The sequence below is a fragment of the Triturus cristatus genome, chromosome 1_1, assembly GCF_964204655.1.
Source record: "Triturus cristatus chromosome 1_1, aTriCri1.1, whole genome shotgun sequence".
Lineage (NCBI taxonomy): Eukaryota > Metazoa > Chordata > Amphibia > Caudata > Salamandridae > Triturus > Triturus cristatus.
The window spans coordinates 342,987,930-343,132,108 of record NC_140579.1 but is presented as its reverse complement, the minus strand read 5'-3'; positions in this window follow the sequence as shown (position 1 = coordinate 343,132,108).

Here is a 144,179-nt window from a genome sequence, read left to right as displayed (position 1 = left end):
GGTTAAGCCGAACCCATCAATCAGTGTGTTCTTCAGGACTTGGTAGTTGTTAGCATCCTCAGCTCTTGTAGTGAGGAGCTTGTCCCTTCCTTTACCTTCAAAGGAAAGCCACAGTATAGCTGCCCACTGACTTGGGGGGACGCACTGGACAGTGCAGGCCCTCTCCAAGGCAGTTATCCACTTGTGGATGTCGTCCCCTTGTTTAAAGGGGGGCACTATTTTACTCAGGTGTCTAGTGTCTATACCCCTGTCTTTCTCTCTATTGAGAATGCTGCCACCAGCGGGATCTAACCCACTTAATTTCTGCTCTCGGGCCAAGGCAAGTCTTTCTTTGGCGAGGGCAAGTTCTTCCCGCTCGATCCTCAGATTGACCTCCCGCATCTTCGCTTCATGCTCCCTCCTCTGAGGGGAAGTCATTCCTCTCTGAGAAGATGCCTGAGAGACATGTGTATGAACCGATCTGCCAGAGCCTCTGGAGAGAGACCTAGCTCGTCCGTTCCCAAGGTTAAGCCTGCTTGAGCGTGGGCCCGGGGCTCCCCCAGCTCCATTCTCATGCCTGCTTAAGTTGGTCCTTGTAAGCCTGCCAACTACCACTGGACCTTTGTCTGCCTCGTCTCCCGACAACTCGTCCTCGTCCTCTGTGCGGAGGTCGAGGTCTGGGTCACCGAGGGCTCCCTCTAAGGGCGGCATGTTCCCATCTGCACTGGGGGGACCTGTGTTAGAGGACCTCCTAGCATCGTACGCCTCTAAGAGACCTATCAGAATTGCGATGGTAGGGTTAGAACCCTGGTTTAGCTTCCTGGAGGCACACAGTTGTCGCATCTCCTTGAAGCTAAGAGTTGCATATCGTGACACGACCTGTGGAGGGTCACTGACCACTAAGGGAGTCTGCGAAGACTCTCCGTGGATCGACATGCTTTTCTAGTGAGGTGTAAGTGTTGCACCTACCTACACTATGGGTTTACCTACTGATCCCTTGCTAAGAGTTGTAGTCAGGGTGTGCTAAGCCCTGTTACACTACAACAGCCGGTTCAGTAGAACTCGGAGTATTCTAAGTTAAGTTATATGTACCTGGGTACTTATGTGATCTTTCACTGCGATATTCTTAGGATACGTGTGTGGTAAAACAACAGCAAGCTCAAATCCCACCGCTGCCACCAATGTGAGAAGTTGGCCTGATATGTAGTGCTCACTATTCTAGTGATCACTGTGTATCATTCCAAACGACCCTTATTGATGATTGGTTGTAAGTCAACCTTTTAGACCAGCTATCCTAGTAGCGTGGATACGAGCAGTCTTTAGGCTAAACTCTAGAGGGCGTGTTAAGCCAGCTGTTTACCATCACATATACCCCTTGAACACCAAGTGAAAGGACACCACACAAGTTGTTATGAAAATAAAAGGATATTTATTTATAACAAGACTACCCTGGCTCCTTATGAGTCAGGGAGCTAAGCACACTACAAAACTCTTAGGAAAATACTTCAGTTGCACAATTTACACAAATGCCCGAGGGGCACGAGAAACCATCTACACTAACAGTGAAATGCGAATGGTTAGAGTCTGGAGGTACTGATTCCGGAGTGATCCGATCAGTGGGACTAAACGAAAAAGGAACTGGACACTTGTAGAGCGAACCTGCGATGGAGCACCGAGATGCTCGAGTTACCTAGCCCGGAGGCTGCGGCTGCGTGAAGTTCGGCAAGATGTCGGGAGTCCTCGTGTAGTCTCAGGAGCCTCAAAGAAGCAGTTGCTGGCAGGCGACCAGTGACGATGTTCAGAGCAATCCACGCCTGGATCGGTGATGAAGGAAACCTGAAAGCAGAGGGGACTCAGTTCTCAACCGCTAGCCAGCGATCGTGTGGGTACCAGGAGGGTACCGGCTGAAGTCACCTCGACCAGGTGAGTGGGTGACGTCGGACTCGGCTGTTCCTCGGGCCAGGAGGCGCGGCGGCGACCAGGATGGAGGGCGAGCTGTCCCACGAAGGTGTCTGCTGTCGATGATGCTGGGCCCAGGCAGGGGCAGTGGATCTTGGCAGTGGCAACCCAAGCGGGGGAGTCAAGATGGCGTCGGGAGTGGACCAGGAGGGTCCGTGGTACTCCTCTGTTGAAGGGGAGCAAGAGCCAGTCTGGAGCAACCAGACTAGTGATGAAACAATCGTGGTGCGTCGTGAAGAGGGCCACAAGCCGGTCGGCAAGTGGTCGAACAACGCGGTGAACAACAAGGAGCGGAAGGGCCCCCACGCAGATCTCGGGGATGCTGGGGAGGCAGACTTCGATGCAGGAGCTGCTCAGGGTTTAGGGCTTCTCAAACCCTAGGTGCACTCACTCGAGGGTCCCTCGGTGGGCGTGCTAGATAAGCGTCGTGCAGGTTCTGAAGATAGCCGGTCCCGCAGGTCTCGTCACACCTACGTCTCTCAGCTGGGCTGATGAGGTAGGTAAAAGGTCAGAGATGGCAGGGTACTCGGGTCTCGTCGAGCTGGGCAGTCTTGATCCGTAGGAGAGACTTACAGCAAACCGCAAGCGCTTAGGTGGTGCCTGCTGGTGCAGGGTGGCTACTCCTTAGCCACAAGGGAGAGTCTTCAGAAATAGTCAAGAGTTCCTTTCGTGGAAAGTGGTTCGTGATTCGGAGTTATCCGATTATCTGATTATCCCATTTGGGAAGGGGACTCGCTCCTACCTTTATTCTAAGAAAAGGGGCTGGCCCGTGACTAGGTTCTACCTATGGGTTGAGCCAGGAGGGGGGTGGTTACACCCCTAACCTTTGTCCGGCTTCGCGCCAGCTCAGGGGCTGGTGTGCCCCCGAAACTGGTTTGAGCCGGGCTATGCACAGTGAGCACCGGGGTGCCACTTGCAATCACCTTCCTTTCAGCCCTGCCTACCTGGGATACACAAACCCTGTCTGGGACGGTGCTAACACCGCCCTCGACAGGAAACCCTTTGTCCAAGCTCCCCTTGCTGGAAGGTCCCCCAGCAGCAGGAGGTCAGACTTGTGTCTGGTGGCAGCATCCATTTTGTGATGCTGAGGCTTGAGTCAACTTTAACCGGGGTTCAAGGTTACTTCCATGTCGTGTCCCTCTAAAAGGGGGGGAATGCTAACCCCGTCACCAGGACTGGCGAGGGGTTCGTATTCCCATTCGTATGACACCTTACTCGACATGTATAGGTGAGGTGAGGCCAAAGTTAGCAATTGCATTAAAAGTAGTTGGCCCGCGTCACCATGGAACGGCTATTAGGACTTGGTTCCGCAAGCCGTCGACGGGCTCAGCTCGCGCCAGAGCACCGTCCCACATGATCCCCTGCACTCTGCCTTCAGGATTGATAAGGCCTGCTATAGGAGTGACTGATAGGAATCCATGTGTCCATTTTAGGGTTTAGGTGTAGGAATACTACACCTACAGCAACGGGTGACTACACCACGTGGCCCCAGCTGTCGTGCAGCCAGTTGTGTCAGATTTGGGCGGCCATTCCAGGGGTGGCATAATACATGCTTCAGCCCCTGGTAGGCCCTGGGTACACCGATGCCCTGGATACCTGTGGTATGCTGAGACAGGGACTGACAAGGCGGCCCAGTTCCAATTAGTGGATGCACCTAACGTACAGGTGTGTTAATTTCGAGAGAGAACAGCTAGGCTGTGGGTCTGATTGGAAGGCCCACAGCCGGAGAAAGTCGTAAACCAATGAAGCAAAAGCAAAAAATCTGGGTGATCATAGGATTGCAGACCCTACTCTCCTACAGGCACAGGCAGCGCGATTTCCGATAAGTTCAAACATCAGACGACAGCCTGACGCGTTTCGATTTATTTCTTTATCAAATGCTTACGAAGTCAAAAGGGTGCATGAAAGTTCTTCATTTCCAATTTGGCGAATATCGTTTGCCCCAATGGGCTGCTTGTGGTTCAGCACGTTGCCTTGTGGGAAATGGAGTTCTTGAATAAATCCATAGTGGATGCACCCTCAATAAAATGCACAAAGCTAACAGATGAGCCCCAGAAGTCGTTGTTGCCTTAAATCCATCTTGCTCCCCACTTTTGAAACTCGCCGAATTTGCGAGCTTCGTGGCCCCCTAGTTTGAGGTGGTGCAGGCTCAGCGGCTGGACGGCCGCTCTTACATCAAGCTCGTTGGGGTGTGTCCACAGATTGAGCCGCACTCGAGAGACAAGTAGCTTTCCCCATCAGCTTTATTAGGTACAGGCAGCAGGATTTCCGGTAAGTTCAAACATCTGACGACAGCCTGACGCGTTTCGATTTATATCTTTATCAAAGGCTTACGTAGTCAAAAGGGTGCATGAAAGTTCTTCATTTCCAATTTGGCGAATATCGTTTGCCCCAATGGGCTGCTTTTGATTCAGCACGTTGCCTTGTGGGAAATGGAGTTCTTGAATAAATCCATAGTGGATGCACCCTCAATAAAATGCACAAAGCTAACAGATGAGCCCCAGAAGTCGTTGTTGCCTTAAATCCATCTTGCTCCCCACTTTTGAAACTCGCCGAATTTGCGAGCTCCGTGGCCCCCTAGTTTGAGGTGGTGCAGGCTCAGCGGCTGGACGGCCGCTCTTACATCAAGCTCGTTGGGGTGTGTCCACAGATTGAGCCGCACTCGAGAGACAAGTAGCTTTCCCCATCAGCTTTATTAGGTACAGGCAGCGTGATTTCCGATAAGTTCAAACATCTGACGACAGCCTGACGCGTTTCGATTTATATCTTTATCAAAGGCTTACGTAGTCAAAAGGGTGCATGAAAGTTCTTAATTTCCAATTTGGCGAATATCGTTTGCTCCAATGGGCTGCTTGTGACTCAGCACGTTGCCTTGTGGGAAATGGAGTTCTTGAATAAATCCATAGGGGATGCACCCTCAATAAAATGCACAAAGCTAACAGATGAGCCCCAGAAGTTGTTGTTGCCTTAAATCTAGCTTGCTCCCCACTTTTGAAACTCGCCGAATTTGCGAGCTCCGTGGCTCCCTAGTTTGAGGTGGTGCAGGCTCAGCTGCTGGACGGCCGCTCTTACATCATGCTCGTTGGGGTGTGTCCACAGATTGAGCCGCACTCGAGAGTCAAGTAGCTTTCCCCATCAGCTTTATTAGGTACAGGCAGCGTGATTTCCGGTAAGTTCGAACATCTGACAAAAGCCTGACGCGTTTCGATTTATATCTTTATCAAAGGCTTACGTAGTCAAAAGGGTGCATGAAAGTTCTTCAGTTCCAATTTGGCGAATATCGTTTGCCCCAATGGGCTGCTTGTGATTCAGCACGTTGGCTTGTGGGAAATGGAGTTCTTGAATAAATCCATAGTGGATGCACCCTCAATAAAATGCACAAAGCTAACAGATGAGCCCCAGAAGTCGTTGTTGCCTGAAATCCATCTTGCTCCCCACTTTTGAAACTCGCCGACTTTGCGAGCTCCGTGGCCCCCTAGTTTGAGGTGGTGCAGGCTCAGCGGCTGGACGGCCGCTCTTACATCAAGCTCGTTGGGGTGTGTCCACAGATTGAGCCGCACTCGAGAGACAAGTAGCTTTCTCCATCAGCTTTATTAGGTACAGGCAGCGTGATTACCGATAAGTTCAAACATCAGACGACAGCCTGACGCGTTTCGATTTATTTCTTTATCAAAGGCTTACGAAGTCAAAAGGGTGCATGAAAGTTCTTCATTTCCAATTTGGCGAATATCGTTTGCCCCAATGGGCTGCTTGTGATTCAGCACGTTGCCTTGTGGGAAATGGAGTTCTTGAATAAATCCATAGTGGATGCACCCTCAATAAAATGCACAAAGCTAACAGATGAGCCCTAGAAGTCGTTGTTGCCTTAAATCCATCTTGCTCCCCACTTTTGAAAATCGCCGAATTTGCGAGCTCCTTGGTCCCCTAGTTTGAGGTGGTGCAGGCTCAGCGGCTGGACGGCCGCTCTTACATCAAGCTCGTTGGGGTGTGTCCACAGATTGAGCCGCACTCGAGAGACAAGTAGCTTTCCCCATCAGCTTTATTAGGTACAGGCAGCGTGATTTCCAGTAAGTTCAAACATCTGACGACAGCCTGACGCGTTTCGATTTATATCTTTATCAAAGGCTTACGTAGTCAAAAGGGTGCATGAAAGTTCTTCATTTCCAATTTGGCGAATATCGTTTGCCCCAATGGGCTGCTTGTGACTCAGCACGTTGCCTTGTGGGAAATGGAGTTCTTGAATAAATCCATATGGGATGCACCCTCAATAAAATGCACAAAGCTAACAGATGAGCCCCAGAAGTCGTTGTTGCCTTAAATCCAGCTTGCTCCCCACTTTTGAAACTCGCCGAATTTGCGAGCTCCGTGGCTCCCTAGTTTGAGGTGGTGCAGGCTCAGCGGCTGGACGGCCACTCTTACATCAAGCTCGTTGGGGTGTGTCCACAGATTGAGCCGCACTCGAGAGTCAAGTAGCTTTCCCCATCAGCTCTATTAGGTACAGGCAGCGTGATTTCCGGTAAGTTCGAACATCGACGAAAGCCTGACGCGTTTCGATTTATATCTTTATCAAAGGCTTACGTAGTCAAAAGGGTGCATGAAAGTTCTTCATTTCCAATTTGGCGAATATAGTTTGCCCCAATGGGCTGCTTGTGATTCAGCACGTTGCCTTGTGGGAATTGGAGTTCTTGAATAAATCCATAGTGGATGCACCCTCAATAAAATGCACAAAGCTAACAGATGAGCACCAGAAGTCGTTGTTGCCTTAAATCCATCTTGCTCCCCACTTTTGAAACTCGCCGAATTTGCGAGCTCCGTGGCCCCCTAGTTTGAGGTGGTGCAGGCTCAGCGGCTGGAAGGCCGCTCTTACATCAAGCTCGTTGGGGTGTGTCCACAGGTTGAGTCGCACTCGAGAGACAAGTAGCTTTCCCCATCAGCTTTATTAGGTACAGTCAGCGTGATTTCCGATAAGTTCAAACATCAGACGACAGCCTGACGCGTTTCGATTTATTTCTTTATCAAAGGCTTACGAAGTCAAAAGGGTGCATGAAAGTTCTTCATTTCCAATTTGGCGAATATCGTTTGCCCCAGTGGGCTGCTTGTGATTCAGCACGTTGCCTTGTGGGAATTGGAGTTCTTGAATAAATCCATAGTGGATGCACCCTCAATAAAATGCACAAAGTTAACAGATGAGCCCCAGAAGTCGTTGTTGCCTTAAATCCATCTTGCTCCCCACTTTTGAAACTCGCCGAATTTGCGAGCTCCGTGGCCCCCTAGTTTGAGGTGGTGCAGGCTCAGCGGCTGGACGGCCGCTCTTACATCAAGCTCGTTGGGGTGTGTCCACAGATTGAGCCGCACTCGAGAGACAAGTAGCTTTCCCCATCAGCTTTATTACGTACAGGCAGTGTGATTTCCGGTAAGTTCGAACATCTGACGACAGCCTGACGCGTTTTGATTTATATCTTTATCAAATTCTTACGTAGTCAAAAGGGTGCATGAAAGTTCTTCATTTCCAATTTGGAGAATATCGTTTGCCACAATGGGCTGCTTGTGATTCAGCACGTTGCCTTGTGGGAAGTGGAGTTCTTGAATAAATCCATAGTGGATGCACCCTCAATAAAATGCACAAAGCTAACAGATGAGCCCCAGAAGTCGTTGTTGCCTTAAATCCATCTTGCTCCCCACTTTTGAAACTCGCCGAATTTGCGAGCTCCGTGGCTCCCTAGTTTGAGGTAGTGCAGGCTCAGCGGCTGGACGGCCGCTCTTACATCAAGCTCGTTGGGGTGTGTCCACAGATTGAGCCGCACTCGAGAGACAAGTAGCTTTCCCCATCAGCTTTATTAGGCACAGGCAGCGTGATTTCCGATAAGTTCAAACATCAGACGACAGCCTGACGCGTTTCGATTTATTTCTTTATCAAAGGCTTACGAAGTCAAAAGGGTGCATGAAAGTTCTTCATTTCCAATTTGGCGAATATCGTTTGCCCCAATGGGCTGCTTGTGATTCAGCACGTTGCCTTGTGGGAAATGGAGTTCTTGAATAAATCCATAGGGGATGCACCCTCAATAAAATGCACAAAGCTAACAGATGAGCCCCAGAAGTCGTTGTTGCCTTAAATCCAGCTTGCTCCCCACTTTTGAAACTCGCCGAATTTGCGAGCTCCGTAGCTCCCTAGTTTGAGGTGGTGCAGGCTCAGCGGCTGGACGGCCGCTCTTACATCAAGCTCGTTGGGGTGTGTCCACAGATTGAGCTGCACTCGAGAGTCAAGTAGCTTTCCCCATCAGCTTTATTAGGTACAGGCAGCGTGATTTCCGGTAAGTTCGAACATCTGACGAAAGCCTGACGCGTTTCGATTTATATCTTTATCAAAGGCTTACGTAGTCAAAAGGGTGCATGAAAGTTCTTCATTTCCAATTTGGCGAATATCGTTTGCCCCAATGGGCTGCTTGTGATTCAGCACGTTGCCTTGTGGGAATTGGAGTTCTTGAATAAATCCATAGTGGATGCACCCTCAATAAAATGCACAAAGCTAACAGATGAGCCCCAGAAGTCGTTGTTGCCTTAAATCCATCTTGCTCCCCACTTTTGAAACTCGCCGAATTTGCGAGCTCCGTGGCCCCCTAGTTTGAGGTGGTGCAGGCTTAGCGGCTGGAAGGCCGCTCTTACATCAAGCTCGTTGGGGTGTGTCCACAGATTGAGCCGCACTCGAGAGACAAGTAGCTTTCCCCATCAGCTTTATTAGGTACAGGCAGCGTGATTTCCGATAAGTTCAAACATCAGACGACAGCCTGACGCGTTTCGATTTATTTCTTTATCAAAGGCTTACGAAGTCAAAAGGGTGCATGAAAGTTCTTCATTTCCAATTTGGCGAATATCGTTTGCCCCAATGGGCTGCTTGTGATTCAGCACGTTGCCTTGTGGGAAATGGAGTTCTTGAATAAATCCATAGTGGATGCACCCTCAATAAAATGCACAAAGCTAACAGATGAGCCCCAGAAGTCGTTGTTGCCTTAAATCCATCTTGCTCCCCACTTTTGAAACTCGCCGAATTTGCGAGCTCCTTGGCCCCCTAGTTTGAGGTGGTGCAGGCTCAGCGGCTGGACGGCCGCTCTTACATCAAGCTCGTTGGGGTGTGTCCACAGATTGAGCCGCACTCGAGAGACAAGTAGCTTTCCCCATCAGCTTTATTAGGTACAGGCAGCGTGATTTCCGGTAAGTTCAAACATCTGACGACAGACTGATGCGTTTCGATTTATATCTTTATCAAAGGCTTACGTAGTCAAAAGGGTGCATGAAAGTTCTTCATTTCCAATTTGCCGAATATCGTTTGCCCCAATGGGCTGCTTTTGATTCAGCACGTTGCCTTGTGGGAAATGGAGTTCTTGAATAAATCCATAGTGGATGCACCCTCAATAAAATGCACAAAGCTAACAGATGAGCCCCAGAAGTCGTTGTTGCCTTAAATCCATCTTGCTCCCCACTTTTGAAACTCGCCGAATATGCGAGCTCCGTGGCTCCCTAGTTTGAGGTGGTTCAGGCTCAGCGGCTGGACGGCCGCTCTTACATCAAGCTCGTTGGGGTGTGTCCACAGATTGAGTCGCACTCGAGAGACAAGTAGCTTTCCCCTTCAGCTTTATTACGTACAGGCAGTGTGATTTCCGGTAAGTTCGAACATCTGACGACAGCCTGACGCGTTTTGATTTATATCTTTATCAAAGGCTTACGTAGTCAAAAGGGTGCATGAAAGTTCTTCATTTCCAATTTGGCGAATATCGTTTGCCCCAATGGGCTGCTTGTGACTCAGCACGTTGCCTTGTGGGAAATGGAGTTCTTGAATAAATCCATAGGGGATGCACCCTCAATAAAATGCACAAAGCTAACAGATGAGCCCCAGAAGTCGTTGTTGCCTTAAATCCAGCTTGCTCCCCACTTTTGAAACTCGACGAATTTGCGAGCTCCGTGGCTCCCTAGTTTGAGGTGGTGCAGGCTCAGCGGCTGGACGGCCGCTCTTACATCAAGCTCGTTGGGGTGTGTCCACAGATTGAGCCGCACTCGAGAGTCAAGTAGCTTTCCCCATCAGCTTTATTAGGTTCAGGCAGCGTGATTTCCGGTAAGTTCGAACATCTGACGACAGCCTGACGCGTTTCGATTTATATCTTTATCAAAGGCTTACGTAGTCAAAAGGGTGCATGAAAGTTCTTCATTTCCAATTTGGCGAATATCGTTTGCCCCAATGGGCTGCTTGTGATTCAGCACGTTGCCTTGTGGGAATTGGAGTTCTTGAATAAATCCATAGTGGATGCACCCTCAATAAAATGCACAAAGCTAACAGATGAGCCCCAGAAGTCGTTGTTGCCTTAAATCCATCTTGCTCCCCAATTTTGAAACTCGCCGAATTTGCGAGCTCCGTGGCCCCCTAGTTTGAGGTGGTGCAGGCTCAGCGGCTGGAAGGCCGCTCTTACATCAAGCTTGTTGGGGTGTGTCCACAGATTGAGCCGCACTCGAGAGACAAGTAGCTTTCCCCATCAGCTTTATTAGGTACAGGCAGCGTGATTTCCGATAAGTTCAAACATCAGACGACAGCCTGACACGTTTCAATTTATTTCTTTATGAAAGGCTTACGAAGTCAAAAGGGTGCATGAAAGTTCTTCATTTCCAATTTGGCGAATATCGTTTGCCCCAATGGGCTGCTTGTGATTCAGCACATTGCCTTGTGGGAAATGGAGTTCTTGAATAAATCCATAGTGGATGCACCCTTAATAAAATGCACAAAGCTAACAGATGAGCCCCAGAAGTCGTTGTTGCCTTAAATCCATCTTGCTCCCCACTTTTGAAACTCGCCGAATTTGCGAGCTCCGTGGCCCCCTAGTTTGAGGTGGTGCAGGCTCAGCGGCTGGACGGCCGCTCTTACATCAAGCTCGTTGGGGTGTGTCCACAGATTGAGCCGCACTCGAGAGACAAGTAGCTTTCCCCATCAGCTTTATTAGGTACAGGCAGCGTTATTTCCGGTAAGTTCAAACATCTGACGACAGCCTGACGCGTTTCGATTTATATCTTTATCAAAGGCTTACGTAGTCAAAAGGGTGCATGAAAGTTCTTCATTTCCAATTTGGCGAATATCGTTTGCCCCAATGGGCTGCTTTTGATTCAGCACGTTGCCTTGTGGGAAATGGATTTCTTGAATAAATCCATAGTGGATGCACCCTCAATAAAATTCACAAAGCTAACAGATGAGCCCCAGAAGTCGTTGTTGCCTTAAATCCATCTTGCTCCCCACTTTTGAAACTCACCGAATATGCGAGCTCCGTGGCTCCCTAGTTTGAGGTGGTGCAGGCTCAGCGGCTGGACGGCCGCTCTTACATCAAGCTCGTTGGGGTGTGTCCACAGATTGAGCCGCACTCGAGAGACAAGTAGCTTTCCCCATCAGCTTTATTACGTACAGGCAGTGTGATTTCCGGTAAGTTCGAACATCTGTCGACAGCCTGACGCGTTTTGATTTATATCTTTATCAAAGGCTTACGTAGTCAAAAGGGTGCATGACAGTTCTTCATTTCCAATTTGGCGAATATCGTTTGCCACAATGGGCTGCTTGTGATTCAGCACGTTGCCTTGTGGGAAGTGGAGTTCTTGAATAAATCCATAGTGGATGCACCCTCAATAAAATGCACAAAGCTAACAGATGAGCCCCAGAAGTCGTTGTTACCTTAAATCCATCTTGCTCCCCACTTTTGAAACTCGCCGAATTTGCGAGCTCCGTGGCTCCCTAGTTTGAGGTGGTGCAGGCTCAGCGGCTGGTTGGCCGCTCTTACATCAAGCTCGTTGGGGTGTGTCCACAGATTGAGCCGCACTCAAGAGACAAGTAGCTTTCCCCATCAGCTTTATTAGGTACAGGCAGCGTGATTTCCGATAAATTCAAACATCAGACGACAGCCTGACGCGTTTCGATTTATTTCTTTATCAAAGGCTTACGAAGTCAAAAGGGTGCATGAAAGTTCTTCATTTCCAATTTGGCGAATATCGTTTGCCCCAATGGGCTGCTTGTGATTCAGCACGTTGCCTTGTGGGAAATGGAGTTCTTGAATAAATCCATAGTGGATGCACCCTCAATAAAATGCACAAAGCTAACAGATGAGCCCCAGAAGTCGGTGTTGCCTTAAATCCATCTTGCTCCCCACTTTTGAAACTCGCCGAATTTGCGAGCTCCGTGGCCCCCTAGTTTGAGGTGGTGCAGGCTCAGCAGCTGGACGGCCGCTCTTACATCAAGCTCGTTGGGGTGTGTCCACAGATTGAGCCGCACTCGAGAGTCAAGTAGCTTTCCCCATCAGCTTTATTAGGTACAGGCAGCGTGATTTCCGGTAAGTTCGAACATCTGACGAAAGCCTGACGCGTTTCGATTTATGTCTTTATCAAAGGCTTACGTAGTCAAAAGGGTGCATGAAAGTTCTTCATTTCCAATTTGGCGAATATCGTTTGCCCCAATGGGCTGCTTGTGATTCAGCACGTTGTCTTGTGGGAATTGGAGTTCTTGAATAAATCCATAGTGGATGCACCCTCAATAAAATGCACAAAGCTAACAGATGAGCCCCAGAAGTCGTTGTTGCCTTAAATCCATCTTGCTCCCCAATTTTGAAACTCGCCGAATTTGCGAGCTCCGTGGCCCCCTAGTTTGAGGTGGTGCAGGCTCAGCGGCTGGAAGGCCGCTCTTACATCAAGCTTGTTGGGGTGTGTCCACAGATTGAGCCGCACTCGAGAGACAAGTAGCTTTCCCCATCAGCTTTATTAGGTACAGGCAGCGTGATTTCCGATAAGTTCAAACATCAGACGACAGCCTGACACGTTTCAATTTATTTCTTTATGAAAGGCTTACGAAGTCAAAAGGGTGCATGAAAGTTCTTCATTTCCAATTTGGCGAATATCGTTTGCCCCAATGGGCTGCTTATGATTCAGCACGTTGCCTTGTGGGAAATGGAGTTCTTGAATAAATCCATAGTGGATGCACCCTTAATAAAATGCACAAAGCTAACAGATGAGCCCCAGAAGTCGTTGTTGCCTTAAATCCATCTTGCTCCCCACTTTTGAAACTCGCCGAATTTGCGAGCTCCGTGGCTCCCTAGTTTGAGGTTGTGCAGGCTCAGCGGCTGGATGGCCGCTCTTACATCAAGCTCGTTGGGGTGTGTCCACAGATTGAGCCGCACTCAAGAGACAAGTAGCTTTCCCCATCAGTTTTATTAGGTACAGGCAGCGTTATTTCCGCTAAGTTCAAACATCTGACGACAGCCTGACGCGTTTCGATTTATATCTTTATCAAAGGCTTACGTAGTCAAAAGGGTGCATGAAAGTTCTTCATTTCCAATTTGGCGAATATCGTTTGCCCCAATGGGCTGCTTTTGATTCAGCACGTTGCCTTGTGGGAAATGGAGTTCTTGAATAAATCCGTAGTGGATGCACCCTCTATAAAATGCACAAAGCTAACAGATGAGCACCAGAAGTCGTTGTTGCCTTAAATCCATCTTGCTCCCCACTTTTGAAACTCACCGAATATGCGAGCTCCGTGGCTCCCTAGTTTGAGGTGGTGCAGGCTCAGCGGCTGGATGGCCGCTCTTACATCAAGCTCGTTGGGGTGTGTCCACAGATTGAGCTGCACTCGAGAGACAAGTAGCTTTCCCCATCAGCTTTATTACGTACAGGCAGTGTGATTTCCGGTAAGTTCGAACATCTGTCGACAGCCTGACGCGTTTTGATTTATATCTTTATCAAAGGCTTACATAGTCAAAAGGGTGCATGAAAGTTCTTCATTTCCAATTTGGCGAATATCGTTTGCCACAATGGGCTGCTTGTGATTCAGCACGTTGCCTTGTGGGAAGTGGAGTTCTTGAATAAATCCATAGTGGATGCACCCTCAATAAAATGCACAAAGCTAACAGATGAGCCCCAGAAGTCGTTGTTACCTTAAATCCATCTTGCTCCCCACTTTTGAAACTCGCCGAATTTGCGAGCTCCGTGGCTCCCTAGTTTGAGGTTGTGCAGGCTCAGCGGCTGGATGGCCGCTCTTACATCAAGCTCGTTGGGGTGTGTCCACAGATTGAGCCGCACTCAAGAGACAAGTATCTTTCCCCATCAGCTTTATTAGGTACAGGCAGCGTGATTTCCGATAAGTTCAAACATCAGACGACAGCCTGACGCGTTTCGATTTATTTCTTTATCAAAGGCTTACGAAGTGAAAAGGGTGCATGAAAGTTCTTCATTTCCAATTTGGCGAATATCGTTTGCCCCAATGGGCTGCTTGTGATTCAGCACGTTGCCTTGTGGGAAATGGAGTTCTTGAATAAATCCATAGTGGATGCACCCTCAATAAAATGCACAAAGCTAACAGATGAGCCCCAGAAGTCGTTGTTGCCTTAAATCCATCTTGCTCCCCACTTTTGAAACTCGCCGAATTTGCGAGCTCCGTGGCCCCCTAGTTTGAGGTGGTGCAGGCTCAGCAGCTGGACGGCCGCTCTTACATCAAGCTCGTTGGGGTGTGTCCACAGATTGAGCCGCACTCGAGAGACAAGTAGCTTTCCCCATCAGCTTTATTAGGTACAGGCAGCGTGATTTCCGATAAGTTCCAACATCTGACGACAGCCTGACGCGTTTCGATTTATATCTTTATCAAAGGCTTACGAAGTCAAAAGGGTGCATGAAAGTTCTTCATTTCCAATTTGGCGAATATCGTTTGCCCCAATGGGCTGCTTGTGATTCAGCACGTTGCCTTGTGGGAAATGGAGTTCTTGAATAAATCCATAGTGGATGCACCCTCAATAAAATGCACAAAGCTAACAGATGAGCCCCAGAAGTCGTTGTTGCCTTAAATCCAGTTTGCTCCCCACTTTTGAAACTCGCCGAATTTGCGAGCTCCGTGGCTCCCTAGTTTGAGGTGGTGCAGGCTCAGCGGCTGGACGGCCGCTCTTACATCAAGCTCGTTGGGGTGTGTCCACAGATTGAGCCGCACTCGAGAGTCAAGTAGCTTTCCCCATCAGCTTTATTAGGTACAGGCAGCGTGATTTCCGGTAAGTTTGAACATCTGACGAAAGCCTGACGCGTTTCGATTTATATCTTTATCAAAGGCTTACGTAGTCAAAAGGGTGCATGAAAGTTCTTCATTTCCAATTTGGCGAATATCGTTTGCCCCAATGGGCTGCTTGTGATTCAGCACGTTGCCTTGTGGGAATTGGAGTTCTTGAATAAATCCATAGTGGATGCACCCTCAATAAAATGCACAAAGCTAACAGATGAGCCCCAGAAGTCGTTGTTGCCTTAAATCCATCTTGCTCCCCACTTTTGAAACTCGCCGAATTTGCGAGCTCTGTGGCCCCCTAGTTTGAGGTGGTGCAGGCTCAGCGGCTGGAAGGCTGCTCTTACATCAAGCTCGTTGGGGTGTGTCCACAGATTGAGCCGCACTCGAGAGACAAGTAGCTTTCCCCATCAGCTTTATTAGGTACAGGCAGCGTGATTTCCGATAAGTTCAAACATCAGACGACAGCCTGACGCGTTTCAATTTATTTCTTTATCAAAGGCTTACGAAGTCAAAAGGGTGCATGAAAGTTCTTCATTTCCAAATTGGCGAATATTGTTTGCCCCAATGGGCTGCTTGTGATTCAGCACGTTGCCTTGTGGGAAATGGAGTTCTTGAATAAATCCATAGTGGATGCACCGTCAATAAAATGCACAAAGCACACAGATGAGCCCCAGAAGTCGTTAATGCCTTAAATCCATCTTGCTCCCCACTTTTGAAACTCGCCGAATTTGCGAGCTCAGTGGCATCCTAGTTTGAGGTGGTGCAGGCTCAGCGGCTGGATGGCCGCTCTTACATCAAGCTCGTTGGGGTGTGTCCACAGATTGAGCCGCACTCGAGAGACAAGTAGCTTTCCCCATCAGCTTTATTAGGTACAGGCAGCGTGATTTCCGGTAAGTTCAAACATCTGAGGACAGCCTGACGCGTTTCGATTTATATCTTTATCAAAGGCTTACGTAGTCAAAAGGGTGCATGAAAGTTCTTCATTTCCAATTTGGCGAATATCGTTTGCCCCAATGGGCTGCTTTTGATTCAGCACATTGCCTTGTGGGAAATGGAGTTCTTGAATAAATGCATAGTGGATGCACCCTCAATAAAATGCACAAAGCTAACAGATGAGCCCCAGAAGTCGTTGTTGCCTTAAATCCATCTTGCTCCCCACTTTTGAAACTCGCCGAATTTGCGAGCTCCGTGGCCCCCTAGTTTGAGGTGGTGCAGGCTCAGCGGCTGGATGGCCGCTCTTACATCAAGCTCGTTGGGGTGTGTCCACAGATTGAGCCGCACTCAAGAGACAAGTAGCTTTCCCCATCAGCTTTATTAGGTACAGGCAGCGTGATTTCCGATAAGTTCAAACATCAGACGACAGCCTGACGCGTTTCGATTTATTTCTTTATCAAAGGCTTACGAAGTCAAAAGGGTGCATGAAAGTTCTTCATTTCCAATTTTGCGAATATCGTTTGCCCCAATTGGCTGCTTGTGATTCAGCACGTTGCCTTGTGGGAAATGGAGTTCTTGAATAAATCCATAGTGGATGCACCCTCAATAAAATGCACAAAGCTAACAGATGAGCCCCAGAAGTCGTTGTTGCCTTAAATCCATCTTGCTCCCCACTTTTGAAACTCGCCGAATTTGCGAGCTCCGTGGCCCCCTAGTTTGAGGTGGTGCAGGCTCAGCAGCTGGACGGCCGCTCTTACATCAAGCTCGTTGGGGTGTGTCCACAGATTGAGCCGCACTCGAGAGACAAGTAGCTTTCCCCATCAGCTTTATTAGGTACAGGCAGCGTGATTTCCGATAAGTTCAAACATCTGACGACAGCCTGACGCGTTTCGATTTATATCTTTATCAAAGGCTTACGTAGTCAAAAGGGTGCATGAAAGTTCTTCATTTCCAATTTGGCGAATATCGTTTGCCCCAATGGGCTGCTTGTGACTCAGCACGTTGCCTTGTGGGAAATGGAGTTCTTGAATAAATCCATAGGGGATGCACCCTCAATAAAATGCACAAAGCTAACAGATGAGCCCCAGAAGTCGTTGTTGCCTTAAATCCAGCTTGCTCCCCACTTTTGAAACTCGCCAAATTTGCGAGCTCCGTGGCTCCCTAGTTTGAGGTGGTGCAGGCTCAGCGGCTGGACGGCCGCTCTTACATCAAGCTCGTTGGGGTGTGTCCACAGATTGAGCCGCACTCGAGAGTCAAGTAGCTTTCCCCATCAGCTTTATTAGGTACAGGCAGCGTGATTTCCGGTAAGTTCGAACATCTGACGAAAGCCTGACGCGTTTCGATTTATATCTTTATCAAAGGCTTATGTAGTCAAAAGGGTGCATGAAAGTTCTTCATTTCCAATTTGGCGAATATCGTTTTCCCCAATGGGCTGCTTGTGATTCAGCACGTTGCCTTGTGGGAATTGGAGTTCTTGAATAAATCCATAGTGGATGCACCCTCAATAAAATGCACAAAGCTAACAGATGAGCCCCAGAAGTCGTTGTTGCCTTAAATCCATCTTGCTCCCCACTTTTGAAACTTGCCGAATTTGCGAGCTCTGTGGCCCCCTAGTTTGAGGTGGTGCAGGCTCAGCGGCTGGAAGGCTGCTCTTACATCAAGCTCGTTGGGGTGTGTCCACAGATTGAGCCGCACTCGAGAGACAAGTAGCTTTCCCCATCAGCTTTATTAGGTACAGGCAGCGTGATTTCCGATAAGTTCAAACATCAGACGACAGCCTGACGCGTTTCAATTTATTTCTTTATCAAAGGCTTACGAAGTCAAAAGGGTGCATGAAAGTTCTTCATTTCCAAATTGGCGAATATCGTTTGCCCCAATGGGCTGCTTGTGATTCAGCACGTTGCCTTGTGGGAAATGGAGTTCTTGAATAAATCCATAGTGGATGCACCGTCAATAAAATGCACAAAGCACACAGATGAGCCCCAGAAGTCGTTAATGCCTTAAATCCATCTTGCTCCCCACTTTTGAAACTCGCCGAATTTGCGAGCTCAGTGGCATCCTAGTTTGAGGTGGTGCAGGCTCAGCGGCTGGACGGCCGCTCTTACATCAAGCTCGTTTGGGTGTGTCCACAGATTGAGCCGCACTCGAGAGACAAGTAGCTTTCCCCATCAGCTTTATTAGGTACAGGCAGCGTGATTTCCGGTAAGTTCAAACATCTGAGGACAGCCTGACGCGTTTCGATTTATATCTTTATCAAAGGCTTACGTAGTCAAAAGGGTGCATGAAAGTTCTTCATTTCCAATTTGGCGAATATCGTTTGCCCCAATGGGCTGCTTTTGATTCAGCACGTTGCCTTGTGGGAAATGGAGTTCTTGAATAAATCCATAGTGGATGCACCCTCAATAAAATGCACAAAGCTAACAGATGAGCCCCAGAAGTCGTTGTTGCCTTAAATCCATCTTGTGCCCCACTTTTGAAACTCGCCGAATTTGCGAGCTCGGTGGCTCCCTAGTTTGAGGTGGTGCAGGCTCAGCGGCTGGACGGCCGCTCTTACATCAAGCTCGTTGGGGTGTGTCCACAGATTGAGCCGCACTCGAGAAACAAGTAGCTTTTCCCATCAGCTTTATTAGGTACAGGCAGCGTGATTTCCGATAAGTTCAAACATCAGACGACAGCCTGACGCGTTTCGATTTATTTCTTTATCAAAGGCTTACGAAGTCAAAAGGGTGCATGAAAGTTCTTCATTTCCAATTTGGCGAATATCGTTTGCCCCAATGGGCTGCTTGTGATTCAGCACGTTGCCTTGTGGGAAATGGAGTTCTTGAATAAATCCATAGTGGATGCACCCTCAATAAAATGCACAAAGCTAACAGATGAGCCCCAGAAGTCGTTGTTGCCTTAAATCAATCTTGCTCCCCACTTTTGAAACTCGCCGAATTTGCGAGCTCCGTGGCCCCCTAGTTTGAGGTGGTGCAGGCTCAGCGGCTGGACAGCCGCTCTTACATCAAGCTCGTTGGGGTGTGTCCACAGATTGAGCCGCACTCGAGAGACAAGTAGCTTTCCCCATCAGCTTTATTAGGTACAGGCAGCGTGATTTCCGGTAAGTTCAAACATCTGACGAAAGCCTGACGCGTTTCGATTTATATCTTTATCAAAGGCTTACGTAGTCAAAAGGGTGCATGAAAGTTCTTCATTTCCAATTTGGCGAATATCGTTTGCCCCAATGGGCTGCTTTTGATTCAGCACGTTGCCTTGTGGGAAATGGAGTTCTTGAATAAATCCATAGTGGATGCACCCTCAATAAAATGCACAAAGCTAACAGATGAGCCCCAGAAGTCGTTGTTGCCTTAAATCCATCTTGCTCCCCACTTTTGAAACTCGCCGAATTTGCGAGCTCCGTGGCCCCCTAGTTTGAGGTGGTGCAGGCTCAGCAGCTGGACGGCCGCTCTTACATCAAGCTCGTTGGGGTGTGTCCACAGATTGAGCCGCACTCGAGAGACAAGTAGCTTTCCCCATTAGCTTTATTAGGTACAGGCAGCGTGATTTCCGATAAGTTCAAACATCTGACGACAGCCTGACGCGTTTCGATTTATATCTTTATCAAAGGCTTACGAAGTCAAAAGGGTGCATGAAAGTTCTTCATTTCCAATTTGGCGAATATCGTTTGCCCCAATGGGCTGCTTGTGATTCAGCACGTTGCCTTGTGGGAAATGGAGTTCTTGAATAAATCCATAGTGGATGCACCCTCAATAAAATGCACAAAGCTAACAGATGAGCCCCAGAAGTCGTTGTTGCCTTAAATCCATCTTGCTCCCCACTTTTGAAACTCGCCGAATTTGCGAGCTCCTTGGTCCCCTAGTTTGAGGTGGTGCAGGCTCAGCGGCTGGACGGCCGCTCTTACATCAAGCTCGTTGGGGTGTGTCCACAGATTGAGCCGCACTCGAGAGACAGGTAGCTTTCCCCATCAGCTTTATTAAGTACAGGCAGCGTGATTTCCAGTAAGTTCAAACATCTGACGACAGCCTGACGCGTTTCGATTTATATCTTTATCAAAGGCTTACGTAGTCAAAAGGGTGCATGAAAGTTCTTCATTTCCAATTTGGCGAATATCGTTTGCCCCAATGGGCTGCTTGTGACTCAGCACGTTGCCTTGTGGGAAATGGAGTTCTTGAATAAATCCATAGGGGATGCACCCTCAATAAAATGCACAAAGCTAACAGATGAGCCCCAGAAGTCGTTGTTGCCTTAAATCCAGCTTGCTCCCCACTTTTGAAACTCGCCAAATTTGCGAGCTCCGTGGCTCCCTAGTTTGAGGTGGTGCAGGCTCAGCGGCTGGACGGCCGCTCTTACATCAAGCTCGTTGGGGTGTGTCCACAGATTGAGCCGCACTCGAGAGTCAAGTAGCTTTCCCCATCAGCTTTATTAGGTACAGGCAGCGTGATTTCCAGTAAGTTCGAACATCTGACGAAAGCCTGACGCGTTTCGATTTATATCTTTATCAAAGGCTTACGTAGTCAAAAGGGTGCATGAAAGTTCTTCATTTCCAATTTGGCGAATATCGTTTGCCCCAATGGGCTGCTTGTGATTCAGCACGTTGCCTTGTGGGAATTGGAGTTCTTGAATAAATCCATAGTGGATGCACCCTCAATAAAATGCACAAAGCTAACAGATGAGCCCCAGAAGTCGTTGTTGCCTTAAATCCATCTTGCTCCCCACTTTTGAAACTCGCCGAATTTGCGAGCTCTGTGGCCCCCTAGTTTGAGGTGGTGCAGGCTCAGCGGCTGGAAGGCTGCTCTTACATCAAGCTCGTTGGGGTGTGTCCACAGATTGAGCCGCACTCGAGAGACAAGTAGCTTTCCCCATCAGCTTTATTAGGTACAGGCAGCGTGATTTCCAGTAAGTTCGAACATCTGACGAAAGCCTGACGCGTTTCGATTTATATCTTTATCAAAGGCTTACGTAGTCAAAAGGGTGCATGAAAGTTCTTCATTTCCAAATTGGCGAATATCGTTTGCCCCAATGGGCTGCTTGTGATTCAGCACGTTGCCTTGTGGGAAATGGAGTTCTTGAATAAATCCATAGTGGATGCACCGTCAATAAAATGCACAAAGCACACAGATGAGCCCCAGAAGTCGTTGTTGCCTTAAATCCAGCTTGCTCCCCACTTTTGAAACTCGCCGAATTTGCGAGCTCCGTGGCCCCCTTGTTTGAGGTGGTGCAGGCTTAGCGGCTGGAAGGCCGCTCTTACATCAAGCTCGTTGGGGTGTGTCCACAGATTGAGCCGCACTCGAGAGACAAGTAGCTTTTCCCATCAGCTTTATTAGGTACAGGCAGCGTGATTTCCGATAAGTTCAAACATCAGACGACAGCCTGACGCGTTTCGATTTATTTCTTTATCAAAGGCTTACGAAGTCAAAAGGGTGCATGAAAGTTCTTCATTTCCAATTTGGCGAATATCGTTTGCCCCAATGGGCTGCTTGTGGTTCAGCACGTTGCCTTGTGGGAAATGGAGTTCTTGAATAAATCCATAGTGGATGCACCCTCAATAAAATGCACAAAGCTAACAGATGAGCCCCAGAAGTCGTTGTTGCCTTAAATCAATCTTGCTCCCCACTTTTGAAACTCGCCGAATTTGCGAGCTCCGTGGCCCCCTAGTTTGAGGTGGTGCAGGCTCAGCGGCTGGACAGCCGCTCTTACATCAAGCTCGTTGGGGTGTGTCCACAGATTGAGCCGCACTCGAGAGACAAGTAGCTTTCCCCATCAGCTTTATTAGGTACAGGCAGCGTGATTTCCGGTAAGTTCAAACATCTGACGAAAGCCTGACGCGTTTCGATTTATATCTTTATCAAAGGCTTACGTAGTCAAAAGGGTGCATGAAAGTTCTTCATTTCCAATTTGGCGAATATCATTTGCCCCAATGGGCTGCTTTTGATTCAGCACGTTGCCTTGTGGGAAATGGAGTTCTTGAATAAATCCATAGTGGATGCACCCTCAATAAAATGCACAAAGCTAACAGATGAGCCCCAGAAGTCGTTGTTGCCTTAAATCCATCTTGCTCCCCACTTCTGAAACTCACCGAATATGCGAGCTCCGTGGCTCCCTAGTTTGAGGTGGTGCAGGCTCAGCGGCTGGACGGCCGCTCTTACATCAAGCTCGTTGGGGTGTGTCCACAGATTGAGCCGCACTCGAGAGACAAGTAGCTTTCCCCATCAGCTTTATTACGTACAGGCAGTGTGATTTCCGGTAAGTTCGAACATCTATCGACAGCCTGACGCGTTTTGATTTATATCTTTATCAAAGGCTTACGTAGTCAAAAGGGTGCATGAAAGTTCTTCATTTTCAATTTGGCGAATATCGTTTGCCCCTATGGGCTGCTTGTGATTCAGCACGTTGCCTTGTGGGAAATGGAGTTCTTGAATAAATCCATAGTGGATGCACCCTCAATAAAATGCACAAAGCTAACAGATGAGCCCCAGATGTCGTTGTTGCCTTAAATCCATCTTGCTCCCCACTTTTGAAACTCGCCGAATTTGCGAGCTCCTTGGTCCCCTAGTTTGAGGTGGTACAGGCTCAGCGGCTGGACGGCCGCTCTTACATCAAGCTCGTTGGGGTGTGTCCACAGATTGAGCCGCACTCGAGAGACAAGTAGCTTTCCCCATCAGCTTTATTAGGTACAGGCAGTGTGATTTCCAGTAAGTTCAAACATCTGACGACAGCCTGACGCGTTTCGATTTATATCTTTATCAAAGGCTTACGTAGTCAAAAGGGTGCATGAAAGTTCTTCATTTCCAATTTGGCGAATATCGTTTGCCCCAATGGGCTGCTTGTGACTCAGAACGTTGCCTTGTGGGAAATGGAGTTCTTGAATAAATCCATAGGGGATGCACCCTCAATAAAATGCACAAAGCTAACAGATGAGCCCCAGAAGTTGTTGTTGCCTTAAATCCAGCTTGCTCCCCACTTTTGAAACTCGCCGAATTTGCGAGCTCCGTGGCTCCCTAGTTTGAGGTGGTGCAGGCTCAGCGGCTGGACGGCCGCTCTTACATCAAGCTCGTTGGGGTGTGTCCACAGATTGAGCCGCACTCGAGAGTCAAGTAGCTTTCCCCATCAGCTTTATTAGGTACAGGCAGCGTGATTTCCGGTAAGTTCGAACATCTGACGAAAGCCTGACGCATTTCGATTTATATCTTTATCAAAGGCTTACGTAGTCAAAAGGGTGCATGAAAGTTCTTCATTTCCAATTTGGCGAATATCGTTTGCCCCAATGGGCTGCTTGTGATTCAGCACGTTGCCTTGTGGGAATTGGAGTTCTTGAATAAATCCATAGTGGATGCACCCTCAATAAAATGCACAAAGCTAAAAGATGAGCCCCAGAAGTCGTTGTTGCCTTAAATCCATCTTGCTCCCCACTTTTGAAACTCGCCGAATTTGCGAGCTCTGTGGCCCCCTAGTTTGAGGTGGTGCAGGCTCAGCGGCTGGAAGGCCGCTCTTACATCAAGCTCGTTGGGGTGTGTCCACAGATTGAGCCGCACTCGAGAGACAAGTAGCTTTCCCCATCAGCTTTATTAGATACAGGCAGCGTGATTTCCGATAAGTTCAAACATCAGACGACAGCCTGACGCGTTTCAATTTATTTCTTTATCAAAGGCTTACGAAGTCAAAAGGGTGCATGAAAGTTCTTCATTTCCAAATTTGTGAATATCGTTTGCCCCAGTGGGCTGCTTGTGATTCAGCACGTTGCCTTGTGGGAAATGGAGTTCTTGAATAAATCCATAGTGGATGCACCCTCAATAAAATGCACAAAGCACACAGATGAGCCCCAGAAGTCGTTAATGCCTTAAATCCATCTTGCTCCCCACTTTTGAAACTCGCCGAATTTGCGAGCTCAGTGGCATCCTAGTTTGAGGTGGTGCAGGCTCAGCGGCTGGACGGCCGCTCTTACATCAAGCTCGTTGGGGTGTGTCCACAGATTGAGCCGCACTCGAGAGACAAGTAGCTTTCCCCATCAGCTTTATTAGGTACAGGCAGCGTGATTTCCGGTAAGTTCAAACATCTGAGGACAGCCTGACGCGTTTCGATTTATATCTTTATCAAAGGCTTACGTAGTTAAAAGGGTGCATGAAAGTTCTTCATTTCCAATTTGGCGAATATCGTTTGCCCCAATGGGCTGCTTTTGATTCAGCACGTTGCCTTGTGGGAAATGGAGTTCTTGAATAAATCCATAGTGGATGCACCCTCAATAAAATGCACAAAGCTAACAGATGAGCCCCAGAAGTCGTTGTTGCCTTAAATCCATCTTGCTCCCCACTTTTGAAACTCGCCGAATTTGCGAGCTCCGTGGCCCCCTTGTTTGAGGTGGTGCAGGCTTAGCGGCTGGAAGGCCGCTCTTACATCAAGCTCGTTGGGGTGTGTCCACAGATTGAGCCGCACTCGAGAGACAAGTAGCTTTTCCCATCAGCTTTATTAGGTACAGGCAGCGTGATTTCCGATAAGTTCAAACATCAGACGACAGCCTGACGCGTTTCGATTTATTTCTTTATCAAAGGCTTACGAAGTCAAAAGGGTGCATGAAAGTTCTTCATTTCCAATTTGGCGAATATCGTTTGCCCCAATGGGCTGCTTGTGATTCAGCACGTTGCCTTGTGGGAAATGGAGTTCTTGAATAAATCCATAGTGGATGCACCCTCAATAAAATGCACAAAGCTAACAGATGAGCCCCAGAAGTCGTTGTTGCCTTAAATCAATCTTGCTCCCCACTTTTGAAACTCGCCGAATTTGCGAGCTCCGTGGCCCCCTAGTTTGAGGTGGTGCAGGCTCAGCGGCTGGACAGCCGCTCTTACATCAAGCTCGTTGGGGTGTGTCCACAGATTGAGCCGCACTCGAGAGACAAGTAGCTTTCCCCATCAGCTTTATTAGGTACAGGCAGCGTGATTTCCGGTAAGTTCAAACATCTGACGAAAGCCTGACGCGTTTCGATTTATATCTTTATCAAAGGCTTACGTAGTCAAAAGGGTGCATGAAAGTTCTTCATTTCCAATTTGGCGAATATCGTTTGCCCCAATGGGCTGCTTTTGATTCAGCACGTTGCCTTGTGGGAAATGGAGTTCTTGAATAAATCCATAGTGGATGCACCCTCAATAAAATGCACAAAGCTAACAGATGAGCCCCAGAAGTCGTTGTTGCCTTAAATCCATCTTGCTCCCCACTTCTGAAACTCACCGAATATGCGAGCTCCGTGGCTCCCTAGTTTGAGGTGGTGCAGGCTCAGCGGCTGGACGGCCGCTCTTACATCAAGCTCGTTGGGGTGTGTCCACAGATTGAGCCGCACTCGAGAGACAAGTAGCTTTCCCCATCAGCTTTATTACGTACAGGCAGTGTGATTTCCGGTAAGTTCGAACATCTGTCGACAGCCTGACGCGTTTTGATTTATATCTTTATCAAAGGCTTACGTAGTCAAAAGGGTGCATGAAAGTTCTTCATTTTCAATTTGGCGAATATCGTTTGCCCCAATGGGCTGCTTGTGATTCAGCACGTTGCCTTGTGGGAAATGGAGTTCTTGAATAAATCCATAGTGGATGCACCCTCAATAAAATGCACAAAGCTAACAGATGAGCCCCAGAAGTCGTTGTTGCCTTAAATCCATCTTGCTCCCCACTTTTGAAACTCGCCGAATTTGCGAGCTCCTTGGTCCCCTAGTTTGAGGTGGTACAGGCTCAGCGGCTGGACGGCCGCTCTTACATCAAGCTCGTTGGGGTGTGTCCACAGATTGAGCCGCACTCGAGAGACAAGTAGCTTTCCCCATCAGCTTTATTAGGTACAGGCAGTGTGATTTCCAGTAAGTTCAAACATCTGACGACAGCCTGACGCGTTTCGATTTATATCTTTATCAAAGGCTTACGTAGTCAAAAGGGTGCATGAAAGTTCTTCATTTCCAATTTGGCGAATATCGTTTGCCCCAATGGGCTGCTTGTGACTCAGAACGTTGCCTTGTGGGAAATGGAGTTCTTGAATAAATCCATAGGGGATGCACCCTCAATAAAATGCACAAAGCTAACAGATGAGCCCCAGAAGTTGTTGTTGCCTTAAATCCAGCTTGCTCCCCACTTTTGAAACTCGCCGAATTTGCGAGCTCCGTGGTTCCCTAGTTTGAGGTGGTGCAGGCTCAGCGGCTGGACGGCCGCTCTTACATCAAGCTCGTTGGGGTGTGTCCACAGATTGAGCCGCACTCGAGAGTCAAGTAGCTTTCCCCATCAGCTTTATTAGGTACAGGCAGCGTGATTTCCGGTAAGTTCGAACATCTGACGAAAGCCTGACGCGTTTCGATTTATATCTTTATCAAAGGCTTACGTAGTCAAAAGGGTGCATGAAAGTTCTTCATTTCCAATTTGGCGAATATCGTTTGCCCCAATGGGCTGCTTGTGATTCAGCACGTTGCCTTGTGGGAATTGGAGTTCTTGAATAAATCCATAGTGGATGCACCCTCAATAAAATGCACAAAGCTAAAAGATGAGCCCCAGAAGTCGTTGTTGCCTTAAATCCATCTTGCTCCCCACTTTTGAAACTCGCCGAATTTGCGAGCTCTGTGGCCCCCTAGTTTGAGGTGGTGCAGGCTCAGCGGCTGGAAGGCCGCTCTTACATCAAGCTCGTTGGGGTGTGTCCACAGATTGAGCCGCACTCGAGAGACAATTAGCTTTCCCCATCAGCTTTATTAGATACAGGCAGCGTAATTTCCGATAAGTTCAAACATCAGACGACAGCCTGACGCGTTTCAATTTATTTCTTTATCAAAGGCTTACGAAGTCAAAAGGGTGCATGAAAGTTCTTCATTTCCAAATTTGTGAATATCGTTTGCCCCAATGGGCTGCTTGTGATTCAGCACGTTGCCTTGTGGGAAATGGAGTTCTTGAATAAATCCATAGTGGATGCACCCTCAATAAAATGCACAAAGCACACAGATGAGCCCCAGAAGTCGTTACTGCCTTAAATCCATCTTGCTCCCCACTTTTGAAACTCGCCGAATTTGCGAGCTCAGTGGCATCCTAGTTTGAGGTGGTGCAGGCTCAGCGGCTGGACGGCCGCTCTTACATCAAGCTCGTTGGGGTGTGTCCACAGATTGAGCCGCACTCGAGAGACAAGTAGCTTTCCCCATCAGCTTTATTAGGTACAGGCAGCGTGATTTCCGGTAAGTTCAAACATCTGAGGACAGCCTGACGCGTTTCGATTTATATCTTTATCAAAGGCTTACGTAGTTAAAAGGGTGCATGAAAGTTCTTCATTTCCAATTTGGCGAATATCGTTTGCCCCAATGGGCTGCTTTTGATTCAGCACGTTGCCTTGTGGGAAATGGAGTTCTTGAATAAATCCACAGTGGATGCACCCTCAATAAAATGCACAAAGCTAACAGATGAGCCCCAGAAGTCATTGTTGCCTTAAATCCATCTTGCTCCCCACTTTTGAAACTCGCCGAATATGCGAGCTCCGTGGCTCCCTAGTTTGAGGTGGTGCAGGCTCAGCGGCTGGACGGCCGCTCTTACATCAAGCTCATTGGGGTGTGTCCACAGATTGAGCCGCACTCGAGAGACAAGTAGCTTTCCCCATCAGCTTTATTAGGTACAGGCAGCGTGATTTCTGATAAGTTCAAACATCTGACGACAGCCTGACGCGTTTCGATTTATATAATTTATCAAAGGCTTACGAAGTCAAAAGGGTGCATGAAAGTTCTTCAGTTCCAATTTGGCGAATATCGTTTGCCCCAATGGGCTGCTTGTGATTCAGCACGTTGCCTTGTGGGAAATGGAGTTCTTGAATAAATCCATAGTGGATGCACCCTCAATAAAATGCACAAAGCTAACAGATGACCCCAGAAGTCGTTGTTGCCTTAAATCCATCTTGCTCCCCACTTTTGAAACTCGCCGAATTTGCGAGCTCCTTGGTCCCCTAGTTTGAGGTGGTGCAGGCTCAGCGGCTGGACGGCCGCTCTTACATCAAGCTCGTTGGGGTGTGTCCACAGATTGAGCCGCACTCGAGAGACAAGTAGCTTTCCCCATCAGCTTTATTAGGTAAAGGCAGCGTGATTTCCAGTAAGTTCAAACATCTGACGACAGCCTGACGCGTTTCGATTTATATCTTTATCAAAGGCTTACGTAGTCAAAAGGGTGCATGAAAGTTCTTCATTTCCAATTTGGCGAATATCGTTTGCCCCAATGGGCTGCTTGTGACTCAGCACGTTGCCTTGTGGGAAATGGAGTTCTTGAATAAATCCATAGGGGATGCACCCTCAATAAAATGCACAAAGCTAACAGATGAGCCCCAGAAGTCGTTGTTGCCTTAAATCCAGCTTGCTCCCCACTTTTGAAACTCGCCGAATTTGCGAGCTCTGTGGCTCCCTAGTTTGAGGTGGTGCAGGCTCAGCGGCTGGACGGCCGTTCTTACATCAAGCTCGTTGGGGTGTGTCCACAGATTGAGCTGCACTCGAGAGTCAAGTAGCTTTCCCCATCAGCTTTATTAGGTACAGGCAGCGTGATTTCCGGTAAGTTCGAACATTTGACGAAAGCCTGACGCGTTTCGATTTATATCTTTATCAAAGGCTTACGTAGTCAAAAGGGTGCATGAAAGTTCTTCATTTCCAATTTGGCGAATATCATTTGCCCCAATGGGCTGCTTGTGATTCAGCACGTTGCCTTGTGGGAAATGGAGTTCTTGAATAAATCCATAGTGGATGCACCCTCAATAAAATGCACAAAGCTAACAGATGAGCCCCAGAAGTCGTTGTTGCCTTAAATCCATCTTGCTCCCCACTTTTCAAACTCGCCGAATATGCGAGCTCCGTGGCTCCCTAGTTTTAGGTGGTGCAGGCTCAGCGGCTGGACGGCCGCTCTTACATCAAGCTCGTTGGGGTGTGTCCACAGATTGAGCCGCACTCGAGAGACAAGCAGCTTTCCCCATCAGCTTTATTACATACAGGCAGTGTGATTTCCGGTAAGTTCGAACATCTGACGACAGCCTGACGCGTTTTGATTTATATCTTTATCAAAGGCTTACGTAGTCAAAAGGGTGCATGAAAGTTCTTCATTTCCAATTTGGCGAATATCGTTTGCCACAATGGGCTGCTTGTGATTCAGCACGTTGCCTTGTGGGAAGTGGAGTTCTTGAATAAATCCATGGTGGATGCACCCTCAATAAAATGCACAAACCTAACAGATGAGCCCCAGAAGTTGTTGTTGCCTTAAATCCATCTTGCTCCCCACTTTTGAAACTCGCCGAATTTGCGAGCTCCGTGGCTCCCTAGTTTGAGGTGGTGCAGGCTCAGCGGCTGGACGGCCACTCTTACATCAAGCTCGTTGGGGTGTGTCCACAGATTGAGCCGCACTCGAGAGACAAGTAGCTTCCCCCATCAGCTTTATTAGGTACAGGCAGCGTGATTTCCGGTAAGTTCGAACATCTGACGACAGCCTGACGCGTTTCGATGTATATCTTTATCAAAGGCTTACGTAGTCAAAAGGGTGCATGAAAGTTCTTCGTTTCCAATTTGGCGAATATCGTTTGCCCCAATGGGCTGCTTGTGATTCAGCACGTTTCCTTGTGGGATATGGAGTTCTTGAATAAATCCATAGTGGATGCACCCTCAATAAAATGCAAAAAACTAACAGATGAGCCCCAGGAGTCGTTGTTGCCTTAAATCCATCTACCTCCCCACTTTTGAAACTCGTCGAATTTGCGAGCTCCGTGGCCACCTAGTTTGAGGTGGTGCAGGCTCAGCGGCTGGACGTCCGCTCTTACATCAAGCTCGTTGGGGTGAGTCCACAGATTGAGCCGCACTCGAGAGACAAGTAGCTTTCCCCATCAGCTTTATTAGGTACAGGCAGCGTGATTTCCGGTAAGTTCAAACATCTGACGACAGCCTGACGCGTTTCGATTTATATCTTTATCAAAGGCTTACGTAGTCAAAAGGGTGCATGAAAGTTCTGCATTTCCAATTTGGCGAATATCGTTTGCCCCAATGGGCTGCTTGTGATTCAGCACGTTGCCTTGTGGGAAATGGAGTTCTTGAATAAATCCATAGTGGATGCACCCTCAATAAAATGCACAAAGCTAACAGATGAGCCCCAGAAGTCGTTGTTGCCTTAAATCCATCTTGCTCCCCACTTTTGAAACTCGCCGAATTTGCGAGCTCCTTGGTCCCCTAGTTTGAGGTGGTGCAGGCTCAGCGGCTGGACGGCCGCTCTTACATCAAGCTCGTTGGGGTGTGCCCACAGATTGAGCCGCACTCGAGAGACAAGTAGCTTTCCCCATCAGCTTTATTAGGTACAGGCAGCGTGATTTCCAGTAAGTTCAAACATCTGACGACAGCCTGACGCGTTTCGATTTATATCTTTATCAAAGGCTTACGTAGTCAAAAGGGTGCATGAAAGTTCTTCATTTCCAATTTGGCGAATATCGTTTGCCCCAATGGGCTGCTTGTGACTCAGCACGTTGCCTTGTGGGAAATGAAGTTCTTGAATAAATCCATATTGGATGCACCCTCAATAAAATGCACAAAGCTAACAGATGAGCCCCAGAAGTCGTTGTTGCCTTAAATCCAGCATGCTCCCCACTTTTGAAACTCGCCGAATTTGCGAGCTCTGTGGCTCCCTAGTTTGAGGTGGTGCAGGCTCAGCGGCTGGATGGCCGTTCTTACATCAAGCTCGTTGGGGTGTGTCCACAGATTGAGCCGCACTCGAGAGTCAAGTAGCTTTCCCCATCAGCTTTATTAGGTACAGGCAGCGTGATTTCCGGTAAGTTCGAACATCTGACGAAAGCCTGACGCGTTTCGATTTATATCTTTATCAAAGGCTTACGTAGTCAAAAGGGTGCATGAAAGTTCTTCATTTCCAATTTGGCGAATATCATTTGCCCCAATGGGCTGCTTTTGATTCAGCACGTTGCCTTGTGGGAAATGGAGTTCTTGAATAAATCCATAGTGGATGCACCCTCAATAAAATGCACAAAGCTAACAGATGAGCCCCAGAAGTCGTTGTTGCCTTAAATCCATCTTGCTCCCCACTTTTGAAACTCGCCGAATATGCGAGCTCCGTGGCTCCCTAGTTTGAGGTGGTGCAGGCTCAGCGGCTGGACGGCCGCTCTTACATCAAGCTCGTTGGGGTGTGTCCACAGATTGAGCCGCACTCGAGAGACAAGCAGCTTTCCCCATCAGCTTTATTACGTACAGGCAGTGTGATTTCCGGTAAGTTCGAACATCTGACGACAGCCTGACGCGTTTTGATTTATATCTTTATCAAAGGCTTACGTAGTCAAAAGGGTGCATGAAAGTTCTTCATTTCCAATTTGGCGAATATCGTTTGCCACAATGGGCTGCTTGTGATTCAGCACGTTGCCTTGTGGGAAGTGGAGTTCTTGAATAAATCCATGGTGGATGCACCCTCAATAAAATGCACAAAGCTAACAGATGAGCCCCAGAAGTCATTGTTGCCTTAAATCCATCTTGCTCCCCACTTTTGAAACTCGCCGAATTTGCGAGCTCCGTGGCTCCCTAGTTTGAGGTGGTGCAGGCTCAGCGGCTGGACGGCCGCTCTTACATCAAGCTCGTTGGGGTGTGTCCACAGATTGAGCCGCACTCGAGAGACAAGTAGCTTTCCCCATCAGCTTTATTAGGTACAGGCAGCGTGATTTCCGGTAAGTTCAAACATCTGACGACAGCCTGACGCGTTTCGATTTATATCTTTATCAAAAGCTTACGTAGTCAAAAGGGTGCATGAAAGTTCTTCATTTCCAATTTGGCGAATATCGTTTGCCCCAATGGGCTGCTTGTGATTCAGCACGTTGCCTTGTGGGAAATAGAGTTCTTGAATAAATCCATAGTGGATGCACCCTCAATAAAATGCACAAAGCTAACAGATGAGCCCCAGAAGTCGTTGTTGCCTTAAATCCATCTTGCTCCCCACTTTTGAAACTCGCCGAATTTGCGAGCTCCTTGGTCCCCTAGTTTGAGGTGGTGCAGGCTCAGCGGCTGGACGGCCGCTCTTACATCAAGCTCGTTGGGGTGTGTCCACAGATTGAGCCGCACTCGAGAGTCAAGTAGCTTTCCCCATCAGCTTTATTAGGTACAGGCAGCGTGATTTCCGGTAAGTTCGAACATCTGACGAAAGCCTGACGCGTTTCGATTTATATCTTTATCAAAGGCTTACGTAGTCAAAAGGGTGCATGAAAGTTCTTCATTTCCAATTTGGCGAATATCATTTGCCCCAATGGGCTGCTTTTGATTCAGCACGTTGCCTTGTGGGAAATGGAGTTCTTGAATAAATCCATAGTGGATGCACCCTCAATAAAATGCACAAAGCTAACAGATGAGCCCCAGAAGTCGTTGTTGCCTTAAATCCATCATGCTCCCCACTTTTGAAACTCGCCGAATATGCGAGCTCCGTGGCTCCCTAGTTTGAGGTGGTGCAGGCTCAGCGGCTGGACGGCCGCTCTTACATCAAGCTCGTTGGGGTGTGTCCACAGATTGAGCCGCACTCGAGAGACAAGCAGCTTTCCCCATCAGCTTTATTACGTACAGGCAGTGTGATTTCCGGTAAGTTCGAACATCTGACGACAGCCTGACGCGTTTTGATTTATATCTTTATCAAAGGCTTACGTAGTCAAAAGGGTGCATGAAAGTTCTTCATTTCCAATTTGGCGAATATCGTTTGCCACAATGGGCTGCTTGTGATTCAGCACGTTGCCTTGTGGGAAGTGGAGTTCTTGAATAAATCCATGGTGGATGCACCCTCAATAAAATGCACAAAGCTAACAGATGAGCCCCAGAAGTCATTGTTGCCTTAAATCCATCTTGCTCCCCACTTTTGAAACTCGCCGAATTTGCGAGCTCCGTGGCTCCCTAGTTTGAGGTGGTGCAGGCTCAGCGGCTGGACGGCCGCTCTTACATCAAGCTCGTTGGGGTGTGTCCACAGATTGAGCCGCACTCGAGAGACAAGTAGCTTTCCCCATCAGCTTTATTAGGTACAGGCAGCGTGATTTCCGGTAAGTTCAAACATCTGACGACAGCCTGACGCGTTTCGATTTATATCTTTATCAAAGGCTTACGTAGTCAAAAGGGTGCATGAAAGTTCTTCATTTCCAATTTGGCGAATATCGTTTGCCCCAATGGGCTGCTTGTGATTCAGCACGTTGCCTTGTGGGAAATGGAGTTCTTGAATAAATCCATAGTGGATGCACCCTCAATAAAATGCACAAAGCTAACAGATGAGCCCCAGAAGTCGTTGTTGCCTTAAATCCATCTTGCTCCCCACTTTTGAAACTCGCCGAATTTGCGAGCTCCTTGGTCCCCTAGTTTGAGGTGGTGCAGGCTCAGCGGCTGGACGGCCGCTCTTACATCAAGCTCGTTGGGGTGTGTCCACAGATTGAGCCGCACTCGAGAGTCAAGTAGCTTTCCCCATCAGCTTTATTAGGTACAGGCAGCGTGATTTCCGGTAAGTTCGAACATCTGACGAAAGCCTGACGCGTTTCGATTTATATCTTTATCAAAGGCTTACGTAGTCAAAAGGGTGCATGAAAGTTCTTCATTTCCAATTTGGCGAATATCATTTGCCCCAATGGGCTGCTTTTGATTCAGCACGTTGCCTTGTGGGAAATGGAGTTCTTGAATAAATCCATAGTGGATGCACCCTCAATAAAATGCACAAAGCTAACAGATGAGCCCCAGAAGTCGTTGTTGCCTTAAATCCATCTTGCTCCCCACTTTTGAAACTCGCCGAATATGCGAGCTCCGTGGCTCCCTAGTTTGAGGTGGTGCAGGCTCAGCGGCTGGACGGCCGCTCTTACATCAAGCTCGTTGGGGTGTGTCCACAGATTGAGCCGCACTCGAGAGACAAGCAGCTTTCCCCATCAGCTTTATTACGTACAGGCAGTGTGATTTCCGGTAAGTTCGAACATCTGACGACAGCCTGACGCGTTTTGATTTATATCTTTATCAAAGGCTTACGTAGTCAAAAGGGTGCATGAAAGTTCTTCATTTCCAATTTGGCGAATATCGTTTGCCACAATGGGCTGCTTGTGATTCAGCACGTTGCCTTGTGGGAAGTGGAGTTCTTGAATAAATCCATGGTGGATGCACCCTCAATAAAATGCACAAAGCTAACAGATGAGCCCCAGAAGTCGTTGTTGCCTTAAATCCATCTTGCTCCCCACTTTTGAAACTCGCCGAATTTGCGAGCTCCGTGGCTCCCTAGTTTGAGGTGGTGCAGGCTCAGCGGCTGGACGGCACTCTTACATCAAGCTCGTTGGGGTGTGTCCACAGATTGAGCCGCACTCGAGAGACAAGTAGCTTTCCCCATCAGCTTTATTAGGTACAGGCAGCGTGATTTCCGGTAAGTTCAAACATCTGACGACAGCCTGACGCGTTTCGATTTATATCTTTATCAAAGGCTTACGTAGTCAAAAGGGTGCATGAAAGTTCTTCATTTCCAATTTGGCGAATATCGTTTGCCCCAATGGGCTGCTTTTGATTCAGCACGTTGCCTTGTGGGAAATGGAGTTCTTGAATAAATCCACAGTGGATGCACCCTCAATAAAATGCACAAAGCTAACAGATGAGCCCCAGAAGTCATTGTTGCCTTAAATCCATCTTGCTCCCCACTTTTGAAACTCGCCGAATATGCGAGCTCCGTGGCTCCCTAGTTTGAGGTGGTGCAGGCTCAGCGGCTGGACGGCCGCTCTTACATCAAGCTCATTGGGGTGTGTCCACAGATTGAGCCGCACTCGAGAGACAAGTAGCTTTCCCCATCAGCTTTATTAGGTACAGGCAGCGTGATTTCTGATAAGTTCAAACATCTGACGACAGCCTGACGCGTTTCGATTTATATAATTTATCAAAGGCTTACGAAGTCAAAAGGGTGCATGAAAGTTCTTCAGTTCCAATTTGGCGAATATCGTTTGCCCCAATGGGCTGCTTGTGATTCAGCACGTTGCCTTGTGGGAAATGGAGTTCTTGAATAAATCCATAGTGGATGCACCCTCAATAAAATGCACAAAGCTAACAGATGACCCCAGAAGTCGTTGTTGCCTTAAATCCATCTTGCTCCCCACTTTTGAAACTCGCCGAATTTGCGAGCTCCTTGGTCCCCTAGTTTGAGGTGGTGCAGGCTCAGCGGCTGGACGGCCGCTCTTACATCAAGCTCGTTGGGGTGTGTCCACAGATTGAGCCGCACTCGAGAGACAAGTAGCTTTCCCCATCAGCTTTATTAGGTAAAGGCAGCGTGATTTCCAGTAAGTTCAAACATCTGACGACAGCCTGACGCGTTTCGATTTATATCTTTATCAAAGGCTTACGTAGTCAAAAGGGTGCATGAAAGTTCTTCATTTCCAATTTGGCGAATATCGTTTGCCCCAATGGGCTGCTTGTGACTCAGCACGTTGCCTTGTGGGAAATGGAGTTCTTGAATAAATCCATAGGGGATGCACCCTCAATAAAATGCACAAAGCTAACAGATGAGCCCCAGAAGTCGTTGTTGCCTTAAATCCAGCTTGCTCCCCACTTTTGAAACTCGCCGAATTTGCGAGCTCTGTGGCTCCCTAGTTTGAGGTGGTGCAGGCTCAGCGGCTGGACGGCCGTTCTTACATCAAGCTCGTTGGGGTGTGTCCACAGATTGAGCTGCACTCGAGAGTCAAGTAGCTTTCCCCATCAGCTTTATTAGGTACAGGCAGCGTGATTTCCGGTAAGTTCGAACATTTGACGAAAGCCTGACGCGTTTCGATTTATATCTTTATCAAAGGCTTACGTAGTCAAAAGGGTGCATGAAAGTTCTTCATTTCCAATTTGGCGAATATCATTTGCCCCAATGGGCTGCTTGTGATTCAGCACGTTGCCTTGTGGGAAATGGAGTTCTTGAATAAATCCATAGTGGATGCACCCTCAATAAAATGCACAAAGCTAACAGATGAGCCCCAGAAGTCGTTGTTGCCTTAAATCCATCTTGCTCCCCACTTTTCAAACTCGCCGAATATGCGAGCTCCGTGGCTCCCTAGTTTTAGGTGGTGCAGGCTCAGCGGCTGGACGGCCGCTCTTACATCAAGCTCGTTGGGGTGTGTCCACAGATTGAGCCGCACTCGAGAGACAAGCAGCTTTCCCCATCAGCTTTATTACATACAGGCAGTGTGATTTCCGGTAAGTTCGAACATCTGACGACAGCCTGACGCGTTTTGATTTATATCTTTATCAAAGGCTTACGTAGTCAAAAGGGTGCATGAAAGTTCTTCATTTCCAATTTGGCGAATATCGTTTGCCACAATGGGCTGCTTGTGATTCAGCACGTTGCCTTGTGGGAAGTGGAGTTCTTGAATAAATCCATGGTGGATGCACCCTCAATAAAATGCACAAACCTAACAGATGAGCCCCAGAAGTTGTTGTTGCCTTAAATCCATCTTGCTCCCCACTTTTGAAACTCGCCGAATTTGCGAGCTCCGTGGCTCCCTAGTTTGAGGTGGTGCAGGCTCAGCGGCTGGACGGCCACTCTTACATCAAGCTCGTTGGGGTGTGTCCACAGATTGAGCCGCACTCGAGAGACAAGTAGCTTCCCCCATCAGCTTTATTAGGTACAGGCAGCGTGATTTCCGGTAAGTTCGAACATCTGACGACAGCCTGACGCGTTTCGATGTATATCTTTATCAAAGGCTTACGTAGTCAAAAGGGTGCATGAAAGTTCTTCGTTTCCAATTTGGCGAATATCGTTTGCCCCAATGGGCTGCTTGTGATTCAGCACGTTTCCTTGTGGGATATGGAGTTCTTGAATAAATCCATAGTGGATGCACCCTCAATAAAATGCAAAAAACTAACAGATGAGCCCCAGGAGTCGTTGTTGCCTTAAATCCATCTACCTCCCCACTTTTGAAACTCGTCGAATTTGCGAGCTCCGTGGCCACCTAGTTTGAGGTGGTGCAGGCTCAGCGGCTGGACGTCCGCTCTTACATCAAGCTCGTTGGGGTGAGTCCACAGATTGAGCCGCACTCGAGAGACAAGTAGCTTTCCCCATCAGCTTTATTAGGTACAGGCAGCGTGATTTCCGGTAAGTTCAAACATCTGACGACAGCCTGACGCGTTTCGATTTATATCTTTATCAAAGGCTTACGTAGTCAAAAGGGTGCATGAAAGTTCTGCATTTCCAATTTGGCGAATATCGTTTGCCCCAATGGGCTGCTTGTGATTCAGCACGTTGCCTTGTGGGAAATGGAGTTCTTGAATAAATCCATAGTGGATGCACCCTCAATAAAATGCACAAAGCTAACAGATGAGCCCCAGAAGTCGTTGTTGCCTTAAATCCATCTTGCTCCCCACTTTTGAAACTCGCCGAATTTGCGAGCTCCTTGGTCCCCTAGTTTGAGGTGGTGCAGGCTCAGCGGCTGGACGGCCGCTCTTACATCAAGCTCGTTGGGGTGTGCCCACAGATTGAGCCGCACTCGAGAGACAAGTAGCTTTCCCCATCAGCTTTATTAGGTACAGGCAGCGTGATTTCCAGTAAGTTCAAACATCTGACGACAGCCTGACGCGTTTCGATTTATATCTTTATCAAAGGCTTACGTAGTCAAAAGGGTGCATGAAAGTTCTTCATTTCCAATTTGGCGAATATCGTTTGCCCCAATGGGCTGCTTGTGACTCAGCACGTTGCCTTGTGGGAAATGAAGTTCTTGAATAAATCCATATTGGATGCACCCTCAATAAAATGCACAAAGCTAACAGATGAGCCCCAGAAGTCGTTGTTGCCTTAAATCCAGCATGCTCCCCACTTTTGAAACTCGCCGAATTTGCGAGCTCTGTGGCTCCCTAGTTTGAGGTGGTGCAGGCTCAGCGGCTGGATGGCCGTTCTTACATCAAGCTCGTTGGGGTGTGTCCACAGATTGAGCCGCACTCGAGAGTCAAGTAGCTTTCCCCATCAGCTTTATTAGGTACAGGCAGCGTGATTTCCGGTAAGTTCGAACATCTGACGAAAGCCTGACGCGTTTCGATTTATATCTTTATCAAAGGCTTACGTAGTCAAAAGGGTGCATGAAAGTTCTTCATTTCCAATTTGGCGAATATCATTTGCCCCAATGGGCTGCTTTTGATTCAGCACGTTGCCTTGTGGGAAATGGAGTTCTTGAATAAATCCATAGTGGATGCACCCTCAATAAAATGCACAAAGCTAACAGATGAGCCCCAGAAGTCGTTGTTGCCTTAAATCCATCTTGCTCCCCACTTTTGAAACTCGCCGAATATGCGAGCTCCGTGGCTCCCTAGTTTGAGGTGGTGCAGGCTCAGCGGCTGGACGGCCGCTCTTACATCAAGCTCGTTGGGGTGTGTCCACAGATTGAGCCGCACTCGAGAGACAAGCAGCTTTCCCCATCAGCTTTATTACGTACAGGCAGTGTGATTTCCGGTAAGTTCGAACATCTGACGACAGCCTGACGCGTTTTGATTTATATCTTTATCAAAGGCTTACGTAGTCAAAAGGGTGCATGAAAGTTCTTCATTTCCAATTTGGCGAATATCGTTTGCCACAATGGGCTGCTTGTGATTCAGCACGTTGCCTTGTGGGAAGTGGAGTTCTTGAATAAATCCATGGTGGATGCACCCTCAATAAAATGCACAAAGCTAACAGATGAGCCCCAGAAGTCATTGTTGCCTTAAATCCATCTTGCTCCCCACTTTTGAAACTCGCCGAATTTGCGAGCTCCGTGGCTCCCTAGTTTGAGGTGGTGCAGGCTCAGCGGCTGGACGGCCGCTCTTACATCAAGCTCGTTGGGGTGTGTCCACAGATTGAGCCGCACTCGAGAGACAAGTAGCTTTCCCCATCAGCTTTATTAGGTACAGGCAGCGTGATTTCCGGTAAGTTCAAACATCTGACGACAGCCTGACGCGTTTCGATTTATATCTTTATCAAAAGCTTACGTAGTCAAAAGGGTGCATGAAAGTTCTTCATTTCCAATTTGGCGAATATCGTTTGCCCCAATGGGCTGCTTGTGATTCAGCACGTTGCCTTGTGGGAAATAGAGTTCTTGAATAAATCCATAGTGGATGCACCCTCAATAAAATGCACAAAGCTAACAGATGAGCCCCAGAAGTCGTTGTTGCCTTAAATCCATCTTGCTCCCCACTTTTGAAACTCGCCGAATTTGCGAGCTCCTTGGTCCCCTAGTTTGAGGTGGTGCAGGCTCAGCGGCTGGACGGCCGCTCTTACATCAAGCTCGTTGGGGTGTGTCCACAGATTGAGCCGCACTCGAGAGTCAAGTAGCTTTCCCCATCAGCTTTATTAGGTACAGGCAGCGTGATTTCCGGTAAGTTCGAACATCTGACGAAAGCCTGACGCGTTTCGATTTATATCTTTATCAAAGGCTTACGTAGTCAAAAGGGTGCATGAAAGTTCTTCATTTCCAATTTGGCGAATATCATTTGCCCCAATGGGCTGCTTTTGATTCAGCACGTTGCCTTGTGGGAAATGGAGTTCTTGAATAAATCCATAGTGGATGCACCCTCAATAAAATGCACAAAGCTAACAGATGAGCCCCAGAAGTCGTTGTTGCCTTAAATCCATCATGCTCCCCACTTTTGAAACTCGCCGAATATGCGAGCTCCGTGGCTCCCTAGTTTGAGGTGGTGCAGGCTCAGCGGCTGGACGGCCGCTCTTACATCAAGCTCGTTGGGGTGTGTCCACAGATTGAGCCGCACTCGAGAGACAAGCAGCTTTCCCCATCAGCTTTATTACGTACAGGCAGTGTGATTTCCGGTAAGTTCGAACATCTGACGACAGCCTGACGCGTTTTGATTTATATCTTTATCAAAGGCTTACGTAGTCAAAAGGGTGCATGAAAGTTCTTCATTTCCAATTTGGCGAATATCGTTTGCCACAATGGGCTGCTTGTGATTCAGCACGTTGCCTTGTGGGAAGTGGAGTTCTTGAATAAATCCATGGTGGATGCACCCTCAATAAAATGCACAAAGCTAACAGATGAGCCCCAGAAGTCATTGTTGCCTTAAATCCATCTTGCTCCCCACTTTTGAAACTCGCCGAATTTGCGAGCTCCGTGGCTCTCTAGTTTGAGGTGGTGCAGGCTCAGCGGCTGGACGGCCGCTCTTACATCAAGCTCGTTGGGGTGTGTCCACAGATTGAGCCGCACTCGAGAGACAAGTAGCTTTCCCCATCAGCTTTATTAGGTACAGGCAGCGTGATTTCCGGTAAGTTCAAACATCTGACGACAGCCTGACGCGTTTCGATTTATATCTTTATCAAAGGCTTACGTAGTCAAAAGGGTGCATGAAAGTTCTTCATTTCCAATTTGGCGAATATCGTTTGCCCCAATGGGCTGCTTGTGATTCAGCACGTTGCCTTGTGGGAAATGGAGTTCTTGAATAAATCCATAGTGGATGCACCCTCAATAAAATGCACAAAGCTAACAGATGAGCCCCAGAAGTCGTTGTTGCCTTAAATCCATCTTGCTCCCCACTTTTGAAACTCGCCGAATTTGCGAGCTCCTTGGTCCCCTAGTTTGAGGTGGTGCAGGCTCAGCGGCTGGACGGCCGCTCTTACATCAAGCTCGTTGGGGTGTGTCCACAGATTGAGCCGCACTCGAGAGTCAAGTAGCTTTCCCCATCAGCTTTATTAGGTACAGGCAGCGTGATTTCCGGTAAGTTCGAACATCTGACGAAAGCCTGACGCGTTTCGATTTATATCTTTATCAAAGGCTTACGTAGTCAAAAGGGTGCATGAAAGTTCTTCATTTCCAATTTGGCGAATATCATTTGCCCCAATGGGCTGCTTTTGATTCAGCACGTTGCCTTGTGGGAAATGGAGTTCTTGAATAAATCCATAGTGGATGCACCCTCAATAAAATGCACAAAGCTAACAGATGAGCCCCAGAAGTCGTTGTTGCCTTAAATCCATCTTGCTCCCCACTTTTGAAACTCGCCGAATATGCGAGCTCCGTGGCTCCCTAGTTTGAGGTGGTGCAGGCTCAGCGGCTGGACGGCCGCTCTTACATCAAGCTCGTTGGGGTGTGTCCACAGATTGAGCCGCACTCGAGAGACAAGCAGCTTTCCCCATCAGCTTTATTACGTACAGGCAGTGTGATTTCCGGTAAGTTCGAACATCTGACGACAGCCTGACGCGTTTTGATTTATATCTTTATCAAAGGCTTACGTAGTCAAAAGGGTGCATGAAAGTTCTTCATTTCCAATTTGGCGAATATCGTTTGCCACAATGGGCTGCTTGTGATTCAGCACGTTGCCTTGTGGGAAGTGGAGTTCTTGAATAAATCCATGGTGGATGCACCCTCAATAAAATGCACAAAGCTAACAGATGAGCCCCAGAAGTCGTTGTTGCCTTAAATCCATCTTGCTCCCCACTTTTGAAACTCGCCGAATTTGCGAGCTCCGTGGCTCCCTAGTTTGAGGTGGTGCAGGCTCAGCGGCTGGACGGCACTCTTACATCAAGCTCGTTGGGGTGTGTCCACAGATTGAGCCGCACTCGAGAGACAAGTAGCTTTCCCCATCAGCTTTATTAGGTACAGGCAGCGTGATTTCCGGTAAGTTCAAACATCTGACGACAGCCTGACGCGTTTCGATTTATATCTTTATCAAAGGCTTACGTAGTCAAAAGGGTGCATGAAAGTTCTTCATTTCCAATTTGGCGAATATCGTTTGCCCCAATGGGCTGCTTGTGATTCAGCACGTTGCCTTGTAGGAAATGGAGTTCTTGAATAAATCCATAGTGGATGCACCCTCAATAAAATGCACAAAGCTAACAGATAAGCCCCAGGAGTCGTTGTTGCCTTAAATCCATCTTGCTCCCCACTTTTGAAACTCGCCGAATTTGCGAGCTCCGTGGCCCCCTAGTTTGAGGTGGTGCAGGCTCAGCGGCTGGACGGCCGCTCTTACATCAAGCACGTTGGGGTGTGTCCACAGATTGAGCTGCACTCGAGAGACAAGTAGCTTTCCCCATCAGCTTTATTAGGTACAGGCAGCGTGATTTCCGATAAGTTCAAACATCTGAAGACAGCCTGACGCGTTTCGATTTACATCTTTATCAAAGGCTTACGAAGTCAAAAGGGTGCATGAAAGTTCTTCATTTCCAATTTGGCGAATATCGTTTGCCCCAATGGGCTGCTTGTGATTCAGCACGTTGCCTTGTGGTAAATGGAGTTCTTGAATAAATCCATAGTGGATGCACCCTCAATAAAATGCACAAAGCTAACAGATGAGCCCCAGGAGTCGTTGTTGCCTTAAATCCATCTTGCTCCCCACTTTTGAAACTCGCCGAATTTGCGAGCTTCGTGGCCCCCTAGTTTGAGGTGGTGCAGGCTCAGCGGCTGGACGGCCGCTCTTACATCAAGCTCGTTGGGGTGTGTCCACAGATTGAGCCGCACTCGAGAGACAAGTAGCTTTCCCCATCAGCTTTATTAGGTACAGGCAGCGTGATTTCCGATAAGTTCAAACATCTGAAGACAGCCTGACGCGTTTCGATTTATATCTTTATCAAAGGCTTACGAAGTCAAAAGGGTGCATGAAAGTTCTTCATTTCCAATTTGGCGAATATCGTTTGCCCCAATGGGCTGCTTGTGATTCAGCACGTTGCCTTGTGGGAAATGGAGTTCTTGAATAAATCCATAGTGGATGCACCCTCAATAAAATGCACAAAGCTAACAGATGAGCCCCAGGAGTCGTTGTTGCCTTAAATCCATCTTGCTCCCCACTTTTGAAACTCGCCGAATTTGCGAGCTCCGTGGCCCCCTAGGTTGAGGTGGTGCAGGCTCAGCGGCTGGACGGCCGCTCTTACATCAAGCTCGTTGGGGTGTGTCCACAGACTGAGCCGCACTCGAGAGACAAGTAGCTTTCCCCATCAGCTTTATTAGGTACAGGCAGCGTGATTTCTGGTAAGTTCAAACATCTGACGAAGGCCTGACGTGTTTAGATTTATATCTTCATCAAAGGCTTACGTAGTCAAAAGGGTGCATGAAAGTTCTTCATTTCCAATTTGGCGAATATCGTTTGCCCCAGTGGGCTGCTTGTGATTCAGCACGTAGCCTTGTGGGAAATGGAGTTCTTGAATAAATCCATAGTGGATGCACCCTCAATAAAATGCACAAAGCTAACAGATGAGCCCCAGGAGTCATTGTTGCCTTAAATCCATCTTGCTCCCCACTTTTGAAACTCGCCGAATTTGAGAGCTCCGTGGCTCCCTAGTTTGAGGTGGTGCAGGCTCAGCGGCTGGACGGCCGCTCTTACATCAAGCTCGTTGGGGTGTGTCCACAGATTGAGCCGCACTCGAGAGACAAGTAGCTTTCCCCATCAGCTTTATTAGGTACAGGCAGCGTGACTTCTGGTAAGTTCAAACATCTGACGACAGCCTGACGCGTTTAGATTTATATCTTCATCAAAGGCTTACGTAGTCAAAAGAGTGCATGAAAGTTCTTAATTTCCAAATTGGCGAATATCGTTTGCCCCAATGGGCTGCTTGTGATTCAGCACGTTGCCTTATGGGAAATGGAGTTCTTGAATAAATCCATAGTGGATGCACCCTCAATAAAATGCACAAAGCTAACAGATGAGCCCCAGGAGTCCTTGTTGCCTTAAATCCATCTTGCTCCCCACTTTTGAAACTCGCCGAATTTGCGAGCTCCGTCGCCCTCTAGTTTGAGGTGGTGCAGGCTCAGCGGCTGGACGGCCGCTCTTACATCAAGCTCGTTGGGGTGTGTCCACAGATTGAGCCGCACTCGAGAGACAAGTAGCTTTCCCCATCAGCTTTATTAGGTACAGGCAGCGTGATTTCCGGTAAGTTCAAACATCTGACGACAGCCTGACGCGTTTCGATTTATATCTTTATCAAAGGCTTACGTAGTCAAAAGGGTGCATGAAAGTTCTTCATTTCCAATTTGGCGAATATCGTTTGCCCCAATGGGCTGCTTGTGATTCAGCACGTTGCCTTGTGGGAAATGGAGTTCTTGAATAAATCCATAGTGGATGCACCCTCAATAAAATGCACAAAGCTAACAGATGAGCCCCAGAAGTCGTTGTTGCCTTAAATCCATCTTGCTCCCCACTTTTGAAACTCGCCAAATTTGCGAGCTCCGTGGCCCCCTAGTTTGAGGTGGTGCAGGCTCAGCGGCTGGACGGCCGCTCTTACATCAAGCTCGTTTGGGTGTGTCCACAGATTGAGCCGCACTCGAGAGACAAGTAGCTTTCCCCATCAGCTTTATTAGGTACAGGCAGCGTGATTTCTGGTAAGTTCAAACATCTGACGACAGCCTGACGTGTTTCGATTTATATCTTTATCAAAGGCTTACGTAGTCAAAAGGGTGCATGAAAGTTCTTCATTACCAAATTGGCGAATATCGTTTGCCCCAATGGGCTGCTTGTGATTCAGCACGTTGCCTTGTGGGAAATGGAGTTCTTGAATAAATCCATAGTGGATGCACCCTCAATAAAATGCACAAAGCTAACAGATGAGCCCCAGAAGTCGTTGTTGCCTTAAATCCATCTTGCTCCCCACTTTTGAAACTCGCCGAATTTGCGAGCTCCGTGGCTCCCTAGTTTGAGGTGGTGCAGGCTCAGCGGCTGGACGGCCACTCTTACATCAAGCTCGTTGGGGTGTGTCCACAGATTGAGCCGCACTCGAGAGACAAGTAGCTTTCCCCATCAGCTTTATTAGGTACAGGCAGCGTGATTTCCGGTAAGTTCAAACATCTGACGACAGCCTGACGCGTGTCGATTTATATCTTTATCAAAGGGTAACGTAGTCAAAAGGGTGCATGAAAGTTCTTTATTTCCAATTTGGCGAATATCGTTTGCCCCAATGGGCTGCTTGTGATTCAGCACGTTGCCTTGTGGGAAATGGAGTTCTTGAATAAATCCATAGTGGATGCACCCTCAATAAAATGCACAAAGCTAACAGATGAGCCCCAGAAGTCGTTGTTGCCTTAAATCCATCTTGCTCCCCACTTTTGAAACTTGCCGAATTTGCGAGCTCCGTGGCCCCCTAGTTTGAGGTGGTGCAGGCTCAGCGGCTGGACGGCCGATCTTACATCAAGCTCGTTGGGGTGTGTCCACAGATCGTGCCGCACTCGAGAGACAAGTAGCTTTCCCCATCAGCTGTATTAGGTACAGGCAGCGTGATTGACGATAAGTTCAAACATCTGACGACAGCCTGATGCGTTTCGAATTATTATCTTTATCAAAGGCTTACGAAGTCAAAAGGGTGCATAAAAGTTCTTCATTTCCAATTTGGCGAATATCGTTTGCCCCAATAGGCTGCTTGTGATTCAGCACGTTGCCTTGTGGGAAATGGAGTTCTTGAATAAATCCATAGTGGATGCACCCTCAATAAAATGCACAAAGCTAAAAAATGAGCCCCAGAAGTCGTTGTTGCCTTAAATCCATCTTGCTCCCCACTTTTGAAACTCGACGAATTTGCGAGCTCCGTGGCCCCCTAGTTTGAGGTGGTGCAGGCTCAGCGGCTGGACGGCCGCTCTTACATCAAGCTCGTTGGGGTGTGTCCACAGATTGAGCCGCACTCGACAGACAAGTAGCTTTCCCCATCAGCTTTATTAGGTACAGGCAGCGTGATTTCTGGTAAGTTCAAACATCTGACGACAGCCTGACGCGTTTCGATTTATATCTTTATCAAAGGCTTACGTAGTCAAAAGGGTGCATGAAAGTTCTTAATTTCCAAATTGGCGAATATCGTTTGCCCCAATGGGCTGCTTGTGATTCAGCACGTTGCCTTGTGGGAAGTGGAGTTCTTGAATAAATCCATAGTGGATGCACCCTCAATAAAATGCACAAAGCTAACAGATGAGCCCCAGAAGTTGTTTGTTGCCTTAAATCCATCTTGCTCCCCACTTTTGAAACTCGCTGAATTTGCGAGCTCCGTGGCTCCCTAGTTTGAGGTGGTGCAGGCTCAGCGGCTGGACGGCCACTCTTACATCAAGCTCGTTGGGGTGTGTCCACAGATTGAGCCGCACTCGAGAGACAAGTAGCTTCCCCCATCAGCTTTATTAGGTACAGGCAGCGTGATTTCCGGTAAGTTCAAACATCCGACGACAGCCTGACGCGTTTCGATTTATATCTTTATCAAAGGCTTACGAAGTCAAAAGGGTGCATGAAAGTTCTTCATTTCCAATTTGGCGAATATCGTTTGCCCCAATGGGCTGCTTGTGATTCAGCACGTTGCCTTGTGGGAAATGGAGTTCTTGAATAAATCCATAGTGGATGCACCCTCAATAAAATGCACAAAGCTAACAGATGAGCCCCAGGAGTCGTTGTTGCCTTAAATCCATCTTGCGCCCCACTTTTGAAACTCGCCGAATTTGCGAGCTCCGTGGCCCCCTAGTTTGAGGTGGTGCAGGCTCAGCGGCTGGACGGCCGCTCTTACATCAAGCTCGTTGGGGTGTGTCCACAGATTGAGCCGCACTCGAGAGACAAGTAGCTTTCCCCATCAGCTTTATTAGGTACAGGCAGCGTGATTTCCGGTAAGTTCAAACATCTGACGACAGCCTGACGCGTTTCGATTGATATCTTTATAAAAGGCTTACGTAGTCAAAAGGTTCCATGAAAGTTCTTCATTTCCAATTTGGCGAATATCGTTTGCCCCAGTGGGCTGCTTGTGATTCAGCACGTAGCCTTGTGGGAAATGGAGTTCTTGAATAAATCCATAGTGGATGCACCCTCAATAAAATGCACAAAGCTGACAGATGAGCCCCAGGAGTCGTTGTTGTCTTAAATCCATCTTGCTCCCCACTTTTGAAACTCGCCGAATTTGCGAGCTCCGTGGCTCCCTAGTTTGAGGTGGTGCAGGCTCAGCGGCTGGACGGCCGCTCTTACATCAAGCTCGTTGGGGTGTGTCCACAGATTGAGCCGCACTCGAGAGACAAGTAGCTTTCCCCATCAGCTTTATTAGGTACAGGCAGCGTGATTTCTGGTAAGTTCAAACATCTGACGACAGCCTGACGCGTTTAGATTTATATCTTCATCAAAGGCTTACGTAGTCAAAAGGGTGCATGAAAGTTCTTAATTTCCAAATTGGCGAATATCGTTTGCCCCAATGGGCTGCTTGTGATTCAGCACGTTGCCTTGTTGGAAATGGAGTTCTTGAATAAATCCATAGTGGATGCACCCTCAATAAAATGCACAAAGCTAACAGATGAGCCCCAGGAGTCGTTGTTGCCTTAAATCCATTTTGCTCCCCACTTTTGAAACTCGCCGAAATTGCGAGCTCCATGGCCCTCTAGTTTGAGGTGGTGCAGGCTCAGCGGCTGGACGGCCGCTCTTACATCAAGCTCTTTGGGGTGTGTCCACAGATTGAGCCGCACTCGAGAGACAAGTAGCTTTCCCCATCAGCTTTATTAGGTACAGGCAGCGTGATTTCCGGTAAGTTCAAACATCTGACGACAGCCTGACGCGTTTCGATTTATATCTTTATCAAAGGCTTACGTAGTCAAAAGGGTGCATGAAAGTTCTTCATTTCCAATTTGGCGAATATCATTTGCCCCAATGGGCTGCTTGTGATTCAGCACGTTGCCTTGTGGGAAATGGAGTTCTTGAATAAATCCATAGTGGATGCACCCTCAATAAAATGCACAAAGCTAACAGATGAGCCCCAGAAGTCCTTGTTGCCTTAAATCCATCTTGCTCCCCACTTTTGAAACTTGCCGAATTTGCGAGCACCGTGGCCCCCTAGTTTGAGGTGGTGCAGGCTCAGCGGCTGGACAGCCGATCTTACATCAAGCTCGTTGGGGTGTGTCCACAGATTGTGCCGCACTCGAGAGACAAGTAGCTTTCCCCATCAGCTTTATTAGGTACAGGCAGCGTGATTTCCGATAAGTTCAAACATCTGACGACAGCCTGATGCGTTTCGATTTATATCTTTATCAAAGGCTTACGAAGTCAAAAGGGTGCATAAAAGTACTTCATTTCTAATTTGGCGAATATCGTTTGCCCCAATGGGCTGCTTGTGATTCAGCACGTTGCCTTGTGGGAAATGGAGTTCTTGAATAAATCCATAGTGGATGCACCCTCAATAAAATGCACAAAGCTAACAAATGAGCCCCAGAAGTCGTTGTTGCCTTAAATCCATCTTGCTCCCCACTTTTGAAACTCGCCGAATTTGCGAGCTCCGTGGCCCCCTAGTTTGAGGTGGTGCAGGCTCAGCGGCTGGACGGCCGCTCTTACATCAAGCTCGTTGGGGTGTGTCCACAGATTGAGCCGCACTCGAGAGACAAGTAGCTTTCCCCATCAGCTTTATTAGGTACAGGCAGCGTGATTTCTGGTAAGTTCAAACATCTGACGACAGCCTGACGCGTTTAGATTTATATCTTCATCAAAGGCTTACGTAGTCAAAAGGGTGCATGAAAGTTCTTAATTTCCAAATTGGCGAATATCGTTTGCCCCAATGGGCTGCTTGTGATTCAGCACGTTGCCTTGTTGGAAATGGAGTTCTTGAATAAATCCATAGTGGATGCACCCTCAATAAAATGCACAAAGCTAACAGATGAGCCCCAGGAGTCGTTGTTGCCTTAAATCCATTTTGCTCCCCACTTTTGAAACTCGCCGAAATTGCGAGCTCCGTGGCCCTCTAGTTTGAGGTGGTGCAGGCTCAGCGGCTGGACGGCCGCTCTTACATCAAGCTCTTTGGGGTGTGTCCACAGATTGAGCCGCACTCGAGAGACAAGTAGCTTTCCCCATCAGCTTTATTAGGTACAGGCAGCGTGATTTCCGGTAAGTTCAAACATCTGACGACAGCCTGACGCGTTTCGATTTATATCTTTATCAAAGGCTTACGTAGTCAAAAGGGTGCATGAAAGTTCTTCATTTCCAATTTGGCGAATATCATTTGCCCCAATGGGCTGCTTGTGATTCAGCACGTTGCCTTGTGGGAAATGGAGTTCTTGAATAAATCCATAGTGGATGCACCCTCAATAAAATGCACAAAGCTAACAGATGAGCCCCAGAAGTCCTTGTTGCCTTAAATCCATCTTGCTCCCCACTTTTGAAACTTGCCGAATTTGCGAGCACCGTGGCCCCCTAGTTTGAGGTGGTGCAGGCTCAGCGGCTGGACAGCCGATCTTACATCAAGCTCGTTGGGGTGTGTCCACAGATTGTGCCGCACTCGAGAGACAAGTAGCTTTCCCCATCAGCTTTATTAGGTACAGGCAGCGTGATTTCCGATAAGTTCAAACATCTGACGACAGCCTGATGCGTTTCGATTTAAATCTTTATCAAAGGCTTACGAAGTCAAAAGGGTGCATAAAAGTACTTCATTTCTAATTTGGCGAATATCGTTTGCCCCAATGGGCTGCTTGTGATTCAGCACGTTGCCTTGTGGGAAATGGAGTTCTTGAATAAATCCATAGTGGATGCACCCTCAATAAAATGCACAAAGCTAACAAATGAGCCCCAGAAGTCGTTGTTGCCTTAAATCCATCTTGCTCCCCACTTTTGAAACTCGCCGAATTTGCGAGCTCCGTGGCCCCCTAGTTTGAGGTGGTGCAGGCTCAGCGGCTGGACGGCCGCTCTTACATCAAGCTCGTTGGGGTGTGTCCACAGATTGAGCCGCACTCGAGAGACAAGTAGCTTTCCCCATCAGCTTTATTAGGTACAGGCAGCGTGATTTCTGGTAATTTCAAACATCTGACGACAGCCTGACGCGTTTCGATTTATATCTTTATCAAAGGCTTACGTAGTCAAAAGGGTGCATGAAAGTTCTTCATTTCCAAATTGGCGAATATCGTTTGCCCCAATGGGCTGCTTGTGATTCAGCACGTTGCCTTGTGGGAAATGGAGTTCTTGAATAAATCCATAGTGGATGCACCCTCAATAAAATGCACAAAGCTAACAGATGAGCTCCAGGAGTCGTTGTTGCCTTAAATCCATCTTGCTCCCCACTTTTGAAACTCGCCGAATTTGCGAGCTCCGTGGCCCCCTAGTTTGAGGTGGTGCAGGCTCAGAGGCTGGACGGCCACTCTTACATCAAGCACGTTGGGGTGTGTCTACAGATTGAGCCACACTCGAGAGACAAGTAGCTTTCCGCATCAGCTTTATTAGGTACAGGCAGCGTGATTTCCGGTAAGTTCAAACATCTGACGACAGCCTAACGCGTTTCGATTTATATCTTTATCAAAGGATTACGTAGTCAAAAGGGTGCATGAAAGTTTTTCATTTCCAATTTGGCGAATATCGTTTGCCCCAATGGGCTGCTTGTGATTCAGCACGTTGCCTTGTGGGAAATGGAGTTCTTGAATAAATCCATAGTGGATGCACCCTCAATAAAATGCACAAAGCTAACAGATGAGCCCCAGAAGTTGTTGTTGCCTTAAATCCATCTTGCTCCCCACTTTTGAAACTTGCCGAATTTGCGAGCTCCATGGCCCCCTAGTTTGAGGTGGTGCAGGCTCAGCGGCTGGACGGCCGCTCTTACATCAAGCTCGTTGGGGTGTGTCCACAGATTGAGCCGCACTCGAGAGACAAGTAGCTTTCCCCATCAGCTTTATTAGGTACAGGCAGCGTGATTTCCGATAAGTTCAAACATCTGAAGACAGCCTGACGCGTTTCGATTTACATCTTTATCAAAGGCTTACGAAGTCAAAAGGGTGCATGAAAGTTCTTAATTTCCAATTTGTCGAATATCGTTTGCTCCAATGGGCTGCTTGTAATTCAGCACGTTGCCTTGTGGGAAATGGAGTTCTTGAATAAATCCATAGTGGATGCACCCTCAATAACATGCACAAAGCTAACAGATGAGCCCCAGAAGTCGTTGTTGCCATAAATCCATCTTGCGCCCCACTTTTGAAACTCGCCGAATTTGCGAGCTCCGTGGCCCCCTAGTTTGAGGTGGTGCAGGCTCAGCGGATGGACGGCCGCTCTTACATCAAGCTCGTTGGGGTGTGTCCACAGATTGAGCCGCACTCTAGAGACAAGTAGCTTTCCCCATCAGCTTTATTAGGTACAGGCAGCGTGATTTCCGGTAAGTTCAAACATCTGACGACAGCCTGACGCGTTTCGATTGATATCTTTATAAAAGGCTTACGTAGTCAAAAGGGTGCATGAAAGTTCTTCATTTCCAATTTGGCAAATATCGTTTGCCCCAGTGGGCTGCTTGTGATTCAGCACGTTGCCTTGTGGGAAATGGAGTTCTTGAATAAATCCATAGTGGATACACCCTCAATAAAATGCAAAAAGCTAACAGATGAGCCCCAGGAGTCGTTGTTGCCTTAAATCCATCTTGCTCCCCACTTTTGAAACACGCCGAATTTGCGAGCTCCAAGGCCCCCTAGTTTGAGGTGGTGCAGGCTCAGCGGCTGGACGGCCGCTCTTACATCAAGCTCGTTGGGGTGTGTCCACAGATTGAGCCGCACTCGAGAGACAAGTAGCTTCCCCCATCAGCTTTATTAGGTACAGGCAGCGTGATTTCTGGTAAGTTCAAACATCTGACGACAGCCTGACGCGTTTAGATTTATATCTTCATATAAGGCTTACGTAGTCAAAAGGGTGCATGAAAGTTCTTCATTTCCAAATTGGCGAATATCGTTTGCCCCAATGGGCTGCTTGTGATTCAGCACGTTGCCTTGTGGGAAATGGAGTTCTTGAATAAATCCATAGTGCATGCACCCTCAATAAAATGCACAAAGCTAACAGATGAGCCCCAGGAGTCGTTGTTGCCTTAAATCCATCTTGCTCCCCACTTTTGAAACTCGCCGAATTTGCGAGCTCCTTGGCCCCCTAGTTTGAGGTGGTGCAGGCTCAGCGGCTGGACGGCCGCTCTTACATCAAGCTCGTTGGGGTGTGTCCACAGATTGAGCCGCACTCGAGAGACAAGTAGCTTTCCCCATCAGCTTTATTAGGTACAGGCAGCGTGATTTCCGATAAGTTCAAACATCTGAAGACAGCCTGACGTGTTTCGATTTAAATCTTTATCAAAGGCTTACGAAGTCAAAAGGGTGCATGAAAGTTCTTCATTTCCAATTTGGCGAATATCGTTTGCCCCAATGGGCTGCTTGTGATTCAGCACGTTGCCTTGTGGGAAATGGAGTTCTTGAATAAATCCATAGTGGATGCACCCTCAATAAAATGCACAAAGCTAACAGATGAGCCCCAGGAGTCGTTGTTGCCTTAAATCCATCTTGCTCCCCACTTTTGAAACTCGCCGAATTTGCGAGCTCCATGGCCCCCTAGTTTGAAGTGGTGCAGGCTCAGTGGCTGGACGGCCGCTCTTACATCAAGCTCGTTGGGGTGTGTCCACAGATTGAGCCGCACTCGAGAGACAAGTAGCTTTCCCCATCAGCTTTATTAGGTACAGGCAGCGTGATTTCTGGTAAGTTCAAACATCTGACGACAGCCTGACGTGTTTAGATTTATATCTTCATCAAAGGCTTACGTAGTCAAAAGGGTGCATGAAAGTTCTTCATTTCCAAATTGGTTAATATCGTTTGCCCCAATGGGCTGCTTGTGATTCAGCACGTTGCCTTGTGGGAAATGGAGTTCTTGAATAAATCTATAGTGGATGCACCCTCAATAAAATGCACAAAGCTAACAGATGAGCCCCAGGAGTCGTTGTTGCCTTAAATCCATCTTGCTCCCCACTATTGAAACTCACCGAATTTGCGAGCTCCGTGGCCCCCTAGTTTGAGGTGGTGCAGGCTCAGCGGCTGGACGGCCGCTCTTACATCAAGCTCGGTGGGGTCTGTCCACAGATTGAGCCGCACTCGAGAGACAAGTAGCTTTCCCCATCAGCTTTATTAGGGACAGGCAGCGTGATTTCTGGTAAGTTCAAACATCTGACGACAGCCTGACACGTTTCGATTGATATCTTTATAAAAGGCTTACTTAGTCAAAAGGTTCCATGAAAGTTCTTCATTTCCAATTTGGCGAATATCGTTTGCCCCAGTGGGCTGCTTGTGATTCAGCACGTTGCCTTGTGGGAAATGGAGTTCTTGAATAAATCCATAGTGGATGCACCCTCAATAAAATGCACAAAGCTAACAGATGAGCCCCAGGAGTCGTTGTTGCCTTAAATCCATCTTGCTCCCCACTTTTGAAACTCGCCGAATTTGCGAGCTCCGTGGCTCCCTAGTTTGAGTTGGTGCAGGCTCAGCGGCTGGACGGCCGCTCTTACATCAAGCTCGTTGGGGTGTGTCCACAGATTGAGCCGCACTCGAGAGACAAGTAGCTTTCCCCATCAGCTTTATTAGGTACAGGCAGCATGATTTCTGGTAAGTTCAAACATCTGACGACAGCCTGACGCGTTTAGATTTATATCTTCATCAAAGGCTTACGTAGTCAAAAGGGTGCATGAAAGTTCTTAATTTCCAAATTGGCGAATATCGTTTGCCCCAATGGGCTGCTTGTGATTCAGCACGTTGCCTTGTGGGAAATGGAGTTCTTGAATAAATCCATAGTGGATGCACCCTCAATAAAATGCACAAAGCTAACAGATGAGCCACAGGAGTCGTTGTTGCCTTAAATCCATCTTGCTCCCCACTTTTGAAACTCACCGAATTTGCGAGCTCCGTGGCCCTCTAGTTTGAGGTGGTGCAGGCTCAGCGGCTGGACGGCCGCTCTTACATCAAGCTCGTTGGGGTGTGTCCACAGATTGAGCCGCACTCGAGAGACAAGTAGCTTTCCCCATCAGCTTTATTAGGTACAGGCAGCGTGATTTCCGATAAGTTCAAACATCTGACGACAGCCTGACAGGTTTCGATTTAAATCTTTTTCAAAGGCTTACGAAGTCAAAACGGTGCATGAAAGTTCTTCAATTCCAATTTGGCGAATATCGTTTGCCCCAATGGGCTGCTTGTGATTCAGCACGTTGCCTTGTGGGAAATGGAGTTCTTGAATAAATCCATAGTGGATGCACCCTCAATAAAATGCACAAAGCTAACAGATGAGCCCCAGAAGTCGTTGTTGCCTTAAATCCATCTTGCTCCCCACTTTTGAAACTTGCCGAATGTGCGAGCTCCGTGGCCCCCTAGTTTGAGGTGGTGCAGGCTCAGCGGCTGGACAGCCGATCTTACATCAAGCTCGTTGGGGTGTGTCCACAGATTGTGCCGCACTCGAGAGACAAGTAGCTTTCCCATCAGCTTTATTAGGTACAGGCAGCGTGATTTCCGATAAGTTCAAACATCTGACGACAGCCTGATGCGTTTCGATTTATATCTTTATCAAAGGCTTACGAAGTCAAAAGGGTGCATAAAAGTACTTCATTTCTAATTTGGCGAATATCGTTTGCCCCAATGGGCTGCTTGTGATTCGGCACGTTGCCTTGTGGGAAATGGAGTTCTTGAATAAATCCATAGTGGATGCACCCTCAATAAAATGCACAAAGCTAACAAATGAGCCCCAGAAGTCGTTGTTGCCTTAAATCCATCTTGCTCCCCACTTTTGAAACTCGCCGAATTTGCGAGCTCCGTGGCCCCCTAGTTTGAGGTGGTGCAGGCTCAGCGGCTGGACGGCCGCTCTTACATCAAGCTCGTTGGGGTGTGTCCACAGATTGAGCCGCACTCGAGAGACAAGTAGCTTTCCCCATCAGCTTTATTAGGTACAGGCAGCGTGATTTCTGGTAAGTTCAAACATCTGACGACAGCCTGACGCGTTTCGATTTATATCTTTATCAAAGGCTTACGTAGTCAAAAGGGTGCATGAAAGTTCTTCATTTCCAAATTGGCGAATATCGTTTGCCCCAATGGGCTGCTTGTGATTCAGCACGTTGCCTTGTGGGAAATGGAGTTCTTGAATAAATCCATAGTGGATGCACCCTCAATAAAATGCACAAAGCTAACAGATGAGCTCCAGGAGTCGTTGTTGCCTTAATGCTCCCCACTTTTGAAACTCGCCGAATTTGCGAGCTCCGTGGCCCCCTAGTTTGAGGTGGTGCAGGCTCAGAGGCTGGACGGCCACTCTTACATCAAGCACGTTGGGGTGTGTCTACAGATTGAGCCGCACTCGAGAGACAAGTAGCTTTCCGCATCAGCTTTATTAGGTACAGGCAGCGTGATTTCCGGTAAGTTCAAACATCTGACGACAGCCTAACGCGTTTCGATTTATATCTTTATCAAAGGATTACGTAGTCAATAGGATGCATGAAAGTTTTTCATTTCCAATTTGGCGAATATCGTTTGCCCCAATGGGCTGCTTGTGATTCAGCACGTTGCCTTGTGGGAAATGGAGTTCTTGAATAAATCCATAGTGGATGCACCCTCAATAAAATGCACAAAGCTAACAGATGAGCCCCAGAAGTTGTTGTTGCCTTAAATCCATCTTGCTCCCCACTTTTGAAACTTGCCGAATTTGCGAGCTCCGTGGCCCCCTAGTTTGAGGTGGTGCAGGCTCAGCGGCTGGACGGCCGCTCTTACATCAAGCTCGTTGGGGTGTGTCCACAGATTGAGCCGCACTCGAGAGACAAGTAGCTTTCCCCATCAGCTTTATTAGGTACAGGCAGCGTGATTTCCGATAAGTTCAAACATCTGAAGACAGCCTGACGCGTTTCGATATACATCTTTATCAAAGGCTTACGAAGTCAAAAGGGTGCATGAAAGTTCTTAATTTCCAATTTGTCGAATATCGTTTGCCCCAATGGGCTGCTTGTGATTCAGCACGTTGCCTTGTGGGAAATGGAGTTCTTGAATAAATCCATAGTGGATGCACCCTCAATAACATGCACAAAGCTAACAGATGAGCCCCAGAAGTCGTTGTTGCCATAAATCCATCTTGCGCCCCACTTTTGAAACTTGCCGAATTTGCGAGCTCCGTGGCCCCCTAGTTTGAGGTGGTGCAGGCTCAGCGGATGGACGGCCGCTCTTACATCAAGCTCGTTGGGGTGTGTCCACAGATTGAGCCGCACTCTAGAGACAAGTAGCTTTCCCCATCAGCTTTATTAGGTACAGGCAGCGTGATTCCCGGTAAGTTCAAACATCTGACGACAGCCTGATGCGTTTCGATTGATATCTTTATAAAAGGCTTACGTAGTCAAAAGGGTGCATGAAAGTTCTTCATTTCCAATTTGGCGAATATCGTTTGCCCCAGTGGGCTGCTTGTGATTCAGCACGTTGCCTTGTGGGAAATGGAGTTCTTGAATAAATCCATAGTGGATGCACCCTCAATAAAATGCACAAAGCTAACAGATGAGCCCCAGGAGTCGTTGTTGCCTTAAATCCATCTTGCTCCCCACTTTTGAAACACGCCGAATTTGCGAGCTCCGTGGCCCCCTAGTTTGAGGTGGTGCAGGCTCAGCGGCTGGACGGCCGCTCTTACATCAAGCTCGTTGGGGTGTGTCCACAGATTGTGCTGCACTCGAGAGACAAGTAGCTTTCCCCATCAGCTTTATTAGGTACAGGCAGCGTGATTTCCAATAAGTTCAAACATCTGACGACAGCCTGATGCGTTTCGATTTATATCTTTATCAAAGGCTTACGAAGTCAAAAGGGTGCATAAAAGTTCTTCATTTCCAATTTTGCGAATATCGTTTGCCCCAATGGGCTGCTTTTGATTCAGCACGTTGCCTTGTGGGAAATGGAGTTCTTGAATAAATCCATAGTGGATGCACCCTCAATAAAATGCACAAAGCTAACAAATGAGCCCCAGAAGTCGTTGTTGCCTTAAATCCATCTTGCTACCCACTTTTGAAACTCGCCGAATTTGCGAGCAACGTGGCCCCCTAGTTTGAGGTGGTGCAGGCTCAGCGGCTGGACGGCCGCTCTTACGTCAAGCTCGTTGGGGTGTGTCCACAGATTGAGCCGCACTCGAGAGACAAGTAGCTTTCCCCATCAGCTTTATTAGGTACAGGCAGCGTGATTTCTGGTAAGTTCAAACATCTGACGACAGCCTGATGCGTTTTGATTTATATCTTTATCAAAGGCTTACGTAGTCAAAAGGGTGCATGAAAGTTCTTCATTTCCAAATTGGCGAATATCGTTTGCCCCAATGGGCTGCTTGTGATTCAGCACGTTGCCTTGTGGGAAATGGAGTTCTTGAATAAATCCATAGTGGATGCACCCTCAATAAAATGCACAAAGCTAACAGATGAGCCCCAGGAGTCGTTGTTGCCTTAAATCCATCTTGCTCCCCACTTTTGAAACTCGCCGAATTTGCGAGCTCCGTGGCCCCCTAGTTTGAGGTGGTGCAGGCTCAGCGGCTGGATGGCCGCTCTTACATCAAGCACGTTGGGGTGTGTCCACAGATTGAGCCACACTCGAGAGACAAGTAGCTTTCCCCATCAGCTTTATTAGGTACAGGCAGCGTGATTTCCGGTAAGTTCAAACATCTGACGACAGCCTGACGTGTTTCGATTTATATCTTTATCAAAGGCTTACGGAGTCAAAAGGGTGCATGAAAGTTTTTCATTTCCAATTTGGCGAATATCGTTTGCCCCAATGGGCTGCTTGTGATTCAGCACGTTGCCTTGTGGGAAATGGAGTTCTTGAATAAATCCATAGTGGATGCACCCTCAATAAAATGCACTAAGCTAACAGATGAGCCCCAGAAGTCGTTGTTGCCTTAATTCCATCTTGCTCCGCACTTTTGAAACTCGCCGAATTTGCGAGCTCCGTGGCCCCCTAGTTCGAGGTGGTGCAGGCTCAGCGGCTGGACGGCCGCTCTTACATCAAGCTCGTTGGGGGGTGACCACAGATAGAGCTGCACTCGAGAAACAAGTAGCTTTACCCATCAGCTTTATTAGGTACAGGCAGCGTGATTTCCGATAAGTTCAAACATCTGACGACAGCCTGACGCGTTTCGATTTATATCTTTATCAAAGGCTTACGAAGTCAATAGGGTGCATGAAAGTTCTTAATTTCCAAATTGGCGAATATCGTTTGCTCCAATGGGCTGCTTGTGATTCAGCACGTTGCCTTGTGGGAAATGGAGTTCTTGAACAAATCCATAGTGGATGCACCCTCAATAAAATGCACAAAGCTAACAGATGAGCCCCAGAAGTCGTTGTTGCCTTAAATCCATGTTGCTCCCCACTTTTGAAACTCGCCGAATTTGCGAGCTCCGTGGCTCCCTAGTTTGAGGTGGTGCAGGCTCAGCGGCTAGACGGCCGCTCTTACATCAAGCTCGTTGGGGTGTGTCCACAGATTGAGCCGCACTCGAGAGACAAGTAGCTTTCCCCATCAGCTTTATTAGGTACAGGCAGCGTGATTTCTGGTAAGTTCAAACATCTGACGACAGCCTGACGCGTTTAGATTCATATCTTCATCAAAGGCTTACGTAGTCAAAAGGGTGCATGAAAGTTCTTAATTTCCAAATTGGCGAATATCGTTTGCCCCAATGGGCTGCTTGTGATTCAGCACGTTGCCTTGTGGGAAATGGAGTTCTTGAATAAATCCATAGTGGATGCACCCTCAATAAAATGCACAAAGCTAACAGATGAGCCAAAGGAGTCGTTGTTGCCTTAAATCCATCTTGCTCCCCACTTTTGAAACTCACCGAATTTGCGAGCTCCGTGGCCCTCTAGTTTGAGGTGGTGCAGGCTCAGCGGCTGGACGGCCGCTCTTACATCAAGCTCGTTGGGGTGTGTCCACAGATTGAGCCGCACTCGAGAGACAAGTAGCTTTCCCCATCAGCTTTATTAGGTACAGGCAGCGTGATTTCCGGTAAGTTCAAACATCTGACGACAGCCTGACGCGTTTCGATTTATATCTTTATCAAAGGCTTACGTAGTCAAAAGGGTGCATGAAAGTTCTTCATTTCCAATTTGGCGAATATCATTTGCCCCAATGGGCTGCTTGTGATTCAGCACGTTGCCTTGTGGGAAATGGAGTTCTTGAATAAATCCATAGTGGATGCACCCTCAATAAATTGCACAAAGCTAACATATGAGCCCCAGAAGTCGTTGTTGCCTTAAATCCATCTTGCTCCCCACTTTTGAAACTTGCCGAATTTGCGAGCTCCGTGGCCCCCTAGTTTGAGGTGGTGCAGGCTCAGCGGCTGGACAGCCGATCTTACATCAAGCTCGTTGGGGTGTGTCCACAGATTGTGCCGCACTCGAGAGACAAGTAGCTTTCCCCATCAGCTTTATTATTTACAGGCAGCGTGATTTCCGATAAGTTCAAACATCTGACGACAGCCTGATGCGTTTCGATTTATATCTTTATCAAAGGCTTACGAAGTCAAAAGGGTGCATGACAGTTCTTCATTTCCAATTTGGCGAATATCGTGTGCCCCAATGGGCTGCTTGTGATTCAGCACGTTGCCTTGTGGGAAATGGAGTTCTTGAATAAATCCATAGTGGATGCACCCTCAATAAAATGCACAAAGCTAACAAATGAGCCCCAGAAGTCGTTGTTGCCTTAAATCCATCTTGCTCCCCACTTTTGAAACTCGCCGAATTTGCGAGCTCCGTGGCCCCCTAGTTTGAGGTGGTGCAGGCTCAGCGGCTGGACGGCCGCTCTTACATCAAGCTCGTTGGGGTGTGTCCACAGATTGAGCCGCACTCGAGAGACAAGTAGCTTTCCCCATCAGCTTTATTAGGAACAGGCAGCGTGATTTCTGGTAAGTTCAAACATCTGACGACAGCCTGACGCGTTTCGATTTATATCTTTATCAGAGGCTTACGTAGTCAAAAGGGTGCATGAAAGTTCTTCATTTCCAAATTGGCGAATATCGTTTGCCCCAATGGGCTGCTTGTGATTCAGCACGTTGCCTTGTGGGAAATGGAGTTCTTGAATAAATTCATAGTGGATGCACCCTCAATAAAATGCACAAAGCTAACAGATGAGCCCCAGAAGTCGTTGTTGCCTTAAATCCATCTTGCTCTCCACTTTTGAAACTTGCCGAATTTGCGAGCTCCGTGGCCCCCTAGTTTGAGGTGGTGCAGGCTCAGCGGCTGGACGGCCGCTCTTACATCAAGCTCGTTGGGGTGTGTCCACAGATTGAGCCGCACTCGAGAGACAAGTAGCTTTCCCCATCAGCTTTTTTAGGTACAGGCAGCGTGATTTCCGATAAGTTCAAACATCTGAAGACAGCCTGACGCGTTTCGATTTATATCTTTATCAAAGGCTTACGAAGTCAAAAGGGTGCATGAAAGTTCTTAATTTCCAATTTGGCGAATATCGTTTGCCCCAATGGGCTGCTTGTGATTCAGCACGTTGCCTTGTGGGAAATGGAGTTTGTGAGAAGTTGGCCTGATGTATGATGTCACTAGTTCTAGTGTACACCTTATATCAGTCCAAATACCCTTATGGTGATTGGTTGTAAAGTCAACCTTATAGACCAGCTATCCTAGTGGTAGCATGAACAAGAGCAGTCTTAGGCTAAACTCTGAATGGCATGTGAAGCCAGCTGTGATACCATATATAATCCCTTGAATACCAAATGAAAGGACACCACAACAGATATATATATAAAATAAAGTGTATTTATTCTAGTCAAACCCTCAGCACTCTTTATGAGTTTAGAGGTAAGTACAACACAGTCTTATTTAAGCATACATTAAGTCACACAGGTAAGTAATACAGTTAGGCCCTAGGGGCCACGCAAACCATATACTAAGTAAGTGGTATAAGAACCACTGTCACGGAAATAGAATAGGCCTAGGCCTAGGGAATCGCTGGGGCTACACTACACTAGCGTTAGTTAGGAAGTGGGAGGCCCACGGGATTCGTGTGCAGAGTGGAAACACTCACGCGTAATGCGTAAAAGTCAATAGCAATAGTACAGTTTAGAAAACGGTGGATTTAGGACACTTCCGGAGTAGCTAGGAAGTTGAGACTTGAAAACTAGACACTAGGATAGTCACTCTCCTGATGAGCACCGGAGTACCCAAGTTACCTAGCCCACAGGCTGCGGGTGCATAGGGGTGAAGATGCGTCGTTTTCGTCGTCGACTCCTATGGATGCCTGAAGAAAGATGCTGACAGGCAGTCAGTGAAGAGTGTCCGGTGGATCCCAAGGCTGGGATCAAGAAGAGAGGAAACCTGCAAGCAGAAGGGACAGAGTCAAGGTCACTAGCCAGTGACCACGTGGAACCAGGAAGGAACCAGGCGATGTCGTGAAGATTGCAGGTGAAGGTGAAGCTTGTCGCTGCAGCCAGGAGGACCAGGAAGCGTCGAGGACGACCCGGACCAGGAGGCGAGCTGTCCCACGTAGGCTCTTGTTGTCGGCGGCGTCGAAGTTGGACTAGGACTCACCAAGCCTTGGCAAGCGGAACCCACGAAGAACGGAGGACTTGCTTCTGGTGCAGACCAGGAAGGTCTGGGGTGCTTCTTCTTTGCAGAGAAGCGGGAGCCAGTCTGGAGGAGCCAAACCAGCGCAGAAGATTTCAGGGTGCGTCGTCACAAAGGCCACTAGCCAGCGGGCAAGCAACCGGACAGACGCGGCAAGCAGGAAAATGCAGAAGGGCCCCACGCAGGACTCGTGGAGTGTGGGGGGCTGATCTTCGGTGCAGATGGTGCCTGGGGTTGGGGCTTCTCAATCCCCGGTGCACAACTCCGAGGGTACCTCAGAAGTTGCGCTTTAAGTTACTAGCCACTTTTTCCAGGTAGCCGGTCCCACGTCGCTCGTCGCCTCCACGGATCTCAGCTCTGCTGTAGATGTGGATCAGGGTCGGAGAAGTCTGGAAGTCAAGGCTCTGGTCAGGCTCTGCAGTCGGTTCCTCGTAGAACGTGGGCAAAGCAAAGGGTAGTCTCTTGATGGTGCCTGTTTGCACAGGGTAGCCACTCCTTGGCTACAAGGGAGATTCTTCAGTCTTCTTCTTTCGTCGAATGTCGAAGGTCCAGAGTTTCTGTTCAGTTTTGCAGCTTCAGGATAATCTAAAGTCTTGAGGCCCAACTCCCACTCTTATACTAATCTGGGGGGCTGGGATACCTGCTAGGTCACGCCTTATGGGTGGGACCTGGGAGGGGGTGGTTACACCCACTTCCCTTTGTCCAGTTTCGCGCCAGAGCTGGGGCTGGAGTGCCCCAGCGCCGGTTTGAACTGGACTATGCAAGGAACACCTTGTGTGCCCCAGGCATGTCTCATTCCTTTCAGCCCACCCTGCCCCAATACACTAAAGGCGGTCTGGGGAGGTGCTAGCACCTCCCCAAGCAGGAAACCTATTGTCCAGGCCTCCCTGGCTGGGATCACTCCCAGCTGCAGGAGGTCAGACTTGTGTCGTGGCAGCAGCATCCATTTTGTGATGCTGAGGCTTTGGTCAGAGGCTAACAGTTGAAGTATGATTTTAACATGTCTTTCCCTCTAGAAGGGGGGAATAATATTCTCATGTCCAGAAATGGCATGGGGGTATTATTCCACAGTGTTAGACACCTTACACGACATGTTTCGATAAAGCCAAACCATAGTTACCATAACCGTCTAAGATTATAAGGCACTTTAAGAGTATATGGTAGGCTATATCATAGAACAGCTATAAGGACAAGGTTCCGAAAGCTGCAGACAGGCTCAGCTCATGCTAGAGCACCATCTCACATGTTACCAAGCACTCTGCCTCCAGGATTGTTAAGGCCTGCCATAGGAGTGACTAATAGGTACACATGTGTCTATATGTAAGTTAGGTATAGGAATACTACACCTAAGCAAGGGGTGATTACACGACCTCACCCCAGCTGAGTGATCAGCCAGTTGTGTCAAAATGGAAGGCCAGGCCAGGGGTGGCATAATACACGCTGCAGCCCCTGGTAGGCCTAGGGTGCACCTATGCCCTGGGTACCTAGGGTACACTGTACAGGGGCCAATAAGGTGATCCTATCCAAATGGGTTATGCACCTAAAGTACATAGTATTAATTTAGAGAGAGAACAGCAGGGCTGTGGGTCTGATTAGCAGGCCCACAGCCACATCTAAGTCGAAAACCAGTAAAGCAAAAGCAAAAAGTGGGGGTGAACATAGAAAGCAGACCCTACTCTCCTACAGAGTTCTTGAATAAATCCATAGTGGATGCGCCCTCAATAACATGCACAAAGCTAACAGATGAGCCCCAGAAGTTGTTGTTGCCATAAATCCATCTTGCACCCCACTTTTGAAACTCGCCGAATTTTTGAGCTCCGTGGCCCCCTAGTTTGAGGTGGTGCAGGCTCAGCGGATGGACGGCCGCTCTTACATCAAGCTCGTTGGGGTGTGTCCACAGATTGAGCCGCACTCTAGAGACAAGTAGCTTTCCCCATCAGCTTTATTAGGTACAGGCAGCGTGATTTCCGGTAAGTTCAAACATCTGACGACAGCCTGACGCGTTTCGATTGATATCTTTATAAAAGGCTTACGTAGTCAAAAGGGTGCATGAAAGTTCTTCATTTCCAATTTGGCGAATATCGTTTGCCCCAGTGGGCTGCTTGTGATTCAGCACGTTGCCTTGTGGGAAATGGAGTTCTTGAATAAATCCATAGTGGATGCACCCTCAATAAAATGCACAAAGCTAACAGATGAGCCCCAGGAGTCGTTGTTGCCTTAAATCCATCTTGCTCCCCACTTTTGAAACTCGCCGAATTTGCGAGCTCCGTGGCCCCCTAGTTTGAGGTGGTGCAGGCTCAGCGGCTGGACGGCCGCTCTTACATCAAGCTCGTTGGGGTGTGTCCACAGATTGAGCCGCACTCGAGAGACAAGTAGCTTTCCCCATCAGCTTTATTAGGTACAGGCAGCGTGATTTCTGGTAAGTTCAAACATCTGACGACAGCCTGACGCGTTTAGATTTATATCTTCATATAAGGCTTACGTAGTCAAAAGGGTGCATGAAAGTTCTTCATTTCCAAATTGGCGAATATCGTTTGCCCCAATGGGCTGCTTGTGATTCAGCACGTTGCCTTGTGGGAAATGGAGTTCTTGAATAAATCCATAGTGCATGCACCCTCAATAAAATGCACAAAGCTAACAGATGAGCCCCAGGAGTCGTTGTTGCCTTAAATCCATCTTGCTCCCCACTTTTGAAACTCGCCGAATTTGCGAGCTCCGTGGCCCCCTAGTTTGAGGTGGTGCAGGCTCAGCGGCTGGACGGCCGCTCTTACATCAAGCTCGTTGGGGTGTGTCCACAGATTGAGCCGCACTCGAGAGACAAGTAGCTTTCCCCATCAGCTTTATTAGGTACAGGCAGCGTGATTTCCGGTAAGTTCAAACATCTGCCGACAGCCTGACGCGTTTCGATTTATATCTTTATCAAAGGCTTACGTAGTCAAAAGGGTGCATGAAAGTTCTTCATTTCCAATTTGGCGAATATCGTTTGCCCCAATGGGCTGCTTGTGATTCAGCACGTTGTCTTGTGGGAAATGGAGTTCTTGAATAAATCCATAGTGGATGCACCCTCAATAAAATGCACAAAGCTAACAGATGAGCCCCAGAAGTCGTTGTTGCCTTAAATCCATCTTGCTCCCCACTTTTGAAACTTGCCGAATTTGCGAGCTCCGTGGCCCCCTAGTTTGAGGTGGTGCAGGCTCAGCGGATGGACGGCCGATCTTACATCAAGCTCGTTGGGGTGTGTCCACAGATTGTGCCGCACTCGAGAGACAAGTAGCTTTCCCCACCAGCTTTATTAGGTACAGGCAGCGTTATTTCCAATAAGTTCAAACATCTGACGACAGCCTGATGCGTTTCGATTTATATCTTTATCAAAGGCTTACGAAGTCAAAAGGGTGCATAAAAGTTCTTCATTTCCAATTTGGCGAATATCGTTTGCCCCAATGGGCTGCTTTTGTTTCAGCACGTTGCCGTGTGGGAAATGGAGTTCTTGAATAAATCCATAGTGGATGCACCGTCAATAAAATGCACAAAGCTAACAAATGAGCCCCAGAAGTCGTTGTTGCCTTAAATCCATCTTGCTCCCCACTTTTGAAACTCGCCGAATTTGCGAGCAACGTGGCCCCCTAGTTTGAGGTGGTGCAGGCTCAGCGGCTGGACGGCCGCTCTTACGTCAAGCTCGTTGGGGTGTGTCCACAGATTAAGCCGCACTCGAGAGACAAGTAGCTTTCCCCATCAGCTTTATTAGGTACAGGCAGCGTGATTTCTGGTAAGTTCAAACATCTGACGACAGCCTGACGCGTTTCGATTTATATCTTTATCAAAGGCTTACGAAGTCAATAGGGTGCATGAAAGTTCTTCATTTCCAATTTGGCGAATATCGTTTGCCCCAGTGGGCTGCTTGTGATTCAGCACGTTGCCTTGTGGGAAATGGAGTTCTTGAATAAATCCATAGTGGATGCACCCTCAATAAAATGCACAAAGCTAACAGATGAGCCCCAGAAGTCGTTGTTGCCTTAAATCCATCTTGCTCCCCACTTTTGAAACTCGCCGAATTTGCGAGCTCCGTGGCCCCCTAGTTTGAGGTGGTGCAGGCTCAGCGGCTGGACGGCCGCTCTTACATCAAGCTCGTTGGGGTGTGTCCACAGATTGAGCCGCACTCGAGAGACAAGTAGCTTTCCCCATCAGCTTTATTAGGTACAGGCAGCGTGATTTCCGATAAGTTCAAACATCAGACGACAGCCTGACGGGTTTCGATTTATTTCTTTATCAAAGGCTTACGTAGTCAAAAGGGTGCATGAAAGTTCTTCATTTCCAATTTGGCGAATATCGTTTGCCCCAATGGGCTGCTTGTGATTCAGCACGTTGCCTTGTGGGAAATGGAGTTCTTGAATAAATCCATAGTGGATGCACCCTCAATAAAATGCACAAAGCTAACAAATGAGCCTCAGAAGTCGTTGTTGCCTTAAATCCATCTTGCTCCCCACTTTTGAAACTCGCCAAATTTGCGAGCTCCGTGGCTCCCTAGTTTGAGGTGGTGCAGGCTCAGCGGCTGGACAGCCGCTCTTACATCAAGCTCGTTGGGGTGTGTCCACAGATTGAGCCGCACTCGAGAGACAAGTAGCTTTCCCCATCAGCTTTATTAGGTACAGGCAGCATGATTTCTGGTAAGTTCAAACATCTGACGACAGCCTGACGCGTTTCGATTTATATCTTTATCAAAGGCTTACGTAGTCAAAAGGGTGCATGAAAGTTCTTCATTTCCAAATTGGCGAATATCGTTTGCCCCAATGGGCTGCTTGTGATTCAGCACGTTGCCTTGTGGGAAATGGAGTTCTTGAATAAATCCATAGTGGATGCACCCTCAATAAAATGCACAAAGCTAACAGATGAGCCCCAGAAGTCGTTGTTGCCTTAAATCCATCTTGCTCCCCACTTTTGAAACTTGCCGAATTTGCGAGCTCCGTGGCCCCCTAGTTTGAGGTGGTGCAGGCTCAGCGGCTGGACGGCCGCTCTTACATCAAGCTCGTTGGGGTGTGTCCACAGATTGAGCCGCACTCGAGAGACAAGTAGCTTTCCCCATCAGCTTTTTTAGGTACAGGCAGCGTGATTTCCGATAAGTTCAAACATCTAAAGACAGCCTGACGCGTTTCGATTTATATCTTTATCAAAGGCTTACGAAGTCAAAAGGGTGCATGAAAGTTCTTAATTTCCAATTTGGCGAATATCGTTTGCCCCAATGGGCTGCTTGTGATTCAGCACGTTGCCTTGTGGGAAATGGAGTTCTTGAATAAATCCATAGTGGATGCACCCTCAATAACATGCACAAAGCTAACAGATGAGCCCCAGAAGTTGTTGTTGCCATAAATCCATCTTGCGCCCCACTTTTGAAACTCGCCGAATTTGTGAGCTCCGTGGCCCCCTAGTTTGAGGTGGTGCAGGCTCAGCGGATGGACGGCCGCTCTTACATCAAGCTCGTTGGGGTGTGTCTACAGATTGAGCCGCACTCTAGAGACAAGTAGCTTTCCCCATCAGCTTTATTAGGTACAGGCAGCGTGATTGCCGGTAAGTTCAAACATCTGACGACAGCCTGACGCGTTTCGATTGATATCTTTATAAAAGGCTTACGTAGTCAAAAGGGTGCATGAAAGTTCTTCATTTCCAATTTGGCGAATATCGTTTGCCCCAGTGGTCTGCTTGTGATTCAGCACGTTGCCTTGTGGGAAATGGAGTTCTTGAATAAATCCATAGTGGATGCACCCTCAATAAAATGCACAAAGCTAACAGATAAGCCCTAGGAGTCGTTGTTGCCTTAAATCCATCTTTCTCCCCACTTTTGAAACTCGCCGAATTTGCGAGCTCCGTGGCCCCCTAGTTTGAGGTGGTGCAGGCTCAGCGGCTGGACGGCCGCTCTTACATCAAGCTCGTTGGGGTGTGTCCACAGATTGAGCCGCACTCGAGAGACAAGTAGCTTTCCCCATCAGCTTTATTAGGTACAGGCAGCGTGATTTCTGGTAAGTTCAAACATCTGACGACAGCCTGACGCATTTAGATTTATATCTTCATATAAGGCTTACGTAGTCAAAAGGGTGCATGAAAGTTCTTCATTTCCAAATTGGCGAATATCGTTTGCCCCAATGGGCTGCTTGTGATTCAGCACGTTGCCTTGTGGGAAATGGAGTTCTTGAATAAATCCATAGTGCATGCACCCTCAATAAAATGGACAAAGCTAACAGATGAGCCCCAGGAGTCGTTGTTGCCTTAAATCCGTCTTGCTCCCCACTTTTGAAACTCGCCGAATTTGCGGGATCCGTGGCCCCCTAGTTTGAGGTGGTGCAGGCTCAGCGGCTAAACGGCCGCTCTTACATCAAGCTCGTTGGGGTGTGTCCACAGATTGAGCCGCACTCGAGAGACAAGTAGCTTTCCCCATCAGCTTTATTAGGTACAGGCAGCGTGATTTCCGGTAAGTTCAAACATCTGACGACGGCCTGACGCGTTTCGATTTATATCTTTATCAAAGGCTTACGTAGTCAAAAGGGTGCATGAAAGTTCTTCATTTCCAATTTGGCGAATATGACTTGCCCCAATGGGCTGCTTGTGATTCAGCACGTTGTCTTGTGGGAAATGGAGTTCTTGAATAAATCCATAGTGGATGCACCCTCAATAAAATGCACAAAGCTAACAGATGAGCCCCAGAAGTCGTTGTTGCCTTAAATCCATCTTGCTCCCCACTTTTGAAACTTGCGGAATTTGCGAGCTCCGTGGCCCCCTAGTTTGAGGTGGTGCAGGCTCAGCGGCTGGACAGCCGCTCTTACATCAAGCTCGTTGGGGTGTGTCCACAGATTGAGCCGCACTCGAGAGACAAGTAGCTTTCCCCATCAGCTTTTTTAGGTACAGGCAGCGTGATTTCCGATAAGTTCAAACATCTGAAGACAGCCTGACGCGTTTCGATTTATATCTTTATCAAAGGCTTACGAAGTCAAAAGGGTGCATGAAAGTTCTTAATTTCCAATTTGGCGAATATCGTTTGCCCCAATGGGCTGCTTGTGATTCAGCACGTTGCCTTGTGGGAAATGGAGTTCTTGAATAAATCCATAGTGGATGCACCCTCAATAACATGCACAAAGCTAACAGATGAGCCCCAGAAGTTGTTGTTGCCATAAATCCATCTTGCGCCCCACTTTTGAAACTCGCCAAATTTGTGAGCTCCGTGGCCCCCTAGTTTGAGGTGGTGCAGGCTCAGCGGATGGACGGCCGCTCTTACATCAAGCTCGTTGGGGTGTGTCCACAGATTGAGCCGCACTCTAGAGACAAGTAGCTTTCCCCATCAGCTTTATTAGGTACAGGCAGCGTTATTTCCGGTAAGTTCAAACATCTGACGACAGCCTGACGCGTTTCGATTTATATCTTTATCAAAGGCTTACGAAGTCAATAGGGTGCATGAAAGTTCTTCATTTCCAATTTGGCGAATATCGTTTGCCCCAGTGGGCTGCTTGTGATTCAGCACGTTGCCTTGTGGGAAATGGAGTTCTTGAATAAATCCATAGTGGATGCACCCTCAATAAAATGCACAAAGCTAACAGATGAGCCCCAGAAGTCGTTATTGCCTTAAATCCATCTTGCTCCCCACTTTTGAAACTCGCCGAATTTGCGAGCTCCGTGGCCCCCTAGTTTGAGGTGGTGCAGGCTCAGCGGCTGGACGGCCGCTCTTACATCAAGCTCGTTGGGGTGTGTCCACAGATTGAGCCGCACTCGAGAGACAAGTAGCTTTCCCCATCATCTTTATTAGGTACAGGCAGCGTGATTTCCGATAAGTTCAAACATCAGACGACAGCCTGACGTGTTTCGATTTATTTCTTTATCAAAGGCTTACGTAGTCAAAAGGGTGCATGAAAGTTCTTAATTTCCAATTTGGCGAATATCGTTTGCCCCAATGGGCTGCTTGTGATTCAGCACGTTGCCTTGTGGGAAATGGAGTTCTTGAATAAATCCATAGTGGATGCACCCTCAATAAAATGCACAAAGCTAACAGATGAGCCCCAGAAGTCGTTGTTGCCTTAAATCCATCTTGCTCCCCACTTTTGAAACTTGCCGAATTTGCGAGCTCCGTGGCCCCCTAGTTTGAGGTGGTGCAGGCTCAGCGGCTGGACAGCCGATCTTACATCAAGCTCGTTGGGGTGTGTCCACAGATTGTGCCGCACTCGAGAGACAAGTAGCTTTCCCCATCAGCTTTATTAGGTACAGGCAGCGTGATTTCCGATAAGTTCAAACATCTGACGACAGCCTGATGCGTTTCGATTTATATCTTTGTCAAAGGCTTACGAAGTCAAAAGGGTGCATAAAAGTACTTCATTTCTAATTTGGCGAATATCGTTTGCCCCAATGGGCTGCTTGTGATTCAGCACGTTGCCTTGTGGGAAATGGAGTTCTTGAATAAATCCATAGTGGATGCACCCTCAATAAAATGCACAAAGCTAACAAATGAGCCCCAGAAGTCGTTGTTGCCTTAAATCCATCTTGCTCCCCACTTTTGAAACTCGCTGAATTTGCGAGCTCCGTGGCCCCCTAGTTTGAGGTGGTGCAGGCTCAGCGGCTGGACGGCCGCTCTTACATCAAGTTCGTTGGGGTGTGTCCACAGATTGAGCCGCACTCTAGAGACAAGTAGCTTTCCCCATCAGCTTTATTAGGTACAGGCAGCGTGATTTCCGGTAAGTTCAAACATCTGACGACAGCCTGACGCATTTCGATTGATATCTTTATAAAAGGCTTACGTAGTCAAAAGTTTGCATGAAAGTTCTTCATTTCCAATTTGGCGAATATCGTTTGCCCCAGTGGTCTGCTTGTGATTCAGCACGTTGCCTTGTGGGAAATGGAGTTCTTGAATAAATCCATAGTGGATGCACCCTCAATAAAATGCACAAAGCTAACAGATGAGCCCCAGGAGTCGTTGTTGCCTTAAATCCATCTTTCTCCCCACTTTTGAAACTCATCGAATTTGCGAGCTCCGTGGCCCCCTAGTTTGAGGTGGTGCAGGCTCAGCGGCTGGACGGCCGCTCTTACATCAAGCTCGTTGGGGTGTGTCCACAGATTGAGCCGCACTCGAGAGACAAGTAGCTTTCCCCATCAGCTTTATTAGGTACAGGCAGCGTGATTTCTGGTAAGTTCAAACATCTGACGACAGCCTGACGCGTTTAGATTTATATCTTCATATAAGGCTTACGTAGTCAAAAGGGTGCATGAAAGTTCTTCATTTCCAAATTGGCGAATATCGTTTGCCCCAATGGGCTGCTTGTGATTCAGCACGTTGCCTTGTGGGAAATGGAGTTCTTGAATAAATCCATAGTGCATGCACCCTCAATAAAATGCACAAAGCTAACAGATGAGCCCCAGGAGTCGTTGTTGCCTTAAATCCATCTTGCTCCCCACTTTTGAAACTCGCCGAATTTGCGAGCTCCGTGGCCCCCTAGTTTGAGGTGGTGCAGGCTCAGTGTCTGGACGGCCGCTCTTACATCAAGCTCGTTGGGGTGTGTCCACAGATTGAGCCGCACTCGAGAGACAAGTAGCTTTCCCCATCAGCTTTATTAGGTACAGGCAGCGTGATTTCCGGTAAGTTCAAACATCTGACGACGGCCTGATGCGTTTCGATTTATATCTTTATCAAAGGCTTACGTAGTCAAAAGGGTGCATGAAAGTTCTTCATTTCCAATTTGGCGAATATCGTTTGCCCCAATGGGCTGCTTGTGATTCAGCACGTTGTCTTGTGGGAAATGGAGTTCTTGAATAAATCCATAGTGGATGCACCCTCAATAAAATGCACAAAGCTAACAGATGAGCCCCAGAAGTCGTTGTTGCCTTAAATCCATCTTGCTCCCCACTTTTGAAACTTGCCGAATTTGCGAGCTCCGTGGCCCCCTAGTTTGAGGTGGTGCAGGCTCAGCGGATGGACGGCCGCTCTTACATCAAGCTCGTTGGGGTGTGTCCACAGATTGAGCCGCACTCGAGAGACAAGTAGCTTTCCCCATCAGCTTTTTTAGGTACAGGCAGCGTGATTTACGATAAGTTCAAACATCTGAAGACAGCCTGACGCGTTTCGATTTATATCTTTATCAAAGGCTTACGAAGTCAAAAGGGTGCATGAAAGTTCTTAATTTCCAATTTGGCGAATATCGTTTGCCCCAATGGGCTGCTTGTGATTCAGCACGTTGCCTTGTGGGAAATGGAGTTCTTGAATAAATCCATAGTGGATGCACCCTCAATAACATGCACAAAGCTAACAGATGAGCCCCAGAAGTTGTTGTTGCCATAAATCCATCTTGCGCCCCACTTTTGAAACTCGCCGAATTTGTGAGCTCCGTGGCCCCCTAGTTTGAGGTGGTGCAGGCTCAGCGGATGGACGGCCGCTCTTACATCAAGCTCGTTGGGGTGTGTCCACAGATTGAGCCGCACTCTAGAGACAAGTAGCTTTCCCCATCAGCTTTATTAGGTACAGGCAGCGTGATTTCCGGTAAGTTCAAACATCTGACGACAGCCTGACGCATTTCGATTGATATCTTTATAAAAGGCTTACGTAGTCAAAAGGGTGCATGAAAGTTCTTTATTTCCAATTTGGCGAATATCGTTTGCCCCAGTGGGCTGCTTGTGATTCAGCACGTTGCCTTGTGGGAAATGGAGTTCTTGAATAAATCCATAGTGGATGCACCCTCAATAAAATGCACAAAGCTAACAGATGAGCCCCAGGAGTCGTTGTTGCCTTAAATCCATCTTGCTCCCCACTTTTGAAACTCGCCGAATTTGCGAGCTCCGTGGCCCCCTAGTTTGAGGTGGTGCAGGCTCAGCGGCTGGATGGCCGCTCTTACATCAAGCTCGTTGGGGTGTGTCCACAGATTGAGCCGCTCTCGAGAGACAAGTAGCTTTCCCCATCAGCTTTATTAGGTACAGGCAGCGTGATTTCTGGTAAGTTCAAACATCTGATGACAGCCTGACGCGTTTCGATTTATATCTTTATCAAAGGCTTACGTAGTCAAAAGGGTGCATGAAAGTTCTTCATTTCCAATTTGGCGAATATCGTTTGCCCCAATGGGCTGCTTGTGATTCAGCACGTTGCCTTGTGGGAAATGGAGCTCTTGAATAAATCCATAGTGGATGCACCCTCAATAAAATGCACAAAGCTAACAGATGAGCCCCAGAAGTCGTTGTTGCCTTAATTCCATCTTGCTCCGCACTTTTGAAACTCGCCGAATTTGCGAGCTCCGTGGCCCCCTAGTTTGAGGTGGTGCAGGCTCAGCGGCTGGACGGCCGCTCTTACATCAAGCTCGTTGGGGGGTGACCACAAATTGAGCCGCACTCGAGAAACAAGTAGCTTTCCCCATCAGCTTTATTAGGTACAGGCAGCGTGATTTCCGATAAGTTCAAACATCTGACGACAGCCTGACGCGTTTCGATTTATATCTTTATCAAAGGCTTATGAAGTCAATAGGGTGCATGAAAGTTCTTCATTTCCAATTTGGCGAATATCGTTTGCCCCAGTGGGCTGCTTGTGATTCAGCACGTTGCCTTGTGGGAAATGGAGTTCTTGAATAAATCCATAGTGGATGCACCCTCAATAAAATGCACAAAGCTAACAGATGAGCCCCAGAAGTTGTTGTTGCCTTAAATCCATCTTGCTCCCCACTTTTGAAACTGCCCGAATTTGCGAGCTCCGTGGCCCCCTAGTTTGAGGTGGTGCAGGCTCAGCGGCTGGACGGCCGCTCTTACATCAAGCTCGTTGGGGTGTGTCCACAGATTGAGCCGCACTCGAGAGACAAGTAGCTTTCCCCATCAGCTTTATTAGGTACAGGCAGCGTGATTTCCGATAAGTTCAAACATCAGACGACAGCCTGACGTGTTTCGATTTATTTCTTTATCAAAGGCTTACGTAGTCAAAAGGGTGCATGAAAGTTCTTCATTTCCAATTTGGCGAATATCGTTTGCCCCAATGGGCTGCTTGTGATTCAGCACGTTGCCTTGTGGGAAATGGAGTTCTTGAATAAATCCATAGTGGATGCACCCTCAATAAAATGCACAAAGCTAACAGATGAGCCCCAGAAGTCGTTGTTGCCTTAAATCCATCTTGCTCCCCACTTTTGAAACTTGCCGAATTTGTGAGCTCCGTGGCCCCCTAGTTTGAGGTGGTGCAGGCTCAGCGGCTGGACAGCCGATCTTACATCAAGCTCGTTGGGGTGTGTCCACAGATTGTGCCGCACTCGAGAGACAAGTAGCTTTCCCCATCAGCTTTATTAGGTACAGGCAGCGTGATTTCCGATAAGTTCAAACATCTGACGACAGCCTGATGCGTTTCGATTTATATCTTTATCAAAGGCTTACGAAGTCAAAAGGGTGCATAAAAGTACTTCATTTCTAATTTGGCGAATATTGTTTGCCCCAATTGGCTGCTTGTGATTCAGCACGTTGCCTTGTGGGAAATGGAGTTCTTGAATAAATCCATAGTGCATGCACCCTCAATAAAATGCACAAAGCTAACAGATAAGCCCCAGGAGTCGTTGTTGCCTTAAATCCATCTTGCTCCCCACTTTTGAAACTCGCCGAATTTGCGAGCAACGTGGCCCCCTAGTTTGAGGTGGTGCAGGCTCAGCGGCTGGACGGCCGCTCTTACATCAAGCTCGTTGGGGTGTGTCCACAGATTGAGCCGCACTCGAGAGACAAGTAGCTTTTCCCATCAGCTTTATTAGGTACAGGCAGCGTGATTTCTGGTAAGTTCAAACATCTGACGACAGCCTGACGAGTTTCGATTTATATCTTTATCAAAGGCTTACGTAGTCAAAAGGGTGCATGAAAGTTCTTCATTTCGAAATTGGCGAATATCGTTTGCCCCAATGGGCTGCTTGTGATTCAGCACGTTGCCTTGTGGGAAATGGAGTTCTTTAATAAATCCATAGTGGATGCACCCTCAATAAAATGCACAAAGCTAACAGATGAGCCCCAGGAGTCGTTGTTGCCTTAAATCCATCTTGCTCCCCACTTTTGAAACTCGCCGAATTTGCGATCTCCGTGGCCTGCAGGCTCAGCGGCTGGATGGCCGCTCTTACATCAAGCACGTTGGGGTGTGTCCACAGATTGAGCCGCACTCGAGAGACAAGTAGCTTTCCCCATCAGCTTTATTAGGTACAGGCAGCGTGATTTACGGTAAGTTCAAACATCTGACGACAGCCTGACGCGTTTCGATTTATATCTTTATCAAAGGCTTACGTAGTCAAAAGGGTGCATGAAAGTTTTTCATTTCCAATTTGGCGAATATCGTTTGCCCCAATGGGCTGCTTGTGATTCAGCACGTTGCCTTGTGGGAAATGGAGTTCTTGAATAAATCCATAGTGGATGCACCCTCAATAACATGCACAAAGCTAACAGATGAGCCCCAGAAGTCGTTGTTGCCATAAATCCATCTTGCGCCCCACTTTTGAAACTCGCCGAATTTGTGAGCTCCGTGGCCCCCTAGTTTGAGGTGGTGCAGGCTCAGCGGATGGACGGCCGCTCTTACATCAAGCTCGTTGGGGTGTGTCCACAGATTGAGCCGCACTCTAGAGACAAGTAGCTTTCCCCATCAGCTTTATTAGGTACAGGCAGCATGATTTCCGGTAAGTTCAAACATCTGACGACAGCCTGACGCGTTTCGATTGATATCTTTATAAAAGGCTTACGTAGTCAAAAGGGTGCATGAAAGTTCTTCATTTCCAATTTGGCGAATATCGTTTGCCCCAGTGGTCTGCTTGTGATTCAGCACGTTGCCTTGTGGGAAATGGAGTTCTTGAATAAATCCATAGTGGATGCACCCTCAATAAAATGCACAAAGCTAACAGATGAGCCCCAGGAGTCGTTGTTTCCTTAAATCCATCTTGCTCCCCACTTTTGAAACTCGCCGAATTTGCGAGCTCCGTGGCCCCCTAGTTTGAGGTGGTGCAGGCTCAGCGGCTGGACGGCCACTCTTACATCAAGCTCGTTGGGGTGTGTCCACAGATTGAGCCGCACTCGAGAGACAAGTAGCTTTCCCCATCAGCTTTATTAGGTACAGGCAGAGTGATTTCTGGTAAGTTCAAACATCTGACGACAGCCTGACGCGTTTAGATTTATATCTTCATATAAGGCTTACGAAGTCAAAAGGGTGCATGAAAGTTCTTCATTTCCAAATTGGCGAATATCGTTTGCCCCAATGGGCTGCTTGTGATTCAGCACGTTGCCTTGTGGGAAATGGAGTTCTTGAATAAATCCATAGTGCATGCACCCTCAATAAAATGCACAAAGCTAACAGATGAGCCCCAGGAGTCGTTGTTGCCTTAAATCCATCTTGCTCCCCACTTTTGAAACTCGCCGAATTTGCGAGCTCCGTGGCCCCCTAGTTTGAGGTGGTGCAGGCTCAGCGGCTGGACGGCCGCTCTTACATCAAGCTCGTTGGGGTGTGTCCACAGATTGTGCCGCACTCGAGAGACAAGTAGCTTTCCCCATCAGCTTTATTAGGTACAGGCAGCGTGATTTCCAATAAGTTCAAACATCTGACGACAGCCTGATGCGTTTCGATTTATATCTTTATCAAAGGCTTACGAAGTCAAAAGGGTGCATAAAAGTTCTTCATTTCCAATTTGGCGAATATCGTTTGCCCCAATGGGCTGCTTTTGATTGAGCACGTTGCCTTGTGGGAAATGGAGTTCTTGAATAAATCCATAGTGGATGCACCCTCAATAAAATGCACAAAGCTAACAAATGAGCCCCAGAAGTCGTTGTTGCCTTAAATCCATCTTGCTCCCCACTTTTGAAACTCGCCGAATTTGCGAGCAACGTGGCCCCCTAGTTTGAGGTGGAGCAGGCTCAGCGGCTGGACGGCCGCTCTTACGTCAAGCTCGTTGGGGTGTGTCCACAGATTGAGCCGCACTCGAGAGACAAGTAGCTTTCCCCATCAGCTTTATTAGGTACAGGCAGCGTGATTTCTGGTAAGTTCAAACATCTGACGACAGCCTGACGCGTTTCGATTTATATCTTTATCAAAGGCTTACGTAGTCAAAAGGGTGCATGAAAGTTCTTCATTTCGAAATTGGCGAATATCGTTTGCCCCAATGGGCTGCTTGTGATTCAGCACGTTGCCTTGTGGGAAATGGAGTTCTTTAGTAAATCCATAGTGGATGCACCCTCAATAAAATGCACAAAGCTAACAGATGAGCCCCAGGAGTCGTTGTTGCCTTAAATCCATCTTGCTCCCCACTTTTGAAACTCGCCGAATTTGCGAGCTCCGTGGCCTGCAGGCTCAGCGGCTGGATGGCCGCTCTTACATCAAGCACGTTGGGGTGTGTCCACAGATTGAGCCGCACTCGAGAGACAAGTAGCTTTCCCCATCAGCTTTATTAGGTACAGGCAGCGTGATTTCCGGTAAGTTCAAACATCTGACGACAGCCTGACGCGTTTCGATTTATATCTTTATCAAAGGCTTACGTAGTCAAAAGGGTGCATGAAAGTTTTTCATTTCCAATTTGGCGAATATCGTTTGCCCCAATGGGCTGCTTGTGATTCAGCACGTTGCCTTGTGGGAAATGGAGTTCTTGAATAAATCCATAGTGGATGCACCCTCAATAAAAATGCAAAAAGCTAACAGATGAGCCCCAGAAGTCGTTGTTGCCTTAAATCCATCTTGCTCCCCACTTCTGAAACTTGCCGAATTTGCGAGCTCCGTGGCCCCCTAGTTTGAGGTGGTGCAGGCTCAGCGGCTGGACGGCCGCTCTTACATCAAGCTCGTTGGGGTGTGTCCACAGATTGAGCCGCACTCGAGAGACAAGTAGCTTTCCCCATCAGCTTTATTAGGTACAGGCAGCGTGATTTCCGGTAAGTTGAAACATCTGACGATAGCCTGACGCGATTCGATTTATATCTTTATCAAAGGCTTACGTAGTCAAAAGGGTGCATGAAAGTTCTTCATTTCCAATTTGGCAAATATCGTTTGCCCCAATGGGCTGCTTGTGATTCAGCACGTTGCCTTGTGGGAAATGGAGTTCTTGAATAAATCCATAGTGGATGCACCCTCAATAAAATGCACAAAGCTAACAGATGAGCCCCAGAAGTCGTTGTTGCCTTAATTCCATCTTGCTCCGCACTTTTGAAACTCGCCGAATTTGCGAGCTCCGTGGCCCCCTAGTTTGAGGTGGTGCAGGCTCAGCGGCTGGACGGCCGCTCTTACATCAAGCTCATTGGGGGTAGACCACAAATTGAGCCGCACTCGAGAAACAAGTAGCTTTCCCCATCAGCTTTATTAGGTACAGGCAGCGTGATTTCCGATAAGTTCAAACATCTGACGACAGCCTGACGCGTTTCGATTTATATCTTTATCAAAGGCTTACGAAGTCAATAGGGTGCATGAAAGTTCTTCATTTCCAATTTGGCGAATATCGTTTGCCCCAGTGGGCTGCTTGTGATTCAGCACGTTGCCTTGTGGGAAATGGAGTTCTTGAATAAATCCATAGTGGATGCACCCTCAATAAAATGCACAAAGCTAACAGATGAGCCCCAGAAGTCGTTGTTGCCTTAAATCCATCTTGCTCCCCACTTTTGAAACTCGCCGAATTTGCGAGCTCCGTGGCCCCCTAGTTTGAGGTGGTGCAGGCTCAGCGGCTGGACGGCCGCTCTTACATCAAGCTCGTTGGGGTGTGTCCACAGATTGAGCCGCACTCGAGAGACAAGTAGCTTTCCCCATCAGCTTTATTAGGTACAGGCAGCGTGATTTCCGATAAGTTCAAACATCAGACGACAGCCTGACGTGTTTCGATTTATTTCTTTATCAAAGGCTTACGTAGTCAAAAGGGTGCATGAAAGTTCTTCATTTCCAATTTGGCGAATATCGTTTGCCCCAATGGGCTGCTTTTGATTCAGCACGTTGCCTTGTGGGAAATGGAGTTCTTGAATAAATCCATAGTGGATGCACCCTCAATAAAATGCACAAAGCTAACAGATGAGCCCCAGAAGTCATTGTTGCCTTAAATCCATCTTGCTCCCCACTTTTGAAACTCGCCGAATATGCGAGCTCCGTGGCTCCCTAGTTTGAGGTGGTGCAGGCTCAGCGGCTGGACAGCCGCTCTTACATCAAGCTCGTTCGGGTGTGTCCACAGATTGAGCCGCACTCGAGAGACAAGTAGCTTTCCCCATCAGCTTTATTAGGTACAGGCAGTGTGATTTCCGGTAAGTTCGAACATCTGACGACAGCCTGACGCGTTTCGATTTATATCTTTATCAAAGGCTTACGTAGTCAAAAGGGTGCATGAAAGTTCTTCATTTCCAATTTGGCGAATATCGTTTGCCCCAATGGGCTGCTTGTGATTCAGCACGTTGTCTTGTGGGAAATGGAGTTCTTGAATAAATCCATAGTGGATGCACCCTCAATAAAATGCACAAAGCTAACAGATGAGCCCCAGAAGTCGTTGTTGCCTTAAATCCATCTTGCTCCCCACTTTTGAAACTTGCCGAATTTGCGAGCTCCGTGGCCCCCTAGTTTGAGGTGGTGCAGGCTCAGCGGCTGGACGGCCGCTCTTACGTCAAGCTCGTTGGGGTGTGTCCACAGATTGAGCCGCACTCGAGAGACAAGTAGCTTTCCCCATCAGCTTTATTAGGTACAGGCAGCGTGATTTCCAATAAGTTCAAACATCTGACGACAGCCTGATGCGTTTCGATTTATATCTTTATCAAAGGCTTACGAAGTCAAAAGGGTGCATAAAAGTTCTTCATTTCCAATTTGGCGAATATCGTTTGCCCCAATGGGCTGCTTTTGATTCAGCACGTTGCCTTGTGGGAAATGGAGTTCTTGAATAAATCCATAGTGGATGCACCCTCAATAAAATGCACAAAGCTAACAAATGAGCCCCAGAAGTCGTTGTTGCCTTAAATCCATCTTGCTCCCCACTTTTGAAACTCGCCGAATTTGCGAGCAACGTGGCCCCCTAGTTTGAGGTGGTGCAGGCTCAGCGGCTGGACGGCCGCTCTTACGTCAAGCTCGTTGGGGTGTGTCCACAGATTGAGCCGCTCTCGAGAGACAAGTAGCTTTCCCCATCAGCTTTATTAGGTACAGGCAGCGTGATTTCTGGTAAGTTCAAACATCTGACGACAGCCTGACGCGTTTCGATTTATATCTTTATCAAAGGCTTACGTAGTCAAAAGGGTGCATGAAAGTTCTTCATTTCCAATTTGGCGAATATCGTTTGCCCCAATGGGCTGCTTGTGATTCAGCACGTTGCCTTGTGGGAAATGGAGTTCTTGAATAAATCCATAGTGGATGCACCCTCAATAAAATGCACAAAGCTAACAGATGAGCCCCAGAAGTCGTTGTTGCCTTAATTCCATCTTGCTCCGCACTTTTGAAACTCGCCGAATTTGCGAGCTCCGTGGCCCCCTAGTTTGAGGTGGTGCAGGCTCAGCGGCTGGACGGCCGCTCTTACATCAAGCTCGTTGGGGGGTGACCACAAATTGAGCCGCACTCGAGAAACAAGTAGCTTTCCCCATCAGCTTTATTAGGTACAGGCAGCGTGATTTCCGATAAGTTCAAACATCTGACGACAGCCTGACGCGTTTCGATTTATATCTTTATCAAAGGCTTATGAAGTCAATAGGGTGCATGAAAGTTCTTCATTTCCAATTTGGCGAATATCGTTTGCCCCAGTGGGCTGCTTGTGATTCAGCACGTTGCCTTGTGGGAAATGGAGTTCTTGAATAAATCCATAGTGGATGCACCCTCAATAAAATGCACAAAGCTAACAGATGAGCCCCAGAAGTCGTTGTTGCCTTAAATCCATCTTGCTCCCCACTTTTGAAACTGCCCGAATTTGCGAGCTCCGTGGCCCCCTAGTTTGAGGTGGTGCAGGCTCAGCGGCTGGACGGCCGCTCTTACATCAAGCTCGTTGGGGTGTGTCCACAGATTGAGCCGCACTCGAGAGACAAGTAGCTTTCCCCATCAGCTTTATTAGGTACAGGCAGCGTGATTTCCGATAAGTTCAAACATCAGACGACAGCCTGACGTGTTTCGATTTATTTCTTTATCAAAGGCTTACGTAGTCAAAAGGGTGCATGAAAGTTCTTCATTTCCAATTTGGCGAATATCGTTTGCCCCAATGGGCTGCTTGTGATTCAGCACGTTGCCTTGTGGGAAATGGAGTTCTTGAATAAATCCATAGTGGATGCACCCTCAATAAAATGCACAAAGCTAACAGATGAGCCCCAGAAGTCGTTGTTGCCTTAAATCCATCTTGCTCCCCACTTTTGAAACTTGCCGAATTTGCGAGCTCCGTGGCCCCCTAGTTTGAGGTGGTGCAGGCTCAGCGGCTGGACAGCCGATCTTACATCAAGCTCGTTGGGGTGTGTCCACAGATTGTGCCACACTCGAGAGACAAGTAGCTTTCCCCATCAGCTTTATTAGGTACAGGCAGCGTGATTTCCGATAAGTTCAAACATCTGACGACAGCCTGATGCATTTAGATTTATATCTTTATCAAAGGCTTACGAAGTCAAAAGGGTGCATAAAAGTACTTCATTTCTAATTTGGCGAATATCGTTTGCCCCAATGGGCTGCTTGTGATTCAGCACGTTGCCTTGTGGGAAATGGAGTTCTTGAATAAATCCATAGTAGATGCACCCTCAATAAAATGCACAAAGCTAACAAATGAGCCCCAGAAGTAGTTGTTGCCTTAAATACATCTTGCTCCCCACTTTTGAAACTCGACGAATTTGCGAGCTCCGTGGCCCCCTAGTTTGAGGTGGTGCAGGCTCAGCGGCTGGACGGCCGCTCTTACATCAAGCTCGTTGGGGTGTGTCCACAGATTGAGCCGCACTCGAGAGACAAGTAGCTTTCCCCATCAGCTTTATTAGGTACAGGCAGCGTGATTTCTGGTAAGTTCAAACATCTGACGACAGCCTGACGCGTTTCGATTTATATCTTTATCAAAGGCTTACGTAGTCAAAAGGGTGCATGAAAGTTCTTCATTTCCAAATTGGCGAATATCGTTTGCCCCAATGGGCTGCTTGTGATTCAGCACGTTGCCTTGTGGGAAATGGAGTTCTTGAATAAATCCATAGTGGATGCACCCTCAATAACATGCACAAAGCTAACAGATGAGCCCCAGAAGTCGTTGTTGCCATAAATCCATCTTGCGCCCCACTTTTGAAACTCGCCGAATTTGTGAGCTCCGTGGCCCCCTAGTTTGAGGTGGTGCAGGCTCAGCGGATGGACGGCCGCTCTTACATCAAGCTCGTTGGGGTGTGTCCACAGATTGAGCCGCACTCTAGAGACAAGTAGCTTTCCCCATCAGCTTTATTAGGTACAGGCAGCGTGATTTCCGATAAGTTCAAACATCTGACGACAGCCTGACGCGTTTCGATTGATATCTTTATAAAAGGCTTACGTAGTCAAAAGGGTGCATGAAAGTTCTTCATTTCCAATTTGGCGAATATCGTTTGCCCCAGTGGTCTGCTTGTGATTCAGCACGTTGCCTTGTGGGAAATGGAGTTCTTGAATAAATCCATAGTGGATGCACCCTCAATAAAATGCACAAAGCTAACAGATGAGCCCCAGGAGTCTTTGTTGCCTTAAATCCATCTTGCTCCCCACTTTTGAAACTCGCCGAATTTGCGAGCTCCGTGGCCCCCTAGTTTGAGGTGGTGCAGGCTCAGCGGCTGGACGGCCACTCTTACATCAAGCTCGTTGGGGTGTGTCCACAGATTGAGCCACACTCGAGAGACAAGTAGCTTTCCCCATCAGCTTTATTAGGTACAGGCAGCATGATTTCTGGTAAGTTCAAACATCTGACGACAGCCTGACGCGTTTAGATTTATATCTTCATATAAGGCTTACGTAGTCAAAAGGGTGCATGAAAGTTCTTCATTTCCAAATTGGCGAATATCGTTTGCCCCAATGGGCTGCTTGTGATTCAGCACGTTGCCTTGTGGGAAATGGAGTTCTTGAATAAATCCATAGTGCATGCACCCTCAATAAAATGCACAAAGCTAACAGATGAGCCCCAGGAGTCGTTGTTGCCTTAAATCCATCTTGCTCCCCACTTTTGAAACTCGCCGAATTTGCGAGCTCCGTGGCCCCCTAGTTTGAGGTGGTGCAGGCTCAGCGGCTGGACGGCCGCTCTTACATCAAGCTCGTTGGGGCGTGTCCACAGATTGTGCCGCACTCGAGAGACAAGTAGCTTTCCCCATCAGCTTTATTAGGTACAGGCAGCGTGATTTCCAATAAGTTCAAACATCTGACGACAGCCTGATGCGTTTCGATTTATATCTTTATCAAAGGCTTACGAAGTCAAAAGGGTGCATAAAAGTTCTTCATTTCCAATTTGGCGAATATCGTTTGCCCCAATGGGCTGCTTTTGATTCAGCACGTTGCCTTGTGGGAAATGGAGTTCTTGAATAAATCCATAGTGGATGCACCCTCAATAAAATGCACAAAGCTAACAAATGAGCCCCAGAAGTCGTTGTTGCCTTAAATCCATCTTGCTCCCCACTTTTGAAACTCGCCGAATTTGCGAGCAACGTGGCCCCCTAGTTTGAGGTGGTGCAGGCTCAGCGGCTGGACGACCGCTCTTACGTCAAGCTCGTTGGGTTGTGTCCACAGATTGAGCCGCACTCGAGAGACAAGTAGCTTTCCCCATCAGCTTTATTAGGTACAGGCAGCGTGATTTCTGGTAAGTTCAAACATCTGACGACAGCCTGACGCGTTTCGATTTATATCTTTATCAAAGGCTTACGTAGTCAAAAGGGTGCATGAAAGTTCTTCATTTCGAAATTGGCGAATATCGTTTGCCCCAATGGGCTGCTTGTGATTCAGCACGTTGCCTTGTGGGAAATGGAGTTCTTTAATAAATCCATAGTGGATGCACCCTCAATAAAATGCACAAAGCTAACAGATGAGCCCCAGGAGTCGTTGTTGCCTTAAATCCATCTTGCTCCCCACTTTTGAAACTCGCCGAATTTGCGAGCTCCGTGGCCTGCAGGCTCAGCGGCTGGATGGCCGCTCTTACATCAAGCACGTTGGGGTGTGTCCACAGATTGAGCCGCACTCGAGAGACAAGTAGCTTTCCCCATCAGCTTTATTAGGTACAGGCAGCGTGATTTCCGGTAAGTTCAAACATCTGACGACAGCCTGATGCGTTTCGATTTATATCTTTATCAAAGGCTTACGTAGTCAAAAGGGTGCATGAAAGTTTTTCATTTCCAATTTGTCGAATATCGTTTGCCCCAATGGGCTGCTTGTGATTCAGCACGTTGCCTTGTGGGAAATGGAGTTCTTGAATAAATCCATAGTGGATGCACCCTCAATAAAATGCACAAAGCTAACAGATGAGCCCCAGAAGTCGTTGTTGCCTTAAATCCATCTTGCTCCCCACTTCTGAAACTTGCCGAATTTGCGAGCTCCGTGGCCCCCTAGTTTGAGGTGGTGCAGGCTCAGCGGCTGGACGGCCGCTCTTACATCAAGCTCGTTGGGGTGTGTCCACAGATTGAGCCGCACTCGAGAGACAAGTATCTTTCCCCATCAGCTTTATTAGGTACAGGCAGCGTGATTTCCGGTAAGTTGAAACATCTGACGATAGCCTGACGCGATTCGATTTATATCTTTATCAAAGGCTTACGTAGTCAAAAGGGTGCATGAAAGTTCTTCATTTCCAATTTGGCAAATATCGTTTGCCCCAATGGGCTGCTTGTGATTCAGCACGTTGCCTTGTGGGAAATGGAGTTCTTGAATAAATCCATAGTGGATGCACCCTCAATAAAATGCACAAAGCTAACAGATGAGCCCCAGAATTCGTTGTTGCCTTAATTCCATCTTGCTCCGCACTTTTGAAACTCGCCGAATTTGCGAGCTCCGTGGCCCCCTAGTTTGAGGTGGTGCAGGCTCAGCGGCTGGACGGCCGCTCTTACATCAAGCTCATTGGGGGGTGACCACAAATTGAGCCGCACTCGAGAAACAAGTAGCTTTCCCCATCAGCTTTATTAGGTACAGGCAGCGTGATTTCCGATAAGTTCAAACATCTGACGACAGCCTGACGCGTTTCGATTTATATCTTTATCAAAGGCTTACGAAGTCAATAGGGTGCATGAAAGTTCTTCATTTCCAATTTGGCGAATATCGTTTGCCCCAGTGGGCTGCTTGTGATTCAGCACGTTGCCTTGTGGGAAATGGAGTTCTTGAATAAATCCATAGTGGATGCACCCTCAATAAAATGCACAAAGCTAACAGATGAGCCCCAGAAGTCGTTGTTGCCTTAAATCCATCTTGCTCCCCACTTTTGAAACTCGCCGAATTTGCGAGCTCCGTGGCCCCCTAGTTTGAGGTGGTGCAGGCTCAGCGGCTCGACGGCCGCTCTTACATCAAGCTCGTTGGGGTGTGTCCACAGATTGAGCCGCACTCGAGAGACAAGTAGCTTTCCCCATCAGCTTTATTAGGTACAGGCAGCGTGATTTCCGATAAGTTCAAACATCAGACGACAGCCTGACGTGTTTCGATTTATTTCTTTATCAAAGGCTTACGTAGTCAAAAGGGTGCATGAAAGTTCTTCATTTCCAATTTGGCGAATATCGTTTGCCCCAATGGGCTGCTTTTGATTCAGCACGTTGCCTTGTGGGAAATGGAGTTCTTGAATAAATCCATAGTGGATGCACCCTCAATAAAATGCACAAAGCTAACAGATGAGCCCCAGAAGTCATTGTTGCCTTAAATCCATCTTGCTCCCCACATTTGAAACTCGCCGAATATGCGAGCTCCGTGGCTCCCTAGTTTGAGGTGGTGCAGGCTCAGCGGCTGGACAGCCGCTCTTACATCAAGCTCGTTGGGGTGTGTCCACAGATTGAGCCGCACTCGAGAGACAAGTAGCTTTCCCCATCAGCTTTATTAGGTACAGGCAGTGTGATTTCCGGTAAGTTCGAACATCTGACGACAGCCTGACGCGTTTCGATTTATATCTTTATCAAAGGCTTACGTAGTCAAAAGGGTGCATGAAAGTTCTTCATTTCCAATTTGGCGAATATCGTTTGCCCCAATGGGCTGCTTGTGATTCAGCACGTTGCCTTGTGGGAAATGGAGTTCTTGAATAAATCCATAGTGGATGCACCCTCAATAAAATGCACAAAGCTAACAGATGAGCCCCAGGAGTCGTTGTTGCCTTAAATCCATCTTGCTCCCCACTTTTGAAACTCGCCGAATTTGCGAGCTCCGTGGCCCCCTAGTTTGAGGTGGTGCAGGCTCAGCGGCTGGATGGCCGCTCTTACATCAAGCACGTTGGGGTGTGTCCACAGATTGAGCCGCACTCGAGAGACAAGTAGCTTTCCCCATCAGCTTTATTAGGTACAGGCAGCGTGATTTCCGGTAAGTTCAAACATCTGACGACAGCCTGATGCGTTTCGATTTATATCTTTATCAAAGGCTTACGTAGTGAAAAGGGTGCATGAAAGTTTTTCATTTCCAACTTGGCGAATATCGTTTGCCCCAATGGGCTGCTTGTGATTCAGCACGTTGCCTTGTGGGAAATGGAGTTCTTGAATAAATCCATAGTGGATGCACCCTCAATAAAATGCACAAAGCTAACAGATGAGCCCCAGAAGTCGTTGTTGCCTTAAATCCATCTTGCTCCCCACTTCTGAAACTTGCCGAATTTGCGAGCTCCGTGGCCCCCTAGTTTGAGGTGGTGCAGGCTCAGCGGCTGGACGGCCGCTCTTACATCAAGCTCATTGGGGTGTGTCCACAGATTGAGCCGCACTCGAGAGACAAGTAGCTTTCCCCATCAGCTTTATTAGGTACAGTCAGCGTGATTTCCGGTAAGTTGAAACATCTGACGACAGCCTGACGCGTTTCGATTTATATCTTTATCAAAGGCTTACGTAGTCAAAAGGGTGCATGAAAGTTCTTCATTTCCAATTTGGCGAATATTGTTTGCCCCAATGGGCTGCTTGTGATTCAGCACGTTGCCTTGTGGGAAATGGAGTTCTTGAATAAATCCATAGTGGATGCACCCTCAATAAAATGCACAAAGCTAACAGATGAGCCCCAGAAGTCGTTGTTGCCTTAATTCCATCTTGCTCCGCACTTTTGAAACTCGCCGAATTTGCGAGCTCCGTCGCCCCCTAGTTTGAGGTGGTGCAGGCTCAGCGGCTGGACGGCCGCTCTTACATCAAGCTCGTTGGGGGGTGACCACAGATTGAGCTGCACTCGAGAAACAAGTAGCTTTACCCATCAGCTTTATTAGGTACAGGCAGAGTGATTTCCGATAAGTTCAAACATCTGACAACAGCCTGACGCGTTTCGATTTATATCTTTATCAAAGGCTTACGAAGTCAATAGGGTGCATGAAAGTTCTTCATTTCCAATTTGGCGAATATCGTTTGCCCCAGTGGGCTGCTTGTGATTCAGCACGTTGCCTTGTGGGAAATGGAGTTCTTGAATAAATCCATAGTGGATGCACCCTCAATAAAATGCACAAAGCTAACAGATGAGCCCCAGAAGTCGTTGTTGCCTTAAATCCATCTTGCTCCCCACTTTTGAAACTCGCCGAATTTGTGAGCTCCATGGCCCCCTAGTTTGAGGTGGTGCAGGCTCAGCGGCTGGACGGCCGCTCTTACATCAAGCTCGTTGGGGTGTGTCCACAGATTGAGCCGCACTCGAGAGACAAGTAGCTTTCCCCATCAGCTTTATTAGGTACAGGCAGCGTGATTTCCGATAAGTTCAAACATCAGGCGACAGCCTGACGTGTTTCGATTTATTTCTTTATCAAAGGCTTACGTAGTCAAAAGGGTGCATGAAAGTTCTTAATTTCCAAATTGGCGAATATCGTTTGCTCCAATGGGCTGCTTGTGATTCAGCACGTTGCCTTGTGGGAAATGGAGTTCTTGAATAAATCCATAGTGGATGCACCCTCAATAAAATGCACAAAGCTAACAGATGAGCCCCAGAAGTCGTTGTTGCCTTAAATCCATCTTGCTCCCCACTTTTGAAACTCGCCGAATTTGCGAGCTCCGTGGCTCCCTAGTTTGAGGTGGTGCAGGCTCAGCGGCTGGACGGCCGCTCTTACATCAAGCTCGTTGGGGTGTGTCCACAGATTGAGCCGCACTCAAGAGACAAGTAGCTTTCCCCATCAGCTTTATTAGGTACAGGCAGCGTGATTTCTGGTAAGTTCAAACATCTGACGACAGCCTGACGCGTTTAGATTTATATCTTCATCAAAGGCTTACGTAGTCAAAAGGGTGCATGAAAGTTCTTAATTTCCAATTTGGCGAATATCGTTTGCCCCAATGGGCTGCTTGTGATTCAGCACGTTGCCTTGTGGGAAATGGAGTTCTTGAATAAATCCATAGTGGATGCACCCTCAATAAAATGCACAAAGCTAACAGATGAGCCCCAGGAGTCGTTGTTGCCTTAAATCCATCTTGCTCCCCACTTTTGAAACTCACCGAATTTGCGAGCTCCGTGGCCCTCTAGTTTGAGGTGGTGCAGGTTCAGCGGCTGGACGGCCGCTCTTACATCAAGCTCGTTGGGGTGTGTCCACAGATTGAGCCGCACTCGAGAGACAAGTAGCTTTCCCCATCAGCTTTATTAGGTACAGGCAGCGTGATTTCTGGTAAGTTCAAACATCTGACGACAGCCTGACGCGTTTAGATTTATATCTTCATCGAAGGCTTACGTAGTCAAAAGGGTGCATGAAAGTTTTTCATTTCCAACTTGGCGAATATCGTTTGCCCCAATGGGCTGCTTGTGATTCAGCACGTTGCCTTGTGGGAAATGGAGTTCTTGAATAAATCCATAGTGGATGCACCCTCAATAAAATGCACAAAGCTAACAGATGAGCCCCAGAAGTCGTTGTTGCCTTAAATCCATCTTGCTCCCCACTTCTGAAACTTGCCGAATTTGCGAGCTCCGTGGCCCCCTAGTTTGAGGTGGTGCAGGCTCAGCGGCTGGACGGCCGCTCTTACATCAAGCTCGTTGGGGTGTGTCCACAGATTGAGCCGCACTCGAGAGACAAGTAGCTTTCCCCATCAGCTTTATTAGGTACAGTCAGCGTGATTTCCGGTAAGTTGAAACATCTGACGACAGCCTGACGCGTTTCGATTTATATCTTTATCAAAGGCTTACGTAGTCAAAAGGGTGCATGAAAGTTCTTCATTTCCAATTTGGCGAATATTGTTTGCCCCAATGGGCTGCTTGTGATTCAGCATGTTGCCTTGTGGGAAATGGAGTTCTTGAATAAATCCATAGTGGATGCACCCTCAATAAAATGCACAAAGCTAACAGATGAGCCCCAGAAGTCGTTGTTGCCTTAATTCCATCTTGCTCCGCACTTTTGAAACTCGCCGAATTTGCGAGCTCCGTCGCCCCCTAGTTTGAGGTGGTGCAGGCTCAGCGGCTGGACGGCCGCTCTTACATCAAGCTCGTTGGGGGGTGACCACAGATTGAGCTGCACTCGAGAAACAAGTAGCTTTACCCATCAGCTTTATTAGGTACAGGCAGCGTGATTTCCGATAAGTTCAAACATCTGACGACAGCCTGACGCGTTTCGATTTATATCTTTATCAAAGGCTTACGAAGTCAATAGGGTGCATGAAAGTTCTTCATTTCCAATTTGGCGAATATCGTTTGCCCCAGTGGGCTGCTTGTGATTCAGCACGTTGCCTTGTGGGAAATGGAGTTCTTGAATAAATCCATAGTGGATGCACCCTCAATAAAATGCACAAAGCTAACAGATGAGCCCCAGAAGTCGTTGTTGCCTTAAATCCATCTTGCTCCCCACTTTTGAAACTCGCCGAATTTGTGAGCTCCATGGCCCCCTAGTTTGAGGTGGTGCAGGCTCAGCGGCTGGACGGCCGCTCTTACATCAAGCTCGTTGGGGTGTGTCCACAGATTGAGCCGCACTCGAGAGACAAGTAGCTTTCCCCATCAGCTTTATTAGGTACAGGCAGCGTGATTTCCGATAAGTTCAAACATCAGGCGACAGCCTGACGTGTTTCGATTTATTTCTTTATCAAAGGCTTACGTAGTCAAAAGGGTGCATGAAAGTTCTTAATTTCCAAATTGGCGAATATCGTTTGCTCCAATGGGCTGCTTGTGATTCAGCACGTTGCCTTGTGGGAAATGGAGTTCTTGAATAAATCCATAGTGGATGCACCCTCAATAAAATGCACAAAGCTAACAGATGAGCCCCAGAAGTCGTTGTTGCCTTAAATCCATCTTGCTCCCCACTTTTGAAACTCGCCGAATTTGCGAGCTCCGTGGCTCCCTAGTTTGAGGTGGTGCAGGCTCAGCGGCTGGACGGCCCCTCTTACATCAAGCTCGTTGGGGTGTGTCCACAGATTGAGCCGCACTCGAGAGACAAGTAGCTTTCCCCATCAGCTTTATTAGGTACAGGCAGCGTGATTTCTGGTAAGTTCAAACATCTGACGACAGCCTGACGCGTTTAGATTTATATCTTCATCAAAGGCTTACGTAGTCAAAAGGGTGCATGAAAGTTCTTAATTTCCAATTTGGCGAATATCGTTTGCCCCAATGGGCTGCTTGTGATTCAGCACGTTGCCTTGTGGGAAATGGAGTTCTTGAATAAATCCATAGTGGATGCACCCTCAATAAAATGCACAAAGCTAACAGATGAGCCCCAGGAGTCGTTGTTGCCTTAAATCCATCTTGCTCCCCACTTTTGAAACTCACCGAATTTGCGAGCTCCGTGGCCCTCTAGTTTGAGGTGGTGCAGGTTCAGCGGCTGGACGGCCGCTCTTACATCAAGCTCGTTGGGGTGTGTCCACAGATTGAGCCGCACTCGAGAGACAAGTAGCTTTCCCCATCAGCTTTATTAGGTACAGGCAGCGTGATTTCTGGTAAGTTCAAACATCTGACGACAGCCTGACGCGTTTAGATTTATATCTTCATCGAAGGCTTACGTAGTCAAAAGGGTGCATGAAAGTTCTTAATTTCCAAATTGGCGAATATCGTTTGCCCCATTGGGCTGCTTGTGATTCAGCATGTTGCCTTGTGGGAAATGGAGTTCTTGAATAAATCCATAGTGGATGCACCCTCAATAAAATGCACAAAGCTAACAGATGAGCCCCAGGAGTCGTTGTTGCCTTAAATCCATCTTGCTCCCCACTTTTGAAACTCACCGAATTTGCGAGCTCCGTGGCCCTCTAGTTTGAGGTGGTGCAGTCTCAGCGACTGGACGGCCGCTCTTACATCAAGCTCGTTGGGGTGTGTCCACAGATTGAGCCGCACTCGAGAGACAAGTAGCTTTCCCCATCAGCTTTATTAGGTACAGGCAGCGTGATTTCCGGTAAGTTCAAACATCTGACGACAGCCTGACGCGTTTCGATTTATATCTTTATCAAAGGCTTACGTAGTCAAAAGGGTGCATGAAAGTTCTTCATTTCCAATTTGGAGAATATCGTTTGCCCGAATGGGCTGCTTGTGATTCAGCACGTTGCCTTGTGGGAAATGGAGTTCTTGAATAAATCCATAGTGGATGCACCCTTAATAAAATGCACAAAGCTAACAGATGAGCCCGTGAAGTCGTTGTTGCCTTAAATCCATCTTGCTCCCCACTTTTGAAACTTGCCGAATTTGCGAGCTCCGTGGCCCCCTAGTTTGAGGTGGTGCAGGCTCAGCGGCTGGACAGCCGATCTTACATCAAGCTCGTTGGGGTGTGTCCACAGATTGTGCCGCACTCGAGAGACAAGTAGCTTTCCCCATCAGCTTTATTAGGTACAGGCAGCGTGATTTCCGATAAGTTCAAACATCTGACGACAGCCTGATGCGTTTCGATTTATATCTTTATCAAAGGCTTATGAAGTCAAAAGGGTGCATAAAAGTACTTCATTTCTAATTTGGCGAATATCGTTTGCCCCAATGGGCTGCTTGTGATTCAGCACGTTGCCTTGTGGGAAATGGAGTTCTTGAATAAATCCATAGTGGATGCACCCTCAATAAAATGCACAAAGCTAACAAATGAGCCCCAGAAGTCGTTGTTGCCTTAAATCCATCTTGCTCCCCACTTTTGAAACTCGCCGAATTTGCGAGCTCCGTGGCCCCCTAGTTTGAGGTGGTGCAGGCTCAGCGGCTGGACGGCCGCTCTTACGTCAAGCTCGTTGGGGTGTGTCCACAGATTGAGCCGCACTCGAGAGACAAGTAGCTTTCCCCATCAGCTTTATTAGGTACAGGCAGCGTGATTTCTGGTAAGTTACAACATCTGACGACAGCCTGACGAGTTTCGATTTATAACTTTATCAAAGGCTTACGTAGTCAAAAGCGTGCATGAAAGTTCTTCTTTTCCAAATTGGCGAATATCGTTTGCCCCAATGGGCTGCTTGTGATTCAGCACGTTGCCTTGTGGGAAATGGAGTTCTTGAATAAATCCATAGTGGATGCACCCTCAATAAAATGCACAAAGCTAACAGATGAGCCCCAGGAGTCGTTGTTGCCTTAAATCCATCTTGCTCCCCACTTTTGAAACTCGCCGAATTTGCGAGCTCCGTGGCCCCCTAGTTTGAGGTGGTGCAGGCTCAGCGGCTGGATGGCCGCTCTTACATCAAGCACGTTGGGGTGTGTCCACAGATTGAGCCGCACTCGAGAGACAAGTAGCTTTCCCCATCAGCTTTATTAGGTACAGGCAGCGTGATTTCCGGTAAGTTCAAACATCTAACGACAGCCTGACGCGTTTCGATTTATATCTTTATCAAAGGCTTATGTAGTCAAAAGGGTGCATGAAAGTTTTTCATTTCCAATTTGGCGAATATCGTTTGCCCCAATGGGCTGCTTGTGATTCAGCACGTTGCCTTGTGGGAAATGGAGTTCTTGAATAAATCCATAGTGGATGCACCCTCAATAAAATGCACAAAGCTAACAGATGAGCCCCAGAAGTCGTTGTTGCCTTAATTCCATCTTGCTCCACACTTTTGAAACTCGCCGAATTTGCGAGCTCTGTGGCCCCCTAGTGTGAGGTGGTGCAGGCTCAGCGGCTGGACGGCCGCTCTTATATCAAGCTCGTTGGGGGGTGACCACAAATTGAGCCGCACTCGAGAAACAAGTAGCTTTCCCCATCAGCTTTATTAGGTACAGGCAGCGTGATTTCCGATAAGTTCAAACATCTGACGGCAGCCTGACGCGTTTCGATTTATATCTTTATCAAAGGCTTACGAAGTCAATAGGGTGCATGAAAGTTCTTCATTTCCAATTTGGCGAATATCGTTTGCTCCAGTGGGCTGCTTGTGATTCAGCACGTTGCCTTGTGGGAAATGGAGTTCTTGAATAAATCCATAGTGGATGCACCCTCAATAAAATGCACAAAGCTAATAGATGAACCCCAGAAGTCGTTGTTGCCTTAAATCCATCTTGCTCCCCACTTTTGAAACTCGCCGAATTTGCGAGCTCCGTGGCCCCCTAGTTTGAGGTGGTGCAGGCTCAGCGGCTGGACAGCCGCTCTTACATCAAGCTCGTTGGGGTGTGTCCACAGATTGAGCCGCACTCGAGAGACAAGTAGCTTTCCCCATCAGCTTTATTAGGTACAGGCAGTGTGATTTCCGGTAAGTTCGAACATCTGACGACAGCCTGACGCGTTTCGATTTATATCTTTATCAAAGGCTTACGTAGTCAAAAGGGTGCATGAAAGTTTTTCATTTCCAATTTGGCGAATATCGTTTGCCCCAATGGGCTGCTTGTGATTCAGCACGTTGCCTTGTGGGAAATGGAGTTCTTGAATAAATCCATAGTGGATGCACCCTCAATAAAATGCACAAAGCTAATAGATGAACCCCAGAAGTCGTTGTTGCCTTAAATCCATCTTGCTCCCCACTTTTGAAACTCGCCGAATTTGCGAGCTCCGTGGCCCCCTAGTTTGAGGTGGTGCAGGCTCAGCGGCTGGACGGCCGCTCTTACATCAAGCTCGTTGGGGTGGGTCCACAGATTGAGCCGCACTCGAGAGACAAGTAGCTTTCCCCATCAGCTTTATTAGGTACAGGCAGCACGATTTCCGATAAGTTCAAACATCAGACGACAGCCTGATGTGTTTCGATTTATTTCTTTATCAAAGGCTTACGTAGTCAAAAGGGTGCATGAAAGTTCTTCATTTCCAATTTGGCGAATATCGTTTGCCCCAATGGGCTGCTTTTGATTCAGCACGTTGCCTTGTGGGAAATGGAGTTCTTGAATAAATCCATAGTGGATGCACCCACAATAAAATGCACAAAGCTAACAGATGAGCCCCAGAAGTCATTGTTGCCTTAAATCCATCTTGCTCCCCACTTTTGAAACTCGCCGAATATGCGAGCTCCGTGGCTCCCTAGTTTGAGGTGGTGCAGGCTCAGCGGCTGGACAGCCGCTCTTACATCAAGCTCGTTGGGGTGTGTCCACAGATTGAGCCGCACTCGAGAGACAAGTAGCTTTCCCCATCAGCTTTATTAGGTACAGGCAGTGTGATTTCCGGTAAGTTCGAACATCTGACGACAGCCTGACGCGTTTCGATTTATATCTTTATCAAAGGCTTACGTAGTCAAAAGGGTGCATGAAAGTTTTTCATTTCCAATTTGGCGAATATCGTTTGCCCCAATGGGCTGCTTGTGATTCAGCACGTTGCCTTGTGGGAAATGGAGTTCTTGAATAAATCCATAGTGGATGCACCCTCAATAAAATGCACAAAGCTAACAGATGAGCCCCAGGAGTCGTTGTTGCCTTAAATCCATCTTGCTCCCCACTTTTGAAACTCGCCGAATTTGCGAGCTCCGTGGCCCCCTAGTTTGAGGTGGTGCAGGCTCAGCGGCTGGATGGCCGCTCTTACATCAAGCACGTTGGGGTGTGTCCACAGATTGAGCCGCACTCGAGAGACAAGTAGCTTTCCCCATCAGCTTTATTAGGTACAGGCAGCGTGATTTCCGGTAAGTTCAAACATCTAACGACAGCCTGACGCGTTTCGATTTATATCTTTATCAAAGGCTTACGTAGTCAAAAGGGTGCATGAAAGTTTTTCATTTCCAATTTGGCGAATATCGTTTGCCCCAATGGGCTGCTTGTGATTCAGCACGTTGCCTTGTGGGAAATGGAGTTCTTGAATAAATCCATAGTGGATGCACCCTTAATAAAATGCACAAAGCTAACAGATGAGCCCCAGAAGTCGTTGTTGCCTTAATTCCATCTTGCTCCACACTTTTGAAACTCGCCGAATTTGTGAGCTCTGTGGCCCCCTAGTGTGAGGTGGTGCAGGCTCAGCGGCTGGACGGCCGCTCTTATATCAAGCTTGTTGGGGGGTGACCACAAATTGAGCCGCACTCGAGAAACAAGTAGCTTTCCCCATCAGCTTTATTAGGTACAGGCAGCGTGATTTCCGATAAGTTCAAACATCTGACGGCAGCCTGACGCGTTTCGATTTATATCTTTATCAAAGGCTTACGAAGTCAATAGGGTGCATGAAAGTTCTTCATTTCCAATTTGGCGAATATCGTTTGCTCCAGTGGGCTGCTTGTGATTCAGCACGTTGCCTTGTGGGAAATGGAGTTCTTGAATAAATCCATAGTGGATGCACCCTCAATAAAATGCACAAAGCTAATAGATGAACCCCAGAAGTCGTTGTTGCCTTAAATCCATCTTGCTCCCCACTTTTGAAACTCGCCGAATTTGCGAGCTCCGTGGCCCCCTAGTTTGAGGTGGTGCAGGCTCAGCGGCTGGACGGCCGCTCTTACATCAAGCTCGTTGGGGTGGGTCCACAGATTGAGCCGCACTCGAGAGACAAGTAGCTTTCCCCATCAGCTTTATTAGGTACAGGCAGCACGATTTCCGATAAGTTCAAACATCAGACGACAGCCTGATGTGTTTCGATTTATTTCTTTATCAAAGGCTTACGTAGTCAAAAGGGTGCATGAAAGTTCTTCATTTCCAATTTGGCGAATATCGTTTGCCCCAATGGGCTGCTTTTGATTCAGCACGTTGCCTTGTGGGAAATGGAGTTCTTGAATAAATCCATAGTGGATGCACCCACAATAAAATGCACAAAGCTAACAGATGAGCCCCAGAAGTCATTGTTGCCTTAAATCCATCTTGCTCCCCACTTTTGAAACTCGCCGAATATGCGAGCTCCGTGGCTCCCTAGTTTGAGGTGGTGCAGGCTCAGCGGCTGGACAGCCGCTCTTACATCAAGCTCGTTGGGGTGTGTCCACAGATTGAGCCGCACTCGAGAGACAAGTAGCTTTCCCCATCAGCTTTATTAGGTACAGGCAGTGTGATTTCCGGTAAGTTCGAACATCTGACGACAGCCTGACGCGTTTCGATTTATATCTTTATCAAAGGCTTACGTAGTCAAAAGGGTGCATGAAAGTTCTTCATTTCCAATTTGGCGAATATCGTTTGCCCCAATGGGCTGCTTGTGATTCAGCACGTTGCCTTGTGGGAAATGGAGTTCTTGAATAAATCCATAGTGGATGCACCCTCAATAAAATGCACAAAGCTAACAGATGAGCCCCAGAAGTCGTTGTTGCCTTAAATCCATCTTGCTCCCCACTTTTGAAACTCGCCGAATTTGCGAGCTCCGTGGCCCCCTAGTTTGAGGTGGTGCAGGCTCAGCGGCTGGACGGCCGCTCTTACATCAAGCTCGTTGGGGTGTGTCCACAGATTGAGCCGCACTTGAGAGACAAGTAGCTTTCCCCATCAGCTTTATTAGGTACAGGCAGCGTGATTTCCGATAAGTTCGAACATCTGACGACAGCCTGACGTGTTTCGATTTATATCTTTATCAAAGGCTTACGAAGTCAAAAGGGTGCATGAAAGTTCTTCATTTCCAATTTGGCGAATATCGTTTGCCCCAGTGGGCTGCTTGTGATTCAGCACGTTGCCTTGAGGGAAATGGAGTTCTTGAATAAATCCATAGTGGATGCACCCTCAATAAAATGCACAAAGCTAACAGATGAGCCCCAGAAGTCGTTGTTGCCTTAAATCCATCTTGCTCCCCACTTTTGAAACTCGCCGAATTTGCGAGCTCCGTGGCCCCCTAGTTTTAGGTGGTGCAGGCTCAGCGGCTGGACGGCCGCTCCTACATCAAGCTCGTTGGGGTGTGTCCACAGATTGAGCCGCACTCGAGAGACAAGTAGCTTTCCCCATCAGCTTTATTAGGTACAGGCAGCGTGATTTCCGGTAAGTTCAAACATCTGACGACAGCCTGACACGTTTCGATTTATATCTTTATCAAAGGCTCACGTAGTGAAAAGGGTGCATGAAAGTTCTTCATTTCCAATTTGGCGAATATCGTTTGCCCCAGTGGGCTGCTTGTGATTCAGCAGGTTGCCTTGGTGGAAATGGAGTTCTTGAATAAATCCATAGTGGATGCACCCTCAATAAAATGCACAAAGCTAACAGATGAGCCCCAGAAGTCGTTGTTGCCTTAAATCCATCTTGCTCCCCACTTTTGAAACTCGCCGAATTTGCGAGCTCCGTGGCCCCCTAGTTTTAGGTGGTGCAGGCTCAGCGGCTGGACGGCCGCTCCTACATCAAGCTCGTTGGGGTGTGTCCACAGATTGAGCCGCACTCGAGAGACAAGTAGCTTTCCCCATCAGCTTTATTAGGTACAGGCAGCGTGATTTCCGGTAAGTTCAAACATCTGACGACAGCCTGACACGTTTCGATTTATATCTTTATCAAAGGCTCACGTAGTGAAAAGGGTGCATGAAAGTTCTTCATTTCCAATTTGGCGAATATCGTTTGCCCCAGTGGGCTGCTTGTGATTCAGCAGGTTGCCTTGGTGGAAATGGAGTTCTTGAATAAATCCATAGTGGATGCACCCTCAATAAAATGCACAAAGCTAACAGATGAGCCCCAGAAGTCATTGTTGCCTTAAATCCATCTTGCTCCCCACTTTTGAAACTTGCCGAATTTGCGAGCTCCGTGGCTCCCTAGTTTGAGGTGGTGCAGGCTCAGCGGCTGGACGGCCGCTCTTACATCAAGCTCGTTGGGGTGTGTCCACAGATTGAGCCGCACTCGAGAGACAAGTAGCTTTCCCCATCAGCTTTATTAGGTACAGGCAGCGTGATTTCTGGTAAGTTCAAACATCTGACGACAGCCTGACGCGTTTAGATTTATATCTTCATCGAAGGCTTACGTAGTCAAAAGGGTGCATGAAAGTTCTTAATTTCCAAATTGGCGAATATCGTTTGCCCCATTGGGCTGCTTGTGATTCAGCATGTTGCCTTGTGGGAAATGGAGTTCTTGAATAAATCCATAGTGGATGCACCCTCAATAAAATGCACAAAGCTAACAGATGAGCCCCAGGAGTCGTTGTTGCCTTAAATCCATCTTGCTCCCCACTTTTGAAACTCACCGAATTTGCGAGCTCCGTGGCCCTCTAGTTTGAGGTGGTGCAGGCTCAGCGGCTGGACGGCCGCTCTTACATCAAGCTCGTTGGGGTGTGTCCACAGATTGAGCCGCACTCGAGAGACAAGTAGCTTTCCCCATCAGCTTTATTAGGTACAGGCAGCGTGATTTCCGGTAAGTTCAAACATCTGACGACAGCCTGACGCGTTTCGATTTATATCTTTATCAAAGGCTTACGTAGTCAAAAGGGTGCATGAAAGTTCTTCATTTCCAATTTGGCGAATATCGTTTGCCCCAATGGGCTGCTTGTGATTCAGCACGTTGCCTTGTGGGAAATGGAGTTCTTGAATAAATCCATAGTGGATGCACCCTCAATAAAATGCACAAAGCTAACAGATGAGCCCGTGAAGTCGTTGTTGCCTTAAATCCATCTTGCTCCCCACTTTTGAAACTTGCCGAATTTGCGAGCTCCGTGGCCCCCTAGTTTGAGGTGGTGCAGGCTCAGCGGCTGGACAGCCGATCTTACATCAAGCTCGTTGGGGTGTGTCCACAGATTGTGCCGCACTCGAGAGACAAGTAGCTTTCCCCATCAGCTTTATTAGGTACAGGCAGCGTGATTTCCGATAAGTTCAAACATCTGACGACAGCCTGATGCGTTTCGATTTATATCTTTATCAAAGGCTTATGAAGTCAAAAGGGTGCATAAAAGTACTTCATTTCTAATTTGGCGAATATCGTTTGCCCCAATGGGCTGCTTGTGATTCAGCACGTTGCCTTGTGGGAAATGGAGTTCTTGAATAAATCCATAGTGGATGCACCCTCAATAAAATGCACAAAGCTAACAAATGAGCCCCAGAAGTCGTTGTTGCCTTAAATCCATCTTGCTCCCCACTTTTGAAACTCGCCGAATTTGCGAGCTCCGTGGCCCCCTAGTTTGAGGTGGTGCAGGCTCAGCGGCTGGACAGCCGCTCTTACATCAAGCTCGTTGGGATGTGTCCACAGATTGAGCCGCACTCGAGAGACAAGTAGCTTTCCCCATCAGCTTTATTAGGTACAGGCAGCGTGATTTCTGGTAAGTTCAAACATCTGACGACAGCCTGACGCGTTTCGATTTATATCTTTATCAAAGGCTTACGTAGTCAAAAGGGTGCATGAAAGTTCTTCATTTCCAATTTGGCGAATATCGTTTGCCGCAATGGGCTGATTGTGATTCAGCACGTTGCGTTGGGGGAAATGGAGTTCTTGAATAAATCCATAGTGGATGCACCCTCAATAAAAGGCACAAAGCTAACAGATGAGCCCCAGGAGTCATTGTTGCCTTAAATCCATCTTGCTCCCCACTTTTGAAACTCGCCGAATTTGCGAGCAACGTGGCCCCCTAGTTTGAGGTGGTGCAGGCTCAGCGGCTGGACGGCCGCTCTTACGTCAAGCTCGTTGGGGTGTGTCCACAGATTGAGCCGCACTCGAGAGACAAGTAGCTTTCCCCATCAGCTTTATTAGGTACAGGCAGCGTGATTTCTGGTAAGTTACAACATCTGACGACAGCCTGACGAGTTTCGATTTATATCTTTATCAAAGGCTTACGTAGTCAAAAGCGTGCATGAAAGTTCTTCTTTTCCAAATTGGCGAATATCGTTTGCCCCAATGGGCTGCTTGTGATTCGGCACGTTGCCTTGTGGGAAATGGAGTTCTTGAATAAATCCATAGTGGATGCACCCTCAATAAAATGCACAAAGCTAACAGATGAGCCCCAGGAGTCGTTGTTGCCTTAAATCCATCTTGCTCCCCACTTTTGAAACTCGCCGAATTTGCGAGCTCCGTGGCCCCCTAGTTTGAGGTGGTGCAGGGTCAGCGGCTGGATGGCCGCTCTTACATCAAGCACGTTGCGGTGTGTCCACAGATTGAGCCGCACTCGAGAGACAAGTAGCTTTCCCCATCAGCTTTATTAGGTACAGGCAGCGTGATTTCCGGTAAGTTCAAACATCTGACGACAGCCTGACGCGTTTCGATTTATATCTTTATCAAAGGCTTACGTAGTCAAAAGGGTGCATGAAAGTTTTTCATTTCCAATTTGGCGAATATCGTTTGCCCCAATGGGCTGCTTGTGATTCAGCACGTTGCCTTGTGGGAAATGGAGTTCTTGAATAAATCCATAGTGGATGCACCCTCAATAAAATGCACAAAGCTAACAGATGAGCCCCAGAAGTCGTTGTTGCCTTAATTCCATCTTGCTCCGCACTTTTGAAACTCGCCGAATTTGCGAGCTCTGTGGCCCCCTAGTTTGAGGTGGTGCAGGCTCAGCGGCTGGACGGCCGCTCTTACATCAAGCTCGTTGGGGGGTGACCACAAATTGAGCCGCACTCGAGAAACAAGTAGCTTTCCCCATCAGCTTTATTAGGTACAGGCAGCGTGATTTCCGATAAGTTCAAACATCTGACGGCAGCCTGACGCGTTTCGATTTATATCTTTATCAAAGGCTTACGAAGTCAATAGGGTGCATGAAAGTTCTTCATTTCCAATTTGGCGAATATCGTTTGCTCCAGTGGGCTGCTTGGGATTCAGCACGTTGCCTTGTGGGAAATGGAGTTCTTGAATAAATCCATAGTGGATGCACCCTCAATAAAATGCACAAAGCTAACAGATGAACCCCAGAAGTCGTTGTTGCCTTAAATCCATCTTGCTCCCCACTTTTGAAACTCGCCGAATTTGCGAGCTCCGTGGCCCCCTAGTTTGAGGTGGTGCAGGCTCAGCGGCTGGACGGCCGCTCTTACATCAAGCTCGTTGGGGTGTGTCCACAGATTGAGCCGCACTCGAGAGACAAGTAGCTTTCCCCATCAGCTTTATTAGGTACAGGCAGCGTGATTTCCGATAAGTTCAAACATCAGACGACAGCCTGATGTGTTTCGATTTATTTCTTTATCAAAGGCTTACGTAGTCAAAAGGGTGCATGAAAGTTCTTCATTTCCAATTTGGCGAATATCGTTTGCCCCAATGGGCTGCTTTTGATTCAGCACGTTGCCTTGTGGGAAATGGAGTTCTTGAATAAATCCATAGTGGATGCACCCACAATAAAATGCACAAAGCTAACAGATGAGCCCCAGAAGTCATTGTTGCCTTAAATCCATCTTGCTCCCCACTTTTGAAACTCGCCGAATATGCGAGCTCCGTGGCTCCCTAGTTTGAGGTGGTGCAGGCTCAGCGGCTGGACAGCCGCTCTTACATCAAGCTCGTTGGGGTGTGTCCACAGATTGAGCCGCACTCGAGAGACAAGTAGCTTTCCCCATCAGCTTTATTAGGTACAGGCAGTGTGATTTCCGGTAAGTTCGAACATCTGACGACAGCCTGACGCGTTTCGATTTATATCTTTATCAAAGGCTTACGTAGTCAAAAGGGTGCATGAAAGTTCTTCATTTCCAATTTGGCGAATATCGTTTGCCCCAATGGGCTGCTTGTGATTCAGCACGTTGCCTTGTGGGAAATGGAGTTCTTGAATAAATCCATAGTGGATGCACCCTCAATAAAATGCACAAAGCTAACAGATGAGCCCCAGAAGTCGTTGTTGCCTTAAATCCATCTTGCTCCCCACTTTTGAAACTCGCCGAATTTGCGAGCTCCGTGGCCCCCTAGTTTGAGGTGGTGCAGGCTCAGCGGCTGGACGGCCGCTCTTACATCAAGCTCGTTGGGGTGTGTCCACAGATTGAGCCGCACTTGAGAGACAAGTAGCTTTCCCCATCAGCTTTATTAGGTACAGGCAGCGTGATTTCCGATAAGTTCGAACATCTGACGACAGCCTGACACGTTTCGATTTATATCTTTATCAAAGGCTCACGTAGTGAAAAGGGTGCATGAAAGTTCTTCATTTCCAATTTGGCGAATATCGTTTGCCCCAGTGGGCTGCTTGTGATTCAGCAGGTTGCCTTGGTGGAAATGGAGTTCTTGAATAAATCCATAGTGGATGCACCCTCAATAAAATGCACAAAGCTAACAGATGAGCCCCAGAAGTCATTGTTGCCTTAAATCCATCTTGCTCCCCACTTTTGAAACTTGCCGAATTTGCGAGCTCCGTGGCTCCCTAGTTTGAGGTGGTGCAGGCTCAGCGGCTGGACGGCCGCTCTTACATCAAGCTCGTTGGGGTGTGTCCACAGATTGATCCGCACTCTAGAGACAAGTAGCTTTCCCTATCAGCTTTATTAGGTACAGGCAGCGTGATTTCCGGTAAGTTCAAACATCTGACGACAGCCTGACGCGTTTCGATTTATATCTTTATCAAAGGCTTACGTAGTCAAAAGGGTGCATGAAAGTTCTTCATTTCCAATTTGGCGAATATCGTTTGCCCCAATGGGCTGCTTGTGATTCAGCACGTTGCCTTGTGGGAAATGGAGTTCTTGAATAAATCCATAGTGGATGCACCCTCAATAAAATGCACAAAGCTAACAGATGAGCCCCAGAAGTCGTTGTTGCCTTAAATTCATCTTGCTCCCCACTTTTGAAACTTGCCGAATTTGCGAGCTCCGTGGCCCCTAGTTTGAGGTGGTGCAGGCTCAGTGGCTGGACAGCCGATCTTACATCAAGCTCGTTGGGGTGTGTCCACAGATTGTGCCGCACTCGAGAGACAAGTAGCTTTCCCCATCAGCTTTATTAGGTACAGGCAGCGTGATTTCCGATAAGTTCAAACATCTGACGACAGCCTGATGCGTTTCGATTTATATCTTTATCAAAGGCTTATGAAGTCAAAAGGGTGCATAAAAGTACTTCATTTCTAATTTGGCGAATATCGTTTGCCCCAATGGGCTGCTTGTGATTCAGCACGTTGCCTTGTGGGAAATGGAGTTCTTGAATAAATCCATAGTGGATGCACCCTCAATAAAATGCACAAAGCTAACAAATGAGCCCCAGAAGTCGTTGTTGCCTTAAATCCATCTTGCTCCCCACTTTTGAAACTCGCCGAATTTGCGAGCTCCGTGGCCCCCTAGTTTGAGGTGGTGCAGGCTCAGCGGCTGGACGGCCGCTCTTACATCAAGCTCGTTGGGATGTGTCCACAGATTGAGCCGCACTCGAGAGACAAGTAGCTTTCCCCATCAGCTTTATTAGGTACAGGCAGCGTGATTTCTGGTAAGTTCAAACATCTGACGACAGCCTGACGCGTTTCGATTTATATCTTTATCAAAGGCTTACGTAGTCAAAAGGGTGCATGAAAGTTCTTCATTTCCAATTTGGCGAATATCGTTTGCCCCAATGGGCTGATTGTGATTCAGCACCTTGAGTTGGGGGAAATGGAGTTCTTGAATAAATCCATAGTGGATGCACCCTCAATAAAAGGCACAAAGCTAACAGATGAGCCCCAGGAGTCATTGTTGCCTTAAATCCATCTTGCTCCCCACTTTTGAAACTCGCCGAATTTGCGAGCAACGTGGCCCCCTAGTTTGAGGTGGTGCAGGCTCAGCGGCTGGACGGCCGCTCTCACGTCAAGCTCGTTGGGGTGTGTCCACCGATTGAGCCGCACTCGAGAGACAAGTAGCTTTCCCCATCAGCTTTATTAGGTACAGGCAGCGTGATTTCTGGTAAGTTACAACATCTGACGACAGCCTGACGAGTTTTGATTTATATCTTTATCAAAGGCTTACGTAGTCAAAAGCGTGCATGAAAGTTCTTCATTTTCAAATTGGCGAATATCGTTTGCCCCAATGGGCTGCTTGTGATTCAGCACGTTGCCTTGTGGGAAATGGAGTTCTTGAATAAATCCATAGTGGATGCACCCTCAATAAAATGCACAAAGCTAACAGATGAGCCCCAGGAGTCGTTGTTGCCTTAAATCCATCTTGCTCCCCACTTTTGAAACTCGCCGAATTTGCGAGCTCCGTGGCCCCCTAGTTTGAGGTGGTGCAGGCTCAGCGGCTGGATGGCCGCTCTTACATCAAGCACGTTGGGGTGTGTCCACAGATTGAGCCGCACTCGAGAGACAAGTAGCTTTCCCCATCAGCTTTATTAGGTACAGGCAGCGTGATTTCCGGTAAGTTCAAACATCTGACGACAGCCTGACGCGTTTCGATTTATATCTTTATCAAAGGCTTACGTAGTCAAAAGGGTGCATGAAAGTTTTTCATTTCCAATTTGGCGAATATCGTTTGCCCCAATGGGCTGCTTGTGATTCAGCACGTTGCCTTGTGGGAAATGGAGTTCTTGAATAAATCCATAGTGGATGCACCCTCAATAAAATGCACAAAGCTAACAGATGAGCCCCAGAAGTCGTTGTTGCCTTAATTCCATCTTGCTCCGCACTTTTGAAACTCGCCGAATTTGCGAGCTCTGTGGCCCCCTAGTTTGAGGTGGTGCAGGCTCAGCGGCTGGACGGCCGCTCTTACATCAAGCTCATTGGGGGGTGACCACAAATTGAGCCGCACTCGAGAAACAAGTAGCTTTCCCCATCAGCTTTATTAGGTACAGGCAGCGTGATTTCCGATAAGTTCAAACATCTGACGGCAGCCTGACGCGTTTCGATTTATATCTTTATCAAAGGCTTACGAAGTCAATAGGGTGCATGAAAGTTCTTCATTTCCAATTTGGCGAATATCGTTTGCCCCAGTGGGCTGCTTGTGATTCAGCACGTTGCCTTGTGGGAAATGGAGTTCTTGAATAAATCCATAGTGGATGCACCCTCAATAAAATGCACAAAGCTAACAGATGAACCCCAGAAGTCGTTGTTGCCGTAAATCCATCTTGCTCCCCACTTTTGAAACTCGCCGAATTTGCGAGCTCCGTGGCCCCCTAGTTTGAGGTGGTGCAGGCTCAGCGGCTGGACGGCCGCTCTTACATCAAGCTCGTTGGGGTGTGTCCACAGATTGAGCCGCACTCGAGAGACAAGTAGCTTTCCCCATCAGCTTTATTAGGTACAGGCAGCGTGATTTCCGATAAGTTCAAACATCAGACGACAGCCTGATGTGTTTCGATTTATTTCTTTATCAAAGGCTTACGTAGTCAAAAGGGTGCATGAAAGTTCTTCATTTCCAATTTGGCGAATATCGTTTGCCCCAATGGGCTGCTTTTGATTCAGCACGTTGCCTTGTGGGAAATGGAGTTCTTGAATAAATCCATAGTGGATGCACCCTCAATAAAATGCACAAAGCTAACAGATGAGCCCCAGAAGTCATTGTTGCCTTAAATCCATCTTGCTCCCCACTTTTGAAACTCGCCGAATATGCGAGCTCCGTGGCTCCCTAGTTTGAGGTGGTGCAGGCTCAGCGGCTGGACAGCCGCTCTTACATCAAGCTCGTTGGGGTGTGTCCACAGATTGAGCCGCACTCGAGAGACAAGTAGCTTTCCCCATCAGCTTTATTAGGTACAGGCAGTGTGATTTCCGGTAAGTTCGAACATCTGACGACAGCCTGACGCGTTTCGATTTATATCTTTATCAAAGGCTTACGTAGTCAAAAGGGTGCATGAAAGTTCTTCAGTTACAATTTGGCGAATATCGTTTGCCCCAATGGGCTGCTTGTGATTCAGCACGTTGCCTTGTGGGAAATGGAGTTCTTGAATAAATCCATAGTGGATGCACCCTCAATAAAATGCACAAAGCTAACAGATGAGCCCCAGAAGTCGTTGTTGCCTTAAATCCATCTTGCTCCCCACTTTTGAAACTCGCCGAATTTGCGAGCTCCGTGGCCCCCTAGTTTGAGGTGGTGCAGGCTCAGCGGCTGGACGGCCGCTCTTACATCAAGCTCGTTGGGGTGTGTCCACAGATTGAGCCGCACTTGAGAGACAAGTAGCTTTCCCCATCAGCTTTATTAGGTACAGGCAGCGTGATTTCCGATAAGTTCGAACATCTGACGACAGCCTGACGTGTTTCGATTTATATCTTTATCAAAGGCTTACGAAGTCAAAAGGGTGCATGAAAGTTCTTCATTTCCAATTTTGCGAATATCGTTTGCCCCAGTGGGCTGCTTGTGATTCAGCACGTTGCCTTGAGGGAAATGGAGTTCTTGAATAAATCCATAGTGGATGCACCCTCAATAAAATGCACAAAGCTAACAGATGAGCCCCAGAAGTCGTTGTTGCCTTAAATCCATCTTGCTCCCCACTTTTGAAACTCGCCGAATTTGCGAGCTCCGTGGCCCCCTAGTTTTAGGTGGTGCAGGCTCAGCGGCTGGACGGCCGCTCCTACATCAAGCTCGTTGGGGTGTGTCCACAGATTGAGCCGCACTCGAGAGACAAGTAGCTTTCCCCATCAGCTTTATTAGGTACAGGCAGCGTGATTTCCGGTAAGTTCAAACATCTGACGACAGCCTGACACGTTTCGATTTATATCTTTATCAAAGGCTCACGTAGTGAAAAGGGTGCATGAAAGTTCTTCATTTCCAATTTGGCGAATATCGTTTGCCCCAGTGGGCTGCTTGTGATTCAGCAGGTTGCCTTGGTGGAAATGGAGTTCTTGAATAAATCCATAGTGGATGCACCCTCAATAAAATGCACAAAGCTAACAGATGAGCCCCATAAGTCGTTGTTGCCTTAAATCCATCTTGCTCCCCACTTTTGAAACTCGCCGAATTTGCGAGCTCCGTGGCCCCCTAGTTTGAAGTGGTGCAGGCTCAGCGGCTGGACGCCCGCTCTTACATCAAGCTCGTTGGGGTGTGTCCACGGATTGAGCCGCACTCGAGAGACAAGTAGCTTTCCCCATCAGCTTTATTAGGTACAGGCAGCGTGATTTCCGGTAAGTTCAAACATCTGACGACAGCCTGACGCGTTTCGATTTATATCTTTATCAAAGGCTTACGTAGTCAAAAGGGTGCATGAAAGTTCTTCATTTCCAAATTGGCGAATATCGTTTGCGCCAATGGGCTGCTTGTGATTCAGCATGTTGCCTTGTGGGAAATGGAGTTCTTGAAAAATCCATAGTGGATGCACCCTCAATAAAATGCACAAAGCTAACAGATGAGCCCCAGAAGTCGTTGTTGCCTTAAATCCATATTGCTCCCCACTTTTGAAACTCGCCGAATTTGCGAGCTCCGTGGCCCCCTAGTTTGAGGTGGTGCAGGCTCAGCGGCTGGACGGCCGCTCTTACATCAAGCTCGTTGGGGTGTGTCCACAGATTGAGCCGCACTCGAGAGACAAGTAGCTTTCCCCATCAGCTTTATTAGGTACAGGCAGCGTGATTTCCGGTAAGTTCAAACATCTGACTACAGCCTGACGCGTTTCGATTTATATCTTTATCAAAGGCTTACGTAGTCAAAAGGGTGCATGAAAGTTCTTCATTTCCAATTTGGCGAATATCGTTTGCCCCAATGGGCTGCTTGTGATTCAGTACGTTGCCTTGTGGGAAATGGAGTTCTTGAATAAATCCATAGTGGATGCACCCTCAATAAAATGCACAAAGCTAACAGATGAGCCCCAGAAGTCGTTGTTGCCTTAAATCCATCTTGCTCCCCACTTTTGAAACTCGCCGAATTTGCCAGCTCAGTGGCCCCCTAGTTTGAGGTGGTGCAGGCTCAGCGGCTGGACGGCTGCTCTTACATCAAGCTCGTTGGGGTGTGTCCACAGATTGAGCCGCACTTGAGAGACAAGTAGCTTTCCCCATCAGCTTTATTAGGTACAGGCAGCGTGATTTCCGATAAGTTCAAACATCAGACGACAGCCTGATGTGTTTCGATTTATTTCTTTATCAAAGGCTTACGTAGTCAAAAGGGTGCATGAAAGTTCTTCATTTCCAATTTGGCGAATATCGTTTGCCCCAATGGGCTGCTTTTGATTCAGCACGTTGCCTTGTGGGAAATGGAGTTCTTGAATAAATCCATAGTGGATGCACCCTCAATAAAATGCACAAAGCTAACAGATGAGCCCCAGAAGTCATTGTTGCCTTAAATCCATCTTGCTCCCCACTTTTGAAACTCGCCGAATATGCGAGTACCGTGGCTCCCTAGTTTGAGGTGGTGCAGGCTCAGCGGCTGGACAGCCGCTCTTACATCAAGCTCGTTGGGGTGTGTCCACAGATTGAGCCGCACTCGAGAGACAAGTAGCTTTCCCCATCAGCTTTATTAGGTACAGGCAGTGTGATTTCCGGTAAGTTCGAACATCTGACGACAGCCTGACGCGTTTCGATTTATATCTTTATCAAAGGCTTACGTAGTCAAAAGGGTGCATGAAAGTTCTTCAGTTCCAATTTGGCGAATATCGTTTGCCCCAATGGGCTGCTTGTGATTCAGCACGTTGCCTTGTGGGAAATGGAGTTCTTGAATAAATCCATAGTGGATGCACCCTCAATAAAATGCACAAAGCTAACAGATGAGTCCCAGAAGTCGTTGTTGCCTTAAATCCATCTTGCTCCCCACTTTTGAAACTCGCCGAATTTGCGAGCTCCGTGGCCCCCTAGTTTGAGGTGGTGCAGGCTCAGCGGCTGGACGGCCGCTCTTACATCAAGCTCGTTGGGGTGTGTCCACAGATTGAGCCGCACTTGAGAGACAAGTAGCTTTCCCCATCAGCTTTATTAGGTACAGGCAGCGTGATTTCCGATAAGTTCGAACATCTGACGACAGCCTGACGTGTTTCGATTTATATCTTTATCAAAGGCTTACGAAGTCAAAAGGGTGCATGAAAGTTCTTCATTTCCAATTTGGCGAATATCGTTTGCCCCAGTGGGCTGCTTGTGATTCAGCACGTTGCCTTGAGGGAAATGGAGTTCTTGAATAAATCCATAGTGGATGCACCCTCAATAAAATGCACAAAGCTAACAGATGAGCCCCAGAAGTCGTTGTTGCCTTAAATCCATCTTGCTCCCCACTTTTGAAACTCGCCGAATTTGCGAGCTCCGTGGTCCCCTAGTTTTAGGTGGTGCAGGCTCAGCGGCTGGACGGCCGCTCCTACATCAAGCTCGTTGGGGTGTGTCCACAGATTGAGCCGCACTCGAGAGACAAGTAGCTTTCCCCATCAGCTTTATTAGGTACAGGCAGCGTGATTTCCGGTAAGTTCAAACATCTGACGACAGCCTGACACGTTTCGATTTATATCTTTATCAAAGGCTCACGTAGTGAAAAGGGTGCATGAAAGTTCTTCATTTCCAATTTGGCGAATATCGTTTGCCCCAGTGGGCTGCTTGTGATTCAGCAGGTTGCCTTGGTGGAAATGGAGTTCTTGAATAAATCCATAGTGGATGCACCCTCAATAAAATGCACAAAGCTAACAGATGAGCCCCATAAGTCGTTGTTGCCTTAAATCCATCTTGCTCCCCACTTTTGAAACTCGCCGAATTTGCGAGCTCCGTGGCCCCCTAGTTTGAAGTGGTGCAGGCTCAGCGGCTGGACGCCCGCTCTTACATCAAGCTCGTTGGGGTGTGTCCACGGATTGAGCCGCACTCGAGAGACAAGTAGCTTTCCCCATCAGCTTTATTAGGTACAGGCAGCGTGATTTCCGGTAAGTTCAAACATCTGACGACAGCCTGACGCGTTTCGATTTATATCTTTATCAAAGGCTTACGTAGTCAAAAGGGTGCATGAAAGTTCTTCATTTCCAAATTGGCGAATATCGTTTGCGCCAATGGGCTGCTTGTGATTCAGCATGTTGCCTTGTGGGAAATGGAGTTCTTGAAAAATCCATAGTGGATGCACCCTCAATAAAATGCACAAAGCTAACAGATGAGCCCCAGAAGTCGTTGTTGCCTTAAATCCATATTGCTCCCCACTTTTGAAACTCGCCGAATTTGCGAGCTCCGTGGCCCCCTAGTTTGAGGTGGTGCAGGCTCAGCGGCTGGACGGCCGCTCTTACATCAAGCTCGTTGGGGTGTGTCCACAGATTGAGCCGCACTCGAGAGACAAGTAGCTTTCCCCATCAGCTTTATTAGGTACAGGCAGCGTGATTTCCGGTAAGTTCAAACATCTGACTACAGCCTGACGCGTTTCGATTTATATCTTTATCAAAGGCTTACGTAGTCAAAAGGGTGCATGAAAGTTCTTCATTTCCAATTTGGCGAATATCGTTTGCCCCAATGGGCTGCTTGTGATTCAGCACGTTGCCTTGTGGGAAATGGAGTTCTTGAATAAATCCATAGTGGATGCACCCTCAATAAAATGCACAAAGCTAACAGATGAGCCCCAGAAGTCGTTGTTGCCTTAAATCCATCTTGCTCCCCACTTTTGAAACTCGCCGAATTTGCCAGCTCAGTGGCCCCCTAGTTTGAGGTGGTGCAGGCTCAGCGGCTGGACGGCTGCTCTTACATCAAGCTCGTTGGGGTGTGTCCACAGATTGAGCCGCACTTGAGAGACAAGTAGCTTTCCCCATCAGCTTTATTAGGTACAGGCAGCGTGATTTCCGGTAAGTTCAAACATCTGACGACAGCCTGACGCGTTTTGATTTATATCTTTATCAAAGGCTTACGTAGTCAAAAGGGTGCATGAAAGTTCTTCATTTCCAATTTGGCGAATATCGTTTTCCCCAATGGGCTGCTTGTGATTCAGCACGTTGCCTTGTGGGAAATGGAGTTCTTGAATAAATCCATAGTGGATGCACCCTCAATAAAATGCACAAAGTTAACAGATGAGCCCCAGAAGTCGTTGTTGCCTTAAATCCATCTTGCTCCCCACTTTTGAAACTCACCGAATTTGCGAGCTCAGTGGCCCCCTAGTTTGAGGTGGTGCAGGCTCAGCGGCTGGACGGCTGCTCTTACATCAAGCTCGTTGGGGTGTGTCCACAGATTGAGCCGCACTCGAGAGACAAGTAGCTTTCCCCATCAGCTTTATTAGGTACAGGCAGTGTGATTTCCGATAAGTTCAAACATCTGACGACAGCCTGACGCGTTTTGATTTATATCTTTATCAAAGGCTTACTAAGTCAAAAGGGTGCATGAAAGTTCTTCATTTCCAATTTGGCGAATATCGTTTGCCCCAATGGGCTGCTTGTGATTCAGCACGTTGCCTTGTGGGAAATGGAGTTCTTGAATAAATCCATAGTGGATGCACCCTCAATAAAATGCACAAAGCTAACAGATGAGCCCCAGAAGTCGTTGTTGCCTTAAATCCATCTTGCTCCCCACTTTTGAAACTCGCCAAATTTGCGAGCTCCGTGGCCCCCTAGTTTGAGGTGGTGCAGGATCAGCGGCTGGACGGCCGCTCTTACATCAAGCTCGTTGGGGTGTGTCCACAGATTGAGCCGCACTCGAGAGACAAGTAGCTTTCCCCATGAGCTTGATTAGGTACAGGCAGCGTGATTTCCGGTAAGTTCAAACATCTGACGACTGCCTGACGCGTTTCGATTGATATCTTTATCAAAGGCTTACGTAGTCAAAAGGGTGCATGAAACTTCTTCATTTCCAATTTGGCGAATATCGTTTGCCCCAATGGGCTGCTTGTGATTCAGCACGTTGCCTTGTGGGAAATGGAGTTCTTGAATAAATCCATAGTGGATGCACCCTCAATAAAATGCACAAAGCTAACAGATGAGCCCCAGAAGTGGTTGTTGCCTAAAATCCATCTTGCTCCCCACTTTGGAAACTCGCCGAATTTGCGAGCTCCGTGGCCCCCTAGTTTGAGGTGGTGCAGGCTCAGTGGCTGGACGGCCGCTCTTACATCAAGCTCGTTGGGGTGTGTCCACAGATTGAGCCACACTCGAGAGACAAGTAGCTTTCCCCATCAGCTTTATTAGGTACAGGCAGCGTGATTTCCGGTAAGTTCAAACATCTGCTGACAGCCTGACGCATTTCGATTTATATCTTTATCAAAGGCTTACGTAGTCAAAAGGGTGCTTGAAAGTTCTTCATTTCCAATTTGGCGAATATCGTTTGCCCCAATGGGCTGCTTGTGATTCAGCACGTTGCCTTGTGGGAAATGGAGTTCTTGAATGAATCCATAGTGGATGCACCCTCAATAAAATGCGCAAAGCTAACAGATGAGCCCCAGAAGTCGTTGTTGCCTTAAATCAATCTTGCTCCCCACTTTTGAAACTCGCCGAATTTGCGAGCTCCGTGGCCCCCTAGTTTGAAGTGGTGCAGGCTCAGCGGCTGGACGCCCGCTCTTACATCAAGCTCGTTGGGGTGTGTCCACAGATTGAGCCGCACTCGAGAGACAAGTAGCTTTCCCCATCAGCTTTATTAGGTACAGGCAGCGTGATTTCCGATAAGTTCAAACATCTGACGACAGCCTGACGCATTTCGATTTATATCTTTATCAAAGGCTTACGAAGTCAAAAGGGTGCATGAAAGTTCTTCATTTCCAATTTGGCGAATATCGTTTGCCCCAATGGGCTGCTTGTGATTCAGCACATTGCCTTGTGGGAAATGGAGTTCTTGAATAAATCCATAGTGGATGCACCCTCAATAAAATGCACAAAGCTAACAGATGAGCCCCAGAAGTGGTTGTTGCCTAAAATCCATCTTGCTCCCCACTTTTGAAACTCGCCGAATTTGCGAGCTCCATGGCCCCCTAGTTTGAGTTGGTGCAGGCTCAGCGGCTGGACGGCCGCTCTTACATCAAGCTCGTTGGGGTGTGTCCACAGATTGAGCCGCACTCGAGAGACAAGTAGCTTTCCCCATCAGCTTTCTTAGATACAGGCAGCGTGATTTCCGATAAGTTCAAACATCTGACGACAGCCTGACGCTTTTCGATTTATATCTTTATCAAAGGCTTACGAAGTCAAAAGGGTGCATGAAAGTTCTTCATTTCCAATTTGGCGAATATCGTTTGCCCCAATGGGCTGCTTGTGATTCAGCACGTTGCCTTGTGGGAAATGGAGTTCTTGAATAAATCCATAGTGGATGCACCCTCAATAAAATGCACAAAGCTAACAGATGAGCCCGAGAAGTCGTTGTTGCCTTAAATCCATCTTGCTCACCACTTTTGAAACTCGCCGAATTTGCGAGCTCCGTGGCCCCCTAGTTTGAGGTGGTGCAGGCTCAGCGGCTAGACATCCGCTCTTACATCAAGCTCGTTGGGGTGTGTCCACAGATTGAGCCGCACTTGAGAGACAAGTAGCTTTCCCCATCAGCTTTATTAGGTACAGGCAGTGTGATTTCCAATAAGTTCAAACATCTGACGACAGCCTGACGCGTTTCGATTTATATCTTTATCAAAGGCTTACGAAGTCAAAAGGGTGGCTGAAAGTTCTTCATTTCCAATTTGGCGAATATCGTTTGCCCCAATGGGCTGCTTGTGATTCAGCACGTTGCCTTGTGGGAAATGGAGTTCTTGAATGAATCCATAGTGGATGCACCCTCAATAAAATGCACAAAGCTAACAGATGAGCCCCAGAAGTCGTTGTTGCCTTAAATCCATCTTGCTCCCCACTTTTGAAACTCGCCGAATTTGCGAGCTCCGTGGCCCCCAAGTTTGAGGTGGTGCTGGCTCAGCGGCTGGACGGCCGCTCTTACATAAAGCTCGTTGGGGTGTGTCCACAGATTGAGCTGCACTCGAGAGACAAGTAGCTTTCCCCATCAGCTTTATTAGGTACATGCATCGTGATTTCCGGTAAGTTCAAACATCTGACGACAGCCTGACGCTTTTCGATTTATATCTTTATCAACGGCTTACGTAGTCAAAAGGGTGCATGAAAGTACTTCATTTCCAATTTGGCGAATATCGTTTGCCCCAATGGGCTGCTTGTGATTCAGCACGTTGCCTTGTGGGAAAAGGAGTTCTTGAATAAATCCATAGTGGATGCACCCTTAATAAAATGCACAAAGCTAACAGATGAGCCCCAGAAGTCGTTTTTGCCTTAAATCCATCTTGCTCCCCACTTTTGAAACTCGCCGAATTTGCGAGCTCCGTGGCTCCCAAGTTTGAGGTGCTGCAGGCTCAGCGGCTGGACGGCCGCTCTTACATCAAGCTCGTTGGGGTGTGTCCACAGATTGAGCCGCACTCAAGAGACAAGTAGCTTTCCCCATCAGCTTTATTAGGTACAGGCAGCGTGATTTCCGGTAAGTTCGAACATCTGACGACAGCCTGATGCGTTTCGATTTATATCTTTATCAAAGGCTTACGTAGTCAAAAGGGTGCATGAAAGTTCTTCATTTCCAATTTGGCGAATATCGTTTGCCCCAGTGGGCTGCTTGTGATTCAGCAGGTTGCCTTGGTGGAAATGGAGTTCTTGAATAAATCCATAGTGGATGCACCCTCAATAAAATGCACAAAGCTAACAGATGAGCCCCATAAGTCGTTGTTGCCTTAAATCCATCTTGCTCCCCACTTTTGAAACTCGCCGAATTTGCGAGCTCCGTGGCCCCCTAGTTTGAAGTGGTGCAGGCTCAGCGGCTGGACGCCCGCTCTTACATCAAGCTCGTTGGGGTGTGTCCACGGATTGAGCCGCACTCGAGAGACAAGTAGCTTTCCCCATCAGCTTTATTAGGTACAGGCAGCGTGATTTCCGGTAAGTTCAAACATCTGACGACAGCCTGACGCGTTTCGATTTATATCTTTATCAAAGGCTTACGTAGTCAAAAGGGTGCATGAAAGTTCTTCATTTCCAAATTGGCGAATATCGTTTGCGCCAATGGGCTGCTTGTGATTCAGCATGTTGCCTTGTGGGAAATGGAGTTCTTGAAAAATCCATAGTGGATGCACCCTCAATAAAATGCACAAAGCTAACAGATGAGCCCCAGAAGTCGTTGTTGCCTTAAATCCATATTGCTCCCCACTTTTGAAACTCGCCGAATTTGCGAGCTCCGTGGCCCCCTAGTTTGAGGTGGTGCAGGCTCAGCGGCTGGACGGCCGCTCTTACATCAAGCTCGTTGGGGTGTGTCCACAGATTGAGCCGCACTCGAGAGACAAGTAGCTTTCCCCATCAGCTTTATTAGGTACAGGCAGCGTGATTTCCGGTAAGTTCAAACATCTGACTACAGCCTGACGCGTTTCGATTTATATCTTTATCAAAGGCTTACGTAGTCAAAAGGGTGCATGAAAGTTCTTCATTTCCAATTTGGCGAATATCGTTTGCCCCAATGGGCTGCTTGTGATTCAGTACGTTGCCTTGTGGGAAATGGAGTTCTTGAATAAATCCATAGTGGATGCACCCTCAATAAAATGCACAAAGCTAACAGATGAGCCCCAGAAGTCGTTGTTGCCTTAAATCCATCTTGCTCCCCACTTTTGAAACTCGCCGAATTTGCCAGCTCAGTGGCCCCCTAGTTTGAGGTGGTGCAGGCTCAGCGGCTGGACGGCTGCTCTTACATCAAGCTCGTTGGGGTGTGTCCACAGATTGAGCCGCACTTGAGAGACAAGTAGCTTTCCCCATCAGCTTTATTAGGTACAGGCAGCGTGATTTCCGATAAGTTCAAACATCAGACGACAGCCTGATGTGTTTCGATTTATTTCTTTATCAAAGGCTTACGTAGTCAAAAGGGTGCATGAAAGTTCTTCATTTCCAATTTGGCGAATATCGTTTGCCCCAATGGGCTGCTTTTGATTCAGCACGTTGCCTTGTGGGAAATGGAGTTCTTGAATAAATCCATAGTGGATGCACCCTCAATAAAATGCACAAAGCTAACAGATGAGCCCCAGAAGTCATTGTTGCCTTAAATCCATCTTGCTCCCCACTTTTGAAACTCGCCGAATATGCGAGCTCCGTGGCTCCCTAGTTTGAGGTGGTGCAGGCTCAGCGGCTGGACAGCCGCTCTTACATCAAGCTCGTTGGGGTGTGTCCACAGATTGAGCCGCACTCGAGAGACAAGTAGCTTTCCCCATCAGCTTTATTAGGTACAGGCAGTGTGATTTCCGGTAAGTTCGAACATCTGACGACAGCCTGACGCGTTTCGATTTATATCTTTATCAAAGGCTTACGTAGTCAAAAGGGTGCATGAAAGTTCTTCAGTTCCAATTTGGCGAATATCGTTTGCCCCAATGGGCTGCTTGTGATTCAGCACGTTGCCTTGTGGGAAATGGAGTTCTTGAATAAATCCATAGTGGATGCACCCTCAATAAAATGCACAAAGCTAACAGATGAGTCCCAGAAGTCGTTGTTGCCTTAAATCCATCTTGCTCCCCACTTTTGAAACTCGCCGAATTTGCGAGCTCCGTGGCCCCCTAGTTTGAGGTGGTGCAGGCTCAGCGGCTGGACGGCCGCTCTTACATCAAGCTCGTTGGGGTGTGTCCACAGATTGAGCCGCACTTGAGAGACAAGTAGCTTTCCCCATCAGCTTTATTAGGTACAGGCAGCGTGATTTCCGATAAGTTCGAACATCTGACGACAGCCTGACGTGTTTCGATTTATATCTTTATCAAAGGCTTACGAAGTCAAAAGGGTGCATGAAAGTTCTTCATTTCCAATTTGGCGAATATCGTTTGCCCCAGTGGGCTGCTTGTGATTCAGCACGTTGCCTTGAGGGAAATGGAGTTCTTGAATAAATCCATAGTGGATGCACCCTCAATAAAATGCACAAAGCTAACAGATGAGCCCCAGAAGTCGTTGTTGCCTTAAATCCATCTTGCTCCCCACTTTTGAAACTCGCCGAATTTGCGAGCTCCGTGGTCCCCTAGTTTTAGGTGGTGCAGGCTCAGCGGCTGGACGGCCGCTCCTACATCAAGCTCGTTGGGGTGTGTCCACAGATTGAGCCGCACTCGAGAGACAAGTAGCTTTCCCCATCAGCTTTATTAGGTACAGGCAGCGTGATTTCCGGTAAGTTCAAACATCTGACGACAGCCTGACACGTTTCGATTTATATCTTTATCAAAGGCTCACGTAGTGAAAAGGGTGCATGAAAGTTCTTCATTTCCAATTTGGCGAATATCGTTTGCCCCAGTGGGCTGCTTGTGATTCAGCAGGTTGCCTTGGTGGAAATGGAGTTCTTGAATAAATCCATAGTGGATGCACCCTCAATAAAATGCACAAAGCTAACAGATGAGCCCCATAAGTCGTTGTTGCCTTAAATCCATCTTGCTCCCCACTTTTGAAACTCGCCGAATTTGCGAGCTCCGTGGCCCCCTAGTTTGAAGTGGTGCAGGCTCAGCGGCTGGACGCCCGCTCTTACATCAAGCTCGTTGGGGTGTGTCCACGAATTGAGCCGCACTCGAGAGACAAGTAGCTTTCCCCATCAGCTTTATTAGGTACAGGCAGCGTGATTTCCGGTAAGTTCAAACATCTGACGACAGCCTGACGCGTTTCGATTTATATCTTTATCAAAGGCTTACGTAGTCAAAAGGGTGCATGAAAGTTCTTCATTTCCAAATTGGCGAATATCGTTTGCGCCAATGGGCTGCTTGTGATTCAGCATGTTGCCTTGTGGGAAATGGAGTTCTTGAAAAATCCATAGTGGATGCACCCTCAATAAAATGCACGAAGCTAACAGATGAGCCCCAGAAGTCGTTGTTGCCTTAAATCCATATTGCTCCCCACTTTTGAAACTCGCCGAATTTGCGAGCTCCGTGGCCCCCTAGTTTGAGGTGGTGCAGGCTCAGCGGCTGGACGGCCGCTCTTACATCAAGCTCGTTGGGGTGTGTCCACAGATTGAGCCGCACTCGAGAGACAAGTAGCTTTCCCCATCAGCTTTATTAGGTACAGGCAGCGTGATTTCCGGTAAGTTCAAACATCTGACTACAGCCTGACGCGTTTCGATTTATATCTTTATCAAAGGCTTACGTAGTCAAAAGGGTGCATGAAAGTTCTTCATTTCCAATTTGGCGAATATCGTTTGCCCCAATGGGCTGCTTGTGATTCAGCACGTTGCCTTGTGGGAAATGGAGTTCTTGAATAAATCCATAGTGGATGCACCCTCAATAAAATGCACAAAGCTAACAGATGAGCCCCAGAAGTCGTTGTTGCCTTAAATCCATCTTGCTCCCCACTTTTGAAACTCGCCGAATTTGCCAGCTCAGTGGCCCCCTAGTTTGAGGTGGTGCAGGCTCAGCGGCTGGACGGCTGCTCTTACATCAAGCTCGTTGGGGTGTGTCCACAGATTGAGCCGCACTTGAGAGACAAGTAGCTTTCCCCATCAGCTTTATTAGGTACAGGCAGCGTGATTTCCGGTAAGTTCAAACATCTGACGACAGCCTGACGCGTTTTGATTTATATCTTTATCAAAGGCTTACGTAGTCAAAAGGGTGCATGAAAGTTCTTCATTTCCAATTTGGCGAATATCGTTTTCCCCAATGGGCTGCTTGTGATTCAGCACGTTGCCTTGTGGGAAATGGAGTTCTTGAATAAATCCATAGTGGATGCACCCTCAATAAAATGCACAAAGTTAACAGATGAGCCCCAGAAGTCGTTGTTGCCTTAAATCCATCTTGCTCCCCACTTTTGAAACTCACCGAATTTGCGAGCTCAGTGGCCCCCTAGTTTGAGGTGGTGCAGGCTCAGCGGCTGGACGGCTGCTCTTACATCAAGCTCGTTGGGGTGTGTCCACAGATTGAGCCGCACTCGAGAGACAAGTAGCTTTCCCCATCAGCTTTATTAGGTACAGGCAGTGTGATTTCCGATAAGTTCAAACATCTGACGACAGCCTGACGCGTTTTGATTTATATCTTTATCAAAGGCTTACTAAGTCAAAAGGGTGCATGAAAGTTCTTCATTTCCAATTTGGCGAATATCGTTTGCCCCAATGGGCTGCTTGTGATTCAGCACGTTGCCTTGTGGGAAATGGAGTTCTTGAATAAATCCATAGTGGATGCACCCTCAATAAAATGCACAAAGCTAACAGATGAGCCCCAGAAGTCGTTGTTGCCTTAAATCCATCTTGCTCCCCACTTTTGAAACTCGCCAAATTTGCGAGCTCCGTGGCCCCCTAGTTTGAGGTGGTGCAGGATCAGCGGCTGGACGGCCGCTCTTACATCAAGCTCGTTGGGGTGTGTCCACAGATTGAGCCGCACTCGAGAGACAAGTAGCTTTCCCCATGAGCTTGATTAGGTACAGGCAGCGTGATTTCCGGTAAGTTCAAACATCTGACGACTGCCTGACGCGTTTCGATTGATATCTTTATCAAAGGCTTACGTAGTCAAAAGGGTGCATGAAACTTCTTCATTTCCAATTTGGCGAATATCGTTTGCCCCAATGGGCTGCTTGTGATTCAGCACGTTGCCTTGTGGGAAATGGAGTTCTTGAATAAATCCATAGTGGATGCACCCTCAATAAAATGCACAAAGCTAACAGATGAGCCCCAGAAGTGGTTGTTGCCTAAAATCCATCTTGCTCCCCACTTTGGAAACTCGCCGAATTTGCGAGCTCCGTGGCCCCCTAGTTTGAGGTGGTGCAGGCTCAGTGGCTGGACGGCCGCTCTTACATCAAGCTCGTTGGGGTGTGTCCACAGATTGAGCCACACTCGAGAGACAAGTAGCTTTCCCCATCAGCTTTATTAGGTACAGGCAGCGTGATTTCCGGTAAGTTCAAACATCTGCTGACAGCCTGACGCATTTCGATTTATATCTTTATCAAAGGCTTACGTAGTCAAAAGGGTGCTTGAAAGTTCTTCATTTCCAATTTGGCGAATATCGTTTGCCCCAATGGGCTGCTTGTGATTCAGCACGTTGCCTTGTGGGAAATGGAGTTCTTGAATGAATCCATAGTGGATGCACCCTCAATAAAATGCGCAAAGCTAACAGATGAGCCCCAGAAGTCGTTGTTGCCTTAAATCAATCTTGCTCCCCACTTTTGAAACTCGCCGAATTTGCGAGCTCCGTGGCCCCCTAGTTTGAAGTGGTGCAGGCTCAGCGGCTGGACGCCCGCTCTTACATCAAGCTCGTTGGGGTGTGTCCACAGATTGAGCCGCACTCGAGAGACAAGTAGCTTTCCCCATCAGCTTTATTAGGTACAGGCAGCGTGATTTCCGATAAGTTCAAACATCTGACGACAGCCTGACGCATTTCGATTTATATCTTTATCAAAGGCTTACGAAGTCAAAAGGGTGCATGAAAGTTCTTCATTTCCAATTTGGCGAATATCGTTTGCCCCAATGGGCTGCTTGTGATTCAGCACATTGCCTTGTGGGAAATGGAGTTCTTGAATAAATCCATAGTGGATGCACCCTCAATAAAATGCACAAAGCTAACAGATGAGCCCCAGAAGTGGTTGTTGCCTAAAATCCATCTTGCTCCCCACTTTTGAAACTCGCCGAATTTGCGAGCTCCATGGCCCCCTAGTTTGAGTTGGTGCAGGCTCAGCGGCTGGACGGCCGCTCTTACATCAAGCTCGTTGGGGTGTGTCCACAGATTGAGCCGCACTCGAGAGACAAGTAGCTTTCCCCATCAGCTTTCTTAGATACAGGCAGCGTGATTTCCGATAAGTTCAAACATCTGACGACAGCCTGACGCTTTTCGATTTATATCTTTATCAAAGGCTTACGAAGTCAAAAGGGTGCATGAAAGTTCTTCATTTCCAATTTGGCGAATATCGTTTGCCCCAATGGGCTGCTTGTGATTCAGCACGTTGCCTTGTGGGAAATGGAGTTCTTGAATAAATCCATAGTGGATGCACCCTCAATAAAATGCACAAAGCTAACAGATGAGCCCGAGAAGTCGTTGTTGCCTTAAATCCATCTTGCTCACCACTTTTGAAACTCGCCGAATTTGCGAGCTCCGTGGCCCCCTAGTTTGAGGTGGTGCAGGCTCAGCGGCTAGACATCCGCTCTTACATCAAGCTCGTTGGGGTGTGTCCACAGATTGAGCCGCACTTGAGAGACAAGTAGCTTTCCCCATCAGCTTTATTAGGTACAGGCAGTGTGATTTCCAATAAGTTCAAACATCTGACGACAGCCTGACGCGTTTCGATTTATATCTTTATCAAAGGCTTACGAAGTCAAAAGGGTGCATGAAAGTTCTTCATTTCCAATTTGGCGAATATCGTTTGCCCCAATGGGCTGCTTGTGATTCAGCACGTTGCCTTGTGGGAAATGGAGTTCTTGAATGAATCCATAGTGGATGCACCCTCAATAAAATGCACAAAGCTAACAGATGAGCCCCAGAAGTCGTTGTTGCCTTAAATCCATCTTGCTCCCCACTTTTGAAACTCGCCGAATTTGCGAGCTCCGTGGCCCCCAAGTTTGAGGTGGTGCTGGCTCAGCGGCTGGACGGCCGCTCTTACATAAAGCTCGTTGGGGTGTGTCCACAGATTGAGCTGCACTCGAGAGACAAGTAGCTTTCCCCATCAGCTTTATTAGGTACATGCATCGTGATTTCCGGTAAGTTCAAACATCTGACGACAGCCTGACGCTTTTCGATTTATATCTTTATCAACGGCTTACGTAGTCAAAAGGGTGCATGAAAGTACTTCATTTCCAATTTGGCGAATATCGTTTGCCCCAATGGGCTGCTTGTGATTCAGCACGTTGCCTTGTGGGAAAAGGAGTTCTTGAATAAATCCATAGTGGATGCACCCTTAATAAAATGCACAAAGCTAACAGATGAGCCCCAGAAGTCGTTTTTGCCTTAAATCCATCTTGCTCCCCACTTTTGAAACTCGCCGAATTTGCGAGCTCCGTGGCTCCCAAGTTTGAGGTGCTGCAGGCTCAGCGGCTGGACGGCCGCTCTTACATCAAGCTCGTTGGGGTGTGTCCACAGATTGAGCCGCACTCAAGAGACAAGTAGCTTTCCCCATCAGCTTTATTAGGTACAGGCAGCGTGATTTCCGGTAAGTTCGAACATCTGACGACAGCCTGATGCGTTTCGATTTATATCTTTATCAAAGGCTTACGTAGTCAAAAGGGTGCATGAAAGTTCTTCATTTCCAATTTGGCAAATATCGTTTGCCCCAATGGGATGCTTGTGATTCAGCATGTTGCCTTGTGGGAAATGGAGTTCTTGAATAAATCCATAGTGGATGCACCCTCAATAAAATGCACAAAGCTAACAGATGAGCCCCAGAAGTCGTTGTTGCCTTAAATCCATCTTGCTCCCCACTTTTGAAACTCGCCGAACTTGCGAGCTCCGTGGCCCCCTAGTTTGAGGTGGTGCAGGCTCAGCGGCTGGATGGCCGCTCTTACATCAAGCTCGTTGGGGTGTGTCCACAGATTGAGCCGCACTCGAGAGACAAGTAGCTTTCCCCATCAGCTTTATTAGGTACAGGCAGCGTGATTTCTGGTAAGTTCAAACATCTGACGACAGCCTGACGCGTTTCGATTTATATCTTTATCAAAGGCTTACATGGTCAAAAGGGTGCATGAAAGTTCTTCATTTCCAATTTGGCGAATATCGTTTGCCCCAATGGGCTGCTTGTGATTCAGCACGTTGCCTTGTGGTAAATGGAGTTCTTGAATAAATCCATAGTGGATGCACCTTCAATAAAGTGCACAAAGCTAACAGATGAGCCCCAGAAGTTGTTGTTGCCTTAAATCCATCTTGCTCCCCACTTTTGAAACTCGCCGAATTTGCAAGCTCCGTGGCCCCCTAGTTTAAGGTGGTGCAGGCTGAGCGGCTGGATGGACGCTCTTACATCAAGCTCGTTGCGGTGTGTCCACAGATTGAGCCGCACTCGAGAGACAAGTAGCTTTCCCCATCAGCTTTATTAGGTCCAGGCAGCGTGATTTCCGGTAAGTTCAAACATCTGACGACAGCCTGATGCGTTTCGATTTATATATTTATCAAAGGCTTACGTAGTCAAAAGGGTGCATGAAAGTTCTTCATTTCCAATTTGGCAAATATCGTTTGCCCCAATGGGATGCTTGTGATTCAGCACGTTGCCTTGTGGGAAATGGAGTTCTTGAATAAATCCATAGTGGATGCACCCTCAATAAAATGCACAAAGCTAACAGATGAGCCCCAGAAGTCGTTGTTGCCTTAAATCCATCTTGCTCCCCACTTTTGAAACTCGCCGAACTTGCGAGCTCCGTGGCCCCCTAGTTTGAGGTGGTGCAGGCTCAGCGGCTGGACGGCCGCTCTTACATCAAGCTCGTTGGAGGGTGTCCACAGATTGAGCCGCACTCGAGAGACAAGTAGCTTTCCCCATCAGCTTTATTAGGTACAGGCAGCGTGATTTCCGATAAGTTCAAACATCCGACGACAGCCTGACGTGTTTCGATTTATATCTTTATCAAAGGCTTACGAAGTCAAAAGGGTGCATGAAAGTTCTTCATTTCCAATTTGGCGAATATCGTTTGCCCCAGTGGGCTGCTTGTGATTCAGCACGTTGCCTTGAGGGAAATGGAGTTCTTGAATAAATCCATAGTGGATGCACCCTCAATAAAATGCACAAAGCTTACAGATGAGCCCCAGAAGTCGTTGTTGCCTTAAATCCATCTTGCTCCCCACTTTTGAAACTCGCCGAATTTGCGAGCTCCGTGGTCCCCTAGTTTTAGGTGGTGCAGGCTCAGCGGCTGGACGGCCGCTCCTACATCAAGCTCGTTGGGGTGTGTCCACAGATTGAGCCGCACTCGAGAGACAAGTAGCTTTCCCCATCAGCTTTATTAGGTACAGGCAGCGTGATTTCCGGTAAGTTCAAACATCTGACGACAGCCTGACACGTTTCGATTTATATCTTTATCAAAGGCTCACGTAGTGAAAAGGGTGCATGAAAGTTCTTCATTTCCAATTTGGCGAATATCGTTTGCCCCAGTGGGCTGCTTGTGATTCAGCAGGTTGCCTTGGTGGAAATGGAGTTCTTGAATAAATCCATAGTGGATGCACCCTCAATAAAATGCACAAAGCTAACAGATGAGCCCCATAAGTCGTTGTTGCCTTAAATCCATCTTGCTCCCCACTTTTGAAACTCGCCGAATTTGCGAGCTCCGTGGCCCCCTAGTTTGAAGTGGTGCAGGCTCAGCGGCTGGACGCCCGCTCTTACATCAAGCTCGTTGGGGTGTGTCCACGGATTGAGCCGCACTCGAGAGACAAGTAGCTTTCCCCATCAGCTTTATTAGGTACAGGCAGCGTGATTTCCGGTAAGTTCAAACATCTGACGACAGCCTGACGCGTTTCGATTTATATCTTTATCAAAGGCTTACGTAGTCAAAAGGGTGCATGAAAGTTCTTCATTTCCAAATTGGCGAATATCGTTTGCGCCAATGGGCTGCTTGTGATTCAGCATGTTGCCTTGTGGGAAATGGAGTTCTTGAAAAATCCATAGTGGATGCACCCTCAATAAAATGCACAAAGCTAACAGATGAGCCCCAGAAGTCGTTGTTGCCTTAAATCCATATTGCTCCCCACTTTTGAAACTCGCCGAATTTGCGAGCTCCGTGGCCCCCTAGTTTGAGGTGGTGCAGGCTCAGCGGCTGGACGGCGCTCTTACATCAAGCTCGTTGGGGTGTGTCCACAGATTGAGCCGCACTCGAGAGACAAGTAGCTTTCCCCATCAGCTTTATTAGGTACAGGCAGCGTGATTTCCGGTAAGTTCAAACATCTGACTACAGCCTGACGCGTTTCGATTTATATCTTTATCAAAGGCTTACGTAGTCAAAAGGGTGCATGAAAGTTCTTCATTTCCAATTTGGCGAATATCGTTTGCCCCAATGGGCTGCTTGTGATTCAGCACGTTGCCTTGTGGGAAATGGAGTTCTTGAATAAATCCATAGTGGATGCACCCTCAATAAAATGCACAAAGCTAACAGATGAGCCCCAGAAGTCGTTGTTGCCTTAAATCCATCTTGCTCCCCACTTTTGAAACTCGCCGAATTTGCCAGCTCAGTGGCCCCCTAGTTTGAGGTGGTGCAGGCTCAGCGGCTGGACGGCTGCTCTTACATCAAGCTCGTTGGGGTGTGTCCACAGATTGAGCCGCACTTGAGAGACAAGTAGCTTTCCCCATCAGCTTTATTAGGTACAGGCAGCGTGATTTCCGGTAAGTTCAAACATCTGACGACAGCCTGACGCGTTTTGATTTATATCTTTATCAAAGGCTTACGTAGTCAAAAGGGTGCATGAAAGTTCTTCATTTCCAATTTGGCGAATATCGTTTTCCCCAATGGGCTGCTTGTGATTCAGCACGTTGCCTTGTGGGAAATGGAGTTCTTGAATAAATCCATAGTGGATGCACCCTCAATAAAATGCACAAAGTTAACAGATGAGCCCCAGAAGTCGTTGTTGCCTTAAATCCATCTTGCTCCCCACTTTTGAAACTCACCGAATTTGCGAGCTCAGTGGCCCCCTAGTTTGAGGTGGTGCAGGCTCAGCGGCTGGACGGCTGCTCTTACATCAAGCTCGTTGGGGAGTGTCCACAGATTGAGCCGCACTCGAGAGACAAGTAGCTTTCCCCATCAGCTTTATTAGGTACAGGCAGTGTGATTTCCGATAAGTTCAAACATCTGACGACAGCCTGACGCGTTTTGATTTATATCTTTATCAAAGGCTTACTAAGTCAAAAGGGTGCATGAAAGTTCTTCATTTCCAATTTGGCGAATATCGTTTGCCCCAATGGGCTGCTTGTGATTCAGCACGTTGCCTTGTGGGAAATGGAGTTCTTGAATAAATCCATAGTGGATGCACCCTCAATAAAATGCACAAAGCTAACAGATGAGCCCCAGAAGTCGTTGTTGCCTTAAATCCATCTTGCTCCCCACTTTTGAAACTCGCCAAATTTGCGAGCTCCGTGGCCCCCTAGTTTGAGGTGGTGCAGGATCAGCGGCTGGACGGCCGCTCTTACATCAAGCTCGTTGGGGTGTGTCCACAGATTGAGCCGCACTCGAGAGACAAGTAGCTTTCCCCATGAGCTTGATTAGGTACAGGCAGCGTGATTTCCGGTAAGTTCAAACATCTGACGACTGCCTGACGCGTTTCGATTGATATCTTTATCAAAGGCTTACGTAGTCAAAAGGGTGCATGAAACTTCTTCATTTCCAATTTGGCGAATATCGTTTGCCCCAATGGGCTGCTTGTGATTCAGCACGTTGCCTTGTGGGAAATGGAGTTCTTGAATAAATCCATAGTGGATGCACCCTCAATAAAATGCACAAAGCTAACAGATGAGCCCCAGAAGTGGTTGTTGCCTAAAATCCATCTTGCTCCCCACTTTTGAAACTCGCCGAATTTGCGAGCTCCGTGGCCCCCTAGTTTGAGGTGGTGCAGGCTCAGTGGCTGGACGGCCGCTCTTACATCAAGCTCGTTGGGGTGTGTCCACAGATTGAGCCGCACTCGAGAGACAAGTAGCTTTCCCCATCAGCTTTATTAGGTACAGGCAGCGTGATTTCCGGTAAGTTCAAACATCTGCTGACAGCCTGACGCATTTCGATTTATATCTTTATCAAAGGCTTACGTAGTCAAAAGGGTGCTTGAAAGTTCTTCATTTCCAATTTGGCGAATATCGTTTGCCCCAATGGGCTGCTTGTGATTCAGCACGTTGCCTTGTGGGAAATGGAGTTCTTGAATGAATCCATAGTGGATGCACCCTCAATAAAATGCGCAAAGCTAACAGATGAGCCCCAGAAGTCGTTGTTGCCTTAAATCAATCTTGCTCCCCACTTTTGAAACTCGCCGAATTTGCGAGCTCCGTGGCCCCCTAGTTTGAAGTGGTGCAGGCTCAGCGGCTGGACGCCCGCTCTTACATCAAGCTCGTTGGGGTGTGTCCACAGATTGAGCCGCACTCGAGAGACAAGTAGCTTTCCCCATCAGCTTTATTAGGTACAGGCAGCGTGATTTCCGATAAGTTCAAACATCTGACGACAGCCTGACGCATTTCGATTTATATCTTTATCAAAGGCTTACGAAGTCAAAAGGGTGCATGAAAGTTCTTCATTTCCAATTTGGCGAATATCGTTTGCCCCAATGGGCTGCTTGTGATTCAGCACATTGCCTTGTGGGAAATGGAGTTCTTGAATAAATCCATAGTGGATGCACCCTCAATAAAATGCACAAAGCTAACAGATGAGCCCCAGAAGTGGTTGTTGCCTAAAATCCATCTTGCTCCCCACTTTTGAAACTCGCCGAATTTGCGAGCTCCATTGCCCCCTAGTTTGAGTTGGTGCAGGCTCAGCGGCTGGACGGCCGCTCTTACATCAAGCTCGTTGGGGTGTGTCCACAGATTGAGCCGCACTCGAGAGACAAGTAGCTTTCCCCATCAGCTTTCTTAGATACAGGCAGCGTGATTTCCGATAAGTTCAAACATCTGACGACAGCCTGACGCTTTTCGATTTATATCTTTATCAAAGGCTTACGAAGTCAAAAGGGTGCATGAAAGTTCTTCATTTCCAATTTGGCGAATATCGTTTGCCCCAATGGGCTGCTTGTGATTCAGCACGTTGCCTTGTGGGAAATGGAGTTCTTGAATAAATCCATAGTGGATGCACCCTCAATAAAATGCACAAAGCTAACAGATGAGCCCGAGAAGTCGTTGTTGCCTTAAATCCATCTTGCTCACCACTTTTGAAACTCGCCGAATTTGCGAGCTCCGTGGCCCCCTAGTTTGAGGTGGTGCAGGCTCAGCGGCTAGACATCCGCTCTTACATCAAGCTCGTTGGGGTGTGTCCACAGATTGAGCCGCACTTGAGAGACAAGTAGCTTTCCCCATCAGCTTTATTAGGTACAGGCAGTGTGATTTCCAATAAGTTCAAACATCTGACGACAGCCTGACGCGTTTCGATTTATATCTTTATCAAAGGCTTACGAAGTCAAAAGGGTGGCTGAAAGTTCTTCATTTCCAATTTGGCGAATATCGTTTGCCCCAATGGGCTGCTTGTGATTCAGCACGTTGCCTTGTGGGAAATGGAGTTCTTGAATGAATCCATAGTGGATGCACCCTCAATAAAATGCACAAAGCTAACAGATGAGCCCCAGAAGTCGTTGTTGCCTTAAATCCATCTTGCTCCCCACTTTTGAAACTCGCCGAATTTGCGAGCTCCGTGGCCCCCAAGTTTGAGGTGGTGCTGGCTCAGCGGCTGGACGGCCGCTCTTACATAAAGCTCGTTGGGGTGTGTCCACAGATTGAGCTGCACTCGAGAGACAAGTAGCTTTCCCCATCAGCTTTATTAGGTACATGCATCGTGATTTCCGGTAAGTTCAAACATCTGACGACAGCCTGACGCTTTTCGATTTATATCTTTATCAACGGCTTACGTAGTCAAAAGGGTGCATGAAAGTACTTCATTTCCAATTTGGCGAATATCGTTTGCCCCAATGGGCTGCTTGTGATTCAGCACGTTGCCTTGTGGGAAAAGGAGTTCTTGAATAAATCCATAGTGGATGCACCCTTAATAAAATGCACAAAGCTAACAGATGAGCCCCAGAAGTCGTTTTTGCCTTAAATCCATCTTGCTCCCCACTTTTGAAACTCGCCGAATTTGCGAGCTCCGTGGCTCCCAAGTTTGAGGTGCTGCAGGCTCAGCGGCTGGACGGCCGCTCTTACATCAAGCTCGTTGGGGTGTGTCCACAGATTGAGCCGCACTCAAGAGACAAGTAGCTTTCCCCATCAGCTTTATTAGGTACAGGCAGCGTGATTTCCGGTAAGTTCGAACATCTGACGACAGCCTGATGCGTTTCGATTTATATCTTTATCAAAGGCTTACGTAGTCAAAAGGGTGCATGAAAGTTCTTCATTTCCAATTTGGCAAATATCGTTTGCCCCAATGGGATGCTTGTGATTCAGCATGTTGCCTTGTGGGAAATGGAGTTCTTGAATAAATCCATAGTGGATGCACCCTCAATAAAATGCACAAAGCTAACAGATGAGCCCCAGAAGTCGTTGTTGCCTTAAATCCATCTTGCTCCCCACTTTTGAAACTCGCCGAACTTGCGAGCTCCGTGGCCCCCTAGTTTGAGGTGGTGCAGGCTCAGCGGCTGGACGGCCGCTCTTACATCAAGCTCGTTGGGGTGTGTCCACAGATTGAGCCGCACTCGAGAGACAAGTAGCTTTCCCCATCAGCTTTATTAGGTACAGGCAGCGTGATTTCTGGTAAGTTCAAACATCTGACGACAGCCTGACGCGTTTCGATTTATATCTTTATCAAAGGCTTACATGGTCAAAAGGGTGCATGAAAGTTCTTCATTTCCAATTTGGCGAATATCGTTTGCCCCAATGGGCTGCTTGTGATTCAGCACGTTGCCTTGTGGTAAATGGAGTTCTTGAATAAATCCATAGTGGATGCACCTTCAATAAAGTGCACAAAGCTAACAGATGAGCCCCAGAAGTTGTTGTTGCCTTAAATCCATCTTGCTCCCCACTTTTGAAACTCGCTGAATTTGCAAGCTCCGTGGCCCCCTAGTTTAAGGTGGTGCAGGCTGAGCGGCTGGATGGACGCTCTTACATCAAGCTCGTTGCGGTGTGTCCACAGATTGAGCCGCACTCGAGAGACAAGTAGCTTTCCCCATCAGCTTTATTAGGTACAGGCAGCGTGATTTCCGGTAAGTTCAAACATCTGACGACAGCCTGACGCGTTTCGATTTATATATTTATCAAAGGCTTACGTAGTCAAAAGAGTGCATGAAAGTTCTTCATTTCCAATTTGGCGAATAACGTTTGCCCCAATGGGCTGCTTGTGATTCAGCACGTGTCCTTGTGGGAAATGGAGTTCTTGAATAAATCCATAGTGGATGCACCCTCAATAAAATGCACAAAGCTAAAAGATGAGCCCCAGAAGTCGTTGTTGCCTTAAATCCATCTTGCTCCCTACTTTTGAAACTTGCCGAATTTGTGAGCTCTGTGGCCCCCTAGTTTGAGGTGGTGCAGGCTCAGCGGCTGGACGGCCGCTCTTACATCAAGCTCGTTGGGGTGTGTCCACAGATTGAGCCGCACTCGAGAGACAAGTAGCTTTCCCCATCAGCTTTATTAGGAACAGGCAGCATGATTTCTGATAAGTTCAAACATCTGACGACAGCCTGACGCGTTTCGATTTATATCTTTATCAAAGGCTTACGTAGTCAAAAGGGTGCATGAAAGTTCTTCATTTCCAATTTGGTGAATATCAGTTGCCCCAATGGGCTGCTTGTGATTCAGCACGTTGCCTTGTGGGAAATGGAGTTCTTGAATAAATCCATAGTGGATGCACCCTCAATAAAATGCACAAAGCTAACAGATGAGCCCCAGAAGTCGTTGTTGCCTTAAATCCATCTTGCTCCCCACTTTTGAAACTCGCCGAATTTGCGAGCTCCGTGGCCCCCTAGTTTGAGGTGGTGCAGGCTCAGCGGCTGGACGGCCGCTCTTACATCAAGCTCGTTGGGGTGTGTCCACAGATTGAGCCGCACATGAGAGATAAGTAGCTTTCCCCATCAGCTTTATTAGGTACAGGCAGCGTGATTTCCGATAAGTTCAAACATCTGACGACAGCCTGACGCGTTTCGATTTATATCTTTATCAACGGCTTACGTAGTCAAAAGGGTGCATGAAAGTACTTCATTTCCAATTTGGCGAATATCGTTTGCCCCAATGGGCTGCTTGTGATTCAGCACGTTGCCTTGTGGGAAATGGAGTTCTTGAATGAATCCATAGTGGATGCACCCTCAATAAAATGCACAAAGCTAACAGATGAGCCCCAGAAGTCGTTGTTGCCTTAAATCCATCTTGCTCCCCACTTTTGAAACTCGCCGAATTTGCGAGCTCCGTGGCCCCCAAGTTTGAGGTGGTGCTGGCTCAGCGGCTGGACGGCCGCTCTTACATAAAGCTCGTTGGGGTGTGTCCACAGATTGAGCTGCACTCGAGAGACAAGTAGCTTTCCCCATCAGCTTTATTAGGTACATGCATCGTGATTTCCGGTAAGTTCAAACATCTGACGACAGCCTGACGCTTTTCGATTTATATCTTTATCAACGGCTTACGTAGTCAAAAGGGTGCATGAAAGTACTTCATTTCCAATTTGGCGAATATCGTTTGCCCCAATGGGCTGCTTGTGATTCAGCACGTTGCCTTGTGGGAAAAGGAGTTCTTGAATAAATCCATAGTGGATGCACCCTTAATAAAATGCACAAAGCTAACAGATGAGCCCCAGAAGTCGTTTTTGCCTTAAATCCATCTTGCTCCCCACTTTTGAAACTCGCCGAATTTGCGAGCTCCGTGGCTCCCTAGTTTGAGGTGCTGCAGGCTCAGCGGCTGGACGGCCGCTCTTACATCAAGCTCGTTGGGGTGTGTCCACAGATTGAGCCGCACTCAAGAGACAAGTAGCTTTCCCCATCAGCTTTATTAGGTACAGGCAGCGTGATTTCCGGTAAGTTCGAACATCTGACGACAGCCTGATGCGTTTCGATTTATATCTTTATCAAAGGCTTACGTAGTCAAAAGGGTGCATGAAAGTTCTTCATTTCCAATTTGGCAAATATCGTTTGCCCCAATGGGATGCTTGTGATTCAGCACGTTGCCTTGTGGGAAATGGAGTTCTTGAATAAATCCATAGTGGATGCACCCTCAATAAAATGCACAAAGCTAACAGATGAGCCCCAGAAGTCGTTGTTGCCTTAAATCCATCTTGCTCCCCACTTTTGAAACTCGCCGAACTTGCGAGCTCCGTGGCCCCCTAGTTTGAGGTGGTGCAGGCTCAGCGGCTGGACGGCCGCTCTTACATCAAGCTCGTTGGAGGGTGTCCACAGATTGAGCCGCACTCGAGAGACAAGTAGCTTTCCCCATCAGCTTTATTAGGTACAGGCAGCGTGATTTCCGATAAGTTCAAACATCCGACGACAGCCTGACGCGTTTCGATTTATATCTTTATCAAAGGCTTACGAAGTCAAAAGGGTGCATGAAAGTTCTTCATTTCCAATTTGGTGAATATCGTTTGCCCCAGTGGGCTGCTTGTGATTCAGCACGTTGCCTTGTGGGAAATGGAGTTCTTGAATAAATCCATAGTGGATGCACCTTCAATAAAGTGCACAAAGCTAACAGATGAGCCCCAGAAGTCGTTGTTGCCTTAAATCCATTTTGCTCCCCACTTTTGAAACTCGCTGAATTTGCGAGCTCCGTGGCCCCCAAGTTTGAGGTGGTGCAGGCTCAGCGGCTGGACGGCCGCTCTTACATCAAGCTCGTTGGGGTGTGTCCACAGATTGAGCCGCACTCGAGATACAAGTAGCTTTCCCCAACAGCTTTATTAGGTACAGGCAGCGTGATTTCCGGTAAGTTCAAACATTTGACGACAGCCTGATGCGTTTCGATTTATATCTTTATCAAAGGCTTACATAGTCAAAACGGTGCATGAAAGTTCTTCATTTCCACTTTGGCGAATATCGTTTGCCCCAGTGGGCTGCTTGTGATTCAGCACTTTACCTTGCGGGAAATGGAGTTCTTGAATAAATCCATAGTGGATGCACCCTCAATAAAATGCACAAAGCTAACAGATGAGCCCCAGAAGTTGTTGTTGCCTTAAATCCATCTTGCTCCCCACTTTTGAAACTCGCCGAATTTGCAAGCTCCGTGGCCCCCTAGTTTAAGGTGGTGCAGGCTGAGCGGCTGGATGGACGCTCTTACATCAAGCTCGTTGCGGTGTGTCCACAGATTGAGCCGCACTCGAGAGACAAGTAGCTTTCCCCATCAGCTTTATTAGGTACAGGCAGCGTGATTTCCGGTAAGTTCAAACATCTGACGACAGCCTGACGCGTTTCGATTTATATATTTATCAAAGGCTTACGTAGTCAAAAGAGTGCATGAAAGTTCTTCATTTCCAATTTGGCGAATAACGTTTGCCCCAATGGGCTGCTTGTGATTCAGCACGTGTCCTTGTGGGAAATGGAGTTCTTGAATAAATCCATAGTGGATGCACCCTCAATAAAATGCACAAAGCTAAAAGATGAGCCCCAGAAGTCGTTGTTGCCTTAAATCCATCTTGCTCCCTACTTTTGAAACTTGCCGAATTTGTGAGCTCCGTGGCCCCCTAGTTTGAGGTGGTGCAGGCTCAGCGGCTGGACGGCCGCTCTTACATCAAGCTCGTTGGGGTGTGTCCACAGATTGAGCCGCACTCGAGAGACAAGTAGCTTTCCCCATCAGCTTTATTAGGAACAGGCAGCATGATTTCTGATAAGTTCAAACATCTGACGACAGCCTGACGCGTTTCGATTTATATCTTTATCAAAGGCTTACGTAGTCAAAAGGGTGCATGAAAGTTCTTCATTTCCAATTTGGTGAATATCAGTTGCCCCAATGGGCTGCTTGTGATTCAGCACGTTGCCTTGTGGGAAATGGAGTTCTTGAATAAATCCATAGTGGATGCACCCTCAATAAAATGCACAAAGCTAACAGATGAGCCCCAGAAGTCGTTGTTGCCTTAAATCCATCTTGCTCCCCACTTTTGAAACTCGCCGAATTTGCGAGCTCCGTGGCCCCCTAGTTTGAGGTGGTGCAGGCTCAGCGGCTGGACGGCCGCTCTTACATCAAGCTCGTTGGGGTGTGTCCACAGATTGAGCCGCACATGAGAGATAAGTAGCTTTCCCCATCAGCTTTATTAGGTACAGTCAGCGTGATTTCCGATAAGTTCAAACATCTGACGACAGCCTGACGCGTTTCGATTTATATCTTTATCAAAGGCTTACGATGTCAAAAGGGTGGCTGAAAGTTCTTCATTTCCAATTTGGCGAATATCGTTTGCCCCAATGGGCTGCTTGTGATTCAGCACGTTGCCTTGTGGGAAATGGAGTTCTTGAATAAATCCATAGTGGATGCACCCTCAATAAAATGCACAAAGCTAACAGATGAGCCCCAGAAGTCGTTGTTGCCTTAAATCCATCTTGCTCCCCACTTTTGAAACTCGCCGAATTTGCGAGCTGCGTGGCCCCCTAGTTTGAGGTGGTGCTGGCTCAGCGGCTGGACGGCCGCTCTTACATCAAGCTCATTGGGGTATGTCCACAGATTGAGCCGCACTCGAGAGACAAGTAGCTTTCCCCATCATCTTTATTAGGTACAGGCAGCGTGATTTCCGGTAAGTTCAAACATCTGACGACAGCCTGACGCGTTTCGATTTATATCTTTATCAAAGGCTTACGTAGTCAAAAGGATGCATGAAAGTTCTTCCTTTCCAATTTGGCGAATATCGTTTGCCCCAATGGGATGCTTGTGATTCAGCACGTTGCCTTGTGGGAAATGGAGTTCTTGAATAACTCCATAGTGGATGCACCCTCAATAAAATGCACAAAGCTAACAGATGAGCCCCAGAAGTCGTTGTTGCCATAAATCCATCTTGCTCCCCACTTTTTAAACTCGCCGAATTTGCGAGCTCCGTGGCCCCCTAGTTTGAGGTGGTGCAGGCTCAGCGGCTGGACGGCCGCTCTTAAATCAAGCTCATTGGGGTGCGTCCACAGATTGAGCCGCACCCTGGAGACAAGTAGCTTTCCCCATCAGCTTTATTAGGTACAGGCAGCGTGATTTCCGGTAAGTTCAAACATCTGACGACAGCCTGACGCGTTTCGATTTATATCTTTATCAAAGGCTTATGTAGTCAAAAGGGTGCATGAAAGTTCTTCATTTCCAATTTGGCGAATATCGTTTGCCCCAATGGGCTGCTTGTGATTCAGCACGTTGCCTTGTGGGAAATGGAGTTCTTGAATAAATCCATAGTGGATGCACCCTCAATAACATGCACAAAGCTAACAGATGAGCCCCAGAAGTCGTTGTTGCCTTAAATCCATCTTGCTCCCCACTTTTGAAACTCGCCAAATTTGCGAGCTGCGTGGCCCCCTAGTTTGAGGTGGTGCTGGCTCAGCGGCTGGACGGCCGCTCTTACATAAAGCTCGTTGGGGTGTGTCCACAGATTGAGCCGCACTCGAGAGACAAGTAGCTTTCCCCATCAGCTTTATTAGGTACAGGCAGCGTGATTTCCGGTAAGTTTAAACATCTGACAACAGCCTGACGCGTTTCGATTTATATCTTTATCAAAGGCTTACGTAGTCAAAAGGGTGCATGAAAGTTCTTCATTTCCAATTTGGCGAATATCGTTTGCCCCAATGGGATGCTTGTGATTCAGCACGTTGCCTTTTGGGAAATGGAGTTCTTGAATAAATCCATAGTGGATGCACCCATGTTCACCCCCACTTTTTGCTTTTGCTTTACTGGTTTTCGACTTAGATGTGGCTGTGGGCCTGCTAATCAGACCCACAGCCCTGCTGTTCTCTCTCTAAATTAATACTATGTACTTTAGGTGCATAACCCATTTGGATAGGATCACCTTATTGGCCCCTGTACAGTGTACCCTAGGTACCCAGGGCATAGGTGTACCCTAGGCCTACCAGGGGCTGCAGCATGTATTATGCCACCCCTGGCCTGGCCTTCCATTTTGACACAACTGGCTGATCACTCAGCTGGGGCAAGGTCGTGTAATCACCCCTTGCTTAGGTGTAGTATTCCTATACCTAACTTACATATAGACACATGTGTACCTATCAGTCACTCCTATGGCAGGCCTTGACAATCCTGGAGGCAGAGTGCTTGGTAACATGTGAGATGGTGCTCTAGCATGAGCTGAGCCTGTCTGCAGCTTTCGGAACCTTGTCCTTATAGCTGTTCTATGATATAGCCTACCATATACTCTTAAAGTGCCTTATAATCTTAGACGGTTATGGTAACTATGGTTTGGCTTTATCGAAACATGTCGTGTAAGGTGTCTAACACTGTGGAATAATACCCCCATGCCATTTCTGGACATGAGAATATTATTCCCCCCTTCTAGAGGGAAAGACATGTTAAAATCATACTTCAACTGTTAGCCTCTGACCAAAGCCTCAGCATCACAAAATGGATGCTGCTGCCACGACACAAGTCTGACCTCCTGCAGCTGGAAGTGATCCCAGCCAGGGAGGCCTGGACAATAGGTTTCCTGCTTGGGGAGGTGCTAGCACCTCCCCAGACAGCCTTTAGTGTATTGGGGCAGGGTGGGCTGAAAGGAATGAGACATGCCTGGGGCACACAAGGTGTTCCTTGCATAGTCCAGTTCAAACCGGCGCTGGGGCACTCCAGCCCCAGCTCTGGCGCGAAACTGGACAAAGGGAAGTGGGTGTAACCACCCCCTCCCAGGTCCCACCCATAAGGCGTGACCTAGCAGGTATCCCAGCCCCCCAGATTAGTATAAGAGTGGGAGTTGGGCCTCAAGACTTTAGATTATCCTGAACCTGCAAAACTGAACAGAAACTCTGGACCTTCGACATTCGACGAAAGAAGAAGACTGAAGAATCTCCCTTGTAGCCAAGAAGTGGCTACCCTGTGCAAACAGGCACCATCAAGAGACTACCCTTTGCTTTGCCCACGTTCTACGAGGAACCGACGGCAGAGCCTGACCAGAGCCTTGACTTCCAGACTTCTCCGACCCTGATCCACATCTACAGCAGAGCTGAGATCCGTGGAGGCGACGAGCGACGTGGGACCGGCTACCTGGAAAAAGTGGCTAGTAACTTAAAGCGCAGCTTCTGAGGTACCCTCGAAGTTGTGCACCGGGGATTGAGAAGCCCCAACCCCAAGCACCATCTGCACTGAAGATCAGCCCCCCACACTCCACGAGTCCTGCGTGGGGCCCTTCAGCATTTTCCTGCTTGCCGCGTCTGTCCGGTTGCTTGCCCGCTGGCTAGTGGCCTTTGTGACGATGCACCCTGAAATCTTCTGCACTGGTTTGGCTCCTCCAGACTGGCTCCCACTTCTCTGCAAAGAAGAAGCACCCCAGACCTTCCTGGTCTGCACCAGAAGCAAGTCCTTCGTTCTTCGTGGGTTCCGCTTGCCAAGGCTTGGTGAGTCCTAGTCCAACTTCGACGCCGCCGACAGCAAGAGCCTTCGTGGGACAGCTCGCCTCCTGGTCCTGGGCGTCCTCGACGCTTCCTGGTCCTCCTGGCTGCAGCGACAAGCTTCACCTTCACCTGCAATCTTCACGACATCGCCTGGTTCCTTCCTGGTTCCACGTGGTCACTGGCTAGTGACCTTGACTCCGTCCCTTCTGCTTGCAGGTTTCCTCTCTTCTTGATCCCAGCCTTGGGATCCACCGGACACTCTTCACTGACTGCCTGTCAGCATCTTTCTTCAGGCATCCATAGGAGTCGACGACGAAAACGAGGCATCTTCACCCCTATGCACCCGCAGCCTGTGGGCTAGGTAACTTGGGTACTCCGGTGCTCATCAGGATAGTGACTATCCTAGTGTCTACTTTTCAAGTCTCAACTTCCTAGCTACTCCGGAAGTGTCCTAAATCTACCGTTTTCTAAACTGTACTATTGCTATTGACTTTTACGCATTACGCGTGAGTGTTTCCACTCTGCACACGAATCCCGTGGGCCTCCCACTTCCTAACTAACGCTAGTGTAGTGTAGCCCCAGCGATTCCCTAGGCCTAGGCCTATTCTATTTCCGTGACAGTGGTTCTTATACCACTTACTTAGTATATGGTTTGCGTGGCCCCTAGGGCCTAACTGTATTACTTACCTGTGTGACTTAATGTATGCTTAAATAAGACTGTGTTGTACTTACCTCTAATCTCATAAAGAGTGCTGAGGGTTTGACTAGAATAAATACACTTTATTTTATATATATATCTGTTGTGGTGTCCTTTCATTTTGTATTCAAGGGATTATATATGGTATCACAGCTGGCTTCACATGCCATTCAGAGTTTAGCCTAAGACTTCTCTTGTCCATGCTACCACTAGGATAGCTGGTCTATAAGGTTGACTTTACAACCAATCACCATAAGGGTATTTGGACTGATATAAGGTGTACACTAGAACTAGTGACATCATACATCAGGCCAACTTCTCACATTGGTGGCAGCGGTGGGATCTGAGCTTGCTGTTGTAATACCATTGTAATCTTGAGATACTAAATTGAAAGATCACACAGATATTGTCTAGGTACATATAACATAGATTATAATACTTAAGTCCTACTGGACTTTGTAGTTGTAGGTTGAAGGGAGTAACACACCCTGACTACAACTACTAGAGAGGTTTAGTAGATACAACTAGTGTAGGTAGGTGCACACACCACACCCTCACTAGATCATGTCTCTGAGAGGAGATCAAGTAGATGCTCCCTCAGGAGGATCAGGTCTGCAAAAGACCCCCTCTAGATATGATACCTTAACATTCCAGGAGATGAGACACTTGTGTACCTCCAGAGGAATAAAACAGGGTGCAAACCCTACCCTCCTTCAGTTAAGACAACTCCTAGAGGAGTATGACATTATTAGGGCATCTCAGGCAGGTACCCTAGGTACAGAGGAGGGTCTACCCACCACAGAGGAGTCAGAGGAGACTTCAGATGAAGAGGTAGACAGCCAGGGCCAAGTAGGAAGACTTAGCCAGGCTAACCTAAGCTTACATGGGAGTTTGCATGGGGTCCCCCCTTACAGACCCCCAAGTAGGCTTACACAGAGAAGCAGGAGGGACAGATCCCCTTCAAGGGAATCCATCCACTCCCATGTCTCTAACATCTCTAATGCTTCCTCTCACAGGGGAATGACTTCCCCTGAGAGAAAGGAGCATGAAGCCAGAATGAGGGAAGCTAATCTGAGGATTCAGAGGGAAGAACTTGCCCTTGCCAAAGAGAAGCTTGCTCTGGCTAGAGAACAAAAGTTGAGTGGGTCAGAACCCACTGGTGGCAGCAATATCCCTAAGGATAGAGACAGGCACTATGATAATAGAAACCTGAGCAAGATTGTCCCTCCCTACAAGTGTGGGGATGACATCCACAAATGGATAACTGCTTTGGAGAGAGCTAGCAAAGTACAGCAGGTACCCCAAAGTCAGTGGGCAGCTATCTTGTGGCTCTCCTTCTCTGAGAAAGGCAGAGACAAGCTCCTCACAGTTAGTGATGAGGATGCAGATAATTACACTGTCCTGAAGAGTGCTCTGATTGATGGGTTTGGCCTAACCACTGAACAATACAGGTTGTTGTTCAGGGATACCCAGAAGACACAGACTCAGGACTGGACTGACTTTGTAGATTGTGCCACTAAGGCTCTGGAAGGCTGGCTAATGGGAAGTAAGGTTAAGGACTATACAGGATTGTATAATTTGATCATGAGAGAGCAAATACTTAACAACTGTCAAAACCAGCTATTGCATCAACACCTGATTGATTCTGATCTGACTTCTCCCCAAGAATTGGGAAAGAAGGCAGATAGATGGGTCAGGACTAGAGTTAAGCAGAAAAACCAGAACCAGGGCGGTGATCAGAAAAAGGCAGACCAGAAGGGTAATGAGCAGAAACAAAAAGACCAGAAGTCTTCACCAGGCCCCCAAAAGGCTCAGGGGGAGGGTGGTCCCAAAAAGGATAAAAAGAAAGATGGCCAAAAGAAACCATGGTGCAACTATTGTAAGTCCAACTCACATTGGTTTAGTGAGTGCACCAAAAAGGATAAGCCCCCAGCCACCATTGCCCCTAAGGCAACTGTACCCCCTAGTTCAGCTGTAAGTGGTGGTTCCCAGCAAAAGGGTGTAGTAGGGTTAACCCTGGGAACTGAGGAGGATTCTGGCCTAGTCAGAGTACCTACTCAGGCTGTTCTGATCTGTGATGGGGACTTAGCTGTGTCCTCTACTGTAGGCCCCAGTAACCTGGGCAAGTACAGACAGACACCTTTTATCAACCAGAGAATGGCTCAGGCCTACAGGGACACTGGAGCTAGTGTCACAATGGTGACACCTGCTTTTGTGGACCCTGGACAGATCATACTAGGTGAGAATGACCTAGTGACCAACGCTAGCAATGCCACTACCTCCCATAGTGTGGCTATTGTTAACTTCTCCTGGGGAGGGGTAACTGGCCTCAAGAAAGTTGTTGTTATTTCAGACCTTCCTGTAGAGTGTTTACTGGGCAATGATCTTGAAACTTCAGTTTGGTCTGAAGTGGAGTATAGGACCCATGCAGAAATGCTGGGGATAGATGCACATGTCCTTGCTGTGACCAGGTCACAGGCCAAAAAGTGCACCACTGAACAAGTGCTGGATCCTGAAACTATGGACCAGTCACAACCCAAGAGAAAGAGCAGTAGGGTTAAGGCTGTGCCTTCCCCCCTGCCTCAGGTGGTGGATCAGCCCTCCCAGGAGGATGATTCTGAGAGACCTGAAGGAACTGTCCTAGAAGAACTTGAACCTGATCAGGTTGAGTTTATTGGGACAGGGGGACCTTCAAGGGCAGATCTGAGGCAGGCTCAATTAGACTGCCCCTCTCTTGAACCCCTCAGATAGCTGGCTGCTGCTGAGGCTGCAGGGAATGCTCAAGGTACCCATAGAGTGTATTGGGATGAAGGGCTACTGTATTCAGAGGCTAGAGACCCCAAGCCTGGTGCATCCAGGAGGTTGGTCATACCACTGAAGTTCAGAGGCTTCCTTCTAACCTTGGCCCATTATATTCCCCTTGCAGGACATTTAGGCCAGAACAAGACTTGGGACAGGCTTGTCCCTCACTTTCACTGGCCCCATATGTCAGAAGATACTAAGGAGTTTTGTCGCTCCTGTGTCACCTGCCAAGCCAGTGGCAAATCAGGTGGCACCACAAAGGCCCCCCTCATACCACTACCTGTGGTGGGGGTCCCCTTTGAAAGAGTGGGCATAGATATTGTAGGACCAATGGACCCACAAACAGCATCTGGGCACAGATTCATACTGGTGATAGTGGACCATGCCACCAGGTACCCAGAAGCAATTCCCCTGAGGACCACAACAGCTCCTGTTGTGGCAAGGGCCCTGCTTGGAGTATTCTCCAGAGTGGGCTTTCCAAAGGAGGTCATTTCTGACAGAGGTACCAACTTCATGTCAGGATACTTGACTGCAATGTGTAAGGAGTGTGGTGTTAACTATAAGTTCACCACACCCTATCACCCACAGTGCAATGGGCTTGTTGAGAGATTCAACAAGACCCTAAAGGGAATGATAAAAGGATTACCAGATAATCTTAGGCGAAGATGGGACATCCTTTTACCCTGCCTTCTGTTTGCTTACAGAGAGGTCCCACAAAAGGGGGTTGGCTACAGCCCTTTTGAGCTTTTGTTTGGGCATCCTGTAAGAGGACCCCTGTGTTTGGTGAAGGAAGGATGGGAGAGACCTCTAAGACAACCCAAACTAGACATAGTGGATTATGTACTTGGTCTCCGCTCCAGGATGGCAGAGTATATGAACAAAGGCTTCTAAAAACCTTGAGGCAAGCCAAGAACTCCAAAAAGCTTGGCATGACCAAAAAGCTGTACTACCTGTTTACCAGCCAGGACAGAAAGTGTGGGTGTTGGAGCCAGTGGCCCCAGCAGCACTCCAAGACAAATGGTCTGGACCCCACACTATTGTTGAGAAAAAGGGAGAAGTCACCTACTTGGTGGACCTTGGGACTCCCAGAAGCCCCCACAGGGTGCTTCATGGCAACAGATTGAAGGCATATGTTGACAGGGCAGACATGGGGCTACTCATGGCTACAGATGAGGGGCAGGAGGAAGAGAGTGACCCTCTCCCAGACCTGTTGACTCAGAACCCTGATGATGGCTCAGTTGATGATGTGGTCTTTTCTGACAGCCTCACTGTCCATCAGCAACAGGACTGCAGACAGGTTCTGCAATCCTACAGACATATGTTCTCTCTGACCCCAAGTCAGACAAACTGGTGCACCCATGAGGTGGACACTGGTGACAGTCTGCCTGTGAAGAGTAAAATCTACAGGCAACCTGACCATGTCAGGGACTGCATAAAAGTTGAGGTACAAAAGATGTTGGAGCTGGGAGTCATTGAACCTTCAGAGAGCCCTTGGGCTAGTCCTGTAGTTCTTGTGCCAAAACCTCACACCCAAGATGGTAAGAGAGAGATGAGGTTTTGCGTGGATTACAGAGGTCTCAATGCTGTCACTAGGACAGATGCCCACCCAATACCTAGGGCAGATGAGCTCATTGACAGACTGGCAGCTGCTACGTTTTTGAGCACATTTGACCTAACAGCAGGCTACTGGCAAATCAGACTAGCTGAGAGTGCAAAGGCCAAAACTGCTTTCTCGACCCCAGGAGGACATTATCAATTTGTGGTAATGCCCTTTGGTTTGAAGAATGCACCTGCCACTTTCCAAAGGTTGGTGAATCAAGTCCTTACTGGGTTGGATGATTATTGTGCAGCTTATCTTGATGATATTGCTGTCTTTAGCTCCACCTGGGAGGATCACCTGGTCCACCTGAGGAATGTTTTAGAGGCCCTGCAAAAGGCAGGCCTCACTATCAAGGCCACTAAGTGCCAGATAGGGCAGAGCAAGGTTGTATACCTGGGCCACCTAGTTGGTTAGGGTCAGGTTCAACCACTGGAGAGCAAGATCCAGACCATAAAGGACTGGGCTCCTCCAACTACCCAGACTCAGGTCAGAGCTTTCTTGGGCCTGACTGGGTACTACAGAAAGTTTGTTAAGAACTATGGGTCCATAGTGACACCACTTAATGACTTGACCTCCAAGAAGATGCCAAAGAAAGTTCAGTGGACAGTAAGCTGTCAAAAAGCATTTGATGACCTGAAGCAGGCCATGTGCAGTGCACCTATTCTGAAAAGTCCAGACTACTCCAAAGAGTTCATTGTCCGGACAGATGCTTCTGAGTTAGGTGTGGGAGCTGTTCTTTCACAACTGAATGTTGATGGTCAAGACCAGCCCATTGCTTTTATAAGTAGAAGGCTGACCCCTAGAGAGAAACGTTGGTCAGCTATTGAGAGGGAGGCCTTTGCTGTGGTTTGGGCCCTGAAGAAGCTGAGGCCATACTTGTTTGGCACTCACTTCAAGATTCAGACAGACCATAAGCCCCTCTTGTGGCTAAATCAGATGAAGGGTGAAAATCCCAAACTTCTTAGGTGGTCCATTTCCCTACAGGGGATGTAATTCACAGTGGAACATAGACCTGGGACTGACCATGCCAATGCAGATGGACTCTCCAGATATTTCCACTTAGAACATGAAGACTCAACTGGTCAAGGTTAGTTTAATGTCCCTAAGTTTGGGGGGGGGGTTGTGTAGGAGAGTAGGGTCTGCTTTCTATGTTCACCCCCACTTTTTGCTTTTGCTTTACTGGTTTTCGACTTAGATGTGGCTGTGGGCCTGCTAATCAGACCCACAGCCCTGCTGTTCTCTCTCTAAATTAATACTATGTACTTTAGGTGCATAACCCATTTGGATAGGATCACCTTATTGGCCCCTGTACAGTGTACCCTAGGTACCCAGGGCATAGGTGTACCCTAGGCCTACCAGGGGCTGCAGCATGTATTATGCCACCCCTGGCCTGGCCTTCCATTTTGACACAACTGGCTGATCACTCAGCTGGGGCAAGGTCGAGTAATCACCCCTTGCTTAGGTGTAGTATTCCTATACCTAACTTACATATAGACACATGTGTACCTATCAGTCACTCCTATGGCAGGCCTTGACAATCCTGGAGGCAGAGTGCTTGGTAACATGTGAGATGGTGCTCTAGCATGAGCTGAGCCTGTCTACAGCTTTCGGAACCTTGTCCTTATAGCTGTTCTATGATATAGCCTACCATATACTCTTAAAGTGCCTTATAATCTTAGACGGTTATGGTAACTATGGTTTGGCTTTATCGAAACATGTCGTGTAAGGTGTCTAACACTGTGGAATAATACCCCCATGCCATTTCTGGACATGAGAATATTATTCCCCCCTTCTAGAGGGAAAGACATGTTAAAATCATACTTCAACTGTTAGCCTCTGACCAAAGCCTCAGCATCACAAAATGGATGCTGCTGCCACGACACAAGTCTGACCTCCTGCAGCTGGGAGTGATCCCAGCCAGGGAGGCCTGGACAATAGGTTTCCTGCTTGGGGAGGTGCTAGCACCTCCCCAGACAGCCTTTAGTGTATTGGGGCAGGGTGGGCTGAAAGGAATGAGACATGCCTGGGGCACACAAGGTGTTCCTTGCATAGTCCAGTTCAAACCGGCGCTGGGGCACTCCAGCCCCAGCTCTGGCGCGAAACTGGACAAAGGGAAGTGGGTGTAACCACCCCCTCCCAGGTCCCACCCATAAGGCGTGACCTAGCAGGTATCCCAGCCCCCCAGATTAGTATAAGAGTGGGAGTTGGGCCTCAAGACTTTAGATTATCCTGAACCTGCAAAACTGAACAGAAACTCTGGACCTTCGACATTCGACGAAAGAAGAAGACTGAAGAATCTCCCTTGTAGCCAAGGAGTGGCTACCCTGTGCAAACAGGCACCATCAAGAGACTACCCTTTGCTTTGCCCACGTTCTACGAGGAACCGACGGCAGAGCCTGACCAGAGCCTTGACTTCCAGACTTCTCCGACCCTGATCCACATCTACAGCAGAGCTGAGATCCGTGGAGGCGACGAGCGACGTGGGACCGGCTACCTGGGAAAAATGACTAGTAACTTAAAGCGCAGCTACTGAGGTACCCTCGAAGTTGTGCACCGGGGATTGAGAAGCCCCAACCCCAAGCACCATCTGCACCGAAGATCAGCCTGTGGAAATGTGGATTTTCCTGATCAGTTATGTCCCCTATCTTGGACCCCAACGGTTCTATATGCATGTTACAAGTACATGTATGTTCCCTCCAGTTCCAGTTTCTAAGACGCAAACATATGTGTGTCTACCGTCAACATGTTCTCTGTCAGATCCGCCATCAATGGGCTGGATATTTGGTTCCTAAGTATGAAAGGCCACCGACTTTATATGGCTAAGTTACTTCATTTTTACAGTTCAGGCAAGTAGGCCCGATTCTGTCCTCAAGCTTTTCCCTGCTCTCTGTCTTTGACAGCTTCAGCTTGAGCTCGCATCTGTATCCATGAACTTTGTCCTACTCCCTGTGCAGCTAACGGTGCCTGCCTCGGCCAGTTTTCGCCTGTCTGCCAAGAAGTTGTATTTCACCTTCGAATTATCTATTTTGCTCTCCAGCCGATGCATTCCTGTCCAGTGATTTAGGTAAACATTTCCTTTAGCTCACAAGCAAGGAACTCAGCTTTCCGTCCTCCTGCAAGTGATTCATAGCCCTGTTGCCATGGAAAGTTTTCTATCCCTCGCATCTCATATAGACACTTAGACGCTTGTACACGTACACAGTCAGTATAGAATAGATTCTGTCCGAGAGTCTC